This window comes from Centropristis striata, chromosome 16, assembly GCF_030273125.1.
Source record: "Centropristis striata isolate RG_2023a ecotype Rhode Island chromosome 16, C.striata_1.0, whole genome shotgun sequence".
NCBI lineage: Eukaryota > Metazoa > Chordata > Actinopteri > Perciformes > Serranidae > Centropristis > Centropristis striata.
In genome coordinates, this window is record NC_081532.1 from 4,325,836 (window position 1) to 4,450,282 (window position 124,447).

The 124,447-nt window shown below is 35.6% G+C and overlaps 1 protein-coding gene across 2 annotated transcripts; it reads right to left on the minus strand.

Annotated features, from left to right (window-relative positions):
- Positions 1-9,750: 9,750 nt before the first annotated feature.
- On the minus strand, positions 9,751-120,080 carry aqr (aquarius intron-binding spliceosomal factor). Of its 2 annotated transcripts, none has more exons than XM_059353471.1 (36): positions 119,977-120,080; positions 119,407-119,511; positions 118,189-118,245; positions 117,660-117,700; positions 117,527-117,562; positions 117,314-117,434; positions 116,499-116,639; positions 112,178-112,246; positions 111,939-112,039; positions 111,757-111,833; positions 107,895-107,959; positions 100,947-101,063; positions 100,672-100,785; positions 99,816-99,919; positions 92,641-92,743; positions 88,291-88,411; positions 86,764-86,905; positions 85,551-85,729; positions 82,895-83,062; positions 77,366-77,535; positions 75,314-75,555; positions 74,058-74,210; positions 72,358-72,427; positions 68,925-69,035; positions 66,639-66,748; positions 59,274-59,409; positions 54,520-54,729; positions 49,303-49,440; positions 48,413-48,484; positions 46,253-46,440; positions 45,069-45,240; positions 35,983-36,153; positions 26,795-26,880; positions 14,977-15,151; positions 12,127-12,237; positions 9,751-10,313 (listed from the first exon to the last, which is right to left on the minus strand). In XM_059353471.1, exons 2-36 carry the CDS (start codon positions 119,488-119,490, stop codon positions 10,041-10,043), a joined length of 4,428 nt encoding a protein of 1,475 aa, XP_059209454.1. In that variant the 5' UTR covers positions 119,491-119,511; positions 119,977-120,080; the 3' UTR covers positions 9,751-10,040. The 2 variants fall into 2 exon arrangements, with proteins under 2 accessions (XP_059209454.1, XP_059209453.1); XM_059353470.1 differs by having other exon boundaries at positions 9,751-10,316.
- Between the last annotated feature and the right edge of the window lie 4,367 nt (positions 120,081-124,447).

A 124,447-nucleotide genomic window follows, 5' to 3' on the forward strand; every position in this document is an offset into this window, starting at 1 on the left:
GAACTTTTAACCCTCTGAAGTCCAGAAGATTTTGGTTCAAATTTCTCAACTTCCTATGCATTCTTTCTCCGGGCGGCTCGTATTGAAATTATGGTTGTTTCGGCGAGTGAGACCGCCTCATTCTGGGTATTGAGCTGTATAGTCCGGCGGCTTAGGACCAGATTTGAGAAGAAAGGGGACACGTCGGACAAAAGCCCCACATTTTTTCCACATGCTCTCTAGATGGCAGCCATATAAAATCTATGAGAACCAGTATATCTTCTAAGCCACTTAGAAGGTCAATCTTAGTGTCAAAATCTACATTTTCTGGTTGAAGAATAATTTAAAGCTACTGAGAATACCACCAGATGATCAAATAGATATGTTCATTTTGGCCATGTATTTACATAATTATTAGATTCCAAACATTTTCAGCTCAGGATTCTCTGCTGCAGCACTTGAAGCGAGTTGCCTACCAGTCTGGGTGAAAATGAACATTTCTATTTGATCAAATAATCATCTAGTGATATTCTCAACAGCTTTAAATGATTCCTTGACCCAGAAAATGTAGATTTTGACACCAAGATTGACATTCTGAGTGGCTTGGAAGATGTATTGGTTCTCATAGACTTTATATGGGTGCCATCTCGGATCGGCCATCTTGATGAAGTGGCTCCTACCAAAAATTGAAACCTATAGTGATAGAGACCACGTGGAAAAAATGTGGTGCTTTTGTCCAGCGTGTCCCCTTTATTTAGCTCAGCCGCCTGACTAGTAGTGGAAACAGCCTTTATAACTGATGATTTGGGATTTGGGAGGAACTTTCGGATGTAAAACAGTAGCGTGTCAGTCACTACAATAGCATCTGAGAGTGCTCCTGTGAGCGGCGATGATAGGAGATTATCAGATTGAAACGTGCCCTGTTGATGATCTGGATGTACTTGTCAGGATTAGGCTGTGGCCTTGACAAAGCATGATAAGCTGGCAACCTCAAGCAATAACCAGCAGCAGGCGGTCTGCCCGCCGAGGTGGCCAGGCCGCCAGGCCGCCCACTGACTGGTGTTGAAGAGCGACGCTGGCACGTTAGTCAGCCACTAATAGCAGATCAACGGAGATCATGCATAACTTTGGTAATGAGCATTACTTTATCTGTCAACGGTGATAACAAACAGCGGCCAGGAGTATGTTGTGCTGCTATTTTGAGCTTTAAAAGAAGCCTGTTGCATTATCCGTGATGAAAAACTGCTAATTAGCATTCCGTGTAACGTGTGAATCCTCGCTTGCTGATGATTTATGCATATGTAAATATAGTGGCAATTATTTTAGGAGGCTTTTGCTACAGCGAAAAGTTAATTTTTCGAAGAAATGCAACATTCAGGGTTCGTACAGCTAATAAAGAGTCAATTTCAAGCACTTTTCAAACACTTCCAGGGTGAACCAAAGATTTAAAAATTCTCAAAGCCTTTCTCAAAGTCTCATTGCATCAAAAGTGTTACTAAAATGATTAGACCACTCTTGTTTTCCTCAATTTCTACTTCATTTTATTGCCTGGTACAACTAAAGGTACATTTGTTTGGACGAATATCTATCTATAAAGCAAGAAGTGTCTGTGTCTCTTTATATCTCAATGTACATTCATGTATTACCCAATATACACTTTGTATATTAACTCTGTGGAGTCTTGGGCTATTTTGTCCATTTTTGAATCCTTTACATGTCTTTGTAAGTCATTTTGTGTCTTTTTTTTGTCATTTATATCTTTTTTGGTCATTTTGTGTCTGTTGTTGTGTCTTTTTTAGCTATTTGTATCTTTTTTTGGTCATTTTGTGTCTTCTGTGGGGTTTTTTCTTGGTTATTCTGTCTTCTCATTTTGTGTCTTTTTTGGTCATTTTGTGTCTTTTTTAAGTTATGTTGTGTGTTTTTTTGGTCTGCTTTGTTTTTACGTATGGATGTGATGAAGAACCCATGTTTTGGCGCTTTTGGAGACTTTCACACTTTCACACACAACTTAATTTAGCCATAATTGAAAAATCTATTTAATCTTCCCCCTATACGAATACATATTTCCTACGGGCACTGCACTAGTAATTATAACAACAACAATAGCTGATAAGAATTTAATTCAAGAGCTGATATCTAGACATTTTCCATGGTTTTATTGATAATAACCAAAATCATTATCAAGATGTAACTTTAGTTGTACCAGGTATTAAAATGAACAACAAATTGAAGAAAACAAGGGTGGTCTAATCATTTTTCCATGACTGTAAATGCAATTTCTTTTAAAAAAATAAATTTATACCCATAAGCAGTCAATATATATTACCACGTTTATTTTACCAGCTGTTCATATTTTGATTGTGTGCTTTGATTGTGATTATATAATGAAATTATATTAGTGACTGTGAATAAAATATGTTGGAAATCAAGCATTTTTCATATATAACATAACATATCCCAAACCTTGAAAACACAACAGTTAAAATTAAGCCTTTTCAGAACTTTTAACCCTCTGAAGTCCAGGAGATTTTGGTTCAAATTTGTCAACTTCCTATGCATTAATTTCTGTCTCTGTTTAGCATCTTTCAGTCTGTCCTTACATCACATGCATGGCTCCTTTTTCTCCACACAAACTTGGCTATTAGTCAGATTTTTCATTTTATTTTAATTAACAAAGTATAAAGCTGCCAGGAACCCAAAATACAAACAAAAGACACAGGTTTCTATGGAAATGTACCATTTTCTTTTTAACCATTTATACACAAAAAACAGCAAAAGAAACCTGCAAAACAGTCTTGCATGTAAATTAAAAATAGTAATAGTTTTCATTATAGAAAGAAAATTCCCATTTTAAAAATGGTCTAGAAACATAAATGTCACACTGTGAAAGCTCCTATGATTGAACTTTTAACTGGCTTTCTCAGCTTGTCTACATATCATATATAAATAAAGTTATTACTGTAAATAACACGTCTATTTTCAATAGATAGATGGACTAGATAGATGGTTAAGACTTATACAAACCCTGAATATCTGCCCTGAGGCTCAGCCTTGAAGTTGAGATGGTAGAACTGATGGTTTTCTGAGTGTTTATGTGCTGTTTGCTGTCAGACTGAGTCTATAAAGCCGTTGTAGCTTTAAGACACAATAGTCATATGTTTCCTCCCCTCAGGCCGCTACTGTCTCGGCTCTACGTAATGTCTCATTTCCTGTTGTGACACCACAGTCACGTAGGGTTGGGCAATAAATGAAACATTCAACACGAGTGTGTCCCACGGTGGATCCCGTGCTTTTGGGAAACGCCTTCACATTAAGACCTCAATTATTTTAAGGGCAGAATAACATTGTGCAACCAGGAGAACTGGACTCTGACCTCATGTCACAGACTGAAACCTCAAATAAAACATGAGCCCTCTCGGCTTTACTTCCTTTAAAGTCTTCCTCTTGCACCTTGTGTCTCTTACGTTTGAACTTTTGCATCATAAGCCATTTAAAATGACTTAAAAGACAAAATTATGCGTCACAAAATCTCCTTCTGAGATTAGAAAATGATGTTTTTTTAAAAGTCCTGCAGCATAAAATGCATTGGTAACACTTTACAATAACCATCATTTATAAAGTTTAATAGATAGTTTATTAATGTTAAATCATCATTTATAAATGGCAAATGGATAGTTTATTAATGTAAGTTAATAGTTACTTTACCATTAACAAACATTTCAATTCTAATTAATAATGTTCATCAATGGACTTTTTATTAATGGTTTATAGTTGCACTCATAACATTTTAAACACTATTTAAAGCATTTGTTAATGATTTCCAAATGATTTATATAGCTTTAAGAAAATGGTTGTAAAACATCTATAAAGATTAAATATGTAGACCTAACTGTAGTACTTTGTAAATGGTTAATATTTGGTTTATTAACCATCTATAAACATAACTTAGATGGTTATTGTAAAGTGTTACCATTCATTTTTATGTGGCAAATTACAAGTCAGTTTAACCCTCTAGAGTCCATCTATTTATTGAAAAAACACATGTTTTATTAACAGTAATAACTTTATTCATATATGATATGTAGACAAGCTGAGAAAGCCAGTTGAAAGTTCAATCACAGGAGCTTTCACAGTGTGACATTTATCTAGAATGCAGTTAAACTGTTCATGTACATTTGGTCTGAAGCAGAGGCAGAATGTTGAAGTTTTTTTAAAACTGACTTGTAATTTGCCACATAAAAATGCATTTTATGCTGCAAAAATCATTCTCTAATACTAGAAGGAGATTTTATGATGCATAATTTTGGCTTTGTAGTCATTAAAATTGCAGTCTAACAGAAAAGATGACAGAAAAGACACAACATGACAGAAAAAAACTAAATTACTTGAAAAAGAAACAAAATTACCCTAAAGACACAAAATTACTAAAAGGACAGAATTACAAAAAAAGACACACAATTAGTTAAAAAAACACAAAATTACCAAAATAAGACAGAATTATCAAAAAAGACACAAAATTATTAGATTATTATAGATAGATAGATAGATAGATAGATAGATAGATAGATAGATAGATAGATAGATAGATAGATAGATAGATAGATAGATAGATAGATAGATTTGACTTTACTAATCCCACAGCGGGGAAATTTATTTGTTACAGTCGACCACAACAATTGCACACAAAAATCTATCTGCAAAATGTGCAGAAAAGAAATAAAGAAAGCTACAACACGTTCAGGTTGTTCTGGTGTTTTACAGTTTTATAGCAATTAGTGGCTAGCTGTTAGTCTCTGTGACACATCAGCCCATAGAAAGGTTAGAAGTGAGAGTAGCTATTAACCTAATGAATACCTGCCGTGTGAGTATAAAAGACATGTTCACCTTCAGCAGAGACGGCTTGTGGAGGTGGTGAACTCCTGGTTTCCTTCTTTCTTCTATCTTTTCCTTCCAGCCTCCCAGATCTCCTCCAGACTCCCAGAGCAGTAGCCACTTCCCACCAGTTAGCTCTAATTTACTACAACAAGGCACCACAGGCTACTGAATCCTCCAGAGGCCAACTGGGAGAAATCACAAAGTTAGAGAGTGGAAGGCTCAGCAGAGGGAGGATATTACACAATGCAGACATTCATGTGACTGGAGAAGAAGTATGCTGCTGTCATGGGTTTGTGGTGGACTGGTTAGTGATGTGTATGATGCAGCTCAAGGCACATTTATGTGGCTGCAAGGTTATTATGGTTGACGAAAACTAACAAAATAATGTATAAAATAAACAAAATGTACTGCCCGCACAAAATAAGATATGCATGTATACAACAAGGTTATTATAGTTAATGAAAACTTAACGGAATAACAAAAACTAGAACTGAAAAAACATTTTCGTTAATTGAAATAAAAAAAATAAAAAAAGATAACTGTATTTTGTGGTAACAAACCTAAATTTTAAAACTAACAAAACTTATAGTGAAAACAATAGAACAGCAAGATGCAATAAGATAAAATAAGTTCAAATAGAATAAAATAAAATAAACAAATTTAATTACCAAAATCACAGAATTACCACAAAATTATTTAAAAAAGACACAAAATTACTAAAAAGAAACAAAATGACACAAAAAAACTGAAAAAACCCTTAATTACTTAAAAAACATACACAGAATTACCAAAAAAGACACAAAATTACCAAAAAAAGACACAAAATTACCAAAATAAGACACAGAATTACCAAAAAAGGCACAAAATGATTTAAAAAATACACAAAACTACTAAAAAGAATCAAAATGACACTGAAAAAACAGAAAAAAAACCCTAAATTACTTTAAAAAATACACACAATTACCAAAAAAGACACAAAATTATTAAAACAAGACAAAAGATGACACAAAAAAAGACACAAAATGACAGAAAAGACAGAAAAAAATAAAATTACTTAAAAAAGAAACTAAATGACCATAAAAGACACAGAATTACCAAAAAAGACACAAAATTATTAAAATGAGACACAAAATGACCAAAAAAAGACACAAAATCACAAAAAAGACACAAAATTACCAAAAAAAGACACAAAATTACCAAAATAAGACACAAAATCACTAAAAAGAATCAAAATGACACTAAAAAACAGAAAAAAACCCTAAATTACCAAAAAAGACACAAATTATTCAAACAAGACACAAAATGACACAAAATGACAGAAAAAAACCTAAATTACTTAAAAAAGAAACTAAATGACCATAAAAGACAGAATTACCAAGAAAGACACAAAATTACCAATAAAAGTAATTAAAGGGACCTTCAACACACAACACGGTAAAGTGCCATTCATATAAAACTCACATTAAACTTTCATATCAAGGTGAGGGCCACAAAATATCGTCACGAGGGCCACAATTGGCCCGCGGGCCGCGAGTTTGAGACCCCTGACGTAAAGTATTTCATGTGCATGTGATACTGTATATTGGTCTTTGTCTTGTGGGCTTTATGCCAAAACTGTCAGTAATTTGTGCGTGCAGCATCAGCCGACAGGGATTATCTTCCTTATCTAACCTCTGCTTCTAATCCTTCCCCACTACTCCACAACACTCAGGAGAACTTCGACCTGGGCTGCCCTGCTCTCACAGGACGGAAAAAAATAGACATTACAAAGCTCCACACTTGACTGGATGCAGGAAATATGTCTCTCCACATCTATCAACACATGGTTCTCCATCAGGTCTTTAGACTGGCCCGGGCTAGAGCAGCTGTGCAGCTGACCTGTTCCCTCAGCCTGCCTGAGGTATGATGTAACAACAACCAACCTCTGGTGCATGATAATGAATGAATTTCCAGTCTGTGTTTCTGCCTGCAGGGCTGTGGACTGTGCTAACCTCTTCATTTTAACTGGATTTAACCAAGTAAATGGAAATTACTGAGACTTTTGTTGGAACTTTTGAATAGTTGTCACAATTATTAACCCTCTGGAGTCTCCAGAAGCTCCAAATCCAGACTTCTTCACCACATCCAGACTAGAAAACAAAGCAGCGTGGAGCCCTACTGTAAATTTACCTCTAAAGTTCTGGCTGTAAACTCCATGAGGCCAGTTTCAGTTTGATGATGATATATGTCATTTTGTGTCTTTTTTTAATAATTATGTGTCTTTTTAAAAATAATTTGATGTCTTATTCGGTAATTTAGTGTCTTTTTTAGTAATTTTGTGTCTTTTTTAAAAATAATTTTGTGTCTTTTTTTGGTCATTTTGTTTCTTTTTTAAGTAATTTAGTTTTTTTTCTGTCATTTTGTGTCTTTTTTGGGTCATTTTGTGTCTTTTTTGTAATTTTGTGTCTTTTTTTGTAATTATGTAAATTTCTGGCTGTAAACTCCATGAGGCCAGTTTCAGTTTGATGATGATATACCAAGTAAAACTGGAGACAAGCTCTAATATATTTAGTATTAAATGCTAGAACTGGATGTAGCCCTCTTATATGTTATATTTGACACCTTTGTTCACATTTGGAATATTTAAATTTCTTTACTGAGCATGATAGTGTTTTAAAAGTAAAAATAAAAGATTAAAAATCACATTTTATGTTGGACTAAATGACTAAAAAAGACACAAAATGACTGAAAAAAAAAAGACACAAAATGACTGAAAAAAAAAGACACGAAATGACTAAAAAAGGACACAAAATGACTAAAAATAGACACAAAATGACCTAAAATAGACACAAAATGACCAAAAAAGTCACAAATGACTAAAAAAAGACACAAAATGACTAAAAAAATACACAAAATGACTAAAAAAAGACAAAATGACTAAAAAAAGACACAAAATGACCAAAAAAGACACAAAAAGACTAAAAAAAGACACAAAATTACCAAAAAAAGACACAAAAAGACACAAAATTACTAAAAAAAAGACACAAAAAAGACACAAAAAGACTAAAAAAAGACACAAAATGACCAAAAAAAGACACAAAAAGACACAAAATTACTAAAAAAAGACACAAAATGACCAAAAAAGGCAAAAAAAAGACACAAAATGAGAAAAAAAGGACACAAAATGACCAAAAAAGACACAAAAAGACACAAAAAGACCAAAATTGTTACGCTAAACACACAAGACACAAATGAAATAGAATCCCACTAGAATAAAAACCAGAGTTGATGACAGGATCACACACAATCACAAGATCACATTTATGTTGGTTTTTCTTTGGTTCAAAATGTTGATCCAGTAAGTCAGAATAAAAAAATCAATTATTATCAGATCACATTGGTGAGTTTGTGCTGAAAAAATCATACCAACATGGCATTTAAAGATGTTTTAAATGGTGTATACAGGCAGGATGAAAAGGATTCAGAAATGGACAAAACAGCCCAAAAAGACTCCGTAGAGTTAATCTAAAGAGATCAGATATGTGTAAAACCTCAACGTAACACTGATCCTACTGATATGATCTATTCTCCGAAACACAAAGTTATGAATGGCAGAGGATTTAAGGCTGCTGGTTGAGTGACTATGTACATCCAGAGGGTGAGATGAAATCCCCCAGCATGCACACTGGCCCTTGGGTGAAGCCACTGACCTACAAATGCAGCTTAGTCGCAGCTTGTGTAGCCGGTATAGGCTGAGCCAATCAGATTTGAGTTGTGCTTAAAGCAGAGTAGGGAACCAGATGAATGGATGGAAGTATCATGATAGAGAGATTTTAACAAGGCTTAAACATGTTGACTATAGGCTGCATCTGAGTGTTCGTGTGACAGTGATATAGATTAGAACCTCTTTAAGAGTATTAGAAGAGATGCTGGGTGCACACAGAGGTTACAATAGTTTGGGATTTTTCATTAGTTTTGGTTTAAATTTTTTTTTTTTTCAAATTCAGTCAGTTTTAATTCGTATTTAGACCATGGGTCTCAAACTTGCGGCCCGCGTGACGATATTTTGTGGCCCCCACCTTGATATGAAAGTTTAATGTGTTTTATATGAATGGCACTTTACCGTGTTGTGTGTGGAAGGTTTAATTACTTTTTTTTGGGTAATTTTGTGTCTTTTTTAAATAATTTTGTCTTTTTTAATATTTTTATGTCTTTTTTGGTCATTTTGTGCCTTTTTTTAGTAATTTTGTGTCTTTTTTTAGTCATTTTGTGTCTTTTTTAATGATTGTGTGTCTTTTTAAAATAATTGTGTGCCTTTTTTAATCATTTTGTCTCTTTTTTGGTAATTTTGTGTCTTTTGTAAATAATTTTGTCTTTTTTGGTAACTCTGTCATTTTGTTTCTATTTTAAGTAATTCAGTTTTTTTTCTGTCATTTTGTGTCTTTTTTTTAAATTGTTTTTAGTAATTTTGTGTATTTTTGGGGGAATTTTGTGACTTTTTCAAGTAATTTTGTGTCTTTTTAAAAAATAATAATTTTGTGTCTTTTTTTGGTCATTTTGATTCTGCCTCCAGCGGCTCCCAGGTACTTTGAGTTTGAGACCCCTGATCTAGAGTGAGTTTGCTAGTTTTAATTAGTTTTTATTTTTTGGAAAATGCTTAGTTTTACTTTAGTTTTTATTAGTTTTAGGTTTTTTGTAATGGGGTATTTGTTGTGTGGGAGATTCAAAAAATCACAATAAATGTAGATGAAATAGATTTCATATCAACCAAAAAGGTTTACGTATGAAAAAAGTTGACGAAGATGAAAATAAAGGACTTTTTCACTATAATTTTAGTTAGTTTTGTAACCAGCTGCAGCTAATGGGGATCCAAATAAAACAATAAAAACAGAATACAGTACTTTCAGTTAGTTATCGTTTTTTTAAAAAACTCTTTATTTTTATTTCAGTTAACGAAAATGTCATAAAACACGTCAGACAATGAAAGATTTACATTTTTCTTTTTAATAAAAAAGTACACATGGTAGCAAAATTTTCTGTTCTTGGGGGGAAAAAATGAATGAAAAATGATCACCAGGAGGTCCTTTTCTGTAGAAAACAAATCCAGAATCTCTGACTTCTTCTAATCTTTTCTTATGGGACCTTCCACGTGGTCCCCTTAATAACCGAGGCCCTGAATTAGCCAGTAGTCCCCATATGTCGCTGCTCTACTGCTTCTGCTCCTCTTCTCCACTGTCCTCCCCGTCGCTGTCGCTGTCTCTGCCAGGATGCTCTGGCATCATCTTAGCGTGGCCCGCTGCATCTTCCTTCTCTTCCTTCTCGCTGGCGTCCTCAGAGGTTGGCTCGGAGCTCGCCTCTCCTTCTGGGGTCTCCTGCTCCATGGGGGTTTCTTCCTGTGGTTCCCCAGAGCTCTCTGGCTCTTTCTCCACCGCCGCGTCCGCCTTGGATTGTTGTGGAGGCAGAGCCAGTTTCTGCTGCTGCTGCTAACAAGTCAGGAGAAAGGAAGTTATTCAGAATCAGCATATAATGAAAACATGCTGTAGAAATCCTAGTAGAGTATGATAGGCCATAAAAACCTGATAAAAACATAGTATGATGGGCCATAAAAACCTGATAAAACATAGTATGATAGGCCATAAAAACCTGATAAAAATATAGTATGATAGGCCATAAAAACCTGATAAAAAACATAGTATGATAGGCCATAAAAACCTGATAAAAACATAGTATGATAGGCCATAAAAACCTGATAAAAATATAGTATGATAGGCCATAAAAACCTGATAAAAAACATAGATAAACATATAAAAAATTTCGCCATGTGTGATTTATATTTAAAGTTTCATGAGTTTTGGGGTATGTTCAGGCAGTGAAAAATACGATCATTTGGGACCAAGAAAAATATTTGAAAAAATAAATAATCATTCGAAATACAATAGGGACCTCGCAGGTCGTTGTCTGCTCGGGCCATAAAAAGTATGTTTGAGTAGTCAGAATGCTTTAAAAAATAATAATTTTAATACAGGTGCATCTCAATAAATTAAGATATCATAGAAAAGTTTATTTATGTCAGTAATTAAATTCAAAAAGTGGAAATAAAACACATCTAATAGATCCATTACACACAGAATGAAACATTCAATGTCTTAATTTATTTAATTTCTTCTAATTATTCTGATTATGGCTTACATTTTAATGGAGACCTAAAATTCAGTGTCTCAAAATTTTTTGAATATTACAAAAGATCATTTTTAACTAGGAGGAGTTTGGAAAAAGTTTGTGACATTTTGTAAATTTGCTGGGAAAAAACAAACTCTAGGTGAAAATGGGCGTGGCTGTAAGGTTTTTGAATGTGCAATAAAGTATGTGGGAGTTATTAGCGGAAACGCACTTTCCTTTATTATAGCGCCACCTAGTGGTGAAAATGAACTACTGGAAATGGACTTTTCATCATATTCTAATAATTTATTGAGATGCACTTGTAAACAACTTTCATCCTCTTTAGTATATATGTGAAGTTTAACCATCAGCACTGAAACCTCCAGTAACTTCTACTTTTCAACGACATCTCAATACTGATGTGTATAAGAGAGGGATAAAGTTACCCAGAAATATCAAAAGGAGAGCAGAAATCCTGATAATTTGTGATAAAGTGTGGGTTTAAGTCAATTGTTGAGCAAAAAATGCCAAACATTTTTCAGTTCAAGCTTCCCAAATACGATAATATGCTGATGATCCTCTGTTTTACGTCTTTATAAACTGGATTTGTTGGAGTTCAGGATTGTTGATCAGACAAAATGACATTTAATTAAAATGTCCCCTTGGGCTTTTTTAATATTGTAATGGCATATTTAATGATTAATTGGGGGAAATAAATGTACAGACTTCTTCTCCTGACTCCAAAGGCTTCAAGGAGGTGGCAGGTGTTCCCAACCCTTAATAACATGGGTCATGAGTGTTTGTAATGCCATTATTAACACTTATATAAGCTTATAAACACACAATAATGTTAATAAGCATCTTGTAAGGACTTACAAGGGCCTTATTACTTGTTAATTAATGGTTATTACAAGGACCTTAATATAAAGCGTTACCAAAATATTGTAGCAATTATTATTAATTATTTTTAGTATGTAAATGTTGTCCTCTGAATAGTATGTGCATCTATATGACTCAATACTTGGTTGGGGCTGTTTTACTTGAACTACTGGAAATGGAATTCTCCATCATATTCTATTTTATTTATATGCACCTGTATGTCTTTCACACTCTTCATTACTGTATATATTTTACCTGTCTGTACTTCTGGGAGGTCTGGATCATGTGCATGTACATGTTATACACCAGGTTGGTCATCTCTGGCATGTTCTTGATGATTTGGTCTGGCTGTCCAGAAGCATCTCTCTGAGGGAGGGAAAGACAAAATATTAGTAAAAGAAAGCTTGTTTTGAATCCAGGGTGTGAAAGGAATGCTAATGATGAAGTGTAGCTGTCTTGTTAGCGCTCGTTCTTCCAGGCTCCACATGGTAAACTATTGATCTCATGCAAATGTGCAGAGAAATTACAATCCACCTGCCCGCTACCTGCTTGTTTGAAAGCTAATTTCTCACTCGCTGCCTCCAGCGATCACTGCTCACGTACTATATAAAAAAAAAAAAGCAGTCAGGGAGGCAGAGTTTGTAATTTGACTGTATTAGTATGCAGACAGAGTCCTGCAGCCTAAACTGAGGGTTGAGGCGAGCAGAATATTTAATCTGCCGGGCTGTTACCTCCTAAATACAGGGGTGATGCTCAGAGAGGCCCTTTGGGCATCACTCACAGCCTCAGCACTGTAAAACCTAACTGGGCGGGTTTTATTACAGTAAAAACATCAAGGCGTTAGTGTTTCTCCCAGTGATCGAGTGTGATTGGACATTAAGCTTTACCGTCTGTCCGATGCATCCGATACTGCTGTAAATATGTATGGAACCAAATGCGGCATTAACCCATTTAGGCCTAAAACGCCTGTAAAACCTCTGGGCGATTTTAAAATAACCCCCTAAAACCTGAAGTTTTTCTGGAAATTCAACAGAAGTGTCAACTCTTCCTACTAAATAATAGATTTTTCAGCCTCTGTAGCAGATAGAAATGAAATTCAAAAAGTATTTGAGAGCTTATAGCTCTTATATCTGAGCTCCCTCCGCTATAGTCGTTTTCCACCATGTTTTCAGTTCTGGAAAAGTCCCATGATGCATTGCGACACTCCCACATGTATTCTCATTTTGTGTCTTTTTTTGTCATTCTGTCTTTTTTTTGTCATTTTGTGGCTTTTTGTCGTCATTTTGCGTCTTTTTTTGGGTCATTTTGTGTCTTTTTTTGGTCATTTTGTGTCTTTTTTAGTCATTTTGTGTCTTTTTTTTGTTCGTTTTTCGTCATTTTGTGTCTTTTTTTGGTAGTTTTTCGTCATTTTGTCTTTTTTTCGTCATTTTGTGTCTTCTTTGGTCATTTTGTGTCCTTTTTTGTCTTTTTTTAGTCATTTTGTGTCTTTTTCTGGTCATTTTGTGTCTTTTTTTAATCATTTTGTGTCTTTGTGTGTCTTTTTTTGGTCATTTTGTGTCTTTGTGTGTCTTTTTTTGGTCATTTTGTGTCTTTTTCTGGTCATTTTGTGTCTTTTTTTTAATCACTTTGTGTCTTTTTTTTGGTCATTTTAGTTCTGGAAAAGTCCCATGTTGCATTGCGACACTCCCACATGTATTTTGATGCATTTCATTGGCCAAGAGACCGAAAACAGATGGAAAAAACTACAAATACTACAAAACGACGTATCCGATTTCCCGACTTTAATGGTAGAATAACACAACAGCGCCCCCTGCTTTAATGGTAGAAATATGGTAATGCTTTCCCGCCTTAAATGGGTTAATCAACAGTGTCCCACCTTGGTTTTTTTTTTTATAACTGCTTCTGCATCAGCCAGTGAAAGTTGTGGTTGTGAGACAAGAATCCGACTTTTAATCTGCATCTGCGTGTAAGCAGCAGGGGTTTACTGACTCCAGATAGACGGGATAAGCAGGGGCCGCATGTGTGTGCCCAAAAGAGCTGTCCCCCAAGGGGCCGAACACTCTAGAGTCACAGGAAGTGTCAGAGGCTACGGGGTATTTTAGACGCCCCTGTTGCCACACACGCCAGTCAGCGAGACGCAGTGACCAGACAACAGTCGTCTGATGCTGCCCTGGCGGGATTTAGGAGAGCGGTTTCGCCTTCTGACCTTCGGGGGTTAATTATAGCCAGGCCCGTGTTCCCCACGCTTGCATATGGCCCCTGCAGAATGCTGTTAACGGGCCGGGGCCTGCGGGTAAAGCTGCAATAAGACTTGGGACCAGAGAGGTCCAAAGACAAAGAAGATGCCATTCAGAATATAGAGGCAGGATTAGAGTCTGGGGGCTGTTCACTGCAAAATAGGTGTGTCTAAAAAACAAGATACAAACACTAAATCTGAGGGAAGTTATCATTTTGTGTCTTTTTTTTTGTCATTTTGTGTCTTTTTTTCGCCAGTTTGAGTCTTTTTTGGTAATTTTGTGTCCTTTTTTGTCTTTTTTAGTCTTTTTGTTGGTCATTTTGTGTCTTTGTTAGTCATTTTCTCATTTTCTCATTCTCATTTCGTGGCTTTTTTTCGTAATTTTGTGTCTTTTTTTGGTCATTTTTTCGTAATTTTGTGTCTTTTTTTCTTAATTTTGTCTTTTTTTCGTCACATTGTGTCTTTTTTTCGTCACTTTGTGTCTTTTTTTGTCACTTTGTGTCTTTTTTTTGTCACTTTGTGTCTTTTTTGGTCATTTTGTCCTTTTTTGTAATTTTGTGTCTTTTTTTCGTCACTTTGTGTCTTTTTTTCGTCACTTTGTGTCTTTTTTGGTCATTTTGTGTCCTTTTTTGTCATTTTGTGTCCTTTTTTGTCTTTTTTAATCAGTGTGTCAGTGCAACAGTTGTATGGAAATGGCTGCTGATGTAGAACATGTGGAAAATAATCTAGGTTGTCATTGCCAATAATAAAGCTTGAGTGGTTAATTATCAGCCAAATTTATTGGAGTAGAAGATGAAATGTGCTTTAAGAAACTGGTGCGTGCATGCATGCATGTGCATGTGTGTGTGTGTGTGTGTGTGTATACATACGGGCTGTTCCTGGCTGTAGTACTCGTGCGGTCTGATGTGCAGCTGCAGGGGTCTGGCAGTGAGCTGGTTGAAGACAGGAGTCAGCTCGAAGCAGTTCTGGAACAACGACACCCTGGCGAAGATGTAGAGCCCCAGTCTGGCTCTGGACATGGCTACGACCAGACGCCTCACATCCCTGTGGAGCCACAGATGGAAAAAAAAGGTTGAAAATTGGTTTAGACATCAGGAGAGAATAACAAAAGAAAAAAAATCAAAGAGAAGTGTGAGGAAAGTGTGAAATTGTAAGAAGAAATTCAACAGAAGTGTCAACGCTTCCTACTAAAATATCGATTTTTCAGCCTCTGTAGCAGATAGAAATGAAATTCAAAAAGTATTTGAGAGCTTATAGCTGTTACATCTGAGCTCCCTCCGCTATAGTCGTCTTCACCATGATTTCAGTTCTGGAAAAGTCCCATGGTGCATTGCGACATTCCCACATGTATTCTCATTTTGTGTCTTTTTTGGTGATTTTGTGTCTTTTTTTGGTCATCTTGTGTAATTTTCTGTCTTTTTTTTTGTCATTTTGTGTCTTTTTTTCTTGTCATTTTGTCTTTTTTGGTCATTTTGTGTCTTTTTTGGTCTTATTTTGTGTCATTTATTGTCTTTTTTTGGTCATTTTGTGTCTTTTTTGGTCTTATTTTGTGTCATTTTGTGTCTTTTTTTAGTCATTTTGTGTCTTTTTTTGGTCATTTTGTGTCTTTTTTTGGTCATTTTGTGTCTTTTTTTGGTCATTTTGTGTCTTTCTTTGGTGATGATTTCAAAGTTCTGGAAAAGTCCCATATTGCATTGCGACACTCCCACATGTAGACTCATTTTGTCTTTTTTAGTCATTTTGTGTCTTTTTTTGGTCATTTTGTGTCTTTTTTTTGCTAATTTATTAGTCATTTTGTGTCTTTTTTTTGGTCATTTTATGTCTTTTTTAAGTCATTTTGTGTCTTTTTTTTGGTCATTTAGTGTCTTTTTTTGTCATTTTGTGTCTTTTTTTGGTCATTTTGTGTCTTTTTTTAGTGTCTTTTGTAGGAAAGTCTGAAATTGTAAGAAGAGAAAATCGTGTAGGGGCAAAAACAAAAATTGGAAGTAAAGGAAAGCAAAGTGTGAGGATCAAGTAAAGATTGTGAAGGAAGTGGAAAAAAGCAATGTGGAGTAGGAGGAGAGGGGTTTAGTGAAGGATAAGCAGCAATAGGTGAGGGGGACAAATATAGAAGCTAAGAGAGAAATAATGAAACTGAAAGGCAGAGGGCGGGGATAAACAGACAGACAAAAAGAGGGAGAGGTGGGAGAGGACAAGACGGGGCAGATAGGTGACTTTTTCTTGCCATCTAGTAGAATTAAGAGATTAGATTAGACAGAGGAGTGATTTCCCAGAGAATGGAGGAATCCTGCTGTAGAGGCCAAAGAGGCTGTTTACCAGCCTGATTTTAGAGGGAGCCCACTGAAAGCCTGTATAACAGAGTTAAACAGATAAAGTAACCATGCTTAAACCTGCATCTGATGTGAAACGCCTAATTTAAGACAGAATATGAAAAAAAGCATTTATTTTACGCATCCACATAGGGCGATGGGTCTCAAACTCACGGCCCGCGGGCCAATTGCGGCCCTCGTGATGATATTTTGTGGCCCCCACCTTGATATGAAAGTTTAATGTGAGTTTTATATGAATGGCACTTTACCGTGTTGTGTGTGGAAGGTCCCTTTTTTGCGCAAGCTGGAGTTTTGTTTCACTTGTTTCCATGATGACGTTAGCATAAAGAAAGGCAGCTGCTACGGGACCGTTTCTTATCTGCCGTGTTGTTGTTACCGCAAGAAGTGGAAATGTTATGTAATGTAATTTAGTGTCTTTTTTTTAGTAATTTAGTGTCTTTTTTAGTAATTTAGTGTCTTTTTTAGTAATTTTGTGTATTTTTGGGGGGTAATTTTGTGTCTTTTTTTGGTCATTTTGTGTCTGTTTTTTTTTTTAAAGTAATTTTGTGTTTTGTGTCTTTTTTGAAGTAATTTTGTGTTTTTTCAGTAATTTTGTGTCTTTTTTTGGTCATTTTGTGTCTTTTTTTTTGTTATTTTGTGTTTTGTGTCTTTTTTCGGTCATTTTGTAACTTTTTTTGGTCATTTTGATACTGCCTCCGGGGGCCCCAGGCAATTCGAGTTTGAGGCCCCTGAATTAGACCATACCGCACATATCGATATAGTTAAAAAAGAAAACCTCTCTCTTTCTACAGTCATGGAGAAAATGACTAGACCACCCTTGTTTTCTCTAATTTCTTCTTCATTTTAATACCTGGTACAACTAAAGGTGCATTTATAGATCTATCCATCTATCTATTCAGCCTAAATATATCAGGATATGAGTTTTGGTCCATATCGCCCAGCTCTACATCCACATATTCTACTCTATCATAATTAAAGTTGTATACATTACATAACTTCTGAACGCCACAGAAATGCACTGTTTCATAAAGCGAACCAATAAAAAAAGCTTCAAGCTGTATATGGATGAAATAAATCTTCTTAATCTTTTTTTGAGGTGTTTGAATGTGTAACCTAATGGAGCTGTGCAAAAATATGACCAGCTGGCCTATAAATCTCTGCCACAAAAGCATACAGGCTTATAGAAATCTACAGAGCACGCAAGGCGGCAGAGCATATGAGGGGGAAGAAACGTTTCGCCTGCTCAAGCTGCTGGAGTGAAGCTGAAATGAAAAAACAAGTCTTTGATTTAATGTGCAACAATTTGGCACATAGCCACGTTTGTATGCACACTTACCAACACATACATACATACATACTGTATGTTGAAATGCAGCCAAAAAATATGGAATATGTCCACCTGAGCACTTCATGAGATTAGGAGGATTAATCCTTTGCAATATGCATGATGAGTTCTATGAATATGTAGAAGGGGAGAAAAAAAAAAAGGCTTATAGAAACCGTTGTGCAGGATTTATGAGTGAGTTAACGTGCAGCTGGTAGGTTTGTGCAAAAATGACAAATTTTAAGCATGGTAGATAGAAAATGCAACTCCAAAGCGGGAACATTTCCTCAGAGACAAACTGCAAGAGCCTGCAGCCAATCAGCACACAGCTCGAAAAAGAGTCTTTTTTTGGTGATGATTTCAAAGTTCTGGAAAAGTCCCATGTTGCATTGCGACACTCCACATGTATTCTCATTTTGGGTCTTTTTGAGTCATTTTGTGTCTTTTTTTAGTCATTTTGTGTCTTTTTTTGGTCATTTTGTATCTTTTTTTGTCATTTTGGGTTTTTTTTTTTTTTAGATTATTTTTTTGGGCATTTTACATGCTTTATTGAAAGCGAGAGACAGATAGAAAGGGGGTGACAGAGGGGAGGACAAAAGGGAGCAAAACGGAGCAAAAGGGAGCTCAGGCCGGATTCGAACCCGGCTCCACCGCAGCGAGGACTGTAGCCTCTATACATGGGGCGCCTGTGTAACCCATTACGCTACGGACCACCCTTTTGGGTCTTTTTATAGTCATTTTGTGTCTTTTTTTGGTCATTTTGTGTCTTTTTTTAGTCATTTTGTGTCTTTTTTTGGTCATTTTGTATCTTTTTTTGTCATTTTGTGTCTTTTTATAGTCATTTTGTGTCTTTTTTTGGTCATTTTGTGTCTTTTTTAAGCATTTTGTGTCTTTTTTTAGTAATTTTGTGTCTTTTTTGGTCATTTTGTGTCTTTTTTTGGTCATTTTGTGTCTTTTTTTAGTCATTTTGTGTCTTTTTTTAGTCATTTTGTGTCTTTTTTTGGTCATTTTGTGTCTTTTTTTTAATCATTTTGTGTCTTTTTTAATCATTTTGTGTCTTTTTAGGTCATTTTGTGTCTTTTTTGGTCATTTTGTGTCTTTTTCTAGTCATTTTGTGTCTTTTTTTGGTTATTTAGTGTCTTTTTTTGGTCATTTTGTGTAAAAAAAAAAAGGCTTATAGAAACCGTGTGCAGGATTTATGAGTGAGTTAACGTGCAGCTGGTAGGTTTTGTGCAAAAATGACTGTAAATTTTAAGCATGGTAGAAAATGCAACTTGAAAGCGACAACATTTCCACAGAGACAAACTACAAGAGCCTGCAGCCAATCAGCACACAGCTCGAAAAAGAGATGGACCAATGGTGAAGCTAATAGCCCGTGGACATGGCACTACGAGAGACGCCCACCTGTGCTTTGCTGTGACATGGCGGGGCAAAGTGGACAGATACCGTTCGCGTGTGTGTGTGTTCTCACGTGTGTGTGTGTGTGTGTGTGTGTGTGTGTGTGTGTGTGTGTGTGTGTGTGTGTGTGTCTGTGTGTGTGTGTGTGCATGTCGGAGCAGATCTGGATCTGTGCTTCCCTGTCAGAGTGTGCTCCAACATGTGAGCGTGCCTGTGTGTATCAGCAGGAATGCTTCTCCTGTCAGAGCGGGGGTCAGCTTGTCATATGGTCAGCTGCGTCCCCCGTGGTTGTCACGGCAGCAGATTGCCATGAGGACAGATGCGGGAAGAGTACAGGAGGAAAAAGATTGTGAGGTGGGAGTCGTGGGCACACCGCCGTGATAACAGCACAAGAATTTCCCATGAATCACTGCTGTTTTAACCATTCAGAAGTGTCAGGGACACAGAGATATGAATGAATATCAGGTCAAAGCAGAGTAAGAACAGAATTAACAGCAGATTTTCTGTTATTATAACTGCTCCGATAGTAGTCCTTTAAAGGGCACGCATTGAATGACTCTTTTTTTTTTTTTTTTTTTTACTTTTGTGACTTTTCCAACATTTTCATGTTGTAATTCAAGGCCGATACAGTTATTATAATTTGATTTTTGTCATTCTATTTGGTCAGATTTTTCAAAATTGTGTTTTCATGTAGTTCATCACTCATAATAAGAAGCTGATTGAAAAACTAGGTTCGGGTCCCTTAAATTTAACGTCCTTGATAGAAGTTTGAATCCGGGAGAATAGAAAATAGTATTACATATAGTTCTTTTTTTTCTTCTTTTTTTTATATATAAATGCTGCCCTTACTAGGGTTTGTCATATTTACTTCTTTTGTAATGTTCGTTATTCTTTTCTCATATAAATATAAATATTTCTGGCCATATGATGCTCTAATATGTTTCAGCAGGCTATAATTGACCCATTTTAAGAATTTTTAGACAGATAAAAATTTGACAAAAATAGACATACTACAGTATGAGTTTATTTCAGAGTCCTGGGATTCGAACCTGCGACTCCTGAGGTATCAAGCTGATTTCCTAACCTCTAGGCCAGCTATTCTCAACCTTGGGGTCGTGACATGATTTCTGGGGGTCGCCAAATCATTTTGGAAGTCAGCTCTGTCTCAACTGTGTTGAAGTGTTCATGTGTTACTGTGTTTTAGTCTTTTTGGTCATTTAATGTCTTTTTTGGTCATTTTGTTTCGTTTTTTGGTCATTTTGTGTCTTTTTTTGATCATTTTGTGTTTTTTTTTTGATCATTTTGTGTCTTTTTTTGTCGTTCTGTGTCTTTTTTGGTCATTCTGTGTCTTTTTTGGTCATTCTGTGTCTTTTTTTGTCATTTTGTGTCTTTTTTGGTCATTTTGTTTCGTTTATTGGTCATTTTGTGTCTTTTTTTGGTCATTTTGTGTCTTTTTTAGGTCATTTTGCGTCTTTTTTTGTCATTCTGTGTCTTTTTTGGTCATTTTGTGTCTTTTTTTTGGTCATTTTGTTTCATTTTTTGGTCATTTTGTTTCGTTTTTTGGTCATTTTGTTTCGTTTTTTGGTCATTTTGTGTCTTTTTTGGTCATTTTGTTTCCTTTTTTTGGTCATTTTGTGTCATTTTTGGTCATTTTGAATTGCATGTTAAATTGGGAGTCGCGACTCAAAAAGGTTGAGAACTACTGCTCTAGGCCACAGACCACCGATATATAATTGTATTTTTCAGCTACTTTCAGACAAACTATGCCACCATTGGGCTATTTTATTTCAGAGGCTATTTTTATTTAAGATTTTGTTGTTTAAATGTGCACTTTATGGAGCTTTGATTTTTTTAAAAAGTTACTCCTGTTGTTATACAGTATTTATGTCCACTTAAATAAACGGTTTCAATAAAACTACTATGCAGGAAGAGTACAGGAGGAAGACTGTGAGGTGGGCACAAGAATTTCCCATGAATCATTGCTGTTTTAACTATTCAGAAGTGTCAGGGACACTGAGATATGAATAAATATCAGGTCAAAGCAGAGTAAAAATGGAATTAACAGCAGATTTTCTGTTATTATTACTGCTTCGTTATTAAATGGGAGGTAAGCTGCACAAAATCTGATAAAGTGCCACAAAAGACACCTCTTGAATTATGTTGGTTTGGGCTGAAGACAAGTTTGAAAAGGAAAAAGAAAACAGGGTTGTAGAGTTACAAAGATGAGAGCTTAGTGTTAATTTTATATCTTTTTTTTCTAACTTCATTTGATAACTATCATCTTGCATTAAACAGGGTTCGTACACTTTTTCAGTGGTCAAATTCAAGCATTTTTCAAGGACTTTCTAGATAAATTTCCAAGCTTTTCCAGTATCTTACACCTGTTGAAAATTGCATGTTTTAGATGAGTTCTTACATACTAAAAGGGGGAGATTTCACTGAATCATACCAACAGAGATGGTGTTACACTTTTAGGAGGAACGGTCTTCATTTCAGATAGGCTACTCATTATTTTTACATTGAACATGTGATTATCTATAGTCTATAGATGGATATAGTCAGATTGAAAGAGAAATACAGTAAGAATGTCAAGCATTTACCAGCACTCGTAGCACCCCTCCTTGATATGAAAGTTTAATGTGAGTTTTATATGAATGACACTTTACCATGTTGTGTGTGGAAGGTCCATTTAATTACTTTTTTGGTAGTTTTGTGTCTTTTTTAAATAATCGTGTGTCTTTTTATATATGTATATATATATATATAATATATATATCAACAATTTCTGTCTTTTTTAATAATTTAGTGGTTTTTTTTGTAATTTAGTGTCTTTTTTAAACAATTTAGTGTCTTTTTTAGTAATTTAGTGTAATTTTTTTAATTTTTTGTAAATCTTTTTTTGTGTCATTTTGTTTGTGTATTTTTTTCAAATAAATTTGTGTCTTTTTTGGTCATTTTGTGTCTTTTTTGTGTCATTTTGTGTGTGTTTTTTTTTTTAATAAATGTGTGTCTTTTTTGGTAATTCTGTGCCTTTTCGGTCATTTTGATTCTTTTTTAAGTAAATTATTTTTTTCTGTCATTTTGTGTCTTTTTTGGATCATTTTGTGTCTTTTTAAAATAATTTTGTGTCTTCTTTGGTAATTCTGTTTATTTTTTTTTTGTCATTTTGTGTCTTTTTTGTCATTTTGTGTCTTTTTCAAAGTGATTTAGGTTTTTTTCAGTAATCTTGTGTCTTTTTTTTGTAATTTTGTGTCTTTTTTGGATCATTTTGTGTCTTTTTAAAATAATTTTGTGTCTTCTTTGGTAATTCTGTTTATTTTTTTTTTGTCATTTTGTGTCTTTTTTGTCATTTTGTGTCTTTTTAAAAGTGATTTAGGTTTTTTTCAGTAATCTTGTGTCTTTTTTTTGTAATTTTGTGTCTTTTTTGGTCATTTTGATACTGCCTCCAGCGGCCCCCAGGTAATTTGAGTTTGAGACCCCTGATCTATAGTCTATAGATGGATATAGTCAGATTGCAAGAGAAATACAGTAAGAATTTCAAGCATTTACAAGCAATTTATCCAAAATCGAAGCACTTTTCAAACGTTAAAAACACAACATTTAAATTCAAGCATTTCCAAGGATTTCAACCCGTATGAACCCTGATTAAATATAAGAACACTTGACATGATTAGCTCTGAGAAAAACCACACAAACAGTCAATTGTTTGTTTTTAAATCTGGTTATAAAAAGGAATCGACTGCAGGTTGTTTGAGTGGAAAAGTGAAGGTTTTTTCTGTTCAATACCTTGAAAGAACTAATCAAACAAGCACACAACTCATCACATTTTGATTCAAATATTTCAATGTGAATTCATCAAAGCTGTTCCAACTTGTACAGAAAATTATATTTTCATGTAGCTCATCACTCATAATGAGAAGCTGATTGAAAAACGAGGTTCAGGTCCCTTAAATTTAACGTCCTTGATAGAAGTTTTTTAATCCAGGGGAATAGAAAATAGTACTTTTGTAAAGCCATTCACTGCCTGATGATAAGAACTTGTACTACATTGTTACAGGGACAACCTTTGACAACCTTCCCACTTAGTGTGGGCTGAGAGTGTATAAGGCGGGGAGCAATATCCAGTGTAAGACAAGTTTAATGTGAGTTTTATATGAATGCCACTTTACTGTGTTGTGTGTGGAAGGTCCCTTTAATTACTTTTTTGGTAATTTTGTGTCTTGTTTTGGTAATTTTGTGTCTTTTTTAAAATAATTTTGTGTCTTTTTTAAATAATCGTGTGTCGTTTTTAATAATTTTGTGTCTTTTTTAAAATTATTTCTGTCTTTTTTTAATAATTTTGTGTCTTTTTTGGTGATTTTGTGTCTTTTTTAAATAATTTAATGTCTTTTTTAGTAATTTAGTGTCATTTTTTTGGTCATTTTGTGTCTTTTTTGTGTCATTTTGTGTCTTTTTTTTTAATTTAACGTCCTTGATAGAAGTTTTTTAATCCAGGAGAATAGAAAATAGTACTTTTGTAAAGCCATTCACTGCCTGATGATAAGAACTTGTACTACATTGTTACAGGGACAACCTTTGACAACCTTCCCACTTAGTGTGGGCTGAGAGTGTATAAGGCGGGGAGCAATATCCAGTGTAAGACAAGATCAAATGAAAGATAGTGAGAGGAGAGCAGGCGCTGCCAGCAAGATAAACTACCACTTTCTGTGGCCCGCTGCACTTCTCCTTCCAGCTACATCAATTCACTGCTTTATCTGTAAGACGAGCAAAGAAATAAAGAGAGTTTTCTAGTGTTTTCTCTGCTGGCTAAGAATGACAAGGCTCCACTGTAGCCGAGGCGAGTATTTAGTTACAAAAGGAATAGCTTATTATTCATACTGGGGCTCCAATTTGCAGACTGTCCAATGTGATGGCGGGTGAATGTACTGGAAGTACATACAAGCTGTGATGAAGCTGTGAGCGGGGCAATTATATAGTAGGGTGATACTCATGAACATGGTGCAGCTCATAGCAAAAATCCAAGAGCATTGAATACATCTTTTTTTTACCCTTTATAACATATACAATCTAAAGTCAATGTTTAATATGAATTTATAATGTATTTAAAACATTTTAAGGTATTTTCTGACATTTTTAGAGACACTGTGAGCTAAATTCATTACTGTAACACATTATTAAATAGAGATAAAAAACAACATTTTTTTTTTCTTCTTCTTTGGCAAGCACTTAAATATGCTCAAGGGTAGCTGGTATCACCAAAATGTATTTCATTTGCCCGACATTAACCCATTTAGGCCTAAAACGCCTGGAAAAAATGTCTGTAAAACCTCTGGGTGATTTTTAAAATAAGCCCCTAAAACCTGAAGTTTTTCTGGAAATTCAACAGAGGAATTTGAGAGCTTATACCTGTGGCTTTCATGAGAAGTTGAGTTTATTTTTGTCCAAACCTTCAATAAAGTTTTTAAAAAAATCAACCTGTTGCATTGCGACACTCCCACATGTATTCTGATGCATTTCATTGGCCAAGAGACCGAAAATAGGTGGAAAAAAACTACAAAACGACGTATCCGCTTTAACGCAACAGCGCTCCCGGTTTTAATGGTAAATGGTAAATGGACCTGCACTTATAAATCGCTTTTCTAGTCGCTTTGCGACCACTCGAAGCGCTTTACACTACAGACTGCGCTCATTACCCATTCATACTGGTGAACACCCTAAACGGTGCCACCTGCCACCATTGGGAATTTATTCACACACAGATGAACGCAGCATCAGGAGCAATTTGGGGTTCAGTATCTTGCTCAAGGATACTTCAACATGTAGGCTGCCATGGTCAGGGATCAAACCACCAACCCTCCGATCAGAAGACGACCCGCTCTACCAACTGAGCCCAAACAGGTAGAAATGCGGTAATGCTTTCCGGCTTAAATGGGTTAAAACACGGAACGTATTAGGTGTCATGGCAGCTAAGGAGTAAAAGGCCATTTCGGCGGGAGTGAAGAGAAAAAGGAGCCGAGATAAGAAGACGGAGCTGAAGAAGAAGAAGAGCGAGCAGCGAGGGAGAAGAGTTGAGCGGAGAGCATTGAGACATGGAACAAAAAGACATAAAACCTACCGCTACAGTTTGGTTACCCATCATGCCTCTTAATGACTGTTATATGGTGCTCCTTTGATCAGAGCAGAGCTCTTTGTTTGATAGTCTCACCCCAATCATCAGAGCACAATGGCTTCTCTTAACCAGGACAAAAAGTACAGTCGGCTCCACAGAAATGCTGCTGTCCTGAAGCACCCTTTATCCTCCCTGCCTCAAATTAAGCTCATGCATACTTCAAGACAGCCACTGTTTTTGTCTCCTAGTTTCCTTCAGCTAACTTGATTCAGTAGTTAGACATGACGGCGGCAGGAGGAATCCTCTGGAGAGAAAAGCCGTCTCCAGAGAGTTAAGTGCCTACGTTTGTGCTGTGTTGTTCCCCTCGGGATGTGTATCTAAGGTGTAGATTCTATTAAACCTGTGTTTTTGTAGCAGAATAGCGGCTGATGGTTTCTATTTTTGGGTCAGGAAAGGTATTAGGGATGCACGATATTGGAATTTTTGCCGAAATGCCGATTTTTTACAACTCATTTAGCCGATTACCGATACCGTTTTTCCCCCCCCCGCACAACTAATACACACAATCAGGGCAAATTTGGCCAATTTCCCAATTGACATAATAAGGAAACATAACCTGTGTTCACTGGGAACATGTGAAACAGAGATGGCATTACACTTTTAGAATGAACGGTCTTCATTTCAGATAGGCTACTCATTATTTTTTACATTGAACATGTGATTATCTACAGCATGGGTCTCAAACTCTCGGCCCTTGTGACGATATTTTGTGGCCCCCACCTTGATATGAAAGTTTAATGTGAGTTTCATATGAATGCCACTTTACTGTGTTGTGTGTGGAAGGTCCCTTTAATTACTTTTTTGGGTAATTTTGTGTCTTGTTTTGGTAATTTTGTGTCTTTTTTTAAATAATTTCTGTCTTTTTTAATAATTTTGTGTCTTTTATGGTATTTTTGTGTCTTTTTTAGTAATTTCGTGTAATATTTTTGGTCATTTTGTGTCTTTTTTTGGGTCATTTTGTGTCTTTTTAAAATAATTTTGTTTCTTTTTTGGTAATTCTGTGTTTTCTTTGGTCATTTTGTTTCTTTTTAAAGTAATTTAGTTTTTTCTGTCATTTTGTGTCTTTTTGGGTCATTTTGTGTCTTTTGGGTCATTTTGTGTCTTTTTGGTCATTTTGTGTCTTTTTAAAAATAATTTTGTGTCTTTTTTGGTGATTTTGTGTCTTTTTTTGGGTCATTTTGTGTCTTTTTGGTCATTTTGATACTGCCTCCAGCGGCCCCCAGGTAATTTGAGTTTGAGACCCCTGATCTATAGTCTATAGATGAATTAAGTCAGATTGCAAGAGACATACAGTAAGAATTTCAAGCATTTACAAGCACTTTAACCAAAATCCAAGCACTTTTTAAACCTTGAAAATTCAACATTTAAATTCAAGCATTTTCAAGGATTTCAAGCACCCGTATGAACCCTGGATAACGTGCCGATAATATCATGCATCCCTGTTTGGTATGCATGGCAGTAATTACCTGAGATGTCCTACGGCCTTGGTGCGGACCAGTGAGAGGATGATGTAATCGTTCTGCTGACCCTGGAACCTGTCCACTGTTGTCACCTGCACAGACACATACACACATTCATTATTGAAGAAGAAACACACACATATACATACACATACATAACAAAGATATGCTAACTAAGCCATGGCAGCTGACGTATTTTGCAAAGTAAATGTGCATTTTAAGGTAGGTGGAGGGATTTAGCTCAAGTGTTTAGAAACATGAGGCAGACCGCTTTCCGTCTTAAATTCTTTTTTATTTATTTTTTTCGGGGGAGATGAATGATGGTTGCCTGTGTTTTCTTGTTATTGCCGTTATCGCTGTGGGCCACATGGGCAGCCAGCGGGGCTAATACGGCTTAGAGGGCATTTGCCGCCACTAGCCTCTTACCTGGGCCCCTGAGACTCAGGGCCAAGGTACCGGGGGCCCGCTGCTTGACTGGATCAGAGATTATTTCAGGGAGACAGAGAATAGAGAAGTGGCTCTCTATGGGGCTTTTTTTTTTTTTTTTCAAAGCAAAAAGAAACTTGTGTCAGCCAATTTGCTTTTATACCCTGGTAATCCTGTCTTGCTGAGAAGCGTACTTATTCCCGTACACGAAGAACAGAGCTGTGTTTTGACATTGCCGGTGCTGTTACACCTTACATAATAAAGAAAACATACCGCACTTGATACTGAGCAAAGAAACTCCAGCAACCCTGTCAAACTGGAGCCAGAACACAAACACCTCTGGATCTATAAGTGCAACAAACATGTGTACAACTGATTAGGCTTGCTTGATTTTTCATACCTTTATACCTTTCTGAGAGTTCATTGGGGTATACGGTATTGTGTGTTGTAACCTAAACCTACATGAAGAAAAACAGGTCCAATGTCCTCATTATTTACTATTTTAACCCATAACAACCCACTGTGACACAGTTGTAACGAACACTTTAAATCTTCTAGAAACTCCCATATTCAGTTTTATGCTTCACATTAACTCATTAAATCCCTAAGGTACACATATTCAACACCCTGGTGTGGTGGTCATGTGACTGTGACAGGAAGTGACTTCTCCCAAATATGGCTGTGACTGGAAACAGTAGAAAAGTAGCTAATTTCAAAAAGCGTATTATTTGTTACTAGGCTAAGTTTAAACCCATTTAACAATTCTAATCTGTTAATAGGGTGTCCTTTATTGCATTTAACCCTATTAGAGTTTGTTATTTGTTTTTATTTATTATTGATTTATTATTATTTTGTTACTTAAAAACAAATCTGAAAAATAATTTGTTGTTAAACAGCACTATTAATGTCACAATTGTGATATATGTTGTGGAGATGCAGAGAAAATATGTTGAGTTTATTTATATTAAAATAAGAAATATCATAAAAATACCATAAACATCCAATGTATCGTACATGTCACATCACAGATCTTTTACATTTAGGGGTAGTATTTAAAAAACATCATAAATGTGTTCTATGTGGTCCCCCATAATTTTCTTTCAAGGACAAATGGGTCTGGGTTCTTATGGGTTAAAAAGGAAAAAAAAAACACTACTATGCAGTATTATAGGCCATGTGAAACTCAAAGCCCAGCAGTAAGAGGTTGGCTTCTCCTCTATAGATCCATCCTCCAACAAAAGGATCAATATTGCAGCTAACACCAAGAACCCACACAGGCCAAAGACTAAAGCAACCAACCTTTGACCCAGCCCTGCTAAATAAATCATCTTGTGGTCCTGGTCACCTCCTATTAGCTAATGCAACCAAGTGATCCTGGAGCTCCCAGGAACACCAAACTAGTGGTCGACCGATACGGGTTTTTTAAGGCCGATACCGATTATTTTGACATCAGTCTTCTCCGATCCCTGATATGTGCTGCCGATATTGCCTTTTCTCCCTCCATTTACATGATAAAAATGACACAATGATAACAAATGTTACACAAGTCTCAATTTAAACAAAACAAAAAAAGAGACATTTTTTAACAAAACAAAACATATTAACACGAAAGAAGAAAATTCAGGCACTCTGGTGGATTGACAAAAGTTAAAAACCCTTTATTTTACATGGGTTACATCTAAAAACACTACACGCGTTGGTGTTTTTAGATGTAACCCATGTAAAATAAAGGTTTTTTAACTTTTGTCAATCCACCAGAGTGCCTGCATTTTCTTCTTTTGAGTTCACTGTTTACCCATTGCAAGAGCACCGGTGCATTTAGCAGCGCTCATTTTATTCTGTTTCTTGAAAACATATTAACAGTTGGATAGCAAACAATGTGTATGTTGTTCTAGGCCTCGAGGTGGTGGCGCCTCGGACGATCCACATATTTGATGTGAAAATGTGTTTTATCGATACTAAAACGTTGTATCCGGATACGATACTCATTTACAAAAGTATCGAGTATCTGAAGCTTGTTATCATAGTTGCAGTTTCTTTTTGCACAACTTTTTTTTTTATTATAAATATACAACCTGTGGTTCTGTTAATTTTGACATGTTGCATTTTTCTTGTTAATAAAAATATTTCTGTTAAATTTTGGAGTCTTTGTTTTTATCCTTGTGGTATCGGAAATGGTATCGAGTATCGAATATTTTCCTGAGTATCGGTATCGAGTTGAAAATTTTAGTATCGTGACAACCCTAGAACGCACGTTTTGACCGATGCCAATACAGTTAAAAAATGCAAATATTGGCCTGATATATTGGCCGGCCAATATATCGGTCTACCTCTACACCAAACCCCTCCACAAGCCCTTTTGGGGGCGTGGGGACAAAGTGTGTGAACATGTAAAAGAGAGAGAGATATGTGGCGAGTGATGTAGTAGACGAATATTTATTTAGGTCTCCCTGTTGCTATGTAGAACAGGTGCAGCACCAGAGGCAACAATATGTCCGTTTTACAATAGCACGAGGCTTCACGGCTGTATGTTCCACTCAAATGTTGAATATTCAAGTCAAAGCGCCACAGTATGCATGCATGCACATGTTCACAGACATGTGGCACACACAGAAACACTCTTTTTTTAAAGTAGGCTATACCTGGGGACCTAAAGGGGCTATAACTGCATGGTTTTAACCGAAACAGTGCAACTTGTTTATTAGAGAAGGGGTGCTGAGTTATTCTTAGCCCCTCAGACAGCAACAAAGAAGCCCAGATAGTGAATCTCCCTAAGGCGTAGCATTTTGCATGGTGTTTAGTTATTTATGAGAAATCTTCCAGGGAGTGAATTACAGAGGTCGTGTCATTGTGGCACATGCATGTCAGTGGATAAAAGGGAGCATAGAAACACACACACAATTTGCTTAAAGGTGCATATTTGTGCACAAAAACGATTTTTTTTTACCAATCGAAGCTATTTGACCAAGAATCATTTTCATAATTTCCACCTTTGACAGACTGGGTGATTCTCATGAAGCCAGTCTAAGTTCTGTCTGTGAGGATTATAAGGACATACTTGATTAAACTAAATATATTTCACTTTTATAGGAATGAACAATATAGCCATAATGAGGCACAATTCATTGTTTTGTGCTAAAATAATATTTTCTATATTTTTGTTTCACAAATTCATTACTGTAATGCATCCAGATAAAAATTTCATGGTTTCCCCCACACTTAATAAATATTTAATACACTTTCTAAAAATAAATATACATTTGTTTAAAATGTATCATTTAACAGAATATAATCAAACATGTTTTTTAACAATATATGAAGAACAAAATCTGAATGAAAATTGATGAGAAAAAATGGATAAATGTTACGGTAATGATAGAATTGTTTGCATTAAAATATGTGTATATTTTAATAAAATACATTTTTGTGATACCAGCTACCCTTGAGCATATTTAAGTGCTTGCCAAAGAAGAAAAAAAAAACCTTTCGTTTTTTTTTTATTTAAAAATGTGTTACGGTAATGAATTTTGCTCACAGTGTCTCTAAAAAATGTCAGAAAATACCTTAAAAGTTTTAAAATAGATTATAAATTCATATTAAACAGTGACTTTAGATTGTATATGTTATAAAGGGTCAAAGAAAATATGTATTCAATGCTCTTGGATTTTTGTTATGAGCTGCACCATGTTCATGAGAATCACTCGACTTTCTCTCAGCTGATGGTCAAGCGTGGATTTCTCGTCTCTTACATACCAATTCTATCCATCCTTCTGTGTCTTATTCATGGCAATTAAGCCCAGGAATGCAGGAGTGCAGAACTCAGCCTGCAGGATTATTCAATTTTTCACAAGAGTCTCTCAGGGAAGACAGAGTTAACTCATGTCTGTTAGGAACATGTCAGCATAGTTAGTTGTAGGATATCTTGGTTCTGGTCACACAGCAAAATGGGCTTTTTCTGTTGTTACAGAGGCTCCTGCTCTCGGAAAATAAAGGAATCCCACAGGAGGGATGGGAAATGTGTGTTTGTGTATGTGTGTGTGTGGAGCCATGTATATTTATGAAGTGAGGGAGGGCTGCAGAAGGTGAACTTGAAGATTCAACATGCACACTCTTCATTCTAATGCATCCCTCCTCCACTCTGTTGATGGGCTTTCTAACTCACTAAACACAGATCGACTTAATCAAATTTGCTCAAAATCCAAACACGGTTTTGTTCCATTACTTGGCAGATTAATAGCACTGGGCTGAGACTCGTGTGTGAGAAGAACAGATGCAATGACTTTCAAAACCAGTTTGCATTAATGCGATAAAGTTTTGATTAGTGGCCTGAATGAATAAGCACTATTCTAGCGTTTAAAATATACAGCCCCGACAGGAAGAGAACTCAAATGAACCTTGTATGTAAAATTCATAGAGTAAATTACAAAAAAACATCATTAAAGATGCACAAATGCATGCATATGTATGTCAGCTGTTTTGTTTGGGATCCAGTAGACAGCTTAGGCTTGTGTGTTGATTTTGGGGATTGTGACTGGTGCGAACTGTCCCTCTTCTTCTATTTTTTCACGACTTAAAGTCATCGCAGTACAGTGGGATAGCGGTTGACATTTGCTTTGTTTTTAGCTATTGTGACACATTCTCAGACACACTGTGGACCCGACGCTCTGCACCGTGACCTTTCGGCTGCTCAGCATTTTCCCACCAGAGCCCCTTCTTTGTTTTTCATCTCCCTCCCTCTCTGGCTATCTTTCTTCTCAGCAAATCTAACAGCCTGTCACCCCTGTCACTTTATTACCAGGCGTGCATACTGACTAAGCCATGAGCACAATGAGTGACACTTCGTGTCTTAACATTGCAGGACATTTAACATGACCAAGCACAATTTCTGGCTAGCTGTCAGAACAGGGAATACACTTGGAGACAAAGCAACATGGCTGCACAAAATACAGACACAACAACAGGAGATGAAAGACTGCAGCCCTGCAGGTGGTAGACTGCACCATGCACACACAGACATGAGAGGGATTTACTTCCTGTCTGCTCGTTAGACGATTAATAAACAGTAGCAAGATGCAATTTGTGGAGGATCAGGCTGATGATTTTCTGTATCTTTCTGTTGTTGTCAGCAAATCCCACGAAAAGACCAAAAACCGACAATAAATTGTCCTACTAACAAAGCCGGATACGGCCGAGTCCCCTGTGCCAAAGTCTCAAAATTGGTATTCGTGACCTGTTTTTAAAGATTTCAGACATCAGGCTGGGGGATCTGAAAGCTACCAGAGATTGACAGACGTTGGTGTTTTCATGATATTTGTGCACAATAAAAAAAACTCAACACCATGATGATGTTTTCCATAAAACCCCAAAAGATGAAGAAACTAGGGCAAGACACATACTGATCTGCCAATATTGACCTATTATAGATTTAAGATACACAGATATTCCACCTATACAAAACATGAGCCCACAATACATAGCCTAGAATAGAAAAAGTGGAAATTAGTAGCTGTTACTCATAGATAACAGTTACAGCAAGTAAATAAATAAATAAACAGGTGTGCAAATATACATGTGCAAAAATGCATGTCATTGTCGTACAAAAATAACTCTTGTTGGTAAGTCTAATTTTTTCAATCAATGTATTTGTATCTTCCAAATAGACTTAAATGAGCCAAAATAAAGGTTTTGAATGCTTAAAAATCATCTTTGCTGTTTTTTAATGTCCCCCTCTGATAAAACACTGGCCCCTCCTTGGCCCCCACAGTAAGATTGGTCTAGAAAACCGCCACTGCCTCCAGCATTTAAGTTGCCCATCCCTGTGATACCAGTATCTCCAGTATAATCCTAAAAGTGAGCCCACTACAGCCTCTGGGGGAAAAAATGGCAAAAATACTGATGGGCTGCTCGGAGCGCTAAATATCGATACTTGACGGCAATAAATCGATATAATATTGCCACGCAAAAGACCGTGATACTATGCTGTATCAAGTTTTTCCCCACCTCTAATAGACACATTCTCCACTGCGGTACTGACATATATTGCTGATATTTCATTGGCCAACTAGCAGACCACTCACACTACACAAACAACAGAAAAAAGTGTTGACTCTCTGCCACTATGGTGCAATGACACACCAACTGACTGGTGAAGTTGCCATTTACACTCCAAACTCAACTTTCTCTGGCATGGCTAAACAGTTTGTGACATTGTGAAGTGTGTGAAAGGCCCGGAGAACAGAGACCAAAGAAAGGTGAGAGAACGTGGGCAGGGAGAAAGAATTTAGAGAGAGGAAAGCGTAACCGGCGGCTAGCGAGTAAAAACATTTAGCAGTACAAACGAAAAGGGATTGGAAACTGTGCCAACGGGCTGCTGACTTAACACGGTGTAAAGGAAGCAAGGAGAGGAGAGAGACAAACAGGAGTAGGGGGAACACTGTGGGCTGAAGACAATCCAACAGTATTCTTCAGGGATGAACACAGCATGGAGTCTACACCCACTCTCAAAGTATGCACATTTAAATCCTTTTACACACACATGCACAGACACACACACCTCAGTGAGTTTGATTTACAGAGGTATGCAGTCGGCTGGTATGTTAACTGTTGGACACAGAGGCCACAGAGAGTCCTGCTCTATATGGGTCTTATGACCTGCAGCAGTCTAGATGGTCTCATGATTTGAAGGCCAGAGTGAAAAGTGAAAAATACTACTCTACAACAGGGAAAATTAAACCATGAACCTCCACGAGCTGTTCATTAAATTTAAACTCTGCAAGAATCACGCAGATCCACTTAATTCTAGGGGTGTGACGAGATCTCGTGGTACAAAATCTCGCGAGATTTGTGAGTTATCCAAACTTCTATTTGTTACCTGTGGGGGGCAGTAAAATTAAAAGAAGAGGACGGCTCGTTAAGAAGAGTAAGAACGAATCGAAGCAGCACATTCCTGCTAATAGGCTAACAGTTAGCTCTGTAGCAGTACAGTGTGTATGTGCTAATAGGCTAACAGTTAGCTCTGTAGCAGTACAGTGTGTATGTGCTAATAGGCTAACAGTTAGCTCTGTAGCAGTACAATGTGTATGTGCTAATAGGCTAACAGTTAGCTCTGTAGCAGTACAGTGTGTATGCGCTAATAGGCTAACAGTTAGCTCTGTAGCAGTACAGTGTGTATATGCTAACAGGCTAACAGTTAGCTCTGTAGCAGTACAGTGTGTATGTGCTAATAGGCTAACAGTTAGCTCTGTAGCAGTACAATGTGTATGTGCTAATAGGCTAACAGTTAGCTCTGTAGCAGGACAGTGTGTATGTGCTAATAGGCTAACAGTTAGCTCTGTAGCAGTACAGTGTGTATGTGCTAACAGGCTAACAGTTAGCTCTGTAGCAGTACAGTATGTATGTGCTGCTGCTGCAGGAGGTGTTCACTTAGTGATCTCTGTTTGTTTACAACAAGCACCGGACACTTGTGCACAGTTAGCGATGCCGGTTAATTCACGATCACTATGTTTATGATAATTAGATATGTAATCGCATGTGATCACGGTCAAAACTGTTGCTAAGCAATTACGCGACGATCAAAAACCACAAGTCACCTCCGGAGTCTCATTATTCCCTCTGGGGTTTTTTATTTTTTATTTATCTTATTTGAACTTTCATAAGTTTTAGTTTCAATTTGTGGAAGAAAAAGTATATTGAAAGCGCATGCTTACGTCATGCATGTAAAGAGTTATAATAAAACATTTCAAAATGCATATGCAACTCGGTTAAATAAAAGTCTGTAGGTCCAGTCATATATTGTGTCATTGTAGTTTTCTTAAAATCTCGTCTCGTCTCTTGAGCTGAGAGTATCGTCACACCCCTACTTAATTCAGATATTCAGGATATATGTCACACTGCAAGGATGAGGACAGTTGGGAAACTTGTAGTTAAAATGAAAAACCTACTTTAACTGCACAGGGAGAATGAGAAGACTGTAAGTATGGCTGTTATGGGAGACAGAAACTGCAAAACCCTCGTGAGACTTGAGAGCTGTGAATTTCTCTCCCGGTGCAACAGAGGAGAGGAGGTTGGGGCATTGACTGCTGCTGAGATGTGAAGGTGTGAAAACGCTGTGATCATGTGCATGTTATGTGTGTCATGCATGTTCCTACTATACCAGTCTGAGTCCTACATATATGCAGTATGAAAGAAAGGTGAAAACATGTCTGCAGGGACTGATGTGTGAAAAGAAATGTGTTGGCTTCAAGTGATATTAAGTGTGTGTAGAGATCATGCACGTTGATCGAGAGTGTTTCTGTGTTAAAATTAGGGCTGGGTGATATGGACCAAAAGTCGTATCCCAATATATTTAGGCTGAATATCGATACACGATATATATCCCGATATTTTTATTGCAAAAGTAGAGAAAATGTAGGACTAAAGGAGTACCTTTTTTTTTTTTTCCAAATCAAAGCTCCATAAAGTGCACATTTAAATAAAAAAATATCTTAATTAAAAATAAAATAGGCCAATCTTTTTCTGAAATAAATATATTTATATGAGAAAATAATAATGGACATTACAAAATAACTAAATATAACAAACCCTAGTAAGGGCAGCATTTATATATAGTCATGGAAAAAATTATTTAGACCCTTGTTTTCTTTAATTTCTTGTTCATTTTAATGCCTGGTAGAACTAAAGGTACATTTGTTTGGACAAATATAATAGCTCATAAGAGTTTAATTCAAAACTAATGAAAAATCGCAAACTATTATAACCATGGTCCTTACCTTGTTGGGCTGACTGAAGAAGGGATTCCCAGCGCAGCGCTGGTTGATGACGTCTCTGATCAGGTGTTTCTGCCCGTTGTAGGTGGTGAGGATGCTGATGCGGTCGGCAGGGTAACCAAGCAGCCGCATGTACATGTAGAGAGCCACACTGTACTCCGCCTCCGCCAGGTTCTTCACAGACAGAGAGAAAAAAACAGGGTGTAAGATGCATGTATCAGACTGTACAGTCACTGTACAGGAAGAACATTTTTGATTTTTTTGTACAACATCCACCTGATATGATGATGATACAACACAAACAACTGCCCAAACATCCGAACTTAGACATACATATACAGCCACTGACTAGTAAGTCAGTAAAAAAGTAAAATAATAAAAATAAAAATAATATAATATATATGTATATATATATATATATATATATATATACATATACATATATACATATATATACATATACATACACATATACATATAGATACATATACATACACATATACACATATATATACATATAGATACATATGCACATATATATATATATATATATATATAGATACATATGCACATATATATATATATATATATATATAGATACATATGCACATATATATATATATATATATATATATATGCATATATATATGTATATGTATATATATATATATATATATATGCATATATATATGTGTATATATATATATATATATATATATATGTGTGTGTGTGTGTCTAATAATATCACATTTTATGATATTGTATTATACACAAGTAATGACAGAAGGGAAAGAAAACATTTTTGGGGGGAAAATGACCTCAAAAAGCCCCATTGTGTATCAATATGGTAATTCTAAATCAAAGCAGTAAGCTGCACAGGTGTCTCTTCCTATCAGGACACGCAGGGCTTTATGCCGTGTTTGACACCTTGCTGTTCCATTTCTCTTCTACTTTAACATCATGCTCCAGCCCTCTCTCGCCTGTCAAGTGTTTAACTTTTCAGCCAGATAAAAGCCCACTCATTCATGCATGAGTAGCCATCTGATTTGGGTTGGAATTAATTGCCTCAGACAGAGCTCAACACTAGCACTAGCCAGGCTGGGACAAAATGTCCCAATCTAGGATTCCCTCCACAGAAGCAAAGGAGGGAGAATGGCATATTTCTACTGTGGCTTTGATATTCACTAAATGGGGGAAAATAGCTGATTGTGTTTTTAGAAGTGTGATGAAAGGCTGCATCGCCAAAAAATGCCATTACTCAGTCTGATTCTGATGGCAGAATGTTAAAATATACCAACACTATTGCATTTGCATTTTAATTAGGAAAAGCAAGATTTTTGAACAGCTGCTGGTAGTTCTTTCCTTATTCTAAACCATGGGTCTCAAACTCGCGGCCCTCGTAACGATATTTTGTGGCCCCCACCTTGATATGAAAGTTTAATGTGAGTTTTATATGAATGGCACTTTACCGTGTTGTGTGTGGAAGGTCCCTTTATTTACCTTTTTTGGTAATTTTGTGTCTTTTTTGGTAATTTTGTATCTTTTTTACAAAAAAATGTGTGTCTTTTTTTAATAATTCAGTCTTTTTTTGTAATTTTGTTTCTTTTCAAAATAATGTTATGTCTTTTTTTAGTAATTCTGTGTCTTTTTTAGTAATTTGGTGTTTTTAAAAAAAATAATCATTTTGTGTCTTTTTTAAATAATTGTTTTTTTATATATATAATTTTGTTTTTTTTGTAATTTTGTTTCTTTTTTAAATAATTTTGTATCTTTTTTAGTAATTTTTTGGTCATTTTGTGTCTTTTTTAGGTCATTTTGTGTCTTTTTTAAATAATGTGTCTTTCTTGGTAATTCTGCGTATTTTTTGGTCATTTTGCGCCATTTATTTGTCAGTTTATGTCTTTTTTTTGTAATTCTGTGTCTTTTTTGGTCATTTTGTGTCTTTTTTTAGTAATTTTGTGTCTTCTTTGGTCATTTTGTGTCTTTTTAAGTAATTTAGTTTTTTTTCTGTCATTATGTGTCTTTTTTAGTCATTTTGTGTATTGTTTTGGTCATTTTGATACTGCCTCCAGTGGCCCCCAGGTAATTTGAGTTTGAGACCCCTGTTCTAGACCAAGATGATAATTACAGGAGACAAAAATAAAAAAAATACTGTCCTAAACCTCACACTAAATGTCCAGGTCCTAGAGCAACACACACAGCATCCTGTACTCTGGATGTAAAGGCCAGCGCTGCATGCATCATTCACCCACTTTACAGTCAACAAATTCCTCAACATGTGCATCCTGGCTCCAAGGCTACGCTCTGCCCTTCAAATGTGACCAAAAAAAGGGAAGAAAAAAGGCAACAGTATGCATTATTCATCCAGTTTCAATTAAGCCTGGACTGCAGCCTCGCTCGCATCTTTGATAATAATTTATGCAGCTTCATCAACAGTTCCTGATCCAGCTGCACTGAAGTCAACACATCAAAAACAGCCACAGCCTTTGTTCTTCTCCCCCTATTACCTGTCTCCAAATGGCAAAAATATCACAACTTTAATGACCACGCCATGTTTTTTTTCCTGATAGAAATGTTAAATTCAAGTTTTGCAGTGAACGGTAAGGCATGAGATGGTGTTTTAAAGGGGAATATTAAACATTATCTACACATGATGACAATTTCTGAATAATATCGACATTTCAGATGATTGATCTGACCACAAGACAGGGATATTGGGAGGCTTTTGGTCATTTTGTGTCTTTTTTTTTTTTTTTTAGTAATTTTGTGTCTTTTTTTTGTCATTTTGTGTTTTTGGTCATTTAGTGTTTTTTTTTTTTTTTAGTAATTTTGTGTCTTTCTTGGTCATTTTGTGTCTTTTTTTTTTAGTAATTTAGTGTCTTTTTTTTTTTTTAGTAATTTTGTGTCTTTTTTGGTCATTTTGTGTCTTTTTTTTTTAGTAATTTTGTGTCTTTTTTGGTCATTTTGTGTCTTTTTTTTTTTGTAATTTAGTGTCTTTTTTTTTTTTAGTAATTTTGTGTCTTTTTTGGTCATTTTGTGTCTTTTTTTTTTAGTAATTTAGTGTCTTTTTTTTTTTTTTGTAATTTTGTGTCTTTTTTGGTCATTTTGTGTCTTTTTTGGTTCATTTTGTGTCTTTTTTAAGTAATTTAGTGTTTTTTCAGTCAGTTTGTCTTCTTTTTGTAATTCTGTGTCTTTTTTGGTCATTTCAGCTGCACTGAAGTCAACACATCAAAAACAGCGACAGCCTTTGTTCTTCTCCCCCTATTACCTGTCTCCAAATGGCAAAAATATCACAACTTTAATGACCACGCCATGTTTTTTTTTCTGATAGAAGTGTTAAATTCAAGTTTGGCAGTGAACGTTAAGGTATGAGATGGTGTTTTATTGAAAAGTCACATTTTATTCAGGCTCAAAAAATGTGTACATCGGCCATAATTGATGAATTCTCCCCTTCTAAAATCAGAATCCGCCTTTATTAACTACTCTACTTCAGGATCAAGAGTTCTTCTTAAAAAAATGAATGAGGAAGTTTACAGTTTTACAGTTTGGCTGCAGAGGAGGAAGATTACGAGAACCATAAACAGACACACAAGAGGAGAAATAACGAAGTGTACACGTGGCTGGCATTTCCAGCTTTGCCTGCCTCATGTGCATATTTAACATAATTGTGATCTAATGCCCTAACACCCCAGAGAACTTGTTAACCATATAACAAGGTCAGAGCTAACCCAGCGGAGTTTGAGCCAATGGCTGGAGGCTACACGGAGACAGAGACAAAAGAGAAGAGAGCATCGCTAACTGTAGTGTAGATACAAACACATAAGAGTAATAAGAGAGTGATGAATCTGGACTACCTGTGAGTGAAGCTTGGAGTACTTTTTGCTCGTATGTCATTTAAAGCAGTGGCTCTCAACCTTTTTGAGTCGTGACCCCCAATTTAACATGCATGTGGTCTGCGACCCCCGCTCACTGAACAGAATCTCACGTGCACAGTTCAGATAAAAAAAAGACACAAAATGACCCAAAAAAATACATAAAATTAAGCAAAAAAGGACTGAAATTGACCACAAAATGAACACAAAAATACACAAATTGACCAAAAAAGACACAAAATGACCAAAAAGACACAAAATTACCAAAAAAGACTCAAATTGACCACAAAATGACCAAAAAAGACACAAAATGATCAAAAAAAGACACAAAATGACCAAAAAAAGACACAATTTGACCACAAAATGATCAAAACAAGACACAAAATGACCAAAAAAGACACAAAATGACCCAAAAAAAGGACACAAAATGACCATAAAGACTTAAACACATTAACACATGAACACTTTAACACAGTGGAGACAGAGCTGACTTCCAGAATGATTTGGCGACCCCCAGAAATCATCTTGGGACCCCAATTAGGGTCGGGACCCCAAGGTTGAGAAGAGCTGGTTTAAATTGTAGCTTGTGAAGCAAAAAAAAAGCCAAGACTAACAAGCCTCACGGCTGAGAAAAGCCACTTTCTACAAACAGAAGATGTGGATATAGAGAAGCTTCGTACTCTTTATGAGCCGTTTGACAACTTGGGAAGTGCGATTAACGGGCTGAGGCTCCATATGGAAAGTGCTTCAACAAATGAGGCGAAGAAGCAGGAACAGACCTTTGGACTTAGAGTGTCTGAGTGCACGTCCATGTGTTTGTGTGTGTGTGATGGAGGTGTAGTTCCTGTGTAAGTGCTAAGCAGGGACGTGGCAGTGTTTGTTCAGCTGCGACAGTCATTCAGCATGCACTGGATACAATTGCTTCTCTAGTGTCCAATTTATCCCTTCTGGTTCCTAGGAAAGTGTGTGTGTGTGTGTGTGTGTGTGTGTTCTTGTACTTCCTACATAGTGAGGACCGGAACACGTTTTTAACCAACAGAGTGAGGACATTTTTGCAAAGTGAGGACATTTTGGCCAGTCCTCACTTCTTTAAAGGCTTTTTTTTGAGATTTTAGACTTTGTTTTAAGGGTTAAAGGTTACATGATAATGATAATTAACTGAAACTGTATTGCGAGGTTACAAAACTAACTAAAATTATAGTGAAATTGTCCTTCGTTTTCGTCTTTGTCAACTTTTTTCATACGTAATGAAGATGGATCAGACAAAGGAAATAAAGGCAAAAATTTACTGTGACCTCTTTTAATCTCCCACCCAACAAATACCCCATTACAAAAAACTAAAACTAACACTAAAACTAGTAAAAACAACTAAAACTAAAGCATTTAAAAAAAAAAAAAAACTAAACAAAAACTAGCAAACTCACTCTAAAACTAATGAAAAATTCAAAACTATTACAACCGTGCAAGGGAATTCACTATTCCAATGAGGGTCCTCACAAAGATAGAAGTACAAGAATGTGTGTGTGTGTGTGTGTGTGTGTGTGTGTGTGTGTATATAAGGCATGGTGAGTGATACTGGTAATTCCCTTGAGGAGCCTGGAAATGGCAACAGGCAAATGGAGTTGAGGTTCATGTGACCTGGCGCCTTGAGGAGAGCACATGGTCTGGACTTAAGAACAATAAGGAGCTTCAGGGACCTGAGCCCAGTGTTGAGTGTGATGTGTTCACTGGCCATGAGCTTATAAACTAATCAGTGTCTTTATTGATGTATTTACTTATCAGTTCCTATTGTTATCATCAGACATATTAAATTTGACTTGAAATCAAGTGCTGCTGGCTTTTTGAAGACTCCAAACTCTGTTGAGTCCTAGAAATCTGTCTAAGAGTTATTCTTCTGGTTTAAGGTTTCTTGCTTTCACAGTTTTTCAGAGCAACCAATTATTGAGTTAACTCTATGGAGTCTTATTGGGCTATTTTGTCCATTTTTTTTATACTTTTCATGTCTTTTCGTGTCTTTGTAAGTCATTTTGTCTTTTTTTTGTCATTTCATGTCTCTTTTGGTCATTTTGTGTCTGTTGTTGTGTCTTTTTTAGTTATTTTGTCTCTTTTTTTTGTCATTTTGTGTCTTCTGTGGGTTTTTTTTGGGGTTATTCTGTCTTCTCACTTAGTGTCTTTTTTGGTCATTTGTGTCTTTTTGTGACTTTTTTGGTAATTTTGTGTCAGTTGTTGTGGCTTTTATAGTTATTTTGTGTCTTTGTAAGTCATTTTGTGTCTTTGTTGGTCATTTGTGTCTTTTTTGGTAATTTTGTATCTGTTGTGTCTTTTAGTTATTTCGTGTCTTTTTTTGTCATTTTGTGTCTGTTGTTGTGTCTTTTAGTTATTTTGTGTCTTTTTTTTGGTAATTTTTTGTCTTTTTTGGTAATTTTGTGTCTTTTTTTGGGTAATTTTGTGTCTTTTTTTGTAACTTTTGTGTCCTTTTTGGGACAATTTTGTGTCCTTTTTGGGGTAATTTTGTGTCTTTTTGGTAATTTTGCGTCTTTTTGGTCATTTTGTGTCTTTATTGGTCATTTTGTGTCTTTTTTTGATCATTTTGTGTTCAATTTGTGTCTTTTTTGGTAATTTTGTGTCTTTTTTTGGTAATTTAGTGTCTTTTTTGGTAATTTTGTGTCTTTTTTTGGTAATTTTGTGTCTTTTTTGGTCATTTTGTGTCTTTTTTGGTCATTTTGTGTCTTTTTTTGGTCATTTTGTGTCTTTTTTGGGCTTTTTACGTCTGGATGTGATGAAGAAGCCATGCTTTGGCTCTTTCGGAGACTCCAGAGGGTTAAACTCACTGTTTTCATGTTACATCTCAGTGCTTAAAATCTTAATTTCACACTAGATAGTTTCTTTTGTTAAAACTGACAGCAGCACTTGGGCTCCTGAGCTGGTGTGGTGCCAAAGTAAACATTTCTCTCTTTCTTTTTGTTTTTTTACACCCCCCTATCAACCCTGCCCTCCGCCCACACACAGTCTTGAGTGTCTCAGCAATGTCATGATGAAACACAATCTGGCTCCTGGTGTGAAGGACAAACCCACTGACTGGTCTGTGCTGGGCAGCCAGTGCTGCTGCACACTAAGCAGGCTTATGAATATATCATATGGGCTGATAGCAAAGCCATTAAAATTTTAAAGTGAATGAACTGCTGTACAACAACCAATCTAGAGGAAATGGAGGTTAGGGAGGAACGTGGTTCTCTGCTCTGGTGGAACTAAGTGTGTGTGAGTGTGTATCCGTGTAAAGGAGTGTATAAATTGTGCTTTGAAACTGCCACACATTGTGTAACATAAACCATTTCTGCTGTTCCAACACTGAGTTGGTACCTATGCTACAGATTTACTCATTACTGGTGTTATTTAGTGGAGAGCTTTTAGCATCAAGTATGTAAGTAATGCCTATTGGTTTTTGTGTATCCATGCTGAAGAAGCAGGTTATACCCTTAGTGTAACATTACAGTTTTTTTGTTGGTGGTTTTACAAATTATTAGTTATTGTCACAATACATTAACCCTCTGGAGTCTCCAAAAGCGCCAAAGCATGGCACCTTCATCACATCCAGACGTATAAACAAAGCAGACCAAAAAAGACACAAAATGACCAAAAAAGACACTAAATGAGAAGACAGAATAACCCAAAAACCCCCACGGAAAACACAAAATGACAGAAAAAGACACAAAATGACAAAAAGACACAACAACGGACACAAAATTAACAAAAAAGACACAAAAAAGACACAAATGACCAAAAAAAGACACAAAATAACTAAAAAAAGACACAACAACAGACACAAAATTACCAAAAAAAGACACAAATGACCAAAAAAGACACAAAATGACAGAAAAAAAGACAGATAATAACTTAAAAAAAGACACAACAACAGACACAAAATTACCAAAAAAGACACAAAATGACCAAAAAAAAGACACAAAAGGGCATGAAAAGGATTAAAAAATGGACAAAATAGCCCTATAAGACTCCATAGAGTTAACAGTTTTTATTTTCCTGAAATGAATGTGGTTTGAATGTCTTATATAAATGGAAGACACCCTTAGCATAAAAAACAGTTGTGCCGTGTGTAGGAGTGTTTTTAAATAAGTATTAACACTAAACAGAAATTACAACCATCAGTTAAAAAGAAATTACAGCTCATGCAACAATACCAAATGTGCCTTTTTGAGAGTAGCTTACAAGTAGGGCTGGGCGATATATCGATATATATTTTTAAATGTGATATGGAATTAGACCATATTGCATAGATCCTTCTTAAATAAATATATTTATTTCAGAAAAAGATTTTTTTTCATAGGCTATTTTTATTTAAGATTTTTACTCATTTAAATGTGCTGTGTTGTCATACAGTATTTATGTTCACTTGAATAAACGGTTTCAATAAAACTACTTGTGACAGGTCATTTTTGGCTTTGACTTTGACTGAACATTTGCTCTCACTTTGCACTAAAAATATCAAGATATATATCGTATATCGATAATCAGCCTAAATATATCGGTATATGACTTTTGGTCCATATCGCCCAGCCCTATGTATACGTCTTATTTTTTATATTCTTTGTTCTGTTTTCTATATCTATGTGTCTGTATCTTGGGCTACTGTGACAACTAAATTTCCCACCTGTGGGATAAATAATGTCATATCTTATCTTAATATTTTATGTTTTTTTTTAATAATTATAAAAAATATAATTACAATTTGATTGAAAATATATATTTAAATAATCAGGGTGTGATTTTTTTTTAGAATAGGATTTTTAGGCTTGCAGCACCACAATACTTAATTCAGAATTAAATTTTGCACAAAAAATATCAGGATATATATCGTAAATCGATATTCAGCCTAAATATATCAGGATATGACTTTTGGTCCATATCGCCCAGCCCTACTTACAAAAAAGTTTTGCTTTAAGCTCTTATTTTTTGCAAATTTTTTGGCTTTCAAGGCCGACTGCTGGACGGCCCTCACACCGGAGAGCTAAATGACACATGGGACTAAATTGATGAGGAATGACGGGTTAAATCTGCTGCCCGAGGAATGTAGAAAGTATGTCTAGCTTTAATTCTACCGGACAGGTGAACTGGGACTCAGTAGCCTGCTTGTCCAAATCCTAATTAGCATCCGTAGCTGTGTGCGTATATATGTGTACTATAAACTAAATTACTACTGACCTGGTAGAAGTAAGGGTTAGGCTCGGATTCTCCCACCCCATTGAAGTCCTCCACGTTAATTAGCTGGAAGTCAAAGGTCAGGCCGGGGTTGGGCACCTGGAACTCAGGCAGCTGCTGCACATGAGGCAGGTTCCCCAGCTGTTTGTAGCGCCAGTTGTACAGGTTACACAAACTGTGAAGAAGACAGAAATTTGTTTATTTATTTATTTAGAAGGATCCCTGTAGAACCTGATAATGTAATAAATTCCCGATAATGTAATAAAAATCTGCACTTGAGTCCATTGAAAATGTAATAAAACCTGATAATGTAATAAATTCCCGATAATGTAATAAGTGCATTTCCCAATAATGTAATACACTTTTTACCAATAATGTAATAAAGTATAACATTAATGGGAGGTTACTACATTATCAGGTTAGCCTTCATTTTGCAAGCCCTGATAATGTAATAATTCCCCAATATTATAATAATTTAACAGCAGACCACCCTGTAGAACCTGATAATGTAATAAATTCCCGATAATGTAATAACCCCGATAATGTAATAAAAATCTGCACTTGAGTCCATTGAAAATGTAATAAAACCTGATAATTTAATAACTTCCCGATAATGTAATAAAGTGCATTTCCCAATAATGTAATAAAGTATAACATTAATGGGAGGTTACTACATTATCAGGTTAGCCTGATAGAACCTGATAGAACCTGATAATGTAATAAATTCCTGATAATGTAATAAAAATCTGCACTTGAGTCCATTGAAAATGTAATAAAACCTGATAATGTAATAAAGTGCATTTCCCAATAATGTAATACACTTTTTTACCAATTTCCTTGTGATGTTTTTAATTTCTGTATTTAGATGGTTCCATGACTTCACGGCTCTGTATTTCATGGTGCGTTTAAGGAAATCTGTGTGAGTTCGAGGTAGTGAGAACAGGCCCTTATTTACTTGTCGAGTGGCATATCTGTGTGAGGACAAATTCATATTTAGTTGGCTATACTGCTCAAATGGAGTTTTGGATTGTAAAAGGCTCCATGTAGACAGATAAAGTGCAGCAGGAAGACAGAAAACACATTTAGTCACACTGTTGTGTTCTATCTGCGAGGAGTCAGTACCAATTACTGAGACGCTGCATCCTGCGTGTAATCGACTCTGGCTATGCTCCGTCAGGGTCACCCACCTCGCACGTGCACGGCCCTGCGCGTCCAGATCTATGGTGGGCACTCCCAGACGCACGAAGCGGGTGAAGAGAGACTGCTCCATGTTGGAGTACTTCTGGAAGGCCATGTTCTTGATAACAGGTGGCAGCTGGTGGTGGTCTCCGATCATGATCCAACGCTTCAGCCTGCTGTAGCCATCCTCCGGGTTCTGGAGAACAATAAGTGATAAGGACACATGTTACATAGGAATCCTCCACATTGAAAAACTGAGATACGAGATATCCGGCAACTTACAGAAATTCTATGGTGTATGGAGACCTATCCTGGAGAACTTGAATCTGTAGTTAACCCCCCTAAAGAGTACCTATTGTGACATATCTCCCCTTTCCCTTCGCAACATCACATCTCTCAATCAATTCAAATCACAACTCAAGACTTACCTGTTCAGACTCGCTCACTCCATCTGATCCTCCGCACAAACTCCCCTCCTTTATTGTAATGTATTTGTAAATGTTCTGATTTGTTTAGATTGTATGATGTGTATGATGTTCTGCATTGTTTTTTTTTTTTTTTTCCATGTTGTAAGGTGACCTTGAGTGCCTTGAAAGGCGCCCTATTAAATAAAATTAATTATTATTATTATATCTGACTCACTCAAGTGTGGAATTTGTTTTGGAATGTTATGGTACGTATCAAGTTTTTTATTTATTTATTTATTTTTGTCTCGTTTCTTTATTTATTCATCTATATTTTTTATTTTTACTATTATTATTATTATCATCATCTGTTCTTGAAGAGTACCTGTTGTGACATTTGATACACTTAAGTGGAGATTCAATTCTGATGCACTCAAGTAGACATTTGACTCCGACATTATATTGTGTATACTCTGTTTTGACATGTCATAGTTTGTGTCTAGTTTTTATGTATTTACCTTTTATTATTATCTTTATTGTTATTTGTGTATGTATGTTTTTTGTTACTCTGAAAATTGACAATAAAAATATTCAAAAAAGAACACGTTACGGAGAACACATAATGAAATACAGGACTCATAATGAAATACAGGACTCTGGAATAGACTTAAAGAGACGGCCCTGCTAGCTGTGTGTGTCCGTCTCCTCTAACCCTGTATTACTTTGTCTAAGGTGTCAGCTGATGCAGCCTGATCTGGATCACCTGGGCCCGGTGCTCCACAGGAAATAAAAGGCCCAAAAAGCTCTCTGTCTCTCTCTCTCTGCCGACACCAGAAGCTCTGTTGCTATTTTGTTGCAGTTTTGTTTGCCATTTATTTGTGCATCACAACACCACATACACATTTACACACTACTACTTTACACTACTGATTTTCACACCTCGACATAGGTAAAATAATATTTTTTTTGCATTTTGCACAGTATAGGTGGAAAAATAATTTGTTTTTCCACTTTATCTGTAAAGGTATAAAGTCATGAAGAAGTGATGTTGATGTGTAATCCAGTGCTCTACAACTACGACATGTTGTCCAACATCATTTTATTTTATTTTGTCTGGTGTATGTGAAATCAGATCTTCAATAGAAGATTTTTTCAATCATATCTACGTCATGCAGCCAGGTTTTTGCTAATTTGATCTGGTTTATTCGGACCTTGACCTCTGACAAATCTCATATACCGACAATTGCAAGTCAAGAGTTGATTTAATCGCTGAAATTACTGATAAGGTTTGAATGGCTGGGTAATGAGAGTGAAGGGGAGGATGAGGAATAAACAGTTGTGCAGTGACGTGTACCTGGCAGGAGGCCGGACTGTGAGTCACTAGAGTAAAGAGATAAAGAGAGGAGCTCCGGCGAGGTTGTTGGATGGGCTGATGTGCTTAACGATCTCATCTGTAAACAGACATTAGCACTATCTCGGACAATTAGGCACAACTACCAAAGACAAGCACCATTACTGTGTTTGGAGCCCATCAGTCAGACCTTAACAGAGAAAGTCAGCTGGTAGAAAGCTGAGTCCAGAGTAATGGATTCAATTAGCCTCGATGTTGGAACTTATGACAGTGCTTAGGCTCGGCCAGTCAGTTTCTTGGAAAGGTATGACTGGAGTTTTTCAGAAATTGAGATTAACAGTAAATGGTTCACAGTCTCATGAGTCTTGCACATCACATGTTTAAGATTAGAGACGTAGTCAGGACACGGTTACCTGCAGCAGGAGGGGGATGAAGGTCTCGATCTCCAGAATCTGAGCAGCTTCTTCCATCAGGATGTTGTCGTACTAAAGAAGAGAATCAGCAATTTAAACAAAGTACTGAAAAAAACTGCAATTACAAGCTTAACCAGAGCTGTGTTCCGATATCCATACTTCCATGAGTACACCTAAACGAAGTACACTATCCTCACTTACTAAGTACGCAGATTTCAGCAGGTGATTGTGTCTTCTCATTTAGTGTCTTTGTTGATCATTTGTGTCTTTTTGTGTCTTTTTTGGTAACTTTGTATCTGTTGTTGTGTCTTTTTTAATTATTTTGTGTCTTTTTTTTGTCATTTTTGGTCATTTTGTGTCTGTTGTTGTGTCTTTTATAGTTATTTTGTGTCTTTTTCTGGTCATTTTGTTCAGCAGGTGAGTGTTGTTCCAAATCTAATACTCCATGGTGCACTTACCGGAAATTACGATCGCGACAGCCGCCGTGGCTCGTCACCCGCCAAAAACATCCCGCTTTGAACGGCAAAAAAAATACCCTTTGTGTTGTTAAATCGTTGGTTTACTTCTACAATCCTGCAATATGGCTCCATTAACGCAGCAAATAATTTCGGCCGCTATTAAAACATTTTTTTCAGAGCTGAGCGGCTCTGCCTGGCTCCGCCTCTTTCGCTACGTAGACAAGATGGCGGCCGTTGAGGGCGTAAAGTGTACATCGTTGCACACTCATCGTTTTGACCATTATGAGGTCACCATCCGGGTCCTTTTAGCTACACTTCTTTTCGCCGCGATCGGAATCGGAACACCCTGCGTACTCAAACTAAGTGTAGTAAGTACAGGAAGTATGGGTAATGGAACACAGCTCAGGTCTTTGTCGACTGAGAAGAGCGTACCTTGAATCCCAGCTCCACCAGGTCGTGACGTTTCAGTGCAGCGTGTGTACAGGTCATGGCGATGATTTTGGCTTCCTTCACGAGTAGATACTTGGAGCGGTCCAGTCCACTTCTCAGCAGCTCAAAGGCCCGAAACTCCTACAGGACAGACAAGAGAGAAGGAGAGGATCAATCATCTCACACACAAACAGCAAAAAAAAACAAAGAATAAAGAAAAACAGCAAACTCCAAAGAACTTGTTCCTGGGAGGAACTTGGTAATCTTGAACTTAAATAGATGAGTATTCTCTAATCTCTTAGTGAATTAAGTGAGGTTTTCATGTTTTTTCATAGCGCGGTTGAGAGGGAAAACTTGCATGACATTCTGAGAAAATGATGGATGATTCCTGTCAAAGATGATGGATAAAGTAATTATCTATGGTGAGCACACCTCTAAGAAGAAAAGAGGTGCACCGATACATAGATGTGTCTGCTTATATTTAAAAAAAAAATGGATGTCTTTGAAAAACTCACTTCAAAAGATCCAAATGCTTCTACTTCTGATTCCCTATAACTACAAACTATATAAGACAGTCATAAAAGGTGATAAGGTGATGGACAAACAACTTATTGTCAACATAATCCCTGTTTTATATTCTCATCAGGGCTGCAGCTGATAGAAAAAAATAATCTAATTGCGATTATTTTTTACTTTTAATGCAATATGATTCACATGCAACAACCTATTTAACATATTTAACATGCTAAAATATATTTTCTCTAATGTGCACTATATATAAAATGCAAAGTACTTTAAGGAAAACAAACACACACAAAATATATATATATATTAATAATGACTGCCAAATAGCAGAAATGTATGTATAGAATGTGTATAGAATGTTTATAGGTAGGGCTGGGCGATATATCGATATATTTTTAAATGTGATATGGAATTCGACCATATTACATATATCAATATAGTTAATTTATCGCCCAGCCCTATGTATACATCTTATTTTTTATATTATTTATTCTGTTTTCTGTCTTCTACATCTATGTGTCTGTATCTTGAGCTGCTACTAAATTTCCCACCCGCGGGATAAATAATGTCATATCTTATCTTAATATTTTTGTATTTTATGTTGGGATTTTAAAATAATAATTAATATGATTACAATTTGATTGAAAAATATATTTAAATAATCATGGTGTGATTTTTTTTTTTTTAAATTGGATTTTTAGGCTTGCAGCACCAGAATACTGAATTCAGAATGACATTTTGACACATATTTTGCCATTAAATATTGCCCCTCATTCAATTCAATTCAATTCAATGTAATTCAATTCAATGCAATTCAATTCAATTCAATTCAATTCAATTCAATTCAATTCAATTCAATGCAATTCAATGCAATGCAATGCAATGCAATGCAATGCAATGTGATTCAATTCAATTCAATTCAAACAACTTTATTAATCCCACAAGGGGCAATTCATCCATTCATGTAATTTCTAAAGAAAAATAGTCCATGTTGCAATTTAAATGTAATTAAGATAAGATGTGCAACCTTCACCCTCATAAGGAAACAGTCTGTTTTCCCATAAGGCAGTGTAACAGAGGTCAGCCAGCCACAGGGCTGCTCTGCAGAGAGCACACTGGGTTTAGTTTGCTGTTCAATAACTGCAGCTTGAGGAGCACTTAAGCACAGATTCTATTGAAGACTAATACTGGAATGGGAAATTAAAGGGACAGTTTTTACACAAAATCAGAAACAGTTCAACTTCAGAGTGCCAACGCATGGCAAGATGAAAACCCCACCCTCGGGGGAGGCTCAGAGGAGGAATATGGAGTAAACAGGCTTGCTATTTTCAGGTTGCCACACTAGCTGTGCAGTGGTAGGGAAGAGAGAGAGAGAGAGAGAGAGAGAGGAAGGGAGGACGGAAGAAGCAGACTCGGACAGCACTGGGGCATAAATATTTGATGAGTTACTATTTTAGCATTAATATTAAACCAATCAAAACATGCAATATTGATGAGATCTATTTTTAACCCCCGTGGCTCCAGAGTGGTTGAAGGGTGAAATCAAGACGGTAAGGATTCACAGACAGTGAGAAGAGAGGGAAGGGAGAATAAACGGCGGTAAAGTAAAAATGTGGTGGGACTGCAGAGGAGGAAACAGGAGATGTTTATACTAGGGCTGTCAAAAGTATCCATACTAAAACGTTGTATCCAGATACGATACTCATTTTCAAAAGTATCGATACCCACAGTATACACAGTGTATATACATAAGCATAATGTTTTTAAATCCCACTTAAAAACCCACCTCTTTTCTCTTGCCTTCTATTAAAGTTTTTTTTTTTTCCAGCAAGTGCTAGGGAATAGTGTCCCCTAGTAATCCCACAGTGCTTTTAAAAATATCCCATCTTCTTTTAATGTATTTCAAATTTAATTTTTTTTTTTTTTTGTTTGTTTTTTTGTTACCTTTGTCAATTCTGTATTTTATTGCACTTTTATGTGAAGCACTTTGGTGCGGCACAGCCATCTCTAAATGCGCTATATAAATAAATTTGACTTTGACATAGAGTTAATACGTTTGCATAAATGTTGGTGACTGAAAAGTGTTATTTTCACTGAATGAAGCAGAGAAAAGTCGACCTGCAACCAAACAGCAACACACACAGCCGGAAATATTGTTCTAATTGTTATTGTTTATTGTATTTATTTATTTTTTGCACTACCTCAGACCTGAAGCTTGTTATCATAGTTGCAGTTTCTTTTTGCACAACTGTTTTTTATTATAAATATTTAACCTGTGGTCCTGTTCATTTTTACATGTTGCATTTTTCTTGTTAATAAAAATATTTCTGTTTAATTCTGGGGTCTTTGTTTTTATCCTTGTGGTATCGAAAATGGTATCGAGTATCGAATAATTTCCTGAGTATCAGTAATCAGTATCAAGTTGAACATTTCAGTATGGTGCCAACCCTAGTATTTATACAGGAGGAACCAGGAGGAACACTGTGTTGCTGTCTCTCTCCACCAATAAATTCTTTGGATATTCCTATGGCAGCTTCTAGAAAAACTGCTTTTACATTTGAAGAGTGGGACAGATGAGCGAATTCAGCAGAATGTTGCTTTGTCTACAATGCACCACAGACAGCAGAACCTCTTAATGGGTGTACAGATTTCACTGCAGCATGAGGGTGAGGCCGAGGGAGGAGGGAGAGGTGCCGTGATGCAGAGATACAGAGGCCAGCCAGATAAATCAAGGTCACTGCACGTGTTGGGATATTACCTCCAGCCAATAACTTCTTTATTGCTTTTTGGAGACCTTCTTGGTGTTCCCATAAATCTGAAATGTTATTGTTATCCCTATAGAAATACTCGACGGGCTGAGACGGGATGATAACACATTCGGCTGTGTGTTTGTGTTGCGAAAGAGTGAGAAAAAGAGTGACAGGGAGAGTGAAAAAGATAAGTAGTAATAGCCTTCGTCACTTTGTTGCACTGCCTGTCTTTTCAAAAGGGTCAGCATATATATCTATATATATATAGCATTTATATCTATAAAGACACTGCAAGTAGTGATCAAGGTTATTATAGTTAATGAAAACTAACAAAATAGCGAAAACTAGAATTGAAAAAACATTTTTTTTAACTGAAATAAAGTAACTATGATAACTAACTGAAACTGTATTTTGTGGTTACAAAAAATCCAGTTTCTAACTAAAATTATAGTGAAAATGTCCTTCGTTTTCATCTTTGTCAACTTTTTTCATAGGTAAACCTTTTTGGTTGATATGAAATCTATTTCATCTATCTGGTTTTATGACTTAATAAACTTATTGGGGCTGAGATGGATCAGACAAAGGAAATAAAGGAAACATTTATTGTGACCTTGTTGAATATTTATTGGGTGCCAGATTAAAAAAAGTCAGAATTTCAATTATTATTTTAATCTAAAAAAAAAAAAAAAAATTGTGACTTTTTTGAATCTCGCACCCAACAAATATCCCATTACAAAAAACTAAAACTAACACTAAAACAAAAAAAAAAATTAACTAAAACTAAGCACTTTCCAAAAAATAAAAACTAATTAAAACTAGCAAATGCACTCAAACACACTTATTAAAACTAACTGAATTTGAAAAGAAAAATTGACAACAAAATTCAAACTAAAACTAATGAAAAATCCCAAACTATCATAACCTTGGTACTGATAAGTATCTTATATAATGAGTCACTCCAACGACTACAGCAAGTGATGATTGAAACACACGAGAGGTGCAAAAGTGGCAGAACAGCTGCTAATAAGCAGATACATTCACAAAGACACGGACAGTATTTGACCAATGACTGTTAATCTACAACAGCCTGTCGCCGTGGTAGCCAGGAGGAAACAGCTACTTGTGGATAGGAGATGGTGCAACTTGACAAATAGTCTGGAAGTATCATCATATACAGCTGACCTAAAACAAACTAAAACTCACTAAAATTATAGTGAAAATGTCTTTTGTTTTCGTCTTTGTCAACTTTTTTCATTCATAATGAAGATGGATAAGACAAAGGAAATAAAGGCAAAATCTACTGTGACCTCTTTTAATCTCCCACCCAACAAATACCCCATTACAAAAAACTAAAACTAAAACTAAAGAATTAAAAAAAAAAAATACTAAACTAAAACTAGCAAACTCACTCTAAAACTAATGAATAATTCAAAACTATTATAACCTTGTAAGAGAATTCCCTATTCCAATGAGGGCCCTCACAAAGATAGAAGTACAAGAATGTGTGTGTGTGTGTGTTCTTGTACTACCAACATAGTGAGGACCGGAACACGTTTTTAACCAAAAGAGTGAGGACATTTTTGCAAAGTGAGGACATTTCGGCCGGTCCTCACTTCTTTAAAGGCTTTTTTGAGATATCAGACTTTGTTTTAAGGGTAATTAAAGGACAATTAACTGAAACTAAACTAAAACTATAGTAAAAATGTCCTTAATTTTCGTCTTTGTCAACTTTTTTCATTCATAATGAAGATGGATCAGACAAAGGAAATAAATGAAACATTTACTGTGGCCTCTTTTATTCTCCCAGCCAACAAATACCCCGTTACAACAAACTAAAACTAAAGAAAAATCCAAAACTATTATAACCTTGGCAGGGAATTCACTGTTACAATGAGGGCCCTCACAAAGATAGAAGAACAAGAATGTGTGTGTGTGACCTTCTTACCTCCAGCTGGGTGAATATCTTCTTGATGTGGCGGTAGCAGCCCTCTGCGATGTCCATGTCCTCGTCATACGAGCGTCCCTTGAAGACGGGCTGGGGGGCGTTGGAGAAGTACTTGTGGAAGGGGAAGTGTGCAGCCACAGCTTGAACCTCCACGTTCTTGCTCTGCTTGGGCCTGACTTTGCTCATGTACTCTTCCCAGCGAGAGATCACCTGTAGAGAGGAGAGAGGTGAGACATACGGTACCCTCTGAATGTTAAAGAGGCTGAGTCCCAGTGGGGACCGTCTGTGTTTGGTAAATGCTTAGAGAATCCCACACATCCTCGTATGTGTTGTTGTGTGATCACACAAATAGGTCTTCTGGCTTTTGCCAAGATTTTTTTGGCACTTTCTAAAGTGCCTGAAAGGTTGAGGTTGGTAAAAAATATCCTAAGAGAAAAAACATCTGTTCACATAAAAAGAACTGTGGCAGCACAGGATGTTTAAAATCTTGATTGTAAAAAAACGAACAAGTGTTTCAATTAATCCTCCTGTTATGTTGCAGGTCAAATTGACCCATTTCAAAGTTTAAAAATCTAAAAAAAAATTCATTAAAAAAATATAAAAATGTAAAATAAAAATGTAAAAAAATCAATGTCATGTAAAACGATTTTATTTTATATGTAAGTATTTCCAATATACATTAAAAAAAAGTTTTAACATGCATTTCCTATGAAAAACGAGTGAATTATCCTTATTAAATCATGATCTGTGAGAGGTAAAGAACACCATTGCACTCAATATTGATTGAAATGGTTATAATGTAGTTATTAATGGAACATAAATTAAATATAAACAATGTATATTGGGATTTTTTAGTTTCTGACACTTTTGGGTAATTAAACATGACAATGAATATAACCAGAGGCCCCATGATACGATTTTATCCAGATACTTTTCACACCGATTTTCAGATACGATTTTAATATATTACGATTTAATTTTTTCACTGCATTTTGTGTCCACATAATTAAATTAAATCAAGAATTGTTTTGGCAAATAAGAGAAAATTCTCATTTTATTCATCTCACTTCAGTCTTTTTATTTCTCCACAATGAGAGTCAAACCCAAAAACTGACCAACAAAGTATTCAGTCAAACTGAACTGAACTGATATCAAACATGTTGGACGACAACAATTGCAGCATTTTATCAAACTTTCCTCAACTTTAACTCTATGGAGTCTTGGGCTATTTTGTCCATTTTTAAATTCTTTTCATGTCTATTTGGTCAGTTTGTGTCTTTTTTTGGTCATTTTGTGTCTTTGTTGGTCATTTGGTGTCTTTTTTTAGTCATTTGGTGTCTTTTTTTAGTCATTTTGTGTCTTTTTTTGTCATTTGGTGTCTTTTTTTAGTCATTTTGTGTCTTTTTTTGGTCATTTTGTGTCTTTTTTAGTCCTTTAGTCCAACATAAAATGTGATTTTGAATCTTATTTTTACTTTCAAAACACTATCATGCTAAATAAAGAATTTTAAATGTTGCAAATGTCTTTTTTGGTCATTTTGTGTCTTTTTTAGTCATTTTGTATCTTTTTTTTGTCATTTTGTGTCTTTTTTTTGGTGATGATTTCAAAGCTCTGGAAAAGTCCCATGTTGCATTGCGACACTCCCACATGTATTCTGATGCATTTCATTGGCCAAGAGACCGAACATAGGTGAAAAAAAACTACAAATGCTACAAAACGACGTATCTGCTTTCCCGGCTTTAATGGTAGAATAACGCAACAGCGCCCCTGTTTTAATGGTAGAAATGCGGTAATGCTTTCCAGCCTTAAATGGGTTAATGAATGGCTTGATTTAGCCACTACATAAAGTAACTCAGTGAGGTACTTTCTCCTATGCATGAGCCTTGATGTAGCTGAAGCCTTTATGAGCTCTACAAAATGCTTCATGAGCACCCAGCGGGTGTCCTGCATGGCTCTGCCCAGCCTGTATTCTCCCCATAATTATTTGACCATAGCAAAAATACCACAAACCCACAAATGAACAAATGGGAACAGACAGCCTCACTTGTGTACTGGTGCCCCTGCTGAGCAACTAATAAACCAGCTTCAACCAAACAGCAGGGCAGGCTTGTTCTATAAATACCCCCATGAAAAACAACATTAAAGATAACATTAATAAACCTGCTGGAGGACTCGCCTTAATTGCTTGTTAAGTATATGTCTATATGGACTATTAGGATCACCATCGAAACCTTACATGTGTCTATATGTGCATAGTAATCACTGATCACTGACAGAAGTCTGCTTATGGTCACAGATTCAATACTCAACAACTTCTTGACATTTACATCTTCAAATGTCACAGAGCTGCATGTTGGCCGCTTTTCAGAGCTAAAATAAACACAAGAACTTGGCTTACATTATTTGTGGGTAGAATCCAGTCTCCATGCAACAACAAATTAATAAGGATACAAAGTGGTGTGTGTGTGTGTGTGTGTGTGTGTGTGTGTGTGTGTGTGTGTGTGTGTGTGTGTGTGTGTGTGTGTGTGTGTGTGTGTGTGTGTGTGTGTGTGTGTGAGGGGGACAACTGACAGATTTCTGGCAAGGTGCAAAAATGGCAGAATGAACATCATCAGACATGAACTCTGACTCTAGAGCTCAGATAACAGCCTGCTGGCCAAGTACTTGTTTTGATGCACTAACTATCAGCTACTGCTATAGTGCTGCTATAGCTGGTAGTTAGTGCAGTGTTAGTAGTTAGTGCTAGATGATTTCTGGGGGTCGCCAAATCATTTTGGAAGTCAGCTCTGTCTCCACTGTGTGTGTGGAGTGTTCATGTGTTAATGTGTTTTAGTCTTTTTGGTCATTTAATGTCTTTTTTAGTCATTTTGTGTCTTTTTTTGGGGGGTAATTTTGTGTCTTTTTTGTCATTTTGTGTCTTTTTCAGGTAATTTTGTGTCATTTTTTTGGTAATTTTGTGTATTTTTGGTAATTTTGTGTATTTTTTGGGTAATTTGTGTCTTTTTTAATCATTTTGTGGTAAATTTGTGTCTTTTTTGGTCATTTTGTTTCCCTTTTTGGTAATTTTGTGTCTTTTCTTGATAATTTTGTGTCTTTTCTTGATAATTTTGTCTTTTTTTTGTCATTTTGTGTCTTTTTTTGATCATTTTGTGGTCAATTTGGGTCTTTTTTGGTCATTTTGTGCCTTTTTTTTAAAGTCATTTTATGTCTTTTTTTGGCCATTTTGTGTCTTTTTTGGTCAATTTGTGTTTTTTTGTGGTCATTTTTTGTCATATTGTGGTCAATTTGAGTCCTTTTTTGCTTAATTTTGTGTAATGTTTTGGTCATTTTGAGTCTTTTTTGGTCATTTTGTGTCTTTTTTGATCATTTTGTGTCATTTTGTGGTCAATTTGATTCTTTTTTGGGTAATTAAAGTAGCAAGTTATTACTTTCCAAGGAGTCTCTGGCTTGAAGCTGACTGTTACACACTCAAGAGGTCAGAATGGACCTTTAAACTGATAGCAAAGGACTTAGATTAAAAGTAACATTAAAATATAAAAAATATATATAAATGCACAGACAGAGAGATGTTTTAGTTGTTGTCTGCTTCATTATTTGTCCAAAATTTGTCATATCAACTGAGTTTGTATGATCTGAACTGTGCTATAGGATGTAGTTTCAAAAACTATGTGAATGATCTTACACATGGCTCACATTACTGTTGTGATGTGATGTGAAACTTAAATGACAGTTACTTGTTTTCATAAATAGAAGGGTACTAACTCGAGCAACACAACACTGAAACAACAACTACACGGTGCTTTATGTAACTGTCAATCATGTGGATTTCAGAAACCTTGGAGAGAAGCATGGGAATGCAGGAAGGTAATTGTCTACGGTGGTATTTCTCCGGCAGCCCGAGAGGACGGTGATAATTAGGTGACAGGAATAAACAGTATCTGGCTATCAGCAGTCTAGAGCAGCGAGTCTGGGGAATGAAAACTTTAATAATGTCTGGGTTTGAGTGGCATGGATACGTCTGAGAAACAGGACGGACGAGGCAGAAATCCATTCTAATTAATTCAGCAAAATATCTCCTGGATCCCCTTTACGCTCTCTCTTTTAAAAATCAATATTAATGCCCAGACACAAATTTCGAGGTTGTTCAGAGGCTCACTAGGGGGAGTGGGAGTGGGTGAAAAATGTGGACTTTTTATGGTTTGTTTTTCTAAACCTGTGTACAAGTGCAAAAACAGAAGGCTATGCAACTTGGTTGACAGAAACATTTAGCTAATTTAACCCTCTGGGCTCTATGATCGTGCCGTCCTGATCAGATTCCCAGGTCATGTAATAAGATAAGATAGTAATGATAATATGTAATTTTGTACATAGTTTGTTTTTGAAGAGTTGCACAAAATTACCAAAAAAATACACAAAATTACTAAAAATAAGACACAAAAATGACAAAAAAGACAAAAATGACCTAAAAAAGACAGAATTGCCAAAAAAGAGAAAATTATTTTTATTTTGCGTTTTTTAACTCGGATTTCATGATTTTTGGACTCAATATGTTGATAAAGTTGGTTAAATTGAAAAAATAACTGTCAGATCATATAGGTGAAGAAAAATGGATACCAAATATGGGTATAGTAAACATTTTTAATGTGGTACATGAAGGGCAAAATCAAAAGTATTCAAAAATGGCCAAAATAGGCTCAAAGCCCAGAGGGTTAACAGCACATTGCAGAAACATACACAGTTAGTACTAGTCTTACCTGGTAGAGGTAGAAATGTCCAGCGGTCTCACAGGTGTAAGAAACATCTCCCGGGACGTCTAAGCTCTCCTGCAGCCTCCCCACTTCTCTGAGGAGCTCCAGTCTTCTGGCTAAGACGTAGTTTACTCGACCGTATCTGGGGACAGACAGCAAAGCACAGTTAGTCAACAATCAGGGTTCGTAGACTTTAGCAGTGGTCAAATTCAAGCATTTTTCAAGGACTTTCTAGGTAAATTTTCAAGCTTTTCCAGTATCTTACACCGGTTGTAAGTTGCATGTTTTAGATGAGTACTTACATACTAAAAGGGGAGATTTCACTAAACCATACCAACAGAGATGGTTTTACACTTTTAGGAGGAACGGTCTTCATTTCAGATAGGCTACTCATTATTTTTACATTGAACAAGTGATTGTCTATAGTCTATAGATGGATATAGTCAGGTTGCAAGAGAAATACAGTAAGAATTTCAAGCATTTACGAGCAATTTTGTGTCTTTTTTGGTAATTTTGTGCATTTTTTAAATAATTTTGTGTCTTTTTTGGTCATTTTGTGTCTGTTTTAAAGTAATTTTGTTTTTTTTTAGTAATCTCGTGTCTTTTTTAAAAATTTTGTTGGTTTAAGGTTTAATCAGCTGTTTCTAGAATTAAATGCCTTAGATTTAAAATAGATTAAGATTTATCCTTTATTAATCTCACAATGGGGAAATTCAACCTCTGCATTTAACTCATCCTTTTTATTTTATTATAATAATCAGATCATGGTCTCATTTCAAAAATACTCTGACTCTCTGTTAATGCTGTTAGACTAATGTATTATTAAACTGATGCACTGAGTGATCAGATGGACTCCTGTCTGTTCCTGCTTCAGTATCAACTTCACTGCTAAACAACTGGTGTCATGACGACCCACGGCTCATCGACCTAACCAAACACAGACTTCAGACAAACTACTGCATGTGACGAACAGGTGAGATAACGCTTCTGCTAACTGTCGATTCAGCCTCTGATCTGATTTAACCCATTTAAGTCGGGAAAGCATTACCGCATTTCTACCATTAAAACCTGTTGGGGTGCTGTTGTGTTATTCTACCATTAAAGCCGGGAAAGAGGATACGTCGTTTTGCAGTATTTGTAGTTTTTTCCACCTATTTTCGGTCTCTTGGCTAATGAAATGAATCAGAATACATGTGGGAGTGTCACAATGCAACATGGGACTTTTCCAGAACTTTGACATCATCACCAAAAAAAGACACAAAATGACTAAAAAAAAGACACAAAATGACCATAAAATGACTTAAAAAAGAGACAAAAAGACACAAAAAAGACACAAAATGGCCACAAATACACAAAATGACCAAAAAGACACAAGAAGACTAAAAAAGACACAAAATGACTAAAAAAAGACACAAAATGACTAAAAAAAGAGGCACAAAAAGACACAAAATGAGAATACATGTGGCAGTGTCTTAATGCAACATGGGACTTTACCAGAACTTTGAAATCATCACCAAAAAAAGACACAAAATGACCACAAAATGACTAAAAAAAGAGACAAAAGACTAAAAAAAGACACAAAATAACCAAAAAAAGACACAAAATGACCACAGAATGACCACAAAAAGACACAAAGAGACTAAAAAAAGACACAAAAATCGCCCATAGGTTTTACAGGCACTTTTTCCAGGCGTTTTAGGCCTAAATGGGTTAAATAACTTCCCTCTGTGGCATCAGCTCACTAAATGTCAGTGATTGGATTAATACGGAGATAATCTTGAGTACGTGATTGTTGAGTTGATTGTTGATGGAAGTTTGGTTGTAATTACTTATATCATGTTTGGCTGCAAGCAAGCAGGTGACAAAACAAGTCTGGTCATCTGAGGACAGAATTCAACAATGTTAATTATATTATCAATATAACCCAGCAGAGGTTTAAAGGGGGCAAAGACTGTCCTTGACTGTTTGTTTCTGTTCCATCATACATGCTATTATGCAGCTAAACAATACGGCTTAAAAGCAATTATCAAGTGACGACGAGACAAGCGGCGCGCAGGAAGACAGGAAGTGGGCGGGGTCACGGGGTAATACTAGAGGTGAACTTATTTTTAGAGCCTCTGCAAAGAGCCTCAGTCAGCAGATGACTCAAAGACAGTCACAGTGGTCTGCTTGTTTGGCCTGAATAACATTAAATAAAAACGGGGAGTGACCTTGGCTCCCTGGATGACGGACCTGTAATGAATTCAGCTGCTGAGACACACGACCCAGAATAGACACACAGGTGTGAACAATGGCATTTACAGACAGGACTGTATTCATTTCTCTCTCTCTTTTTTTTTTGGTAACTCCTATTTATATAAAAAATGCACACAACAACAGCAGCTCTGCTTGCACCTGAATTAGGCTTGGACATGACATTTTCATATTCTTTCCTATAACCGAGGGTGCAAATATAGACCTCAACTGAACATACAACTTGGAATTTTAAAGATCTCCCCTATACAGAAACCATAAATCACTTTTTTACAGTCTCATTAAAGCAGCACAAAATTAACCCTAGGGAGGCTAAGCCAATTTTTCCTGTTTATTTCCGCCTGTTTTTTGTTTTTTTTTGTTAAATGCATGTATTTCTTCAACCCTTTGATGCAGAATTAAGTAATATTCTATAATATGTATATTTTTTATATAATTTTTTGTTTGATTTTCTTTTGTTTTGTTTTTTAACTGTAATTATGTATATCCACTGTGAAGCACATTGAGTCTGCCTTGTGCATGAAATGCGCTCTATAAATAAAATTGAATTGAATTGAATTGAATAATATGCACCATTTTTTTCAGGACTACCTGTGCTACCAGAATATGTTGTTCTGTCATATGTCACATGAATGTGCAAAAAGTTATATAACCCTGAAGACAAAGGAACAAATAAAGCGGAAATTTAATTCTACAGAAATATAGTAAAAACCACACACAAAAACATAAATGCAATGGTCTTTTTCAACTGAATGTTATATTTTTAGGTCTTGGGATCGGGGGGGAAACAAATAAACACTCTACATTGTACAAAATTACATATGTTTACAAATAAGTAAAACTAATTGTTTTACTGTAACAAATCAACTTTCTTGCAAAAAAAAAATGAGATCGCATCCATCCGGCAATTTGTTAGACTCACGACAGTTAATCATGAAATGCAGGGAGGCAATTTAATGTTACAGAAATATAGTAAAACCACACACAAAAACATAAATGCAATGGTATTTTTCAACTGAATGTTTTATATATATATATATATATATATATATATATATATATATATATATATATATATATATATATATAATTTTCATTCCTTGGCATTTTAACTTTGCATGAGTTTTGTGTCTTTTATTTCTTTTACTACTTTTAACTACGTCTTTTATTTATTTTACCATGTTTATCGGTTTGATTGTATTGTTTTATTTATAGCATCATTTTTAGATTATACACTTATTATTTATTGCTGATTGTTACATGGAAATGTTTGTTTTATTGTTGATTCTATGTACAGCACTTTGGAGACATTTTTGTTTTTTTGGGAGTTTTATTGTTGTTTAAATGTGCTCTACAAATAAAGTGGATCAGATTGGAATGAAATAAGTTGAGACATTTTTCTCAAGAATAGCTCAACTGTGCCACACTTCAAAGCAATTCCTTGCAAGTATACTAGTGTTTTAGTGACATTTTGCAAAGCAAAACTAATTATTGTTAGGTATTTTACTATAACAAATCAACTCTCTTGCAAAAAAAAAACGAGATTGCATCCATCCGGCGATGGATTTTTTTGACTCCCGACAGTTAATGATGAAATGCAGGGAGGCATTGTTTAATTGATGGTGCTGTAGCTTTCCCTTTGTTAGGCATTCGGGGTGAGCTCTGCCTTCCATTTTGTCATCTCATATACAGTGTTAATTAAAACTCTGTGGCTGTCTCCTCTCGCTGGTGTCAGTGGGGTGGAAGGAGTGTGGAGTCTGCATGTTGTTATGAGGCAGCGAGGCAGGCGGGAACATATTAAATGCTGCTAGCTAAAGCTCTTTTATCTTGGTGTTGCTGCATAATTTAAGCATGTAGCAGACACCAAATCTCATCCACTGCTACTCATACTACAGTCATACAGAGAGAGCACGAGTCATACAGAGAGGAATCAAATGAGCGACATGCACCAGCCCTCCCTTCCTCTGCTGCAAGTGTGAGCAAAGAAGCTATAGGGTGCAATTTGCTCGGTGCCACAGATGGATAAGGTGGTAATTAACAATGTAGGCTATAAGGAAACTTTAAATAGTAACATCATAAAAGCTTAATTAATATTCAATAACACTGAGCTATTTATACTCAGCTGGCTGAAAAGCTTTGCTAGCAAGAAAAAAAGAAAAAAAAAAACCAAGGTTGTGTCTGATTCATCTGCTGATGGTGTTAAATATAGCAGCAGTCATGTAGAACTGTAAATGTTTTGGGTATCTTGAGATAATTTCTCTTTTTAGAATCTGTCAGGAGTGCTTAAAGTACGCTGCCCCCCAAACATCTCTTTTTCCATCTCACTATGTCTCAGTTGTAAGGACTGAGTCACTATCCTTCAAGGCATTTTACACACACACACACACACACACACACACACACACGCGGTGGAGTACACACAAACGTGCAGATAAAAGGAGCAGGGAACTACTGGGGCTTCCTTAACAGGACTATAGTGCATGGGTCTCAAACTCGAGTGTCAAACTTTGTGTCTTTTTTATATAATTTTGTGTTTTGTTTGTTATTTCTGTGTCTTTTTTTGGTCATTTTGTTTCTTCTTTAAGTCATTTTTTTGTTTTTTTTCTGTCATTTTGTGTCTTTTCTTGGTCATTTTGTGTCTTTTCTGTTAATTCTGTGTCTTTTTTTGGTCATTTTGTTTCTTCTTTAAGTAATTTAGGTTTTTTTTTGTCATTTTGTGTCTATTTTGGTCATTTTGTGTCTTTTTTAATATAATTTTGTGTCTTTTTTTGTTAATTCTGTGTCTTTTTTTGGTCATTTTGTTTCTTCTTTAAGTAATTTAGGTTTTTTTTGTCATTTTGTGTCTATTTTGGTCATTTTGTGTCTTTTTTAATATAATTTTGTGTCTTTTTTTGTTAATTCTGTGTCTTTTTTTGGTCATTTTGTTTCTTCCTTAAGTAATTTAGTTTTTTGGGGGTCATTTTGTGTCTTTTTTGGTCATTTAGTGTCTTTTTTTTTAAAAGTAATTTAGTTTTTTAATTTAGTCATTTTGTGTCTTTTTTGGTCATTTTGTGTCTTTTTTAAAGTAATTTTGTGTCTTTTTTTGGTCATTTAGGTCTTTTTTAAGTAATTTAGTTTTTTTTCTGTCATTCTATGTCTTTTTTTTTAGTCATTTTGATGCGGCCCCCAGGTAATTTGAGTTTGAGACCCCTGCTCTAGTGGTTCTTGTCTGAGTCCATTTGTTCTGGCACCTGTGCTACATGAAGAATAGCACCACTGTGTGGGTTATGTGTCCATTGGGGTGCAGACCAGGAAAGTGAACAAATAGCATTAAATATATATGTCGGTTTTAATAAATCGCAGTAAGCCAATGTCTCCCACCACAGATTTAAGAGGGCTCCTTCCTGGCCTTCGCTACATAAAATGTCCCCAAATAGCTAAAAAGAAATGTATTTATTCATGAAATTATTTATTTATGTGTATATTTATTCATGTAATATTTTAATCGTATTGTTGCATATTACTTATTCATTAAAAAGGCCTGCTGTAAACCTGAGCTTGGAAAATGACAGCGGTGGAAGAAGTATTCAGTTCCCTTACTTCTACCACACTGTGAAATTACTCCACTATGAGTAAAAGTCCTGCATTCAAAACTTACTGAAGTAAAAGTACAAAAGTATCAGCATCAAGATGTACTTAAAGTATCAAAAGTAAAAGTACTCATTATGCAGAATAACCCCACACAGATTGTTTTATATGTTCTAAATATTTTATTAGATTATTATTATTATTGGTGCATTTATGTAAGCAGTGTTTTACTGCTGTCAATGCAGGGCTCATTTTAACTATTTAATGTACTTTATGTGGTTTAATTTATAAACATGCATAATCACTTTAAATTGATCATGTTTTTATGTTACGGCAAGAACAAAAGAGGACCCAGGATCAAGCCCTGGGGCACACCTTTTGACACGGGGTAGAGTATGTAGTGAAGTAGAAGTATAAAGTTACAAAAGTGGAAATACTCAAGTAAAGTAAAAGTATCTAAGAATTGTACTTAAGTACAGTACTTGAGTAAATGTACTTAGTTACATTCTACCACTGGAAAACAGTAACATTTATTTAGCCTGTTCAGCTTATATTAAAAGGTTCCAGTGTTCATTTTGGCATTTTCATTATGTTCTCTATACGGCTTTTTACTCTCCTCCTACTGCGACTGGGTACGAGGTCAGTTTCAGTGGTGATGAGAGAGTTAATGAGACAGGAATGTCCTCTGAGTGCAGGGCTTTAGGGAAAGATCCCTTACACTGGGGCAAAGGCCTAAAAGGCCAGAGAGGCCAACACTTCCTAATGAAGATAAAGCAGGTTCAAGGCCTGTCATATGGGAGTATCAAGTGGCTCTGTCACTGTGTTGGCTCACACTAATTATGTGTGAGGGCAGCTGCATCTATATTGTCTGTACATAGTTGCCTCTGCTGCGTATATGTAACTATCTACTGAATGCACTTTGACACCTGCACGAGTGAAGTCAAGTTGTCTCAATTTTCACATATGCTTTTCTGTTTGTTTAGGTCATGGGTCTCAAACTCGCGGCACGCGGGCCAACTGCGGCCCTTGTGACAATATTTTGTGGCCCCCACCTTGATATGAAAGTTTAATGTGAGTTTTGTATGAATGGCACTTTACTGTGTTTTGTATGTAAGGTCCCTTTAATTACTTTTTTTTGGAAATTTTGTGTCTTTTTAAAATCAATTTGTGTCTTTTTTTTAGTAATTTTGTGTTTTTCTTTAGTAATTTTGTGTCTTTTTTGGGTCATTTTGTGTCTTTTTTGTAATTTTGTGTCTTTTTTGGTCATTTTGTGTCTTTTTTTTAAAGTCATGTTGTGTTTTTTCAGTCATTTTGTGTCTTTTTTTGGTCATTTTGTGTCTTTTTAGTAATTTTGTGTCTTTTTTGGTCATTTTGTGTCTTTTTGGGTAATTTTGTGTCTTTCTGACGTAATTTAGTTTCTTTTTCTTGTAATTTTGTGTCTTTTTTTGGAAATTTTGATACTGCCTCCAGCGGCCCCCAGGTAATTTGAGTTTGAGACCCCTGCTTTAGGTGCATCTATCAGTGTGTGTGTGTGTCCCCGACTGTCCTCACCTGCTGAAGTCCTTCTCCGTCTCCAGCTCCTCTTCTCCGTGGCCCAGACGCAGGAGGTGGCGCTCGTCGATGTCTAGAGCCATGATCTTCTCAAACAGCTGGTTCAGAGCCTGGTGTAGAATAACGCAAGGAAACAAACAAACATGATCAGAGATCAGACATGTAACATCCTTTCTTTGATGCATGTGCTTTTTTCTCAATATTTTATTTTGGGCGTGGCTACCTTTGATTGACAGGTCACTTAAGAAGGAGAGCAATGCGTATCCACGGCAAATTGTCAATAAAGTTATATATAACATTAAATAGATATAAAAAATGACGTTTAGCGGTTTGGTCTCATAACTTTGAGCCTTTCACTGTATTTTCACTTAATGTCTTGTTCAGCGTTTGGTTGGACTAACAGACACTCCATTATTTATATACAGTCTATGTGTTTAACCCTTTTTTTAATGTCCAACTATTTTGAAACCTTCTTACAAACAAATTCACAGTGATTCTTAAGACAGAGTTTTTCATCAGTGTAGACATTCAAGAACTTTACTGCTGAAACTTGTGCAAGTAAACAACAGTATAACAGACTTTCTGTCTCTTTTGGTCCAATCCATACAGTGCTGTTTGTAATGTATTAGAGGTATTTATCATGCTGTGAAGCAAATGTCTATTACTGTATAAGGAATACAAATGGAAGGGGGAACTATTGCATGGGAATAAGGGTTTTCATCATTATGTCCAGCAATGCTGCTTGCGGCCAAGGTTTCTGTTGGCCGGCTCCCACTGGTGTAAAACAACAGCAGATTACTTTATGATTAAATACTAAAGGGGAGAAGACCGGGTCACAGGGGAGCTTAGATTTTAATTTTTCTTCTGTGGCTTGAATGTAACCATCGCCTGATTAATGGGCAGCTCTGAGTACAAGCTTTAAATTCCCCAGACAGCTTCACTGTGTTTTTTTTTTTGAGCTGGCTTTTGGGGAAACTGTTCAAAGATCACAGAGCTGGTTTGAGCTGAAGATGTGTTTTTTTTTGTCATTTTCAACTTTTTTTCATACATAATGAAGATGGATAAGTCAAAGGAAATAAAGGTAAAATTTACTGTGACCTCTTTTAATCTCCCACCCAACAAATACCCCATTACAAAAAAACTAAAACTAACATTAAAACTAATAAAAACTAAACTAAAACTAAAGCATTTAAAAAAAATAAATACTAAACTAAAACTAGCAAACTCACTCTAAAAGCTCATTAAAACTAACTGAATTTGAAAACAAAAATTCACAACAAAATTAAAACTAAAACGAATGAAAAATCCAAAACTATTATAACCTTGCAAGGGGATTCACTATTCCAATGAGGGCCCTCACAAAGATAGAAGTACAAGAATGTGTGTGTGTGTGTGTGTGTGTGTGTGTGTGTATTCTTGTACTTCCTACATAATGAGGACCAGAACACGTTTTTAACCAATTCGGCTGGTCCTCACTACTTTAAAGGCTTTTTTGAGACTCTTTGTTTTAAGAGTTAAAGTTACATGATATTGATAATTAACTGAATCTGTATTGTGTGGTTACAAAACGAACTAAAATTATAGTGAAAATGTCCTTAATTTTCCTCTTTGTCAACTTTTTTCATGAAGATGGATCAGACAAAGGAAATAAAGGCAAAATTTACTGTGACCTCTTTTAATCTCCCACCCAACAAATACCCTACTACAAAAAACTAAAACTAATACAAACTAAACTAAAACTTAAGCATTTAAAAAAAAAAAATACTAAACTAAAACTAGCAAACAAGAATGTGTGTGTGTGTGTGTGTGTGTGTGTGTGTGTGTGTGTGTGTGTGTGTGTGATTGCTTCAAGGTTTGAATTGAAGTTTTACTATTTTTGCAAATTCCACAATTATAGAATTGGCTTCTTAGAAAAGTATCTAATTTTCATTGTTTTATGTAAAAGTAAGTCCCCATTAGTCACCAAATAATCTGTTTGAAATATGCTAATTCATGTAAATAAGTACCCTGAAAGCATGTTTACTGGTTTTTCTGGATGTCCCCATAAAGCCTGATTAAAACATCACTTCATCATTTCAGAGGTTTGAAGGCGTGTATAGGCTAACTGAGTTATGGCAAGTTTACTCAATTTTTTTCAGCTCTCTACAACCTCTAGAAAGGGTGGTCCCCACAAGTGAGGATTAAAACTGGAGTACCCATGATCTATGAAAACCATGTGTGTGTGTGTGTGTGTGTGTGTGTGTGTGTGTGTGTGTGTGTGTGTGTGCGTGTGCGCGCTTGGCAAACCTGGTTAGAGTGTGTGACGATGAGGGTCCTCTGCTCTGGAAAGTTGTGATAGAGGTTTGAGATGATCTGAACGGCAACATCTGTCTTTCCGGTACCTGGTGGTCCAACAACCTGGAGACACAGCAGGAAGTTAAACAAAAAAAAGTTGGTAGGGGGAAAAAAAAGAAACATAAAAATGTAACAGAAGGAAACTGGAGAGAAGAGGAGCATAATCTGAAGTTAGGTCACAGTGCAAAGGCGCTTGGCTTAGAGAAACCCTAGTGGTTGTGACAGCGAGGCCATGGGCATGTCAGAACGAGCTAGATATATATTTATATATAAATATACAATGCAACAAGGCTGTGGTGCTGTCTAGACCCAGTGACTGCCCAAATGAACAAAAACACAGAGCTACTAAAAATGGAGAAAAAGCAATCTCAAGTATATTTTAAGCCTTGGCTTGAAATCTGAAGGCTAGTTAGATAGATAGAAAAAATATATTGATATATTTTTAAATGTGATATGAAATTAGATCATATCGCAAATATCGTTTTTTTTCTTTCTTTATATATAAATGCTGCCCTTACTAGGGTTTGTCATATTTAGTTCTTTTGTAATGTTCGTTATTCTTTTCTCATATAAATATATGCATTTCAGAAAAAAGATTGGCCTACTTTATTTCATAGGCTACTTTTATTTAAGATATTTTTTTTATCTAAATGTGCACTTTATGGAGCTTTGTTTGAAGAAAAAAAAATGTACTCCTGTTGTTATACAGTATTTATGTTCACTTACATAAATTCATGTCAAAAGTAACTAAAGCTGTCAGCTAAATGTAGAGAAGTAAAAAGTACGGCGAGAACAAAAGAGGACCCAGGATCGAGCCCTGGGGCACACCTTGACACAGGGAGGAAGGCAGCGGAGGAGCCAGAAATCTGGACAGATTGTGTTCTCGACAATAAATAATTGGAGAACCAACAAACAGCATGTTCTGAAAGACCAATATTAAAAAGTTTGTTTGTTTAAGGGCAACATTTGCCCTTAAAATGTAGTGAAGTAGAAGTATGACGTTACATAAAATGGAAATACTCAATAAAACTTTACTTAAGTACAGTACTTGAATAAATGCACTTCGTTACATTCCACCACTTTATCTCTGTATACAGGTTACCATGATAATGAGCCTCATATCTATTTAACTGGGGGGAATAGCATCTAATTCGCCAAATAAATATTCATGAATCAGGCTAGTCTTAGTATGGGTATCTCAGGTGAGTAATTTCTGCAAAAAAATAGTAGGCACAATAAGATATTCCTGCATAAATCAGTGGATAATCAGGTCCTTGGTTCCCCGACATGAAAGTAAAGCCAGGCAAACTGGGAGCTAGTGTGTGTTTGTTATGGTTGCTAACTGATGCCAAGACAGAAGGTTGGGGAGAGTGAGAAGAGGAGCAGAGAAAGGCATGTAGAGTGGTTTACGACTCTGTTGATAGCCTACTTGCCATATTTACCTCGACTATCTGCACAATAAATAACTCTTATCCTGCTGCCAGTTCCCAGTCACCACATCAGAATAGCCCTTTTGTCAAAACAGTGTGTGTTACACTTCTTGTTAGATCACAGGAGCAGGCGGGAATGACATAGCTCTGGATGTCCGTATGGACTTGGTGTATCCATAACTGTCATAGGTGTCATTTCATGTGTGGTTGACTGTTCCAGCTATTCTCAACCTTGGGGTCCCGACCCCAATTGGGGTCGCGAGATGATTTCTGGGGGTCGCCAAATCATTTTGGAAGTCAGCTCTGTCTCCACTTTGTTACAGTGTTCGTGTTTTAGTCTTTTTGGTCATTTAATGTCTTTTTTTGGTCATTTTGTGTCTTTTTTTGGTCATTTTGTGTCTTTTTTTGTGACTTTTTTGGTCATTTTGTGTCTTTTTTGGGGTAATTTTGTGTCTTTTTTTGTGTCATCATGTGTCTTTTTTTGTCATTTTGTGTCTTTTTGGTCAATTTGTGTCTTTTTTTTGTCATTTTATTTCTTTTATGGGTGATTTTGTGTCTTTTTTTGGTCAATTTGTGTCTTTTTGTGGTCATTTTTTGGTCAATTTGAGTCCTTTTTGCTTAATTTTATGTAATTCTTTGGTCATTTTGTGTCTTTTTTTGATCATTTTGTGATCAATTTTATTCTTTTTTGGGGTAATTTTGTGTCTTTTTTTGGTCATCATGTGTCTTTTTTGGTCATTTTGTGTCTTTTTGTGGTCATTTTTTGTCATTTTGTGGTCAATTTGAGTCCTTTTTTGCTAAATTTTATGTAATTTTTTGATCATTTTGTGTCATTTTGTGATCAATTTGATTCATTTTTGGGTAATTTTGTGTCTTTTCTGACAAATCCCAAAGTAACAAGTTATTACTTTCCAAGGAGTCTCTGGCTTGAAGCTGACTGTTACACACTCAGGAGGTCAGAATGGACCTTTAAACTTATAGCAAAGGACTTAGATTAAAAGTAACAATAACATATACAAACATATGTAAATGCACAGACAGAGAAATGTTTTAGTTGTTGTCTGCTTCATTATTTGTCAAAAATTCATAGTATCAACTGAGTTTGTATGATCTGAACTGTGCTATAGCGGTTGCGACTCAAAAAGGTTGAGAACTACTGGACTATTACACTGGCAATGCCAACATCACAGAGAGGGTTCCAGAGAAATGTGTCATCACTAGGGACACCAAACAACAGCATATTTACTGGTGAGAGATTTCCCCTGGTATACACCACTAACATTATTAGTTGCAAATCTCCAGCTTTATATCAGCAGGCTGGAACAGTATGTATCTGCAGTATCAGAGCTCACTGTTCTCAATTTAATCTTCCAAAGACAGGATGACGACAGTCATGGAAAAACTATTAGACTCCTGTTTTCTTCAATTTCTTGTTCATTTTAATGTCTGGTACAACTAAAGGTACATTTGTTTGGACAAATATAATGATAACAACAAAAATAGCTCATAAGAGTTTGATTTAAGAGCTGATATCTAGACATTTTCCATGTTTTTTTGATGATAACCAAAATCATTATTAAAAAATGATTGAAAATGTCTAGATATCAGCTATTAAATTAAACTCTTATGAGCTATTTTTGGTGTTATCATTATATTTGTCAAAACAAATGTACCTTTAGTTGTACAGATAGGGCTCATTTTAACTCTTTAATATACTGTTATGAGCTTTAATTAAAAAACAACAACAACATCTTATCACTTTATCATGTTTTTCATGTCAAAAGTAACTAAAGCTGTCAGCTAAATGTAGAGGAGTAAACAGTACGGCGAGAACAAAAGAGGACCCAGGATCGAGCCCTGGGGCACACCTTTTGACACAGGGAGGAAGGCAGAGGAAGAGCCAGAAACCTGGATGGATTGTGTACAAATTAAAACACTGAATACAAATTTATTACCATGGTGAGTCCCGGCTGCATCCCAGCTCGAATGGCTTCAATCTGCGTGGGAGTGAACTGAATTGTATTCCTGTAAGACACAAATATTGCTTATATTAATGAATAAAGTAATTAGTCGGAGAGGCTGAATAGCCTTGACAGCGTGAACACATTTGTGTTCAAATGCTTTCGCTCCCTTATTTTCAAAAGAGATACTTAAAAAACATCACAACAAAACTTGAGGCATTGAGACCATTTTTAAATATTGTTTAGTCAGGGCTTCCCCGTGGACATGTTGTTGCTATCAAGATTTAAATATCAAAGTGCAGACTGGAGAGGCTAAAACACCACTAGATTAATCTTAAATTTTCATGAAGGGCAATTATTTTGTGGTGTTATAATTAGCGCAGGAATATTAAAGGCTTTTTTTGTTCACCTTTAATTGCATAAAAATTTCCATCTATTATTGTAGGCAGAACAACAACCGGAATAGCAGCACCACACTACATGGAGAAACAAGTAAGAGCAGACACCATGGAGACAAACAAATCCAAATAGTCAGGGCCAGATTCAGATTAGAGTCGCTATAAAAAGCCTCTGCCCTGTTTTAAATTGAAAATATGTTTTGGTTAGAGGTTAAGGACTTTACATGATAGTTTGGATTTTTTGAGGTGGGGTTGTATGAGGTTTCTATCCATTGTCAGTGTATTGTTTACTGTAGATGGTACGGCTGGGCGATATAGCAATATAAAAAAAATATCGATTTAGAGCTGTTAGTGGTAAGAATATATGTTATGAAAAGACTATGTTAATGTGGAATGCGGAGTCAAATATAGCAGTAAAAAATTGTAAAAAAAAGCAATTTATTTTAAACAAAACATACATTCAAATGTATGTATGTTATGCAGTAAACAAACAATTTATTTACCCTGTGCAAAAAGCAAAGTGTTTTTTTAACAAGATAAATCTGTGCAAGTGCTTATGCATGCATGCACGCACATACGTAAATCGCCTTCAAAATAAAAGCACTATGGTTGAATTGAATGATTTTTTTATTGGTTGTATCGATATGAAAAATATATCAATATATTTTTAAATGTGATATGGAATTAGACAAGATCTGGGCATTAGGCGGCCCGGGCGCCATATCCGGCCCGCTTGAGGTTACCCCGAAATTAGAAATCAATACAACCATAATGCTTTTATTTTGAAGGCGATTTACGTATGTGCGTGCATGTAATATCCATCCAATATCCAACATTCTCTAGGGTTTAAATTTGTAATTTGCAAGTATTTCAATGAGTGCCCTATTAAGGGTTAATGGCAAAAATTGCACTGGTCTGTTGGACTTGAACAAAAATAAACAATATTTTTGTTGCTTAAGCTCATGTATTCAGTCATTATTCAATGGTATACTAAAAATCCATGTGAAAAAAATTACTTCTCACTGTTTATAGATCAAATATTTATATGGGATTAAAATACAATTAATTTCGATTAATTAATTACAAAGCCTCTAATTAATTAGATAATTTTTTTAATCGAGTCCCCGGCCCTTAAAAAAACAAACTGATATTGCTTTTTTGGGGTGGACCTTTTGTAGAAAGCTAAAACACTTCGTGCTTCTGAAACATACTGAACTCAAATGACCGGACAACCTTTTGACCACTAATCTTGTTAAATTGTCAACAGGAGGGCTGGAGTCTTAGCCGTGACCTCACCGCTTTGGCTGGTTGTAGGGATACGGCCCGCGGTTGGGGGTGACATAAGGCTCCACCATCAAGGTCTTGTCTTCCTCTTTGTACTCCTCCTCTTCTTCATCTGACTTTCTCTTCTTCCCTTTCTCTGCTTTGTTTGAGACGGGAAACTTGATTCTGGTGGACAGAAAAAGAGGGAAGATGGAGTAAAATAAGACAAATTGTTATGGAAGTATGTAGTAAAACAATTATACAACAGGAAGTTAATAAAATATTGATGTCTATACATTTACTTTAATGCTGGGCTTACACCAAAAGATTTCCACAGTCCCAGACTAAAAACTGAAAGTCTTCAGTAAATCTAAGAGTTTTACTGGAGTCACGGCGCTCCGTCATCTCCATAGTTAAGTTTAAGGTAGTAATCTGCTCTGTTTCATATCAGTCTTTTCCTAGTCTTGGGTTTGGATCATATCAAAGTTGTTTGATATTATCTCAAGTCTCAGTGACGTAACACAACATGGTTTTATTCATAATGATTTTGGTTATTATCGAGAATGTTTCCATGACTGTAGATGTTAAAATTACCAAAAAAGGACACAAAGTTATCGAAATAGACACAAATTGACCAAAAATATGTGTAAAAAGGGATCAAAAAAGAAACAAAATGACCAAAAATACAGTCATGGAAAAAAGGATTAATTATGGTTATACTGTTCATTCATATAAAAGTGAAATATATTTAGTTTAATAAAGTATGTCTTTATAATCTTCACAGACATAGCTTAGACTGGCTTCATTAGAATCACCCGTCAACAAAATTTCTGTCTTTATCGTTTGATTTTTTTACATCTTTGAGCGTTATTCCTAATGATTTTGGTTATTATCAAGACTGTTTCCATGACTGTAGATGTTAAAATTACCAAAAAAGGACACAAAATTATCGAAATAGACACAAATTGACCAAAAATAGATGTAAAAATAATAAAAAAGTCACAAAATGACCAAAAAAGTCAAAAAATGACCAAAAATAGATGTAAAAGTGATCAAAAAAGAAACAAAATCACCAAAAATACAGTCATGGAAAAAAGTATTAATTATGGCTATATTGTTAATTTATATAAAGGTGAAATATATTTAGTTTAATAAAGTATGTCCTTATAATCCTCACAGACATATCTTAGACTGGCTTCATGAGAATCACCCGTATAGGTAGCATTAGGGAAATCAGTTTCAACAAATTCTCTTTATCGTTTGATTTTTTTTGCATCTTTGACATTCACCTGAAAGGGAAGACTTGCAGCTCTGGGTTCTCCTCAGTGACCTGTATGGTGTAACCGGGGAAGCAGGAACGTAAATGGTCCAGGGACAGAAAGGTGTCGTTGAAGTCCAACGTGGAGATCTGGTTGGGCATTTTGGAGTAGTGGGCACTGCCTGGGTCCCCATAACCCAGGATGATGTCGTGAAGCCAATCAGGGACAACACACTCTGTGTTCATCAGGTTCCTGATGGTTTCTAGCACGGCCTGAAACAGAGCGTAAGCAGAGGGAGAATGTAAGCAACGAGGCTGCAGAAAACAGACAACAGATCCCACAAGAGGTGGTTTATCTGGATAAGAATAGCAGAGTGGTGGGCTGATGGGACAGCAGGTAATTTGTACGTCTGTCAATTATATTTTAATGAACTGCAAACTGTCTAATACCCTGAGCATCAAACATCGGGGAGGGAGAACGTGTTTACTTTTATCTATGTCACACATCAAAGATGGAGAAGAATGTTTCTTGAATACCCATTAGTTCCTGTTCTTTTCAAATTCATAAAAAAGAAAAAAAAACACTTCAAAATCATCTGTCATCTCTCCGGCTGTGAGAGAGACAGAAATGGGTGTGTGGAATTAGAAACAGCAGATTTGAATATGAGAAGCTCTCAAATGAAAAGGGACGAGATAAACAGTAAAAAAAAAAGGTTTTGTGCATGATAAACATTCAAATTATAAAAAGTTGAACAAAATGGAGCAAAACAACATAAGAGAGACATATTTAACGAAAGTTTCACACACTTAAAAGGATAATTACTTTGACCTGATGGAAAACTTTCATATCAGTCAAACAACAACATAGATTTACCTCATTTAACCTCTGGGATTTACTCCTGTATGTTACACTCTTATTATAACATGGCTATGCTTTCCTACAGACGGCATACCGAGAGTATACTCTACAGCATGGGTCTTAAACTTGCGGCCCGTGGGCCAATTGCGGCCCTCGTGACGATATTTTGTGGCCCTCACCTTGATATGAAAGTTTAATGTGAGTTTTATATGAATGGCACTTTGCCGTGTTGTGTGTGGAAGGTCCCATTAATGACTTTTTTTTTGTTAATTTTGTGTCTTTTTGTTGGTCATTTTGTGTTGTTTCTTTAATAATTTTGTGTCTTTTTTGGTAATATTGTGTCTTTTTTTTAATAATTTTGTGTCTTTTTTTTGTAATTTTGTGTCTTTTTTAGTAACTTTGTGTCTTTTTTAAGTAATTTAGTTTTTTTTCTGTCATTTTGTGTCTTTTTTTTGGTCATTTTGTGTCTTTTTGTGTCGTTTTGTGTCTTTTTTTTTTTTTTTTTTTTAGTAATTTTGTGTATTTTTTGGTCCTTTTGTGTCTTTTTCTGATAATTTTGTCATTTTTAGTCATTTTGTGTATTTTTTGGGTCATTTTGTGTCTTTTTTAAGTAATTTTGTGTTTTTTTCAGTAATTCTTTTGTGTTCATTTTGTGTCTTTTTTTAACAGTCATATTGTGTCTTTTTTGGTCATTTTGTGTGTGTTTTTTAAGGTATTTCGTTTTTTTCTGTCATTTTGTGTCTTTTTTTAGTAATGTGTCTTTTTTTGGTTATTTAGTGTCTTTTTCTAACAATTTTGTGTCTTTATTAGTCATTGTGTGTATTTTTTAAGTAATTTGTTTTTTTTTTCTGTCATTTTGTGTCTTTTTTTTGTAATTTTTTTGGTCATCTTGATACTGCCTCCAGCGGCCCCCAGGTAATTTGAGTTTGACACCCCTGCTCTACAATAATGGCTTGCTGGCGCTCCACAGGGGGATTCTTAAAGGTGAGAGAGAGGTGGTGATACATGTCACATGAATATCCCGTGAGTCTCTCACTGGGATCACTGGGAGGGCCTTGAGTGGGTGGTAATCTCGGAGCTGCCCTGGCCCCAACCTTACAGCTACAACACCCAGGAGAGGATAATAAGTGCGATACATCACTCCGGGGTGGTGTTGGTAGGACCAGAGCTCAAGGTCTAAAATATCAGATACAATGTCTGTGTGCTGCAGCGTCGAGTCCAAACCTTGAAATTGTTCTCCTTGGGTTTGCGTCTCATGATGATGTTGAAAGTCTCATACGGGTCTTCAGTGGCGCTCTGGATGCTGCTGGTCATGTCCTGCTGGTACTGGTTCGGGTCCAGCCACACACGGAAGGTCCTGGCGTCGCCTCGCAGCTTCGGCTTCGGCTCAGGTCCTAAAACAGAGTGATTGGGGAGAATAATATCAATCAATCAATCAATCAATCAATCAATCAATCAATCAATCAATCAATCAGATGCATAGCACTTTTCATACGAGAAATGCAACACAAAGCACAAAGGAGCAAGTAATAATAATAATAATAATAAAATGTATTTATGTCCTCCCCATTTTTTTATATTTTTTTATTTTATTTTCTTATTAATATGATTTAATTTTATTTATTTATTATTATTATTATTATTATTATTATTATTTATTGATTAATACATTTACTTTATTTATTTTTTATTTTTACTAACTCAAGCATTTGTTTTCCTCCGAGATTACTGTTGGTTATGAGAGGGAGGGATGGGGTTTTATGACTGTATGTCCGTTGTTGTGTTCATTGTGTATTACTTTTTGGGAAAAAACTCAATAAATAAAGTTTTGAAAAAAAACAACAATGACGAAACATAGAAACAAGCAAACACACTCCGCCCATTCCACCCATCCTATTAAAAACAAAGCACAAACTGAGGAAGCTCCATCTAAACATGGAGCAGTGAGGAAACACTGGAGGCAGCTTAGAAATTAATTAGATAAAAAATAAAGCAAGGTAAGATAAAATAAAATAAGATAAAATAAAAAAATATTTAAAAAAGTAAAAGGAAATAATAATAATAGAAAGTTTTAAAAAAGCTAGATAAAAAAGATAAAACAATAAATAAATAATTAAGAAATAGAGCATAATACATATATATACTAATAAATAGTAGCAAATAAATAAATCTAAAAATAAATCTGTATGTTTGTGAATGTATGTATATGTTCTTAAACCGTAAAAAAATAAAGTTTAAAAACAAAGAAAATGTCAGGGCAAAGCTTTACAAGGACAACGGTCAATCTAAAAACTTAATCCACCATCAGCTCATTCTAAAACCACGATTTCAATCACAATTTCCATCATATCCTTCCATTAAAAGACAAACCCTGGCTCATACTAGCTCTGCCTGCTACAGTACTACGACTCCTCAGGAAAAGGAATTAGAGAGCTGCTTGACTGACAGGCCAGCGGCTTTAGGCCTGCTCCCACAGGGGGCCTGTGTGGTGCAGCAAGTGCAGCTTTAGCAGATGTCTAAATAGATTCTTGTATGTAGCTGCAGGGCACAGACCAGCAGAGTGAAACTCAATCCTGTCTGCCTCTCATGTGTGTGTGTGTGCCAGTCTGTGTGTACGTCTGTCCGTGTGCATGTGTAGTGCAGCTATGCAGGGAGCATCAAATCCCCCTTACTAAAAGGAGTGTGGTGGTGGCTTAGCAGTGGAAGCTACACCCTCAACACCATGGGATAACAATGTGGACAGCTGGGCCAAGGTGTGTGAACAGTTAAATCAACTATGTGCCATTGTATTAAAATGTCAGTTATTAAAAGGTTGGATTAAATCAATACACACCCACACACCTGCACAGTCACGCTGCTTTAAGTGGAACAATTACACATTGTTCATTTATTGTTAAACACCGCTTAGTTTCATTCATTGTGTGATTTCTGGATGGACTTATAATGTGCATGTGCAATGTTTTGTGTGCTTGTGTATCGTTGTGTAAGGTGTCTGTTTTTATGTTAGTGCTGAAGACAAATTCATATTTTATGAAATTCTATCTTGCATTTGTCTATTTAACTCACATAGATTTTGCAGCCCTAATTCCAATTTTTCCAAAGAGTAGTTTTACATATTTCATCCCTACATTTTGGAAATTGTACATTTGTTAGAGCTGGACGATTTATCGATATAAAAGATAAAAATAATAATAATAATAAAAAAATATATAATAATAATTAAAAAAAAAAAAATTCCCCCAAAATATTTTTATTGTCAGTTTTCAGAGTAACAAATAACATGCATACACAAATAATAATAAAGATATTAATAAAAGGTAAATAAATAAAAACAAGACAAACTAGTTATACATAATATAATGTCGGAATTGAATGTCCACTTGAGTGCATTAGAATTGAATATCGTATCGATATATTTTTAAATGTGGTATGGAATTAGACCACATCACATATATCGATACAGTTCAAATTTGCACTTCTATCTGGACTTATTTAAGATATTTTTTTATTTAATGTGCACTCTATGGAGCTTTGATTTAAAAAAAGTATTACAGTATTTACATTCACTTAAATAATTGGTTTCAATGAAACTACTTGTGACTGAGTACCGGTATACAGGTGCATCTTTATAAATTAGAATATCATAGAAAAGTTTATTTGTGTCAGTAATTAATTTCAAAAAGTGGAAATAATACATTATATAGATCCAAAAAAAAAGGGTATTCCTGTTGTTATATTATATATTTTATAAATAAATTTTCAATAAAACTACTTGTGACATGTCATATTTAGCTCTGACTTTGAACATTTACCCTCATTTTGAGTGAAAAATATTGGAATATATATCATGTATCGATATTCTGCCTAAATATATTGGGATATGACTTTTGGTCCATATCGCGCCGCCCTAATAGAAAAGTTTATTTATGTCAATAATTCAATTCAAAAAGTGGAATTAACACATTGTATAGATCCATTACACACAGAATGAAACATTTCATGTCTTAATTTAATTAATTAATTAATTAAATCTAATTATAATGATTATGGCTTACATTTAATGACCTAAAATAGACCTAAAAAAAGACCTAAAAAGACCTAAAATACATTTTTTTTTTGGCTTTGACTGAACATTTGCTTTCACTTTGAGATAAAAAATATCGGGATATATATCGTATATTGATATTCAGCCTAAATATATCGGGATATGACATTTGGTCCATATCGCCCAGCCCCAACATTTCTAACATCATGTTTTACACAAAGACAGCATGGGAGTCACTTCTTAGTGTCCTAAAATGAACCATTCAGCTTGTGTCCCGTCTTCACAAAGTGCCCAGTGATTTATGTTTCACCCCACCACCCAGTTACCTACAGTAGAGTCCCGGTTAGCCCCGTTGGGGATCTGAAAGTTTAACCGAGCAGACAGTGGCGGGGCATGTTCCCTGGCAGCATGTCTATTTAGAAAGCCCTGCCCGCTGCATATTTAATCCAAACAGATGAGAGAGGATAGGGGAAAGGGTGCTTCGGTGCATGGACACATGTTCCGACAGGGAAAAAAGGCAAACACTTAAAATAGCAGGGCTGCAGGCTAGCTTAGGTGAGCCAAGCACTCAGAGCGACTGCTTTGGGCTGTGGGCAAGAACACGACACGTAAACACAGGAGATTGTGTTACTGTATAAACATATTCCACTTTCCAGGAGAGACCAGAGATTTGAATTTGATCCACGGGGATTCCTCCTCCGCACACAAACACACTCACTGAGTCATATTTTTGATGAGAGCAAATTTAAAGGCATTTATTAGCAAATTAGGGTAGCTTAAAGATTCCTGCTGTGCTCAGATAATGCTACAATGCATTGTTGCTGGCAACATTGTTACAGAGATAGAGGTGAATGTTTCCTATGTTACACATTCAGGGTTTGTACACTTTTTCAGTGGTCAAATTCAAGCACTTTTCAAGGATTTTCAAGGTCCATTTTCAAGCTTTTCCAGCACCTTTCAACGGTTGTAAATGTCATGTTTTAGATGAGTACTTCGATACTAAAAGGGGTAATTTCTCTTAACCATTACCACCAGCAATGATATTACACTTCTAACAACTAAAAGTAGTTTGCTAATCTCATAAAACATACTGGTATGGGAATCTAGGGGCTAGGAGCTAAAATAAGCTCACAAAAATCACCAACCGGCAGCTGGTGGAACTAAACACGACCCAAACTAGGAGGAAAGACCCACAAATAGGCTACTGCAGGAGCCCTCACATCCAAAGGGACAGATACAAAAAATCTTTCCTGCCACATGTCATCACACTGTACAATAACAAATAATAGTCTGGTTCATTACATACTGTCTATGCACTTTATGTGTTCTTTATGCACACTGTTCATTGCACCTTATTTGTTTCATAGCACCAACTTTTTTATACTGTATATTCATATTTATTCTGCACTGGAATTCTATTCTACTCCTTAATACATACTCCTTCTTTAGACACTTTATATTTTGTTGTATTTTTATTGTATTTATATATTTGTTTGCTTGAAGTATGCCTAGGTTGTTCTTTTTATTTAATTGTCATTGTCTATGTGTGTAATGCTGCTGCTACACTGTAATTTCCCAGCATGGGATAAATAATGTCTGTCTGTCTGTCTGTCTGTCTGTCTGTCTGTCTGTCTGTCTGTCTGTCTGTCTGTCTGTCTGTCTGTCTGTCTGTCTGTCTGTCTGTCTGTCTGTCTGTCTGTCTGTCTGTCTGTCTGTCTGTCTGTCTGTCTGTCTGTCTGTCTGTCTGTCTGTCTGTCTGTCTGTCTGTCTGTCTGTCTGTCTGTCTGTCTGTCTGTCTGTCTGTCTGTCTGTCTGTCTGTCTGTCTGTCTGTCTGTCTGTCTGTCTGTCTGTCTGTCTGTCTGTCTGTCTGTCTGTCTGTCTGTCAGTCAGTCAGTCAGTCAGTCAGTCAGTCAGTCAGTCAGTCAGTCAGTCAGTCAGTCAGTCAGTCAGTCAGTCAGTCAGTCAGTCAGTCAGTCAGTCAGTCAGTCAGTCAGTCAGTCAGTCAGTCAGTCAGTCAGTCAGTCAGTCAGTCAGTCAGTCACTAGGAACTAGAAAAACTCCCTTCAGTAAGAAGATACAGGGTAGAGCAACAAGAAACATCTCAAGATGCAGGCGAGACCCAGGCGGAGCGGTCTTCACTTCAGATAGGCTATAGGCTATTCAGTTTATATCGTTTTTTCCATTGAAAAAGAAGTCATCTATAGTCAGATTGCAAGAGAAATAAAGTAAGATTTCTAGCATTTACAAGCACTAAAATCCAAAATCCAAGCACTTTTCAAACCTTGAAATTCAACATTAAAATTCAAGCATTTTCAAGGATTTCTAGCACCCGTACGAACCCTGATATATTCCACATTACTGTATTCTACAGGACAAGCACATTCCCTCAATGTTGCCTTACAGGAGCACATGATTCACATATAGCCAATGCAGCTCCTCACTTAAATCCAATAAAAGATAGCAGGGGGCAGGGCCCAAAGCTCTCAGGTGTTGTCGTCGACCTCAGGTTAATGGGATGTTAATGTGAACAGGTCAGGTCTCACTGTGACTGTCACCATGACAACAGCAGTCTGACCCTGTCCCAAGGATCTGTCGTTGGGGATACAGGAGGTCTGATGGGTGGATGGATGTCATGAGCCACTGCTGTGTGTGTGTGTGTGTGTGTGTGTGTATATATTAATGCAGACAGGGGCACATATGAGCGTACCTTCTTCGATGACGCGTCCCTTGTCATCCAGCATGCCCTGCACCTCGCAACCTCTCACGTACGCCAGGCCGGTCTGCTCCACGAAGGGCTGGCGCCGGTCGAAGCGCGTGCCATAGGGCAGGTTGGGCCGAACCGTGATCAGAAAGCAAACGTCATGCTTCCGCAGCCCTGTAGGGGAAAAAAGAGGATGGAGAGAAGGGTTAGAGAGAGAAAGAGAAAAGGGGGGAAAGGGGGTATAGAACCTGATAATGTAATAAATTCCCAATAATGTAATAACCCAGATAACGTAGTAAAAATCTGCACTTGAGTGCATTGAAAATGTAATAAAACCTGATAATGTAATAAATTCTTGATAATGTAATAACCCAGATAATGTAATAAAAATCTGCACTTGAGTCCATTGAAAATGTAATAACTTCCCGATAATGTAATTAAGTGCATTTCCCAAAAATGTAATACACTTTTTTTTACCAATAATGTAATAAAGTATAACATTAATGGAAGGTTTTTGATCAAATCAAAGATGGCGGAAAATCCAATATGGCCGAAATCCTCCATTGAGTATGCATTGAGCTCGGATTGGCCCAATACATTATCAGGTTTTATTACATTTTCAATGGACTCAAGTGCAGATTTTTATTACATTATCAGGAATTTATTATATTATCAGGTTCTACAGGGTGGTCTGCTGTTAAATTATTACAATATTGGGGGATGATTACATTATCAGGACTTGTGAAATGAAGGCTAACCTGATAATGTAATAACCTCCCATTAATGTTATACTGTATCACATTATTGGTAAAAAAGTGTATTATGTTATTTGGAAATGCACTTTATTACATTATCGTGTTTTATTACATTTTCAATGGACTCAAGTGCAGATTTTTATTACATTATCGGGAATTTATTAGATTATCGGGTTCTACAGGGGGTTTATAGACGGAGAGTAAAGAGAGGAAAAGGACACGGGGTGAAAGAGAAGTGAGACGGAGTAGTCGTGTGGGGGAGTTTGGAAATGCGAGAGAGAGAAACCACCCTGTCAGCATTTGCCTGATCTTTAAAACATGAAGCTCTAATTATACGATGGGGGAAGAGCGAGTGGATGGCAGGAAGTAATACTTCATACCTCCACTGAATTACAAAAAGGAAAGTAAAACCATAAAAGTCAGTATAAAGAAAGTGAAGACATCAATTTGGGATATATTAAGCTGACTTTTTTTTTTAAATCCACTTATCACCCCATTATTTCAGCATTTGCCCAGTGAAAGAAGCCATTTATTTTCTACATTAATTAGAGCAATACACCATCGGCATACATTGGGGTGTGGATGTATCCGCTATCTTTCTCCTGAGAGCTATAGCGGTCCGTTCTCCGAAGGCTTCATTGTGCTTTCTATGTTCCCAGTGAATCAATGTCGTTCAAGGCTGACAAGCTCCTGTTAACGTTATCTACAGTGGCTCTTATCAGCCACACGGAGAGATGGGGAGGAAAACGATGAGAAAATAAAACAAAGAGCCTCAGTGGTGGAGGCTACACGGAAATAGCATGTCTTCACAGAAACAGGAGGTAGGGAAGGGTCATGAGTCAAGGCCCAGTGGGATGGGAGGGAGTGAGTTGTGAGGGAAGACTTTATGGAGGTTATAAACCGCTTACAGGGGGAATAGCTAGAAGACTCAATAAGAGAAAATGGGTGATTCTCATGAACATGGTACAGCTCATAGCAAAAGTCCAAGAGCATTAAAAACTTTTTCGTTTTCTTTGTGTCTTTATAACATATACAATCTAAAGTCACTGTTTAATATGACTTTATAATCTATTTTTAAAAAGTTAAGGTATTTTCTTACATTTATAGAGACACTATTAGGGAAAACATATTCAACATTAATTAGTTTCTTATTAGCATGCAAATAAGTAACATATTGGCTCTAAATTAGTCATTATTAAGTAGTTATTAATGCCTTATTCTGCATGGCCTTATTATACAACCAGTAAGACATTAACTAAGAGTTTTCCCTCAATAACCTCTGAATTATTGCTTATTAATCGTAAGTATGGAAGTTATTGTATATGAGTTACGATCTTAACACTCTACAAAGTGGGTCACTGGTAGACTAACATTGGTGCAAAGTGACCCACTTTGTAGAGTTATAATTGACATTATAATCATCCAAAAGGAGCCACCAGTCACTTTAAAGGTCTGGAGAAGGTGTTTGCTATTTGTCGTTTCCATGGTAACTCATAGACAACAACTTCCTTACTTACTACTAATAAGCAATAAGCAGAATAAGGCATTAATAACTACTTAATAATGACTAATTAAGAGCCAATATGTTACTTATTTACATGCTAATAAGCAACTAATTCATGTTGAATATGTGTTCCCTGATATAAAGTGTTACCAAAATATGAGTCCAGATTTATACATTAAGGAAAGAAGGAAACACAAAGTCTAAGCAATAAAAAACCTGATTATTATAGTAAAAATGTGTATAGCAATGAAACTATGATCTTTTTTGTACAAATTTGATCTTGCTTCCAAACCTTTAGCCTTTTAGCTTTAATATGTTACCTATTTACATGCTAATAAGCAACTAATTCATGTTGAATATGTGTTCCCTGATATAAAGTGTTACCAGACACACATATCATTACCTTCCCACTCGTGTTTGATGTGATCTTGCACATTGAGGTTAACAGTGACATCAGCTCTCACTCGGGCCGGCCAGCTCTCTCCGATATTGGGTTTGGCGACCTCGACGATAGAGAAGGAGGTGATGGTCTGAGCCATCCTGGCCCAGCCCCCGAACACCGCCCCGCCATACTCTGACTGCCTGCATGGAGGGACACACACGACAAGAAGTGAGACAAGCGCTGTGGGGTGTTGTCAAGATTGAAATCAGTTGGATTTAGGGCAGCACATGGCACCGCTGCTTACTTATTTACTTTTGCAGGAACAACAAACAAGTTGCTACATCAGTTGACATAATGGGAGCACTTAGTATGTTAAGCAATGGGTTTCCAAATGTGGTGTACCAAATGTCACAGTGTTTTAATAAAATATTATCAATGTGCCGTGCCACCTTGTGAGAGGTAGACAGAGGACACGAATCCTGATTCATTGATGTAGATCAGGGGTTTCAAACTCAAATTACCTGGGGGCCGCTGGAGGCAGTATCAAAATGACCAAAAAAAGACACAAAATTACTAAAAAAAAAGACACAAAATGACAGAAAAAAACAGTAAATTACTTTAAAAAGACTAAATGACCAAAACAATACACAAAATTACAAAAAAAAAGGCAAAATGACAGAAAAAAAACACTAAATTACTTAAAAAAGACTAAATGACCAAAACAATACACAAATTTTTTAAAAAAAAGACAAAATAACAGAAAAAACACAAAATTACTTAAAAAAAGACTAAATGACCAAAACAATACACAAAATTACAAAAAAAGGACAAAATGTCAGAAAAAATACGAAATTACTTAAAAAAAGACACAGAATGACCACAAAATACACAAAATTACAAAAAAAGACAAAATGACAGAAAAAATACGAAATTACTTAAAAAAAGACACAGAATGACCACAAAATACACAAAATTACAAAAAAAGACAAAATGACAGAAAAAAAACTAAATTACTTAAAAAAGACTAAATGACCAAAACAATACACAAAATTACAAAAAAAGGACAAAATGACAGAAAAAAACGAAATTACTTAAAAAAAGACACAGAATGACCACAAAATACACAAAATTACAAAAATAAAGACACAAAATTACCAAAAGTAAAAAAGAATCTTAAAAAGAAATGTGAGACCATAAGTTTCTCTTCAGCTTTACAGAACTGAGGACATCTCACCATGGTTTCATGCGCCACACCACGTCCTCTATGTCCTGTCTGATCTCGTAGGTGGACTCCAGACGGAAGAGGTTGAAGTTCCTCAGCAGGTAGTCGTGGAGAGTGAGGAACTGGAGATTCAGCTTCGGTAGCGCCAGACATCCTTAAAAGACAAACAAATAAAAGGAGTCAGAGTCTAGTTCAGGAACCCAGACTTTCTTTACTTGGTCGATACCCAGAGGGGCATAACATAAATTACCATGAACAAGTTTTTCTTAATTTGTGTTTGTTACAAAACAAGTTATTGCGTTAACATGTAAAATCATTGGTAAACCAGCATATCACAGTGGTTTAAGGAATTATCTTTATGTTTGCCCCTGGAAAGAATTACATACACGCTTAAGAATAAACAAGAGGTGTTTCAAAGAGGATGGAGACGTTTAATACATTATATTAAGAACAATAATTTGGCTCATTTAATAAACGAACCTGGAGCAGAATAATTTTACCCTCTGCATATTTATGCTTCTTTTCATTTGCTCTATACTCATTAACTCCTCAAGGAGTCTTGTTCTTAAATGATGCTACTTTTGGCCGCCATGTTCTTGTATGTTGGCTTGTTTTGTATTTTTATTGTGACCCATGTGTCAACTTTGTAAAACAAAACTCAATAAAAATATTGTTGAAATAAAAAAGGAGTCAGAGTCAATAACAACCTAAAACTAATCACAAGTGTTAGAGCAATTTTTTATATTGTGGAGAAGTTGATAAATAATTCAGATTTGATTCATAGTTCTTTATTGAGGTTGTAGGAATGCCTATTGGTTAGTAGTAATTGCACTCTTCTTATTGGCTGAGACGTGTGTAACGTCATAATTGCGTACTTTGTTTTAATTAAAATTATGGAGACGAGGAGAGCACACTAGGTTTTTTTGACCGTGCTCATATTTATTATTATTTTTTGGATTGCTGCAGTTTATTGTTTGTCATGCTCAAACGAAAGGTTTTCAATAAACCATAAGAAAGAAACTGTGGATTTTTTTCGGCTTAAGACACACATCAACTACATCCTCACGCTCCATAATTGAAGTGTGCGTTTTAAAAGTAAAACTAGACGGAGCCACACTAACAACAAGCATGCACTTACAGTTAATGAATGAAAAGTCACGTTTCATTTCTCTATATAATCACAAAATGACCAAAGTTAAATGTAGCTACTACTGTGATATCGGCTGCGTAAATTCTTGCTTCACAGATTAGTGGATGTGACTTGTTACAGCTAAAGTAATGTGCTTAAGGGATTTTGCTTGAATGGTCATTGGTTTGCAAGTTGTTGAAGGTGTCCTTGCCAACTAAAGAGGATTCCCCAAGAGAGGTGCCAGTTCAGAGCCAGAGGAGTGCCCTCAGGATCACTCTCAGGGATCACTCAAGGTGTTGGTGAGGAATAGAGAGTAGGAGGAACCCACTACTACGCTGGAATTAGCATGTTAATTCACACAGACACACACACACAAACCTAAACACAATTCAGCCCCGTAACACACACACCTTCTCCTGAGTAGTACTCGGTGGGGACGATGTTCTCATCCCAGATTATCTTCTCTGTTGGGTAGAGAGGCATCTGGTTCAGTTGTTCAATCTGAGAGATTCTTCGCTCATGACGAGACACCTGCAGGAGAGAGAGAGAGAGAGAGAGAGAGAGAGAGAGACAGACAGAGAGAATGACAGACGTAGAGAAATTGGGTTAATGTACGAATGCTCCTCTGCCCCTTTGAATCATAAAGAAAAAAACATTTTCACAAAATCAGGTTATTGAACACTGCCCTACAAAGTCTAACTGTAGTAACTACGCAAAAGGTAAAACAGAGAAAAACTGCTTTAAACTACATGTGACATGTCATATTTGACTTTAACTTCTTAATCTTTCCATTTTCAATTGGTTGAAACTGGTTTGACTACGGAGAAGTGAATGACGGCTCACTTGACCGCAGTCAAACTTCCGGGTCACGTAAACCCGACTATTAAATATTAAAATCAAATTCAGTCCTGGTGCCCGTTTTTTCCATCCCGTATTTTTGATCTGAGCCTAATATTAAAATATGAAAAAAACTTTTTTTCTCTCGTTTTTTTGTGTTATAATAAAAAACAAATAACCAGACAATTTTTCATTATTTGATTATTTGATCGTTTTGTAGTATTTGTAGTTTTTTCCACCTATTTTCGGTCTCTTGGCCAATGAAATGCATCAGAATACATGGGGGAGTGTCACAATGCAACACGTTGATTTTATAAAAAAATGTATTGACGGTTTGGACAAATAAACTCAACTTCTCATGAAAGCCACAGGTATAAGCTCTCAAATACTTTTGAATTTCATTATTTGATTTTTGATTGCCAATTGAAAATGGAAAGAACGAATGATACACGGATTCTCCTTGTCTGATGTGCAGGTATCTCTCTATTTTATCTCATTAATCTCTGAGCCCAGCAGCAGTCCTTCTCAGGTTTTGCAGATGTGCACACAACCGTTCTGTTATTGTGTTCTTACTCTTCCAGACAAAATACATAAATTATTAACTATGTCAAGGCGGAGTGACATTTCCATCAGAATACCAACCAGCTCATAACGTAAACCAGCCTAAACATTGGCACTGGTGCAGGGGTCGGCAACCTTTACTAACTAAAGAGACATTTTTGCCAAAAAAAATGTTGTAATGGAGCCGCAAACCTGATTGTGAACCTTACAATGAAGATGAATCATTGATTACCTTACCAAGAAAACTAATAGGTCATAATGAGCATTATATGCATGATTTTATCAGAATACAGCCAGGATCTAAGTGCATATGAGAGGCTGGACACCAAATAAATATCTTAGGAGATTTGGAATCGAACGGAAACTAAAAACTAGACTTGATGTTGGCAAAATGTAGAGGTTAAGATGCCGAGCCACAGACTTTCTGAAGCTATGGTGCACATTTTAGTTGACTAAAATGTAAAAATAACATAAGATGTAATGCCGTATATAGGCAACACATTTGAAAACTAGAATTGAAAAAACATTTTCCTTAACTGAAATAAAAAATAAAAAATAGAATTAAAAAAAAAAACGATAACTAACTGAAACTGTATTTTGTGGTTACAAAACTAACTATAATTACACTGAAAATGTCCTTCGTTTTTGTCTTTGTCAACTTTTTTTTATACGTAAACCTTTTTGGTTGATATGAAATCTATTTAATCTGTCTAGTTTTATGACTTAATAAAGTATTGGGGCTGAGATGGATCAGACAAAGAAAATAAAGGAAACATTTATTATGACCTTATTGAATCTGGTACCCAACAAATACAAAAAAACTAAAACTAATAAAAACTAAACTAAAACTAAGCATTTTCCAAAAAAATAAAACTAATCAAAACTAGCAAACTCACTTTAAAAACGAATTAAAACGAACTAAATTTGAAAACAAAAATTCACAACAAAATTAAAACTAAAACTAATGAAAAATCCAAAACTATTATACTATTATAAACTACCTTGTTGCCTACCCCTGCACTAGTGTAACAGCAATTCAGCAGCCTTTCAAAAGGAAATAGTTCCTCCTCGCTCCGCATATTTATTTATTTATTTTTTATTTTTTATTTTTTTATTGGTGAAATGACGTAACAAACAGGTGACATAAGAGACAAATACACTACACCATGTGGACCACAAGTAGAGACGGTAGACATACAGCGCGAACAAAAACAAAGAAAAACATGAATGATAAACGATTTGCACAGAGGTATCACAGGTGTATGTGTGTGTGTGTGTGTGTGTGTGTGTGTGTGTGTGTGTGTGTGTGTGTGTGCATGTGTGTATGTGGATGAGGGGCAGATGCTATGACATATATATAAAAATATATAAGATGGCTCGTTTATATGTATCACACAATGAAAATAAATAGGCAAACAAAGCAAGAAGCGCTAACGAGAGAAAACAAATAAACAAGAATAAATAAAATAACTAAATAAATAAATAAATAAAAAATGTAAAAAAATAAAAGAAATAGTAATGTTAACCCAATAAAAACCAACGCGTCATGACAGTGACTACCACAGCAACAAGATACGTCGCAGTGGGGGGCGAGGCCAGGCGCATATTTATGAGTGTGATCTCTGCAGCAAGTACAATTGTTTTGCTACCATGTGGCCGAGTTCTCTGGTCCCGCGGCCCCTTCCTCTTAAAGCCACTCGGTCAGAGATGTTGGTCATTGGGGGCAACCTCAGGCACAAACAAATGAGTCCCCTGACATTGTCTCCTGCTACAATCTAATCAGATAATTATGAAGCAGCTCCTCTCCATTCCCTTCTCAGAGAGGACCTGGGGAGGGTCTGAGTGGGTAATTACGAATAACTGCCAGACAGCCTTGAAACACCCACTTTGATGAAGAGGTTTACGGCACATGTGTGAGTGTGTGTTGGGCGGACTAGCAGGACAAGGGTCCAGCAGTTTCCCAGAGGGGGTTTAAAAAATGAAAATTGGGAAAGAGGGGAACCAGAGAGCACAATCAAACTAGCTTTCAAGAGGAAAAAAAAAAAAAAAAATGTCTCTCTATCTCATCAGCATTGTCTTCAATTTACCCGACGTCACACAAATGCCCACATAAATAAAGCAGTAATTGGATTAGGAGGCAAATACAAGAGGGACGGGCAGTGAAACGGGGATGCTATATATGTATTCCAAGGTCAAGGGCTTGAATTAATAACTTCAAAATGAGAAACACAAAACCTATTATGCCGTAGCGCTGACTGGACAGTTATTGTTTTGGAAAATAACCGTTCACTAACGGTTTTTTTTTGTAAAGGTGCACCAGGAGCAATTATGCATCTTTTATAATGGCGGTTGACAAGCCCATAGTGCCTGAGGTATCACTTCATTTCCTTATTCAACTACACCGTTTCCACCGCATCAGTTGTAATGTCTGAGTCATTAAATGTTGTCTAGGATTAATATTTTAATATGTGATAGAAAAGCAGTAGGACCATATTTTCTACTAAAAATTGTCCTACTTTATGAATAAAGTTGCCGCTGGTACCTATCTGCATCTCACTCAAATGTCTTTAAAATGCATATAAATACAGGCTGGTTAACGGTACGTGATAGATTATATTATTCACTATTAATATTTGTAAGAAATGTTTCCATATGTTCTATACAAAAAGCTACATTTTAGCTCAGACAATCATAGCTACACGACTAGACATGCAGCCAGCGGAAAGTTCTCACTACCAATAATAAAAATAAACTTCAGTAAAAGAACAGCGATGACTGCTTGGAACCTACTTCCCAAACATTTTGAACACACCATTAGCACAAAAGACTTTAAATTATTATTGAAAAAACATCTCTTAAATGGATACATATACTAATTATGAAATTGTTATTAAAAAATGCACCTTATTACTATTAATATAGTATTAAAAAATATAGAATAATATGTTAGTAAGGTATATTAACTACTACTCAATGAATATAGCTTTAGTGCATTAAATGTATAAAGTGTAAAGAATGTATAAAAGATCCTGACACTGAAGATTTGCTATCTTTTATATTCTTGGTTTTATTTTATTTTGTTTCTTTTTTCTTCACTATTCCCATTGTTTATTCTTTAGGTTTGTTTTAATTTAAGTTGTATGTGCTGTATATTATATGTCGGACCCCAGGAAGAATAGCTGCAGTTGTGCTGCGGCTAATGGGGGTCCAAATAAAACAGTAAACTCCATGACTAAACTATAATGAATGTAATAGATAAACTATAGATTAACTTGTTATTTACTTGACAATTGGCAAACCCTACTGAAAATATTCAAGTCTAATACCTAGATGGACAAACTGAAAGCGTAAACTGCACCTACCAGCAGCTCCAGCAGCACCACCTTATCATAGGTGGTGTCTTGGCCTTCAGGCAGCTCTGGCAGCAGACACAGATAGGAGGCCACCCGGTGGAGCGTGTTGGGACTACGGGGACACAAACAAGAGGTTAGTCAGCTAGAAAAGTTGCATTTCATTATAAATTACACATTTAGCTCAAAGTCTCCATTGCAGTCAGAATCAGCAAATATCTAATTGGTGTTTAAAGTAATGATTTGGTAATGAATAATGAGAAGTGTGTGGAAGGTCCCTTTAATTACTTTTTTTGGTAATTTTGTGTCTTTTTTAAATAATTTTGTGTCTTTTTTTGGTAATTGTGTCTTTTTTAAATAATTGTGTGTCCTTTTTAATAATGTTGTGTCTCTTTTGGTCATTTTGTGTCTTTTTTAATAATTTTGTGTCTTTTTTAAATCATTTTGTGTCTTTTTTAATAATTGTGTGTCTTTTTTATTATTTTAGTGTCTTTTTTGGTCATTTTGTGTGTTTTTTAATAATTGTGTGCCTTTTTAAATAATAATAATTTAGTGTCTTTTTTGGTAATTCTGTGTATTTTTTGTCGTTTTGTGTCTTTTTTTGGTCACTTTGCGTCTTTTTGGGTCATTTTGTGTCTTTTTTTAGTAATTTTGTGTCTTTTTAGTAATTTTGTGTCTTTTGTTTTTAGTAATGTTGTGTCTTCATTTGGTCATTTTGATACTGCCACACAATTATTTAAAAAAGACAAAATTATAAAAAAAAAAAAAAAAGAGAGAGACAAAATGTATTAAAAAGACACAAAATCACCCCCAAAAAAGTTTTTTTTTTCATGGATCTATACAATGTGTTATTTCCACATTTTGATTTGAATTAATGACATAAATAAACTTTTCTATGATATTCTAATTGATTGAGATGCACCTGTATTGAAATTATTACTTTTTTTTAAAGCATTCTGTCTACTAATCCTTCCTTCAGTCATATTTACAGAAAGAAAAAAGTGTAAGTTCAGCCTCTACGATATTTTCAAATTGCGTCAACGACGACGACACGGCTACATGTGTGAAGATACACAAGCCTTATCGAATTCTTTGTGCTTGTTAGCACCGCGGCACAAAAGCAATTCTTCTGTTTGCTTTTGACGCTCGCTCCTGCTCCGTCAGCATGTGTGTGTGTGTGTTAAGAGGGCCGGGGCGCACTGATGCGACAGGATTATGAAAATCAAAGCCCATCTCTGTCTGCAAAAGCTGAGGCATGGCTCTGTGCATACAGACCTGTTTTAATCAGGCTGACACACTGTGACACAGGCAGCGTCTGGTACACAGCGAAGGACGGGGCCTGGACACGTTGTGACAGCCCTGGACAGCCACACGTGGCCCCGACCCGCTAGAACCGTGTATGTGCATGAGTTCTGCTGCTCGGGATGCAGCGGGGTGGCAATTCTGCCAACGCTGCAGTTTGGTGGCCCGGCGGATGACCTGGCATAGGTCATGTGGACATTCCTTCCCTTAGCAACACAATAACAGCAGCACAACAAGCCACTGTGAGTAATGGAGATGACTGGAGCAGGTCATGACTGACAGCTGAGCTCCTGGCAGGGAAGGGAAGGATGGGGGACAGGACAGAAACTGGTCTACAGTAAGATTACTCTTCTAACCCTGAAGGCTGTCTTGATCCCTCGCTCACATTTTGGATGAGTCATTAAACAGCAGCCTTATTAAGCTGATGTGTGATTTCATCACTTTAGTAAAGACGTCACCTGGTCAGATCGTGTCGGGGCATTTTTATTTTAGCCAGCTCGCTAAAACCCTAGGGCTGGGCGATATGTCGATATGAAAAATATAGCGATGTATTTTTAAATGTGATATGGATTTAAATGTGATATGGATTTATGGTCTCAAACTCGCGGCCCGCAGGCCAATGCGGCACTCGTGGCAATATTTTGTGGCCCCCACCTTGATATGAAAGTTTAATGTGAGTTTTATATGAATGGCACTTTACCGTGTTGTGTGTGGAAGGTCCCTTTAATTACTTTTTTTTGGTAATTTTGTGTCTTGTTTTTAATAATTGGATGTCTTTTTTTTAATAATTGTGTGTCTTTCTAAATAATTTTGTGTCTTTTTTTCGGTCATTTTGTGTCTTTTTAGAAAAAATAATTTTGTGTCTTTTTTGGTAATTCTGTGTATTTTTTCAGTCATTTTGTATCTTTTTTTGGGTCATTTTGTGTCTTTTTGGGGTAATTTTGTGTCTTTTAAAAAAAAATTTTTGTTTCTTTTTAAAATTAATAATTTTGTGTCTTTTTGGTAATTCTGTGTATTTTTTGGTCATTTTGTGTCTTTTTAAAGTAATTTTGTGTATTTTCAGTCATTTTGTGTCTTTTTTGTCATTTTGTGTCTTTTTTTATTAATGTTGTGTCTTTTTTTTGGTCAAAAAAATCAGATTATCAAAAGAGAAGACTATTTTATTATGCAAGTTATTTTTATCTAAGATATTTTTTTAATTTAAATGTGCACTTTATGGAGTTTTGATTTTTAAAAAAAGAGGTTCTCCTGCTGTTATACAGTATTTAAGTTCACTTAAATAAACGGTTTCAATAAAACTACTTGTGACATGTCATATTTGCAGCCTAAATCTATTGAAGATACAGGTGGTTAAAGCTTTCAGAGCATTTTTTTTTCTTAGTGCTATAATATGGTCCGAATAGGGAGCAGGATTAAATGAGAAGTGGATCTGATAAAATCTAAATGCCCTTTCTAATGGCAGGACCAAGCTCAGGAACTAATCCACAGAACTAATTACATCCATTATTTTGGCGTTTCCACTAGTGATGACTCTCTTCAATTCTGCTAGCATTTCACAAAGTGTTGCATACCCTTTGATCATGGAGTCAATTCTTTTTTTTTTTGGCCTGAAATGACACTCACACTCAAAATTACATGTTTTATGTAACTGAAAGAAGTGTGTGTGTGTGTGTGTATGTGAGAGAATGGGTGTGTATATGTGTGGGCAGACTAAAGCAATAATGCTGCGTTTGTGTGTTTTGGGGACTTAGCGGATAAATTCAGAGCGGCGGGTGACTGGGAGCTTAGCCCGTGGGTAGCGCAGCTGGAATAAACTGGCATTAGCGTGAGTTGTTTGGATGAAAAGTGCCTCGTTAAATCTGATCGGCATATTTGGAGTTACCCAGGAGCTGCTTGGGTGACAGTTGTGGAGCAGGGAACAATGCACTTCCTGCTATATTCAAAACCCTAATTCTGGGAGAAGGAGCGGAGCTTCTACAAATACATGAAAATGGTTCAGCGAAGTCTTTACCTGATTCAGCTCAGCTCGGCTCACGGCCCTCCGCCTCACTCAAAGAAACTTAGTTTGGAGGGTTTAAGAGTTTATAATCCACTACAGAAGTTACAAAGAGGAGATCCTCAGGTGGAGAACAAAAAGACACAAAAACTGTTGGTTTTCCCCCCTTTTTTTGTTTCTTCTTGTTTCTTTTTTCTTCTCTTTCTTTTCGTCGATGAAACAATTCAATGAATAAGCAAACAATTAAACATGAATATCTTATTTACTTACATTTTGTGTCTTTTTGGTAATTCTGTGTCTTTTTTGGTCATTTTGTGTCTTTTTTGGTCATTTTGTGTCTTTTATTAGTTATGTTGTGTCTTTTTTTTGGTCAAAAAAATCAGATCATCAAAAGAGAAGATTATTTTATTATGCAAGTTATTTTTATTTAAGATATTTTTTTTTATTTAAATGTGCACTTTATGGAGTTTTGATTTTTTTTAAAAAAGAGGTTCTCTGTTATTTATTTTCCTTTTTTGTTTCTTCTTCTGTCTTTTTTCTTCTCTTTCTTTTCCTCAATTAAACAATTCATTGAATAAGCAAACAATTAAACATGAATATCTTATTTACTTATTTATTTATTTACTTATTTTTTCTTTTGGCACTGCCTCTTGTAAATAAAATGCATCAATGTGGCAGGATGAATTGAATATGTGATGAAGCTGTTAATATTTGTAATTTCATAACATGCAATAAAGTAATAAAAAAATAAAAATAAAAAAAAAGCAGTTTTATCCCTGCAGCCATTACACTGAGGAACAAGTCATAGCTATGCTTTGCACAGGTGTTTATTTATTGTTGCTTTTATGTATGTATTTACTATTTCTATATAAACATTTTAACCTTTATCTATGTTTTTACAACCTAAAACAGTTTTATTTTATTTTGCTGTTTTATTTTGTTTTTGTTTTTCTTTCTTCTTCTTCTTTTTTTTTTGCTATTTGTATTTAGTTCACATCAATATCTAAGTATAGTCTGGACCTGTAATTACCTGGTCGATAATAATTATACATCGATATAAAAAATATAGCGATGTATTTTTAAATGTGATATGGATTTAGATCAGGGGTCTCAAACTCGCAGTCCACGGGCCAATTGTGGCCCTTATGATGATATTTTGTGGCTCCCACCTTGATATGAAAGTTTAATGTGAGTTTTATATGAATGGCACTTTACCGTGTTGTGTGTGGAAGGTCCCTTTAATTAATTTTTTGGGTACGGTAATTTTGTGTCTTTTTTTAATAATTTTGTGTCTTTTTTTGGTCATTTTGTGTCTTTAAAAATATATATTTTGTGTCTTTTTTGGTCATTTTGTGTCTTTTTTTGTAACTTTGTGTCTTTTTCAAATAATTATTTATCTTTTTTTAATAATTTTGTGTCTTTTTTGGTCATTTTGTGCCTTTTTAAAGTAATTTAGTGTCTTTTTTTAGTATTTCTTTTTGTACATTTGCCATTTCTTAACTCCCACTGTCTTAAGTTGAATGATGTGTGATATGTACCTTTTTTTTGTGTGTGTGTGTGTGTGTGTATGAGGACTCTATCCTGCAAACAAAATCTACCTCTGGGTCCAAATAAAGTAACTTGAACTCTGTATCTACAAACAACCACAGCAAAGAGGAAACGTGTGTTGTTCCAACACAGAACCTCAGAGCGATCGTGACTAATAAAGAGATCACAAAGTGGACAAACAAGTAATCAGCCACTCACTTGAGTGAGAGCCAAAACATGCTTTTAATTAAAATTTTCATTATGACATCAAAATGCCAAGAAAGGTTAGAAACCCTGAAGTAATTACAAGTTACCACTAAATCAATGTCTTCTCACTCCCCTTCACACAAGTGTGTAAAGTAAGAAAACACACACACACACACACACACACACACACACACACACACACACGGACCAGTTCATCAAAGCGAGGGTGCTTTTTAGCTCTTTGGCAAGCTAATATGATCTGACAAACACAGCTGTTCAGAGAGTTTATTCTCAAGCCACTGCAAATCGATTAAATTAATGAGGCGTGCCTCTCTCTCTGGCTGGTACCAGCTGCCTGTTCAAGGGCTCACTAGCTGCCATTTAGCAGGGAAGTCAGGCAGCAATGGTGGAGCTGAGGCTATAGTGCAACATCAGACCAACACGGGGAGACTGCACATACGCTTCGAATGATCCCAAGAACCTTATATAAAAAGGTCAGATGTGTATATTATCTGCTGATGAATTGCTGGAGGGTTTGTTTGTGAACAACTCTTTGAGAAATCATAGTGCTCTCTCTTATGGACATAGATCAGGGATGGGCAACTTAAATGCTGCAGGGGGCAACAGTTTTTCATGGACACTACCACAGGGCCACATATAGGAGCGTGCACTTAACCAGATATGATGAAACTGCAATTTAAAATAAGTTTACAGTGCAGTAACTTAACATATTTCATGCTCAAATGCATGTATAACAGTATAAATAGGAATACCAAAGGTTTGAAACAAATAAAAAACTGTGATTTCTTTTTTTTATCAGTGCAAGAACAGCAGACTAACATTAATTGCAAGAAGTATTTTTGTGCATTTTTACACTGCACTTTTAAGATTTCATGTTTATGGTCATTTTGTGTCTTTTTTGATGATGTCGTCACTCTAGCCTCTCCATTGGGAGTTTTTTTGGCGTGTTTTTGTCTTTTTTTGTTCATTTTGTGTCTTTTTTTTGTTCATTTTGTGTCTTTTTTTTGCGTGTTTTTGTCTTTTTTGGTTATTTTGTGTCTATTTGTTCATTTTGTGTTTTTTGGGTCATTTTGTGTCTATTTGTTTATTTTGTGTCTATTTGTTTACAGTGCAGTAACTTAACATATTTCATGCGCAAATGCATGTATAACAGTATAAACAGGAATACAAAAGGTTTGAAGCAAATAAAAAATAACCACTTACTGTGATTTCAGTGCAAGAACAGCAGACCAACATAAACTGCAAGAAGTAATTTTGTGCATTTTTACACTGCACTTTCAAGATTTCATGCTCAAATGCATGTAGTTGTACTGAGGGCCACTTCAAGTGAGGGTGCGGGCCGTATGCGGCCCCCGGGCCTCCAGTTGCCCATCCCTGGTCTATATACACCAATTAAAAAAATGTTTAGCATGCCATGTTTGTATCATTGTGTTCAGCACAATCTCACCTCTGTGACCTGATTTCTTCACTTTGACTTACTGAATCAACAGTTTGAACCCAAAATAAACCAAAAAAATCATAAAATCAGATTTAGAAAATGATGCTTTCTTAACCTCAAATGTTACAAATGTGAACACAGGTTGCAAATATAACATATAAGAGGTAAAATGAGGATAACATCTAGTTCTATAGCATATTTTTATACTAAATGTCTTCGCTTTGGTTTGAAGCAAATAAAAAATTGTGATTTATTTTTTTTTTCAGTGCAAGAACTGCAGACCAACATTAATTGCAAGAAGTAATTTTGTGCATTTTTACACTGCACTTTTAAGATTTCATGCTCAAATGCATGTAGTTGTACTGAGGGCCACTTTAAGTGAGGGTGCGGGCCGTATGCGGCCCCCGGGCCTCCAGTTGCCCATCCCTGACGTAGATGAAGTACTTGTACATGAGGCAGAATGACAAAAAGAAAAAAGGTAGATATGCGGTACATTTCGACAACAGGAAGCTGTCCCATTAGCTAAGATAACACTCAGTACACTTAGTATTAAGAGTTCATTGTGATTGTACTCAGCCAAATCATGCATATCACCACACACACACACACACACACACACACAGATACACACACACCATCTGTGCACTGGCAAGCTGTAAGTGCACTTGTTCCTTTCATGATTCATTTCTGATTTACCTGAGATGCCCGAATTGTTTGGTCAGGGATTCTCGAGTGTCCACCGCGGCTACGTTGGACAGAGCAAAGTCCTGCAACTCTGGGAAATGAGCAAAAGCTGCTCGCTGCAAGACAGAAAGAAACAAAACACTCAGACTGAGGGCCACATACTCCACTGTTAACATATTAAAAAGACAAATAGTACAGGATGTGGCATTATATTCATATAAAACCCCAAGGATCCTTATATTTTTCATCAGAACACGACATCACTCTCTGTGCTCTAAAGCCTCAAACCCCCCCATGCACAATAATACATAAGCAATGGTGGAAAAAGTATCTCTTACTGCAGCAAAACTAGAATTGAAAAAACATTTTCGTGAACTGAAATAAAAATAAAAACGAGAGTTTTTAAAAAAAAAAGATAACTAACTGAAACTGTATTGTGTGGTTACAAAACTAACTAAAACCAACTAAAATTATAGTGAAAATGTCCTTTTTCTTCTTTGTTTTTTTTTTTATACGTAAACCTTTTTGGTTGATATGAAATCTATTTCATCTATCTGGTTTTATGACTTAATAAACTTATTGGGGCTGAGATGGATCAGACAAAGGAAATAAAGGAAACATTTATTGTGACTTTTTTTTTTAAATCTAGCACCCAACAAATACCCTATTACAAAAAAACTAAAACTAATAAAAACTAAACTAAAACTAAGCATTTTCCAAAATATAAAAACCAATAAAAACTAGCGAACACACTCTAAAACGAACTGAATTTGAAAACAAAAGATCACAACGAAATTAAAACTAAAACTAATGAAAAATCCCAAACTATTATAACCTTGATCCGTCTCTCTTTATTTATGCCGTTTACCTGTAAGGAGATGATTCTGTCATAGTGCAGCGTGGTCATCTCTTTCTCCGTCAGGGCGTTTCCGGTCTGGTCGCTGATCTCAAAGCCTGTGTAGAACTTCAGCATGTCCAGCAGCTACAGAGAGAGGAGACAATAATGAAGGTTACTTATCCTATTTTGAGTTAGGTGATTATTTTAACAGGGTGACGACATGGAAATGACAGCAGAGGAGTTTGGATCTCAGTGTGTTTGCGTACAATCATTTCCATTGAACATGTGTTTATGCTGTAGTTTACCTGACAGAAGAGGTGTCCCTCCTTCTCTCTGTGTGTGAGGCTGGACAGGTGGCAGCTGACCACCAGGTGAGAATCATCCAACACTGTGTTGAACCAGCGTCTGGTGGGCAGCAGGGCCTAGACACACAGGAAGAAATGATTACAGCTTCGGATCTAGATTTTTTTTAAAGGGTTACTTCGGATTCACAAAAAGTCACAAGATAACACCAACACACAACAAATAACCAATCAATGGCATTGACAATGACTTAATTTCCACAGGCGTAAACAAGGCTTTCTGAGTGGTGAAAATATATTAAATATAGTGTCCACTAAAGGCCCCCACACACCACCCCGACGAGCTATGTCCGACGATTCTGTTTGCAAAAAAGTACTTAGAGTGAAAAAAAGCAGTGAAACTCATCGCCATGACGACTGCCGACTACACAGCAGCCTGTACGTTCTGCACTTGCATGAGATGCAATAAGTCTCCCTAACAACGGGTGGCGCTAGTCTCATGACTGTAATCCAAAACATGAAAACAGGAAATGACGTAACGGAGAAACCATAGAAGAAGTAGATAGAAGTAACCATGGCGATTAAAAACAAAGCACACACAGCATTAAGCTTGTTATTAGTTTTGAGAAGGCGTTTTGGTAAGTTAGGCTCTCGCGCGATAAAAATATCGGGATATATATCCTATATCGATATTCAGCCTAAATATATTGGGTTATAACTTTAGGTCCATATCGCCCAGCCCTAGTGGAGATACTGGTATCACATGAAGTTAGAAGATCTAAGGAATCTATAGGTACCATATCATGTCCGGAAGTTGTCAAAGTTCGGCTTTTTTTATGTTTCATTCAAAAAAATTCAGAGCAGTGAAGCTTAAAGTTGAGGAAAGTTTGACATCAGTTAAATTCAGTTTGACTGGATACTTTGTTGGTCAGTCTGTGGGTTTGACTGTCATTGTGGAGAAATAAAAAGACTGAAGTGAGATGAATAGACTGAGAATTTTCTCTTATTTGACAAAACATTTCTTGATTGAATAGAATTTTGTGGACACAAAATGCAGTTAAACCGTTAAATCGCAATATATTATTTCGCAAAATGCTTAAAATCTCAATAACATCGTATCATGACTCAAGTACAGGTTGTACAGATATTAATAGATTTAAAAAAAAATGTAGAAAAGCAGAAAAAATTGTCAATATGTACTGGAAACTTAAACTGATTGTTTATGATCAGTTGGTTTTTTTTGTTTTTGAGATGTAAACATGTACTTGTATGGGGTTTTTATTTGTTTTTTGTCTTGTTTGTTTGTTTTTGCTGTTTTAAGTGTTTTGTTATAATCAAAGTTTTGTTGGTGTAGGCTACTGAAAATCAATTGTATGTGATGTCAGACCATCTTTTTTTTTAATTATTGTTCAAGTAGGGGGAAGACAAATATAAGAAATGTTTCCTTCTTGCTGCTCCTTTCCAACCATGAAGGTGTAGAGTGTGTCTCTGTGCACATTTTGTTGTCCACCTTCATGAAAGGAACAAAAATTAAATTAAATAAAAAGGATCTTGGGGCCTCTGGTGATTCCCACCTATATTATACACGGACTATCCCTTTAAGTTCTCACAACAACTGAATGTAACTGGAACACATTTGGTAACACAAACATGCAGGGGGAAGTCCTATTTCCGTGGACAGGACCAAAATAACTAAGAAAAACAAGCTAAATTTGCAGGAAAATGATCTGATGGAGCTCCATCGAAGATAAAAAAGAAGGTATTGTATGAACAGAAATCTCTCAGGGGTCTCAAAGAATCAATTGGCTCAACAGCGTTCACATTTCCCAGCATCTGGACCATGATTATCCATACATCTCATTGATCTATGATCTTTTTTTGTCCTGGGGTTGTTGTGAAACATATCATGGAGAGGCAAACAAGAAACTAGCAGAGAGATGTGAAGAAGACTTCTATAGCCTTCATTATTTGCTCGCTGTAGCGCACAAACATGACATGAAGGCGAGAAGGGAGAAAAGCTGTCAAAACGTGATGACAGAGCTGCTTTGGTAGGAATACGACAAAGAATCTACTGTACATGCTGATGAAGTGACAGCAGATGACTGGTGCACACAGAACAAAAAAGGGGTTCAATCTATCACATTAGAAAGGCTGAAAGAGAAGAAGTGCCCAGAAAAAAATGCATTGTGAAATATGATACGAAATACCGAAATGCAAAACAGCAACAAAATGAGATATCTATTATTTTATTCATTGAAAACTGCTCTTCAAAGGCAGCAGGTGCAGCAAGTGATACCTAAACACGGAGAGAACAGATACCTTTATATCCAGCAGCCATCTTTGATCTCACACAGCCCTGACAGCCGCCATACAAGAAGCATGAAAACGGGGATCTTTTTTTTTTTTTCCCTGCATTAATTTTCAGGTCGTCATCAGAGAGGGGAAGTATGGATTTCAGGCGACTGAGGCTTTGTAAAAGGATAGCGCTGAAGGACAGGAGATGTCTCTGGAGACAGCGAGCTGGCCGGCCGCTAGCCGCTGCCAGGAACAGCGAGGCCGGCCTGTCAGCAGGACGGCCTGATGAAATCTATTGAGCTCCCTCGCTAGAAACAGGAGATCTGCACAGGCAGCAGCAGCAGCAGCAGTAACATCTTAAGTGACATTGTGTCTTCACTACAGTTAGACAACCTCATTGGGAAGGTTAGGAAACACTGTGTCAGATTCTCCTTATTTATTTCTTTTACGTGAACCAATAGGGAGTGATAGTTCATAAAAGTTCCTCATCTTTACGAGCTGTTTTATGACCCTGAAAATGCCGAGTCCTGGTTAACTGAGGGGACTGTGAGAGCGCCTTAAGTAGCAATACATAATATACTCCACTGCATGACAATAACAGGAACTAAAACTAGGGGTGCACTGATCTATCGGCCGGCCAAAAAGTCAGGACACTTTATTTATGGTTGCAGTTCTTTTGTTAATTTTTCCTGTAAATTTCTGCTATTTATTTTAAGTATAATATTTTATTAACTACCTCCGACATCGTGATTTCCTTTATTTGTTAAATAAAAACACTGTTGTGTTATTGTTTTTCAATCAAATAAGATTCAAACATTGAAGGTGTATGCTGTGAGTTATAAAAAAATCGGTATCCGCCAAAATCGGAATCGACAGGTCAGGCTTTCTAAAAATCGGTGATCGGCCAGAAAATTGCAATCGGTGCAGCCCTAACTAAAACAGATATCTTAGAACTAAACCCCTTTAAGACAACTGTAGTAATACAGGTCAAGCCTACACTAAAACCTACACATTTTTTAGTAGTTATTAGTATATAACTTTGCATAAAGAAATATATATGAAAGCAGAAAGAAAACATGCATTTTTAAAGGGACATTTGACCCTCAAATCACAAATACATATTTTTCCTTTTACCTGTAGCGTTTTTTATCAATCTAGATTGTTTCGGTGTCATTTACCGTATGTTGTTGATGTCAGTCCTTAAAAAAAGGTACTCCTGTTGTTATACAGTATTTATGTTCACTTAAACAAACAGTTTAAATAAAACTACTTGTGACTGAACATTTGCTCTAATTTTGCGATAAAATGATCAGGTTATATATTGTATATATCGATATTCAGCCTAAATATATCAGGATATGACTTTTGGTCCATATCACCCAGCCCTACTTTATGCCCTCTGCTAGTGTGTATTACCCCTTCAAGATATTCATCTCAAATTTGAAGGCAACAGCTCAGAGCAGATAAGAGAAGGAGTTACGACGAGATATTTGACAACAGATTGTTGTCGATAATATTAATACAAAGCAAACACGTGTTTACCAACTGCTCCTTCAAACAATGGGATTATTGCAGAAGAGAATTGGGTCTTAGGTCACATGAGCGTTATGTCTAGCAGACACGGTACATTACTCCTTACACCTTCTACCAGATGTCAGAAGCCGTCAAGCTGAAAATGTATTTCTTCGTTTATTTACCAGGGACAGTGCATGGCTCTCAGCCGCACCAGAATTAGCGACTAGCTAAATTTCATCTGTAGTCCCTGGGCAGGAACAAATAACATCAATCTAACACAAACAAACAAACAAGCCTTTCAAACAGCAACAACAAAGTGTCACACTCTTAAAACACAATACAACACAGGACAACAGCAAGAGTAAAGTCACAGTATTAAGACACAACACAAAACAATGTGACAATACAACACTAAAGAGATTGCATAATAGTGAGCTAATGTTTGAGTTTATAGTCGGTATAGGTGCATGATTGAGTGGATTTAAGCCATGATTTTATTTCTGATTTAAAAACAACGAATGTGCTGATGTCTCTGATCTCATTTGGTACTGAGTTCCAATAATTAGTGGCTCTTATAGAAAAAGCTGATCTGCCAAATTCAGTACATCTGCGCAGTGATCTCTACTGGTCGTCCTAGTTGTTCTCCTGTTGTCTGGGCACAGTGATATAAACTCCTTTAACCCTTTATCAGGCAATGAACTATATTTGGTAACTTCACGAAATATTTCGAGAAAAAAGTTGCAAATTTACTAGAAAAAAAGTGGCAAATTTACTAGAAAAAAAGTTGCAGATTTAAGAGAATTAAAGTGGCAAATCTGCACGAAAAAAGTCGCAGATTTACGAGAAAAAAGTGGGAAAAAAGCAACTTTGTTCTCCCAGATTCACCACTTTAACCCTGAATAGGGCACTCATTGAAAATTTCAACCCTAGAAAATATTGGAGGATATTACATACAGCCAGAATGTGTAAAAAAAAAAAAAAAAAAAAAACATACAAAAATAATATTTTGAGAAAAAAATTTATGAGATTAAAGTGTCAAATCTACGAGAAAAAAATGCGTAATTTATGAGATTTAAAGTGGTGAATCTGGGAGAAAAAAGTTGCTTTTTCCCCACTTTAAATCTCTTAAATCTGCAACTTTTTTTCTTGTAGATTTGCCACTTTAATCTAGTAAATTTGCAACTTTTTTTCTCTAAATATTACCTGAAGTTACCAAATATAGTTCTTCGCCTGATAAAGGGTTAACGGAGGAGCAGCCAGATTATGAATCACCCTATACACTAAGCTAACATCGGCAAGACACACTAAATTTTCAAAAGTCAAGAGTTTGTGGTTTTGAATGACATTGCAGTGATGATGACTTGATGGCTTTTTGTCTAATACCTTGAGAGTTTGTTTATAGAGTGTTTGTAGGGGAGCAAGTGTTGTTTCTCCAGTTTGTGACCAACTTGTGATGCAGTATGCAACATGTGAAAAAATAACCCCTCATACTCCATTCAAAGACGACCGTTTCAAATACTGCAGAGCTTTGCAGAGAGCGATGACAGAGACGCATTGTGTGGAGCTGAGACTGGACATTTAGCCTCTGTCTGTTGACCTGAGTTGGCTATAAATGTGAAGGACAAAAGGCAAATGAGCTCTGCAGAGACGGATGTCTACGCCGCTTCCTTCATCGGAATACCATGATTAAGCAAATACGCCGCACGAACAGGAACAGGAGGAAACGAGTGTCTGCTTGGTCCGTGTTAGGATTAAGTGCATTAACTCACACTGTACATTTTAACCCTCTAGAGTCCATGGAAGCACCTAAACATTACTTCTTCATGACGTGAAGACATAAAAATGAAGCAACATTGAGTCTTGTTATCAGTTCTGGCTTGAAACTCCATGCCAGATTTTTCTAGGATTATATTCGGCCAAGTAAAACTGGAGATAGTGTCAAAAATATTTTGTATAAAAATATAGAACTAGAGATTATCCTCATTTTACTTTTTTTGTTATTAGTACATTACATTGCATAAAAAAATATAGATGAAAGCAGAAAGAAAATGTGCATTTTTAAAGGGACAGTTGACCCTCAAATCACAAATACATATTTTTCTTTTTACCAGTAGCGCTTTTTATCAATCTAGAGCAGGGGTCTCAAACTCAAATTACCTGGGGGCTGCTGGAGGTAGTATCAAAATGACCAAAAAAAGACACAAAATTACTAAAAAAAAAGAAACAAAATGACCAAAAAAAGACACAAAATGACAAAAAAAAGACACAGAATTACGCAAATGGACACAAAATTATTAAAAAAGACACAGAATTAACAAAAAAGACGCAAAATTATTTCTTAAAAGACACAAAATTATTTAAAAAGACACACGTTGAAAAAAGAAACAAAATTATTTTAAAAAAGACACAAAATTACAAAAAAAGACGCAAAATTACAAAAAAAGACACAAAATTACAAAAAAAAAGACACAGATTTACCCCAAAAGACACAAAATGACCCAAAAAAAGACACAAAATGACCCCAAAAAAGACACAAAATGACAAAAAAAGACACAGAATTACCCAAATAGACACAAAATTATTAAAAAAAAGACACAGAATTAACAAAAAAGACACAAAATTATTAAAAAAGACACACATTAAAAAAAGAAACAAAATTATTTAAAAAAAGACACAAAATTACCAAAAAAAGACACAAAATTACCAAAAAAAGTAATTAAAGGGAACTTCCATACACAATACGGTAAAGTGCCATTCATATAAAACTCACATTAAACTTTCATATCAAGGTGGGGGCCACAATTGGCCTGCGGGCCGCAAGTTTGAGACCCATGACTTTGATTGTTTCGGTGTCATTTACCGTATGTTGTAGATGTTTGTCTTCTCTCAAATTAAAGAAAAACAGTTCTCACTGACCTGAGTTGGCTATAAATGTGAAGGACAAAAGGCAAATGAGCCGCTTCCTTCATCAGAATACCATGATTAAGCAAATACACCGTACGGACACAGAGGAAACGAGTGTCTGCTTGGTCCGTGTTAGGATTAAGTGCATTAACTCGCACGGTACATTTTAAATAAGGTATCAAATCTAGGGAGTGAAGAGAGGGAGTAGAAAAAAAAGATTGCGAGGATGTGTCTTACCTCCAAATCAATCATGAGTTCAATGAATCTCTCGCAGTAATGCACCTTGTCCATGGACACAGGCCCTATGGACGGGAAGGAGGGAATAGTAGAGGTTAGCACTTCGCTTCATATCAGGGAATGCATGTTGTCAATGACAAATACAATGTGACAGACAGGAGGAATGGCTATATGAACATACAAGGCCCCCAAAAAAAATAAAAAAATAATCGGAGGTGTTACGATAAGATGTCGCAGTGGAAAGGAGGTTGTGTGGTTATCACAGAGGTTTTTTTTTAGTTATTTTGTCTCTTTTTTAGTTAATTTGTGTCTTTTTTTGTCATTTTGTGTCTTTTTTTTGCCATTTTGTGGGTTTTTTTTTTGTCATTTTGTGTCTTTTTTTTGTCTTGTAAGTCTTGTAAGTGTTGATGAAACAGCTTTGTAACTTCTGATATTCTAGTTTCAAGCATGTATTTACTCAGTAAAGGTCATAAAATTTCAGTAAAAAGCTGTAATATCATATTTAGATAATTAAGGACGAAAACACTTAAAACAAGTGAAACAGTCGAGTTCAGCCTCCACAAGAATGAGGGTTTTGGTCATTTTTTGGTCATTTTGTGTCTTGTGTGATTTTTTGTCTTTATCTTTTTAGTTATTTTGTGTCTTTTTTTGTCATTTTGTGTCTTTTTTTGCCATTTTGTGTTTTTTTTTTGTCATTTTGTGTCTTTTTTTGTCGTTTTGTGTCTTGTAAGTCTTGTAAGTGTTGATGAAACAGCTTTGTAACTTTTGATATTCTAGTTTCAAGCACGTATTTACTCAGTAAAGGTCATAAAATTTCAGTAACAAGCTGTAATATCATATTTAGATAATTAAAACGAAAACACTTAAAACAAGTGAAACAGTCGAGTTCAACCTCCACAACATTTAGTCAGTTGTGCTCATCATAGTAGCAGTTTCTCATTCCTAACAACAAATTGCAAATGCTTTTGGACGGTCATCAGTTGCTTTCATACAACTCTCTGCTGTTTTATAACGTTATCATTGCTTATGTCATGTCAGTTAAAATTAACTATACTTGTGAATGCTGGACAGTCACGGTGTTACGATAAGATGTCGCAGTGGAAAGGAGGTTGTGTGGTTATCACAGAGGGTTTTTTTTTTTTTTAGTTATTTTGTCTCTTTTTTAGTTAATTTGTGTCTTTTTTTGTCATTTTGTGTCTTTTTTTGCCATTTTGTGGTTTTTTTTGTCATTTTGTGTCTTTTTTTGTCTTTTTGTGTCTTGTAAGTGTTGATGAAACAGCTTTGTAACTTTTGATATTCTAGTTTCAAGCATGTATTTACTCAGTAAAGGTCATAAAATTTCAGTAAAATGTTTCTTGTTGAATTTTTAAATATCAATTTACAGCTATGTGCCAATGTACTAGTTAATTACATACACACTACACAACAATACACACTTCTATTATTTCATTGATAATAAAACAATTGATTCCATCTGGCTGCTTATTTTAAGTATGTGAAGAGGTAAAATTATGTCAAAGTTCTGATTTCTATTTTGTGTGTGTTTTTGTAATTTTGTGTCTTTTTTGGTCATTTTGTGTCTTATTTTAGTAATTTTTTGTCTCTTTTTTTAGTTATTTTGTCTCTTTTTTAGTTAATTTGTGTCTTTTTTTGTCATTTTGTCTCTTTTTTAGTTAATTTGTGTCTTTTTTTGTCATTTTGTGTCTTTTTTTTGTCTTTTTGTGTTTTGTAAGTCTTGTAAGTGTTGATGAAACAGCTTTGTAACTTTTGATATTCTAGTTTCAAGCATGTATTTACTCAGTAAAGGTCATAAAATGTCAGTAACAAGCTGTAATATCATATTTAGATAATTAAGGACGAAAACACTTAAAACAAGTGAAACAGTATTTGGACAGTCATCAGTTGCTTTCATACAACTCTCTGCTGTTTTATAACGTTATCATTGCTTATGTCATGTCAGTTCAAATGAACTACACTTGTGAATGCTGGACAGTCACGGTGTTACGATAAGATGTCGCAGTGGAAAGGAGGTTGTGTGGTTATCACAGAGGATATGAACACAGCAAACGCATGTGGACAACACCAAGGTGCCATGCTGAGTGTGTGAGCCTCACTATGAGATACTGCATAGCCAGCACAGCAGCATGCTGGGACCTCAGCCCTCATTAAGCATGTCGGTGTGTATATATGTGTGCGTAGTTAAAGTTGAAGCATGCAGCACGCATTAGAGTGATGTGGCTCCTGCTGCGTTTCAGATAGTAATTTACAGGTCAGGTTTGAATTCTACCTAAACACACAAATACACATGTTCTGTTTTTAGCATTCAGGTGGGGGGCCTCTGTGTCGGCCTGCATTACAACATAGTAGTCAGTGCCGGTGGCTGTGTGGCAGCTGGAGCACATGCTCCCTCGGCGGCTGCACGACTCGAAAAAAAGAAAGGGAAGGAAAGGAAAGGAGGGAGCTGTGCAGCTGAAATGGTGATGAAAAAAAGGGTAATATTGTGTTTGGTACTAGCAATATTGGCCTCGACTGAAGAGATGAGCTCTGTGACACTGTGCAAGCTCTAGAAAACCATAAGTGCATTAATCATTCTGGGAAAGGTAGAGAGAGAGAGAGAGCACATGTAAAGATGCTTTGGGACCAAAGTCACAGGGAGATGCACCACACTGCAAAAAGCCACCTCTCAAAAACAAGGGGAAAAAGTACAAAAATTAGGTGTATTTTGCTTAAAAATATTTAAAAAAAGACACAAAATATATTTTTTTTAAAGACACAAAAGTATTTAAAAAGACACACATTAAAAAAAGAAACAAAATTATTTTTAAAAAAGACACACATTAAAAAAAGAAACAAAATTATTTTTAAAAAACACACAAAATTACCAAAAAAAGACACAAAATTACCAAAAAAAGTAATTAACCCATTGAGGCCTGAAAAACCGCTGGGCAATTTTAAAAAAAGACTCTAATTTTCTAGAAAGTCTGGAAAAATTCTGGGAAAAAAAGTGTCAACTCTTCTACTAAATAATAGATTTTTCAGCCTCTGTAGCCAATGGAACAAGAAAATGTGTCTTGTCAAGACTTTCCAAAACAAGTAAAAATATCTAATCTTAACCAACCCAAAAATACTTTAGAAATAGTGTATTCTAACTAATAAACAGTGATTTTTTATTGTTGTCGTTAAATGTTTCATGTCAAATGTTTAAATATAAATTTACAGCTATGTGCCAATGTACTAGTTAATTACATACATACTACACAACAATACACACTTCTATTGTTTCATTGATAATAAAACAATTGATTCCATCTGGCTGCTTGTTTTAAGTATGTGAAGAGGTAAAATTATGTCAAAGTTCTGATTTCTATTTTGTGTGTGTTTTTGTAATTTTGTGTCTTTTTTGGTCATTTTTTGGTAATTTTGTGTCTTTTTTTAGTATTTTTTTGTCTCTTTTTTAGTTATTTTGCGTCTTTTTTGTCATTTTGTCTCTTTTTTTGTCTTTTTGTGTCTTTAAGTGTTGATGAAACAGCTTTGTTGCTTTTGATATTCTAGTTTCAAGCATGTATTATTAATTATTATTTAGATAATTAAGGAACAATTATCTAAAACAAGTGAAACAGTCGAACATAAAATATGCTGACTAAGAACTATCTTATCAGACAAAAATAAGCATATATCCCCTTGATCTAAGATATTTCATCTTACTTAGATTTCAGTTTTTGCAGTGCAAGGTTGCACCTATTTTACTGAAACAGGACAAAGGCCTAATGGTCATTCTTCTTGCTGAATGAATTCAACGTTAGTAGTTTGTGCACAACACAATGACATCCCAAGGGTAATATATTATTTTTTCCCACTTTACCTGTTGGCGGAATTGACACGAGAACTCCGAGGAACTTTTTAATGAGAGCTGAGAGGAAGGTCCTCTCTTTTTTTGCCCTGAGGAAGACACAGAGAAGGGAAATCAGAAAACGTGCAGGACACAAACCACAGTCTCCTAGTCTGTGTAAATGTGAACAAGCAAGCAAAAGAAAACAGCATTACTGCTCGGCTGCGTCAGCATCCATCTTATCAAATTTCTTCTTGATTAGATTCCAGAATTTCTGCAGCTTTGGAACTTTCTTGAGCTCGTGCTGGAGTCTGGACTGCAGAAACAAATCAGTTTTATTAACGTGATAGCGAGGGAGCTAATTCTTTCTTTATGAAATGATCAAAAGTCATTACTTGGTGTGGGCCAATAACCACCAGAAAAACTTAATTAGGGTAATAGGTTGACATCTTACTGGTAGGAGGCACATCCACATAGGCAGAGAGATGAGCTGCTGCACCTGCTCTCTGATCAAATCTACCTCCTGGGAGGGAGGAAGAGAAAGAGAGAAAGAGAGGAAGAGAGAGAGAGAGGGTTGTCAAAATGCACTGTGTATGACAGACTTTTATTACACTTCAGCCCATAATAAAAGTCTGCAACTAAAATATTTAGAGGGCTTTATAGGATACAATCAAAGTGCAGCAGGCCATCACAGCAGATTTTAAAGTGAGACATCTGCAGTGCTTCCCTGTGGTTTAATGCGGCTGCAGATACAGAGAGGTGGAGCTGACCCAAGTTCTCCTGCCTGGTCTACTACTGCCACCTAGTGGACGTTAACAGGAATTACTGGGATATCCACATTTATCCTGGGCAACAAGGCATTTTAGCATTGCTTGCATTACAGTTTTAACTAAAATTACCTGGGGGCTGCTGGAGGCAGTATCAAAAGGACCAAAAAAAGACAAAAAATTACTAAAAAAAAAGACACAAAATGACCAAAAAAAAGACACGGAATTACCCAAAAAGACACAAAATTACAAAAAAAAAAGACACAAAATGAGCAAAAAAAAAGACACAGAATGATTTTTCTCAGTTTTTCTCAGTGGCTTTGGTGCATTTCTCACATTGCTCTTTACATTTGCACAACAATTAGTTCAACCTCCACAAGAATTAGGGTTTTGGTAATTTTTTGGTCATTTTGTGTCTTGTGTGATTTTTTGTCTTTATTTTTTAGTTATTTTGTCTCTTTTTTTAGTTAATTTGTGTCTTTTTTTGTCATTTTGTGTCTTTTTGTTGTCATTTTGTGTCTTTTTGTGTCTTGTAAGTCTTGTAAGTGTAAGACTTTCCAAAACAAGTAAAAATATCTAATCTTAACGAACCCAAAAATACCTTAAAATTAGTGTATTCTAACTAATAAACAGTGATTTTTTGTTGTTGTTGTTGTCGTTAAATGTTTAAATATCAATTTACAGCTATGTGCCAATGTACTAGTTAATTACATACATACTACACAACAATACACACTTCTATTGTTTCATTGATAATAAAACAATGTATTCCATCTGGCTGCTTGTTTTAAGGATGTGAAGAGGTAAAATTATGTCAAAGTTATGATTTCTATTTTGTGTGTGTTTTTGTAATTTTGTGTCTTTTTGGTCATTTTTTGGTCATTTTGTGTCTTTTTTTTGTAATTTTTTGTCTCTTGTTTAGTTAATTTGTGTCTTTTTTTTGTCATTTTGTGTCTTTTTTTGTCATTTTCTGTCTTTTTTTGTCTTTTTGTGTCTTGTAAGTCTTGTAAGTGTTGATGAAACAGCTTTGTAACTTTTGATATTCTAGTTTCAAGCATGTATTTACTCAGTAAAGGTCATACAATTTCAGTAACAAGCTGTAATATCATATTTAGATAATTAAGGACGAAAACACTTAAAACAAGTGAAACAGTCGAGTTCAACCTCCACAACATTTAATCATTTGTGCTCATCATAGTAGCAGTTTCTCATTCCTAACAACAAATTACAAATGCTTCTGGACAGTCATCAGTTGCTTTCATACAACTCTCTGCTGTTTTATAACGTTATCATTGCTTATGTCATGTCAGTTAAAATGAACTATACTTGTGATTGCTGAATAGTCATTCCATATAAAACTAATAGTCCTTATTTCATTGCTTGAGTCATTACATACAAAAATGTTGAACTAGTTGTCAAAATCTGTCAAGGAAATTTTATACTTTTTTTTTCATCTTTATTTTTTCCTAAAAATGTCTCCTAAATTGAACATATGTTGAATTGAAAAATGTGAAACATACATATTCAGTGTGTTGTACTCAGTTACCTCACTGAACACAGTAATTTGTAACGTTACTGTAGTTTTCAAATGGCTGTGCAAATAGTATATCATGCTGTCTGGAGCATTTTCAGGTAATGTCACCAAGATCTGCATCGGAAAACATTTAGAGAGTAAACTGTCATAATGAAAACATGACAGAGACATTTGACTATCTTGTTCATAAAAATAGTGTCAGGACTTTTCATCTTGATGACACTTTCATTGACATGAATACTTGCTTTTGAGGAATGAGCTATCCATTTTAAACAAGTGACACGATTCTGCAGATTATCAACTAGGTTTTGCAGTTTGTACTAATTGTTTTGAGAAATGCATTAGCTGTTGTGAAAATGTAAAGAGCGATGTGAGAAATGCACCAAAGCGACTGAGAAAAACTGTAACCTTGTGGAATCGTTCTGTCTATATCAGGGATGGGCAACTTAAATGCTGCAGGGGGCCACAATTTTTCATGGACACCACCACAGGGCCACATATAGGACCGTGCACTTAACCAGATATGATGAAACTGCAATTTTAAATATGTTTACAGTGCAGTAACTTAACATATTTCATGCTCAAAGGTATGTAAAACAGTATAAATAGGAATACAAAAGGTTTGAAGCAAATAAAAAATAACCACTTACTGTGATTTCAGTGCAAGAACAGCAGACCAACATTAATTGCAAGAAGTAATTTTGTGCATTTCTACACTGCACTTTTAAGATTTCATGCTCAAATGCATGTAGTTGTACTGAGGGCCACTTCAAGTGAGGGTGCGGGCCGTATGCAGCCCCCCGGCCTCCAGTTGCCCATCCCTGGTCTATATATACCAATTTAAAAAATTTTTACCATGCCATGTTTGTATCATTGTGTTCAGCACAATCTCACCTATGTGGCCTGATTTCACTTTGACTTACTGAATCAACAGTTTGAACCCAAAATAAAATCAGATTTACAAAATTATGTTTTCTTAACCTCAAATGTTACAAATGTGAACATGGGTTGCAAATATAACATATAAGAGGTAAAATGAGGATAACATCTAGTTCTATAGCAAATAAATATCTTGGCTTTTACCTGGCCTATTGTCACCAAACAAAAACCGGCAGGGCTCAAAGCTGCTTAAGTAGAAATAATATGTAAAAGCCATTCTCATTGATTATTAAAACACTGATTATTCTCATGCACATCACAGGATTATTATATTTATAAATATAAAATTAGAAATATAATCTCAATATATTATACCACAATGAGGTAAGTGATAAAAATGTTCTCAACTCTTAATTTGTGGCTCTGCATCTAAATTATCTTATAATAATCTAATAATCTAATGATTATTTTCAAGATTGATTAATCTGGCAGTTATTTTCTTGATAATTCCATTAATTGTTTGCTCAATAACATGTCAGAAAATAGTTATAACTCTCCATCCCAGTTTTAAGGTCCAAGGTGATAACTTTAAATGTCTTGGTTTTTTATGCCAAAAGCTAAAGGTATTCAGTTAAATGATATAAAACAGAGAAATGCAATACATTTTCACATTTGAGGGTGAAAAGAGAATTTTCTGCCATTTTTGCAGCAAAAATTACTCTTAGGATAAAGCCATTATCAAAATAGATGGTTATATTTTCTGTTGATCAACTAATCAATTAGATCGTTACAGCTCTACATGTTATCCAGACATGCACAAAAAACAAGTGTAGCAAAATTTATTTTATGACTTAATAAATGTGAAACTATTTTTTTTTTTAATATAGCATGTTTTACTGCTTTTTGCTTTCACAGTGATGTGATAAGAAATGCAGAAATCTGTGTCAACCAAGTTATTTGGAAAAAGCATGTAAATATTGTAATCAAAATATAAGGAGATTACTCTCAGTAATCTATCTTCTGACATAAAAAACAAACATCCTCATTGACCCTAGGGCTGGGCGATATACTGATATAAAAGATATATCAATATAGTTCAATTTTTCTTCCTTTCTTTATATATAAATGCTGCCCTACTAGGGGTTGTCATATTTAGTTATTTTGTAATGTTTGTTATTCTTTTCTCATTTAAATATATTTATTTCAGAAAAAAGATAGGAATCTTTTATTTCATAGGCTATTTATTTAGGCTTTTATTTAAGATATACATCTTGTTTAAATGTGCACTTTATGGAGCTTTGATTTAAAAGAAAAAAAGTTCTCCTGTTGTTATACAGTATTTATGTTCACCTAAAAAGTTTCAATAAAACAACTTGTGACATGTCATATCTGGCTTTGACTTTGACTGAACATTTGCTCTCACTTTGGGATAAAAATATCAGGATATATATTGTATATCGATATTCAGACTAAATATATCGGGATATGACTTTTGGTCCATATCGACCAGCACTAATTGACCCTAGAATCAGCAGCACAAGTTACATGCTCCTCCACTGAGTCAAGACATTGAACATGAGTGTCGAGGTACACACCAGACTGTTGAAGCAGTGGTCCAGGAAGACCAGCAGCACGGTTTGCTCCTTCAGAGTAAGAGCAGCTTCTTCTCCTGCCAACACAGCTTCCATCACACATTTGAAGAAAAACGGGAAATGGCTGGGCTCCCTCTTAAACACCTGAAAGGCACAAATTAAAGTAATGTTGTGAATAAACAGACAACAGTAAGGAGACCCAGTTAAAATGTATAAATAAATATATACATAAAAAAGTAATAAATAATCGATGATTAACGTTTGATTAACTAAATGAAAGTTGATAGAGCTGATAAATATAATTATTCAATTAAACACATTATAATTAAATTGGACATAAATGTATATCATGAATTCATTTCTAAATGTTCCTTTCCTTTATTCTTCCTTATATCTATTTTACTGTAAAATAGTCAACTTTTCATGTCAGAAAAATAGAAACCCTTTTTCAGCTTTGTGAGGAGCATTTTGTGGCATCTTCTCCTCTTCTTTTTATTGTTTTTTTTTTTCAACACAAACCACTGAGTCACACACTAGAGCAGCTGGAGCCAAAAGCTGCTTCTCCTCCATTTAGTACGTTTTTACTAAGAGCATGATGGGAAAAATTGCATGGTAGGAAAAAAATGCCTAAAGAATCTAGTTGTAGTCTTGTAAATAGTTTCCCTGCAAGACTGACAGTCTGAAATCTCAGTGTGAGACTAAAAACTCTAAACACTTGTCTTTAGATGTGAGCTGACAGTTTTCCGGGAGTCTTTTCCAAATCTTTTCCAAGTCTCCTGGTGTATAGGTAGCATTAGATGAGGTTCTTGGTGTCTTACCTCCCAGGCTGGGACGTTCTCTCTGAACTTCTCGTTGACGATGCAACAAATGGACATGAGGTAGGCGTTGCTGGACACCTTGGGAGTGTAGTTCACCCACAGGTAGTTCTCAAGATACTGGCTGAAATATGAGAAAACAATCTATGATTATCTATCCAAAAAGTTATTTAACCAGCTTTTTATTCATTAGCTGATACAAGTGAAATATCCCACCTGAACTCAAGCAGCATAATCTTTCTGATGGCAAATCTGAAAATGTTTGGGAAAGAAGACAACGGAACAAGTTAATAAGTTTGTTGGATTAAACGCAGCAGTTTAAGGCAACGATTGCATTATATTGACTTACTTGGACTTGAGAATCTCTTTTTCATAAACATCTTCCAACACCTAAACAAACAGCAAAGAATAAGTTAATTGAAACAGCTCTGGTTTTACACTAAAACACACAATTAGCTAACACTATAGATACAGTCATGGAAAAAAACATTAGACCACCCTTGTTTTCTTAAATTTCTTGTTCATTTTAATGCCTGGTACAACTAAAGGTACATTTGTTTGGACAAATATAATGATAACAACAACAATAGCTCAGAGTTTAATTTAAGAGCTGATATTTAGACATTTTCCATGGTTCTCTTGATAATGATTTTGGTTATTATCAAGAAAACCATGGAAAATGGTTAGATATCAGCACTTAAATTAAACTCTAATGAACTATTTTTGTTGTTATAATTATATCTGTCCACAATAATGTACATTTAGTTGTACCAGGCATTAAAATGAACAAGAAATTAAAGAAAACAAGGGTGGTCTAATATTTTTTTTCCATGACTGTGTATTATCACCTCTAAGATGGAGCAATGTTTATTTCTCACCTTTGGGTCAAAGGGTAGTTTATTCTTTGCATGAGGAGCCCAATATTTATTGGCCAGCTGAAACAAAAATAAGAACATAATCAATATTAGTAAACATGGCATCATACACATACAAAAGTTCATAAAGCAACACAGAAGTTGTTCAAATGGTCTGTTACATGGTGGTGTATACTGAGAAGTTTAACTTGAAATATAATTCTGTGGTTTTTCTCTACTCTTCTGGTTTAAAAGTGAACCATCCAGGAGGGAAAATTCTCAGATTCCACAAAAGTTGGGATGCTGTCTGAAACCGATAAAACCAGAATGCCTCGAATTCAGAATTAGTGTATATATTTACAATAAAACAAAAGTTCCCCAGTTTAAACATTAAATATATTCTTGTTGTATTGTTTTCAATTGAATTTAGGTCGCAATGGATTTTGAAATCATTGCATTACATCGTTTTTCAGTGTTTTTGCAACTTCTTTGGAATCGGTGCTGTAGATTGACTCTCCTCTAGACTTAACATTATGTGATCCACGGTACAAATCCTCTATTACAGGTACCTTCCTCCTATTAGCCTGTTTCCCCACCTCACACATAAGTACTTTTTCTATGTAGCAGGATCTAGCAGGCATAATTTAGATTCACATGACATTTACATTTAGTCATTTAGCAGACACTTTTATCCAAATCGACTTACAGGAAAAAACAATCAAGGTATAGTGCAGTAAGAGCCATTAGTGCAGCAATAAGTGCTAGTGAGGATTCTTTAAGGAGTAGAGTTGTTGTGTGGTGCTAGGAGAGAAGATGCTCTCTGAAGAGCTGAAGGTCTTCAGGAGGTTTTTAAAGGTAGAGAGGGACGCCCCTGCTCTGGTAGGAACTGGTAGTGTGTTCCACCAACGGCGAACAAGAAATGCAAAGAGTCTGGATTGCCTTGGACCAACGGGGGGTAGAGCCAGGCGCCGTTCATTGGAAGAGCGCAACGGTGATGAGGTAGCATATGTCTGTATCAGGGCGTTCAAGTAGCTGGGTGCAGTACCAGAGACAACGTTACAGTACTCAAGTTTTGAGATGATGAGAGCTTGAGTCAAGAGTTGACAATTGCAGGTAAATACACAAAACAGACTTCAGATGAGCCTTCTCTCTTCAGCATAAAAAACAGCCTGGGAAACCCATTTTGACAAAAAGTGCTGGACAACATATGTAGTATGCATGTATAACATATGTAGTTATTACCTGTGTGACATATTCTGCATTAATCTGAGACACAGAAGGCGCTGCAGCCTTCTTAGCGGGGGTTTCCTTCTCTGTGGTGGCCATCTCAAGCTGCTTCACTTATGTCTGTCAGAAAAAGACAGAAACAAGAAATTGTTGGAAAGGTAACCACAGCTACATACCGACACAGACAACCAATAAACTCTTTTACTGAACCTTAAACATGTGGAGCCACTATAAGCAAGACAAGTGCAGACAAAGTTAGCTAGCTGGCTAACTTCAGTAAGTCAAATTAAATGTTAGAAAGTGTTAAATAATCAACATTTTAATTACTCTAGTGCCTCGAGATACTTTAACACACGCCATGTCAGTGCTATGCGCCCATATAATGCATAATAATTAGTACATAATAAGGACAACGTTGTAAAACACTAACATCAACACTAGTGGACGTTAGCTTGTTTCATTAGTTGATTTGCTAGGCTAAGCTAAGCTAATAGTGGCACTAATAGTGACTAAACTTATAGCGATGACGTCACTTTGAGCCCTGTAGCGTTCACAAATGTATAATAATAAAGTAAGCTCACAAACCTTTGTGTTTATTTCAGCATGAGTGCCGCGAACGGCCGGTTACACATGTACACAACAAAACGCGCTGAATGCGACTGACTTCCTGAAGGGGTCCGTCCCGAAAATCGTCCGCGGGTACAAAAGCAAGTCTTTCGTTCCTATCGTGTACATATCACACATACACACAAAGTGCACTCAAATAAATAAATAAATAAATAGTTTTGAGAAATGTTCATATCAGTTAAATGTACACCCTAAAAATATTCAACAAGACTATAAAATATCGAATAAAACACGTTTAATTCATGAAATACAAAAATAAAAGCACATTGCAGCTCCCATAGTGCATACAACAAATTAAGAACAACAACACACAAACACTGAAGGACAATAAGGTTTAGAGGTATAAAATATCACAACAAGAATAAATAATTGAATGGCAAAAAAATATTGAATATAGAATAAATAGCTGTGTATGTAAAGGAGGTGAATGAGGATGAGTGGTAGCATGTAGAGGTAAGTTTTTAGATAATATGAATATAAATATATTGCACTATAATATTATTGCACTTATATGGTAAAGAACAGGACTGTGTGTGGATGTTAGTAAACACATTTTTACATACTGTATACACAGACATATTAATAACAAATAATGATGATCATAAATGCAATGTTATAGACAAAACACTTTTCACTGTTCACTTTTCTCATGGATATATCAATGTGTGAGAAACAACAGACTCACTCTTCTACTTTCAGCACCATCAGAATTTGAAATGTGCGGTTTTGACCATTTTTTTTCAGTTGTAGGATAAAACACTGATCCCTGGGCGAAGCTTCTGTTGACTATTTGCTTTCAATTTGATCAACTGATGTTCCTCTGCAGATTGTCTGTCCTGGGTGGTTTCTTCTCACAGTGAGTTCTTTCATGGGTTCTTAAATGTGAAGATTGCCATGAATGCCTCCCACACAAAACACACTGAAATGGTTTCAAGCCTGTGTACCATCTCACGCTGTTGTAATTTAGAGGAACTTCAAACACTGGAAACACTTGTGTTGCCAGTTGCCTGGATTGTGCATTGGCTTAAAAAATGTTGTGCTTTTCACAGTACTTTCAAAATCTTTTGCACATTTTCTACCTAATTTTCCTTTGAGCTATCTGACAATCACATATTTGATTTTGTCGTTTCTGAATAATTGTCATGCAGGGTCTGATCCAGGTGTTTCACAGAAACATCACCAGTGTGCCTCTCTACATTTCTCTTATATAATAGCATTTCCTGGACTGGGATGTTTGCTGTAGTCCTTGTGTTAATCCCGTCCATGTGAGCGTGACAATGACTCTTTAAATCTACTCTCTGACAAATTCTCTTTCCACATATCTCACAGCCAAAAGGTCTCTGTCCAGTTTGTGTCATCATGTGCTTCTTAAGGTTGGATAAAGATGGAAAACATTCATAACATGTATGGCACTGATGCAATAAGGATATTCTCTGCTGCTCACTGGGCAGGTTTCCACCTGTTTGATAAAAAAGTCCTGCATTCAAAACTTACTCATGTAAAAGTACAAAGTATCAGCATCAAAATGTATTTAAAGTATTAAAAGTAAAAGTACTCGTTGTGCAAAATGGACCCACTCAGATTGATTTATATATTCCAAATATATTAGTAGATTATTTGTATAGATGCATTTATATTAGGAGCATTTGATTTAGTAAATATAGGGTTAATTTTAATGACTTAATATACTGTTATGAGGTTTAATTGAAAAAAAAATCCAATCACTTCAAATTGATCATGTTTTTTATGTTAAATCTCGACCTGAAAAGTAACTAAAGCTGTCAGATAAATGTAGTGGAGTAAAAAGTACAATATCTGCCTCAAAACGTAGTGGAGTAGAAGTATAAAGTCACATAAAATGGAAATACTCAAGTAAAGTACAAATACCTCAAAATTGTAATTAAGTACAGAACTTGAGTAACTGAAACTGTATTTTGTGGTTACAAAAGTAACTAAAACTAACTAAAATTTTAGTGAAAATGACCTTCATTTTTGTCTTCCTCAACTTTTTTCATACGTAAACCTTTTTGGCTGATATGAAATCTATTTCATCTATCTGGTTTTATGACCTAATAAACTTATTGGGGCTGAGATGGATCAGACAAAGGAAATGAAGGAAACATTTATTGCGACTTTTTTTTAATCTTGCACCAAAGAAATACCCCATTACAAAAAACTAAAACAAACACTAAAACTAATAAAAACACAACTAAAACTAAGCATTTTCCAAAAGATAAAAATGAATTAAAACTTGCAAACCCACTCTAAAAATTAATTAAAACTAACTGAATCTGAAAACAAAAATTCACAACGAAATCAAAACTAAAACTAATGAAAAATCCCAAACTATTATAACCTTGCTATTATTTTGCTATTATAGTTATTTTACACTGTTGCTCCTGTTCCACTGAGGAATTTAGGGTTTAATTTAGAGTAGGCTGTGGTTCATACATGTTGTTTTTCAGTCCTTCTCTCTTGTTAACGGAGATTTCTCACTTTTCACTCCTCATTTAAACAATCTGTTGCCTCTGATATTCATTGCATTTTTCATTTATCCTTTTTGATTTTCTCGAGGAATCATTGAGGGAAACCGGACCGCAACCCCTAATTTACAATGATGTCAAGAGTACAGAGAAAACACAGAACAGCACAGACAAAACACATGCAAACACATTAAAAACAGTTGCAGTTAAAGGCAGAGTTATTGCTTATCATAGTTTTAAACTGGCCCGAAATTGTGTTGAGTTTGAGTGAATGTTGTAAGATGTTCCAGGTGTTCCAACTGAAAGAAGTTTTTCCAAATTCAGTATTTTCCCAGGAAACATTAAGCATTAATCACTAGAGCATGTTGGATAATTACTATGTGACCAGTTTAATAAAGTGCTGAGGTTTGGTGGCATGTTGCCTATCAATACTTTATAAATGAAAAGAAACCAATGCATGTCTCATCTGATAGATAAAGGTTACATCCCACCTTGTATAGGAGTCAATGATAAACAGAGTCCAGAGAGGTGAGAGTGGAGGCAGAAACATGTCTATAGATAACATCAGAATAATCCAGAAGTGATAAAAAGACAGCCTGAATGATCCGTTTCCTACAGAACAGAGGGAAGTTTGTTTTGTTTCTGTATAAGTATCTGTTTTTTTGTTTTAATTTACTTTTAAATATGTCAATATGAATTTTAAATGTGGGTTTTTGATCTAACCAGACACATTCATTTTGGTTCACAAACATATTTTTTATTTTGTAAAAGCAGAAACAATCCTGAGGTCTGAGCTAATAGGTCTGATTTATTATGCAGAGTTTGTGTTGTTTGGTTTTTGTGTTTTGGCAGGTTATTTTCACGGGAAACTGAGAGATGGCAAAATGATTGTATTTTGTGTTTGGTCTAGATTTAGTGTTTGGTCTGTGGACCTAGTTTAGTCTAAGAAGACCCAGACAGAGTAAGCACAGGCTGTCAAACAGTTTTGGATGCACTTCTATTTCTATGGTTCTCACCTCAGGGATTGTTGATATTTTCCAGATATTTCATATATCCTATATCTAGTGGATGCTGAGAATCAAACAGTAAGTATCCCATATTCTTTTCAAAGACACAACACAGTCCAGGATAACAACAGGATTTCATGCTGCAAACAAATTAATTTGTCAGTTAGAAGTGAAAACCATTAGACAATTGACAACAATAAATTAATCACAATTGTTTTTAAAATATCAAATCATTGTGTATGCTCCAAAATGTATAAAAATAAAAATATTCAAAACACTAAAACGGTGAAATGTTTGACCTTATATATATGAACATTTTTAAGAAGTAATAAATAATAAATAATTTGCTCTTAGCAGTTAAAAAGCTAAAGATTGAAAGAATAAAAAAATAAATCTGGGTCATATGGTTATATAAATATATATCATTGTTAAGAAATTAAGAAATGTTTAGAAAGGTATTTAATAGTTTAATGCCTTATCACATACATAACTGAGCACTGAACCAAATATATCAGTGATTTATAATGGGCGAGAGAAATGTAAAATATTTTAGTTCTAATGCATCATAGTTTAATTTATAAATTGTTGCACTCAGTATACAGGTGCATCTCAATAAATTAGAATATTATATAAAAGTTTATTTATGTCCGTAATTCAATTCAACAAGGGGAAATAACACATTATATAGATCCATTGCACACAGAATGAAACATTTCATGTCTTAATTTATTTAATTTCTTCTAATTATAATGGTTATGACTTACATTTAATGAAGACATAAAATTCAGTGTCTCAAAAAATATTTAATATTACAAAAGACCGATTTTAAAAAGTATGTTTAATATGGAAATGTTGACCTCTGAAAAGAATGTCATCTATATGACTCAATTTTTGAGTTGAACTACTGGAAATGGACTTTTCCATCATATTCTAATTTAT

Bases quoted from the DNA above. Each gene is read 5' to 3' on its own strand.
- aqr (XM_059353470.1), bottom strand. From the start codon at position 119,490: ATGGCCACCACAGAGAAGGAAACCCCCGCTAAGAAGGCTGCAGCGCCT. The intron at 117,563-117,659 runs GTAAGTCAATAT...AAACATTTTCAG, and splicing joins AAAGAGATTCTCAAGTCCAA to ATTTGCCATCAGAAAGATTA. The intron at 74,211-75,313 runs GTGAATGTCAAA...TCTGTCCACCAG, and splicing joins CTGCAAGTCTTCCCTTTCAG to AATCAAGTTTCCCGTCTCAA.